This window comes from Pseudonaja textilis, chromosome 14 (genome assembly GCF_049901715.1).
Source record: "Pseudonaja textilis isolate UNSWEBS1 chromosome 14, rPseTex1.2, whole genome shotgun sequence".
NCBI classification, from domain to species: domain Eukaryota; kingdom Metazoa; phylum Chordata; class Lepidosauria; order Squamata; family Elapidae; genus Pseudonaja; species Pseudonaja textilis.
The window spans coordinates 3,677,065-3,794,991 of record NC_142003.1 but is presented as its reverse complement, the minus strand read 5'-3'; the positions used below and the strand labels follow the sequence as shown (position 1 = coordinate 3,794,991).

General features: G+C 47.1%; 2 protein-coding genes and 1 long non-coding RNA gene across 3 annotated transcripts; 2 read left to right on the top strand and 1 right to left on the bottom strand.

Annotated features, from left to right (window-relative positions):
- Window positions 1-3,760: 3,760 nt before the first annotated feature.
- On the top strand, window positions 3,761-60,934 carry RNF216 (ring finger protein 216). The gene is made up of 17 exons (XM_087941996.1): window positions 3,761-3,928; window positions 10,359-10,471; window positions 10,735-10,871; window positions 13,937-14,743; window positions 15,575-15,651; window positions 16,603-16,705; window positions 17,695-17,859; window positions 18,086-18,200; window positions 18,952-19,091; window positions 20,331-20,381; window positions 20,597-20,734; window positions 21,708-21,856; window positions 23,231-23,309; window positions 44,662-44,759; window positions 50,191-50,413; window positions 56,805-56,874; window positions 58,022-60,934. Exons 2-17 carry the CDS (start codon window positions 10,408-10,410, stop codon window positions 58,357-58,359), a joined length of 2,754 nt encoding a protein of 917 aa, XP_087798122.1. The 5' UTR covers window positions 3,761-3,928; window positions 10,359-10,407; the 3' UTR covers window positions 58,360-60,934.
- Window positions 60,935-70,717: 9,783 nt separating this feature from the next.
- FSCN1 (fascin actin-bundling protein 1) lies at window positions 70,718-98,004 on the bottom strand. Its single transcript, XM_026704339.2, has 5 exons — window positions 96,846-98,004; window positions 76,472-76,628; window positions 75,134-75,255; window positions 74,803-74,970; window positions 70,718-73,741 (listed from the first exon to the last, which is right to left on the bottom strand). The coding sequence occupies exons 1-5, from the start codon at window positions 97,681-97,683 to the stop codon at window positions 73,539-73,541; spliced, it is 1,488 nt and encodes a 495-aa protein (XP_026560124.1). The 5' UTR covers window positions 97,684-98,004; the 3' UTR covers window positions 70,718-73,538.
- Window positions 98,005-101,661: 3,657 nt separating this feature from the next.
- LOC148124674 (uncharacterized) lies at window positions 101,662-102,938 on the top strand. The gene is made up of 2 exons (XR_015739561.1): window positions 101,662-101,967; window positions 102,368-102,938. It is a non-coding gene; the product is annotated as an uncharacterized LOC148124674 (long non-coding RNA).
- Window positions 102,939-117,927: the final 14,989 nt, after the last annotated feature.

Sequence of the window (117,927 nt, the reverse complement as noted above, 5' to 3'; positions counted from 1 at the left end):
GGAGACAGCAACGGTCATAAGGGTGAACCCGTTGGCAATTGTCTGAATTTGGATCACATGACTACGGGGGTGCTGCGAACATCGTAGCGATGAAAAACGGTCCTAAGTCACATTTTTTTTCAGTGCCTTTAAATGGCCACTAAACAAACTGTTGTAAACCGAATACCTGTACTAGAGAGGGCTTAACGGGGTTTGTAAAAAGCGAACATCTCCCTAGCGCTTTGTGTGATCCTTTAATTGGGAATCAAAAGCAAGACTTCTGCTGTTTTCCTTGCATGAAGCCAAAAGTCTCTCTCTCTCTCTCTCTCTCTCTCCCCCTGAGAATGGAGCTGGAGACGGTATCCTGCGATCCCAAATAAAGAATGATCGATTGGTAGGAAAATGGGGAGGGGGATTTTCCCAGGGTCTCTGATCCGTACGACTGTTAAACATTGAGGGGTGCCCATAAGTTCTTGGGGGTGCTGTGTTCTAGACCAGCGGTGGCTGCCAAATAGAGCATCCCCATCATCCTGAGTCACATGATAGTCATCCAGACAAGAGTGAGGATTGCGAGGAGAGCCCTCCTGGTCTAGGAACGGAGAAACCAAGATGCGTCAGCATTGCCCAACCATCTATTGAAGCCTGCCCTCCCGCAAAAATCACTGGTATGATTAATGTCGATTGCTTATTTAGCATCCTATGACTCTTATCACTGGTTGTATCTTATGATGTATGACGAATGCATTTGATGATGATGATTTGTCACTTGTTGCTTGTATGTACACTTGAGAGCTCCTGCACACCGGAGACCCAATTCCTTGTGCGTCCAACCACACTTGGCCAATAAAGAATTCTAAAAAAAGAAAAAAAATTCTTTCATATGTTGCAGAAACTGGCTACGCTTTTCGATCTTTGTGGGAAGCCAAAAACGTTCAGGCCAGCTGGGCTGCTACTTCCTCCTTCCTCTGGTTGAACAAACATGCCCTTGTGACCAACTTTAAACCTTCGCCTCTGGCAAAACAATACTCCGGCAAGCTGCTCAATTGGCCAGATTAATGTTGTTCGCCTTTCGGCCTCGAGCTGTTCCGTTTGCCTGCCGCTCCCACCTGCACGCATGGGGTAAAAGGTAATATGTGATCCATTTGAATACATCGCTGTGGGTTTTTTTTTCCCCCTGTGGCCAGGCAGTTGCAAAACCTTCCAGACTGCACAATGGGTGGCTTGGGTCCAATTTTTTTGACAGGATGGAGAGGTTGGTTGCTTTGAAGTAAAACGTTCACTGCCAGCAAAAAGCCCAAAATTTCGTGTGTTTTTTTCACCTAGGTACTCAATCTGTTTTCTGGGGTGACCCCAAAGAGTCCAGATCAGTGTTTTCCAATCTTGGCAACTAGAATAGAATAGAATAACAGAGTTGGAAAGGACCTTGGAGGTCTTCTAGTCCAACCCCCTGCTTAGGCAGGAAACCCTATACCATTTCAGACAAATTGGTTATCCAATCTCTTCTTAAAAACCTCCAGTGTTGGAGCATAATACAACTTCAAGTTGTTCCACTAGTTAATTGTTCTTCCTGTCAGGAAATTTCTCCTTAGTTCTAAGCTGCTTCTCTCCTGGATTAGTTTCCATCCATTGCTTCTTGTCCTGCCCTCAGGTGCTTTGGAGAATAGCTTGGCTCCCTCTTCTTTTTAATATTTATTTGATCTATTTGATTTGTCAATCGCTTACAAGATAATAGGTATGTATAAACATGAGTAAGAATACAGGAAATAGGTATGAATAAATGGGGACAATAGGACAGGGACGGCAGGCATGATTGTGCACTTATGCACGCCCCTTACAGACCTCTTAGGAATGGGGTGAGGTCATTGGTGGATAGTTTAAGGTTAAAGGAGTAGTTAAAGGATGTAACTACAGACTCAGGTAATGCGTTCCAGGTATTGACCACTCTGTGGCTGAAGGCGTACTTTCTCCAATCAAGTTTGGAGCCGTTTACATTGAGTTTGTATCTGTTGTGAAGCTGAAATAGTCATCGACTGGTAGGACACTGTAGATGCATGGACCAACTCCCACAATTCCACAGCACAGCGTTGCTGAATCAGATCAAGACAGGCGCCTGTCTGTGAACTCTCTCATTTTCCCAGAAGCAATGAATTTAATTTAAAACCACCTCCCTTCCAGAATTGCTCCAGTCAATATTCGTTTTTGATCGTTGAGCCCCACCTGGTGGATAACATGTTAGGGGAAAAAAACAAGCTATTATACATTGAAATATTAATTGTAACCGCTTTGTAACCAGAGATAAACCATTGGGGAGTGGGGGCGGCAGCAGCTTGAATGCTGAATGTTCTGGCAATTTTAAAGAAGCATGGATAAGCCGAGTCTTCCATCAGGATTTTTCAGAACCTGGATATTTTGAACTACAATATAAGGTCCCTAGCCATTGAAGCTTTTTGAAAGCCATCACTCTGCTAAACAAATAATTCCCTCAACACTGTTCAACTATTTACAAAGTCTACACTACTATTATTATTAATCTTCTCATCACTCCTTATCACCCACCCCCTCCCACTTGTGACTGTATGACTAACTTTGTGGCTTGTATCCTTACGATTTATATGGACTGTTTCCTAGTATGATTTGATTGCTTATGACTATCAAGTTTTGAACCTTATGATTCTTGACTCTTTTGTGTGTACTGAGAGCATTTTCACCAAGACAAATTCCTTGTGTGTCCAGCCACACTTGGCCAATAAAGAATTCTATTCTATTCTGTTCTATTCTATACATTAAAATGAAATTGTGTTGCATGCAGCTCTCAAAGGGTCACCACCTCCAATATACACTACAGAAACATGACAAAATATAAAATAAATAAAAATAGATTAGATAGTTTAGATTGATAGAGGTACATATAGATAGAGGTAGATATTGATAGATTATATAGATAAAATAGATTAGATATAGATAGATTATTAGATAGAAGATAGATATAGATAATAGATTAGATAAATAGCTAGATAGAGGTAGATACTGATAGATTATATAAATAGATTTTATATAGATAGATAGATATAGAGATAGATAGAAAGAGATAGAGACAGAGACAGATAGAAAGAGAGAGATAGATATAGACAGACGGATGGATGGACGGATAGACGGATGGATATATAGATAGACGGATGGATGGATGGACAGATGGATAGATGGATGGATGGATAGATGGATGGGCGAATGGACGGACAGACAGAGACAGACAGATGGACGGATAGATGGATAGACTGACGGATGGATGGATAGACGGACGGATAGATAGATGAATGGATGGATGGATAGATAGATAGACAAACAGGCAGATAGACGGATAGATGGATGAACAGACAGACAGACGGACGGATAGATGGATGGATAGATGTCAAGCCTTGCAAGGTGCTGGTAATCCTGGCCCATCTCCCCTTAGCCTGACCCGCTGGGGCCTCCCCTGCCTTCACCCCAACCAGCCCCGCCCCCCCAGCCAACTTCAGGCAGGGCAGGCGAGGAGGGAGGCTCACCACATGCTCCACCGAGGTCACGTGAGGGCCGAGCCCAGCCGCGGCTCTCTCTCTCTCTCCCTCTCTCTGGTGCGGCGGGGGGGGGCGCCTCTCTCCCTCCGCGCGTTCTCTATGGCCCGGAGCCCCGCATGCGCGCTCCCCGCCCCGCCCTCTCCGGCGGTCACGTGGAAAGCGCCTGGTGGGGCGGTGCTGCGTGACTCGCGCGCGCGGGCGGGCGGTGTGGGGGGAGGGCAGGAGGGAGGGGAGGGGGCGGCGCCGGGGAAAGGGAGGAAGCCGGAAGCGCCGGAGGAGCCGCCGCGCGAGGGGTCGGGCCGGAGCGCGAGGGCCAGGCAGGCAGGCAGGCCGGCCTGCGAAGGCCCGGACGGGGCGGCCGGCGAGAGAAGGAGCGAGCGGGGCAGCGGGCGGTGAGTGACGGAGCGAGAGGGGGGAGGGTCTCTTCCTTTCCTGGGGGAGGGGTCTTGCTTCCTTCCCTTCTCGGGGGTTTCCTTCTTCTCCCCCTTTCTTGGGGGGGTCTTCCGCTTCTCCTTTCCTTGGGGGTCTTCTTCTCTTCCTTCCCCGTCGCCCCTGCTTCCTTTTATGGGGAGGGGGTCTTCTTTGCCCCCTTCCTGAAGGGGGCTGTCTTCCCCCTCTTCTCCCAGTCCTTTCTTTCTTGGGGGACTGTCTTCCCCTTCTGGTGGGGGGAATCTTCTCTTCCCCCTCCCTTGCCAACCCTAAGGGGTCTCCCTTTCCCTCCTCAATGCCTCCCCTTCCTTTCCTGGGGGGTGAGTCTCCTCTTCCTTCCCCATCCCCTCTCCTTCCTTTTTATGGAGGGGGGTCTTCCCTCCTCATCCCCTTCCTTTCCTGGGGGAGGAGGGGCTGTCTTCTCCTCCTACTACCTCTCCTTTCCAGGGTCTTCCTTCCTTTCCTTTCCTGGGGAGGTCTTCTCTTCCCTCCCTGTCCCCTTCCCCTTCCATTTCTGGGGAGGGGGGTTGTTTTCCTCTCCCAGCCCCATCAGGACTTCCCCCCGCCCTCCTGCCCTCCTTTCCAATCTGGGGAGGGGCTCTTTTCTCTCCCCCACCACTCCTCCTTCCCTAAGAGGTTTGCCTCTCCTTCCTTCTCCCCACGTGTTTAATCACCTCCCCAAATGCTGTCTCCCCCCTCCTCTGGTTGTTTTCCTCCTCCATCCTCCTTTGACAGACAGGTGGGCTCAGCACCCTGAATTTCACCTCCTTTCTCCCCCTCTCTCCCTCCACCCCCATTCCAAGCGGTGCCCCCTTTTTAACTTGCTTTCTCTCTTCCTTATGGGGGAAAAAAGACAACCCCCGCCCCCTTCCTTAATGCCATCTCCTTTTCATTTCACTTTCTCTTCCGCTTTGCTAATTTTGCTGGTTGGTTCCTTTGCTTTCCCCTAATTCTTGCTGCTTGATTTTCAACAGCATTGCCCCCTTTTCGGATGTCCGTCGGCCTCTCTCCCCCACTTCCTGGCATGTCGCTTCTGGGGTCCCCACCCTGCAAGGCCTTCGAGAGGGGAGGGCATCTGGTGGATGGGCCCAGCACCTGTTTCTCTATAAACAGCAGGACAGTCTCAGATTCAAATCCTGCTGCTTTTCACGCTGGGGCTAAGCAAGACAAGAGTCTCTTTCTGGTTTTTTTAAGAGCCACCCAGATGTGCTCTGGCCTGCTGTAAATTAACTTTCTATGTTTTTTTGGCCTCCGGATTCTTCCCCCCATTGGATCTTTTATCCTTTCTAAACTTTCTTTGCTGGCTAAATTGGTGCTGGCTGGCTTTTCTTGGAAATAAGTCTTTATTGTGTATATTGGAATTTGCTCCGGGCACATTTGCAGCTGCTTTAATCTATGTCTGATTTAATCTATCGATTCCCGAGGGATTCTGCAGTCCCAAAATGACTTGCGGGGGTCTGAAATCGTGGCTTCACCCTCCCTAATTGAAGACAATACAGGTAGCCCTCAACTTACAGCAGTCCGTTTAGCGACTGTTCAAAGTTACGACGGCGCTGGAAAAAGGGACTTAGGACCGTTTTTCACACTTAACGACCGTTGGGTTGGCATTTGAATGCTTGGAAGCTGACTCGCCTTTACGACGGTGGCAGTATTCCCGGAGTCACGGGATTCCCCTTTTGCCACTTTCCCGACAAAGTCAGCAAGGAAATCAGATTCACTTTAACAACCGTGTAACTCGTTTAACAACAGCAGTGGTTCCATTAGCCGAGGTGGCAAGAAAAGTATAACCCGGGGCAAAACTTCATTTAACGGCATAAATTTCGGGCTCGGTTGCGAAATCATCACAGCTTAAGGGCCAAATAGTCTCTCCACCCTTCAGGTCTCCAGGCCAAAATGCTTCATGGATTTCCCAAATCCTTCCACTCTCTCGAAGTTGAACATAGGAAATCTCCAGAGAACTACTTTCTAAAAAATAAATAAATAAATAAATAAGCTGGGTTTTAATCCTACATTAACATTTGCCTTCCTTTACCTTTTGGGGGTTTTAATTAGGGTTTGTCCACTTGAATGTAAATGTGGCTTATCACTTGAACAAATCCCTGTGTTCGTTTTTTTACATATTTTTCCAGCCACATGGCCTGCTCGTCCTCTGAACCATATCGCTCTTTTTCCATTTATGGAATGGCCCCTCCAACTCTCCCTTTTCACTTCTCTCTCCCACCTGTTCTCTCCCCTTTATGTTTTCTCCCCCCACCCCACAAGCTCCTCTTCCTCCCCCCCCACCCCCCCAGCCCCCTTCTCCCCCAAGGCAGTCTTTGCTTCTCCTTGGAAAGCTGTGCGTGGGGATTACGAGAATAAATTTCCTGGTTTGTGGTTGCTGGCCGGGACAAAGTCCCTTTACCTGCAGATCTCGTTTGGTGTGCAATGAAAACACAAGGCAGCCTGCCCATCTGAACTATTATGGGATGGTGGTGGTGGGGGGGGGGAGCAGGAAGATAACAGCCAGGAATTTTGGTGGGGTTGGGGTGAGAGGCAGGGCAGATCAGGAAATTGTCTGCTGCCTGTTGTGAGAATAACTTGGACAAAATGGACTCAGCTGAGATGGTTTGTAGGAATTTTGTCGTCCCAGCTTTGTAGCTTTGGGATATGAGTGGTTTTCTTTTCTTAGCCTTGGGTATTTGGTTGTATATATGTGGTTAAGCTCTACAGACCTTAGATCTGTGATGGCGAACCCATGGCATGCATGCCGGAAGGGGCAGAGGTGCGTGGGGAGGGGTTGTGCAAGCAGGGGTGGAGGGGAGTCATTGCACACAAGCGTGTGCACGCAAGTGTACTTTTGGCATGCGACGTGGAAAAGGTTAGCTGTCACTGCCATAGATGCAGCTGCGAATGTGACATTGGTAAGTCGTTGTGTTAGTAAATACACCGCATGCAGTTAGTTCTTGGCTTCCCACAGTTCGTTCAGTGACAGTTCAATCAAAGTTACAACAGCAGCAAAAAAAAAAAAAAAAAAAGTGACTTATGACCGTTTTCAGCCTTACGACGGTTGCAGCATCCCTGTTGTCATGGGTTCAAAACTCACAGCTTGGCAACTGATTCACATTTGTGACGGTTGCAGTCACGTGGTCCCCTTTGGCAACCTTCTGACAAGCAAAGTCGAAGGGGAAGCCGGATTCACTTAACAACCGGGCGACTCACTTACCTACCATGGCAAGGAAGGTCATAAAATGGAGCAAAACTCACTTAACAAATGCCTTGCTTAACAACAGAAATTTGGGGCTCCATTGTGGTCGTAAGTCAAGGACTACCTGCATTATTAAAAGCCATATTACCTTTGGTAACTTTGTCAACTTTCAACTTCCTAGAAATGCTTTAGGGAGATTTTGGAATGTATTTTAGCGCACGTAGCCATCAATACATCAGTTTAAATGCCCTTATCATAATGCCCTTATATAAGACTCATGGACTTTAGCTTCCAGAACTCCCAGAATTCCCCAGTCAGCCATACTGACTGAGGAATTCTGGGAGTTGAAGTCCACAAGTCTTAAAGGTGCCACCAGTTGGAAATCCACTGGTCTTTGTAATATATTAATATCTTGGGACTTCCCCCCTCCATAGATAGATAGATGGATAGAGATAGATATTCATAATCATATATATATAGTGTGTATATATATATAAAGTTTTTGCAGGTATCTATGTATGGTATTCAGCTTTGTTCGGGTATTTTCCCATGTCATTATAGTTGTGCTTTTAAAGTTGTAGCAGCGTTTCGGCAGAATCTCATCTGCCATCCTCAGGCTTCTGTATTGTGTTCGTCTGTGAGTCAGACTTTTACAGTTGTTTCAGTTTTAAATTTGGGGCTAGCCTATTGCTGTGCCAGAATGGTTTTTTCTTCCTCCTGATTGGTTGGGAGTCTTGATCTGTGTTTATTGGTCTTGGAGTTTGCTGTGTTCTGCTTGATTGGTGTTTCTAATATCTTCTGTTTGTTTTGTAGCTTTTTTTGTCTTGATTGGCTGGCAACATTGTGTTCCTGTATTGGAGGCCTTTAGTGCAGCTTGGCTCCGAGTAAATGGACGGCGATCATTTATTAGGAAGCTAGATTTCATCTGGGTGCCTGGTTGGGTGGGGTGTGTTTGAGCTGGAGGTATCGGTGGCGGGGGGATCTGTTTGTGCCCAGGTGTTTGCCTGGCTTGTGGTGTGGAGATTTTTTTGTTTGTGAGTGCAGGCTTCCAAATAATTGACAGTCTGGTGGGATCATCTCTTCTATTCATGCTTTCTGGTCTTTTTTCAATTCTATGAACACAGTACAGAAGCCTGATGATGGCAGATGAGATTCTGCCGAAACGTTGCTACAACTTTAAAAGCACAACTACAATGACGTGGGAAAATATCCGAACAAAGCTGAATAATATATATATATATATATATAATTATAAATATATAAAGATGAGGTTTTGTAGTCCCAGCTTAACAGGTTGTTTCTTTATTTAAATAAACTTTAAACTCTTTATTCTGGATCATCTGCACAAGCTGGGATTGATTTTTTCCCCCTCTCTGTGCCGATAGAAGAAACAGATCCCCGATTCACCCTTCTAAAAGATGGGTTTGTCCGCGCTTTAGATTCCGGAGGAAGTCGCGAGCTGCTGTCCCAAGGAAGATTCTTGAGCTGTGTCCTCTAGAACTTTCCGTTCCTTTCCGAAGGCATCTGTTGCAAGGGCCTCTTTGGAACCATTTTGGGTTTCTCGTTAAAGGGAAATTTTTGCTTTCAGGATAATCGATCCTGAACCCAATCCTGGCAACTTCCTTCGACCGGTTGGTGTTGAAATGTTTTTCAATCGTGGCCCAACGAATCAAGGTTCTCCCCCCCCCCCACCCTTTAAAAAGTTCCCTCTGCGCCTATTCCAGGAAAAAATGAAGAAGAAAGAAACACATAAAGATTGGTGGATGCATCTCTTTTATATTTACGGCCCCACCTGTGCCTGGCGCTCTGTTCTCTGCCTCGAAAGGATTTTATTTACACCCAAACAGATGCTGGTCTCTGCTGGTCTCTTGCAACCGGCGTGCCTGGAATCTGACGATGGGCTGATGTCATGGAACAGTTCTTGAGCAGAAGTTTTGCTGCAGGCTTTTGGCAAGGAGAGCGTAGCTGGAAGGGCCCAGCCGTGTGTGTGTTGCCCGACCCAGCCGTTTGTTTGTGCCGTCCTGCCACCTCTGTTCGGATCCATATGTTGTATTTCAATTATAGCCTCTCTGTTTTCGCATTGAGCCTTCCCCGCTCGTACACGCCCACACAATCACGGACACCGAACACATCCCCGGAGGAGGAAACCCCCCCCCAAAAAAAAGTCATCGCATAAAGCTTTTTAGCAGCTGTGGCTAGGAAGAGGGAGCGAAGGCAGAGACGGGTAAAGCTCGTTGAGGCTGGCAAAATTGGGGAGGAAACAGCGGTTGTAATAAATGAGGTTTGTTTCGTGTGTGTGTGTGTGTGTATGTGCGCGCTTTAGAATCACAGCTATGGGTGCTCTTTGACTTACGACCACAAGCGAGCCCCAAATTTCCGTTTGCTAAATGAGACGTTTGTTTGAGTTTCAACCCCGTTTTACAAGCTTTCTTACCACCGTTAAGTGAATCGCTGCAGTTGTTAAGCCGTTTAAGTGCCTTGCCTTCCCCCTTGGCTTCGATGCCGTGATGATTATGAGGTGTGAAAAATGGAAGGAAAGAGGGAAGAGTAGGGAGGAAGGAAGGAAGGAGAGAAGGAAGGAAGGAAGGAAGGAAGGAAGGAAGGAAGGAAGGAAGGAAAAGAGTAGGAAGGAGAGAAGGAAGGAAAAGTAGGGAGGAGAGAAGGAAGGAAGGAAAAGAATTGGGAGGAGAGAAGGAAGGAAGGAAAGAGTAGGGAGGGAGGGAGGAAGGAAGGAAAAGAGTAGGGAGGAGAGAAGGAAGGAAGGAAAAGAATTGGGAGGAGAGAAGGAAGGAAAGTAGGGAGGGAGGAAAGAAGGAAAAGAATTGGAAGGAGAGAAGGAAGGAAGGAAAGAGTAGGGAGGGAGGAAGGAAGGAAAAGAATTGGAAGGAAGGAAGGAGGAAGGGAGGAAGGAATAGTGGTGCACTTGCTACAATGCAATGTTGCAGGCTGACACTGCCCACTGCAGAGTCTCTGCCCACTGCAGCTCGATCCTGACCGGCTTAAGGTTGACTCAGCCTTCCGTCGTTCCGAGGTGGGTAAAATGAGGACCCAGATTGTTGGGGGCAAAGAGGCTGACTCTGTAAACCGCTTAGAGAGGGCTAGGAAGCACTGTGAAGCGGTATATAAGTCTTAAGGGCTCTTGCTCCTGAGACTGCAGTCACAAGCTCACACAAAGCCGTGGGGTCCAACGGTCGTTCTGCTTTTTCCAGGGGCTCCTGACAAAAGTGGATGTCATGCCCAGGTGCGTAACCTTCTAACATGGAAGACGGAGGTCAGAAAGAAGTAATCGACTTGAATAGTTTCCGGAGCCATCGAGGGAAAGGTAAGTTCTCACGTAGTTCTCAGCTTCTGGCCACCAGAATTTCTGCTGCTGAAGTAAGGTGGTTGGTGAAGTGCCTTGCGCAAGGAATTCTGGGAGTTGAAGTCCACAGGCCACCTCTGCCCTGGGATTTCCCCTCCTGCCTTATTTCCGTGCACACTCGGGCCGCATATTTCGGTCTGGAGTCGGACGGACGGACGGACCTCGTGCATGTTTACGAGCTGCTACAAACCTTCAGCTGGCTGATGGGCTGGTCCTTCCTTCAGATAGGGTTAACCACCGAGACGAGGGACTCATCACGATATCGGACTCCTCGGACGAAGACTTGCCTGTGATGTTGGACACACCTGTTAACCTGCAGTGGGAAGACGAGGATGATGAAGACGTGGTCATCTTGATGGAGGTAAGTCCTCCCTTTTCTGTGTTCCAGTTACGGGACGATCAGCCTTTAATAGCCAATAAACACGGCCTCAAAAGATGTGATTTTTGCCTGCAAGTCGGGGGATCCCAAGGTGATACGGAGCCCATCAAGGTTGACTCAGCCTTCCGTCCTCCCAAGGTCGGTAAAATGAGCAGCTGAGGGATTCAAATGCTGAGGGGCAAAAGGCTGACTCTGTAAACGGCTTAAAGAGGGCTGTAAAGTATTGTGAAGCGGTATATAAGTCTGCTATTGCTTGGAAAGGAAAGGAAAAGGAACGATGAAACCTAGTTTGGTAATGAAATGTCTATAAGGAAACAACCAGGCTCAGAGAGTGGAAGGAAGGAAGGAAGGAAGGAAGGAAGGAAGGAAGGAAGGAAGGAAGGAAGGAAGGAAGGAAAGAGAGAGAGAGCAAGCAAGTAAGCCATGGAGGCGCAATAGATAGAATGCAGAATTTCAGACTAACTCTGCCTACTGTCAGGAGTTCGATATTGACCAGCTCAGGGTTGACTCAGCCATCTGTCCTTCCGAGGTGGGTAAAATGAGGACCCAAATTGTTGGGGGCAAGAGGCTGACTCTATAAACTGCTTAGAGAGGGCTGTGAAGTACTGTGAAGCGGTATATAAGTCTAAGGGCTGTTGCTGTCCAATGGTTAGTTTGAATGTTGGTACTGTGGAACTGTGGGTTGTTGGCTTTTGCATTGGGGTTTGATTTCTGCAAGCCACCCAGAGTCACCATGAGTGAGTTGGGCAGCCATATAAATGTTTTTAATCAATAAATAATGTGACAACGCAGCTCACACAATCTGCTTTTTTCATATATTCAGACATATTAAATGTTGCTATTAATCCAACAATCTGCTTTTTTAATATATTCAGACACATTAAATGTTGCTATTTTTTTAATCAGTTCGGTGGAATTTTTTTTCCCCCTTCTTGTTCTGGCAAAAGCAGGCCAGAGAACTTACCGTTAACTATACTGCTTGCAAATTATCAACCTTTCAGTTGCTGTTTTGTGGTTGTTATAAAACTGCACAAATCCGGTATGGTCTTGCTAACGGACCTTTGGCAAATCAGTTCAGGTTGTTGGCTTTCTGAAATGTTCTTGGGTTGACTTTCCATAAACCTGCATGATTAAATTTTATGGGGCTTCTTGAAATATAAAGGAAAAAAGAATTACAAGTTTCTTCACGATATTTTCTTTTAAAAAAAACCCAAAAAGCACCTTTTCAACAGTGCAGAAAACAATTCCCCCAAAGGCCCCATTCTTTTCTCTTGCAGTTTGGTGAAGGTGTTGGGCATTGTTTCCAACGATGAGTTTCACAAGTCCTGATTACTCTGAGCTCGGGACCTTCTCAGATTTGGTTTTTGTACGTTTTCCAAATAGGCTGCAGCTAAAATTGGGTTTATCTTGTACTAATAATTGCAGCTAAGCCTTAATTATTAAACCACAGTGCAGTGCATGGGCTACAATTGGTGGGGGTCGCACTTTGCACTAAACCTCAAGCAAAATGGTCAGGTGTGTAAACCAGCTGCAAGGTTTGAGAAATATCCCAGGGCTTAAAAGCAAAGTACAGTTTTTCCCCCGCCGCCTTTAAATGCCAGATTGCTGTTTTTCCAGCTCCTTAAATGTTCTTCGAGCTGATGAGAGGTTTATTACCTAAAATTCATTCTATGCATCCCAGCCGCTTTTTATTTTTCCCTCTGAGAGATTTTAGCAGGTTTTGACAAGGAAGAACTGTTGACGACAAGGTCAAAGTTATAATTTGAAAGGGCTGCCGCAAGCAGGGTTGCGCTTTCTGTGCGGCTGGGAATTTTTGTTTCGTTTGGTTCCAGAGGAAATTAGAATATGCAGGTAGCATAGATTTGTCATTCCCTTTTGGGACGTAAAGATTGATTTGCGTTCCTGCGAAATAAACAGAGTTTAGAAAACGCCTTTTATTCAAACATCCCAGAGCAGCACAAATGGTATACACATGGTCCTCAGCATATGGCCATAATTAAGTTTTGCCATCTTATGACTACAAATATAGGCCAGTTGCCAAGCGCCCCCAAATACAGTCACGTGACTTCAGGGGAACCTGGTGATCAGAACTCCGAATTGGAGTTGTAATTCCCATTTCCAAGGTCTGTTGTAGCTTCAAATGGTCGCTAAGCCACTGGATTTAAGTTGAGAACGACTCATATTTCTGACAGCTAACCTTTCTAACCAATATGAGAATGGCTAAGATGAGATAGCATATAAGGATAATCAGGATTTATATTCCTTGAAGACAGCTGGTCGTTTGCATTCTTTTAACAGAGTCGTTGAGGCTACATGGGGCTTTTTCTGTGTCCTCAGGGCCACCTGAGTCGTGCAAATGGATGCAGCACAGCTCTACAATGCAGGCCTTTCAGCAGTCCCAAGAAGGCTCCATAGCCATTTTCCCTACTTGGGTGACCCTGAGGGCACAGACAAACCTCCAAGTGGCCTCAACGTCGACCTAAAAGAAGGCAAACGACCAGTTCTGTCTGCAAGGAAAATAAATCCTTCTGTTTCCACCATCCAGTTGGAGCTGAAGAAGCTTCTTGGATGAGAAGGGAAATGTCTTCAGAGAAATGCAAGAAAGTCCAGTTGCCTCTTGGAAAAAGCGCCTTTGGGACAACCATGACCTGAATGACTGAGAATCTCCATCAGACATGGTGCTACTTTTTAGCGTTCAGAGGCAGCTTAAAGACCTTCTGTGGCCCAGAAAGGGGAATTTTAGGTCTAGCCCAGCGGCTGGCAACCTTATATACTCAAAGAGCCACCGGAAGCCCCCCGTTAAATTCTGGAGATGACCGGAAGTCTGGTTCCCCCACCAAAGGGCCTCCTCCTAGTGCGACATCCTTTTTCCTCTACCCGTCCTAACTGAAAGCCCTATGAACTGTGGTGCCGACCGGCGACAGGGAGCCGCAGCAGAGGGATGAAAGAGCCACCTGTGGCTCTAGAGCCGTGGGTTGCCGACCCCTGATCTAGCCCCTAGAAACTCTAGGTTAGGGTCTAATTCCTCTCTCTGCCTCCTTGTAAAGACAGCCACCAAGAAATTCCTGCGGCCCAACGTCATCAAGCCCGCCGCTCCCTGGCAAGTCATTAACAAGACGGGGGAAGGAGGATCTAGTGGCGACGTGGTGGCCCTCCCTCACAAAGACCAGAAGGCCAAAACCCCGACTTCTCCGAGGCTGCCGGGGACCCGCCGGAACGGCCTGAAGACGGGAAGTGCGAGAGCAAGCGCGAGCCAGACCGAGGTCTTGGAGTTACCCGATTCTCCGGATCCTGCAGACCCCGGGGACGTGAGGGGCACCGAGGCTGGGCCCAGCGTGGCTCAGAAGAGAGACGTTGTCCCGGAGGTCATTAATTTGGAGGAAGCGGGGGCCAATCAGGACAACAACCCAGAAGGCGAACGAGATCGGACACTCCCGCCACGGCCAGCCCCCAACCTGGGAAGGGTTTCCCACTGCGCCCAGCAGAACATGCGGCTGGATCATCCGTACTTCCAGCCGGCGAAGAAGGAGGCACGAACTGGGGTCCACCCCCTTCCTTCTCAGCCAGCACCGTTGGAACGAGAGCTGGGGCCTTTGCCGAGGGTTTACCAAGGAGAGATCCCCGGGCCGGCTTTCCCCAGGCCTGAGCCTCAGCAGGATGGGATCCCAGGGCCGGCGTCCCCTCAACTTGCTCACCCGCCGGAGGAAAATGGAGGCCAGCCAGCGGCAATAAACGAGCAGGCCGGGCCAGCGTTTCCAGTCCAAGGGTCGCTGGATACCAGCACCAGTGAGCTTCCCAAGCAGACGGCGACCCTGCTGGACAAAGATCTCTTTGTGCTACTCACCCGAGAAACGGTAGGTCTTTTCTTTTTTTAATTTAAGGTTTTTTTTATTTTATATTTATAACAAGTCCATCTTTCACTTAAACGGTGCATTGACTGGGTACACATATCTTGTGCTAACAATTATGGTTAACGTACTTTCCGTGCCAAAATATCAGTAATCACATTTTCTTTATGAACCATTGTCGCTTACATATTTTATCTTTATGGCGATCTTAACTTATTTCTCTGTATGTTCATCTACTCAACTTTTAACTTATTTCTTCATTTCCCAACCATTGATAAAATAGATAAAACGAGGACCCAGTTTGTTGGGGGTAATATAATATTTGTAAACCGCTTAAAGAAAGTACTGTGAAGCGGTATATAAGTGCTATTGCTATTATTCCCAAGAGAGTTTAGTCAGCTATTCTCCAGAGCATCTGTGGGCAGGACAAGAACCCTTATCCATGAGAGATCCGATCTAGAACTATGGAGAAATTTCCTATCCGTGAGACAGTGGGAACGACTTGTCTCCAAATTGTGGGTGCTTCATCACAGGAGGTTTTTAAAGAAGAGATTGGACGGCCCCTTTGTCTGAAATGCTATAGGGTCTCCTGCTGGAGCCGGGGGTTGGACTAGAAGACCTCCAGGGTCCCTTCCCACTCTGGTTATTCTGTAATTCCATTGGGCGAGATTGTTGTAAATAGATCAATAAAGATACTTTTCTGATCAGCTCAGGGTGTCGTTCTGACTCCTCGTGCCCGGTAACGCCTGATAACATTCGACGGGCAAACAAGCTAGCCATTCCTTGAATGGCTGGGGTGCCCAAAGGATTCACACACACCCCTTCCTCTTTTTCTAGGAAGCCAGGTTTCCAGACGCAACGAGAGAGTACATCGAAGAGCTGATACAGAGCAAAAACTGCAGCGACTTAAACATGTAAGTACAAAAAGCCTCAGACCAGCAGATGGCCACCAGCCCTGGCGCAGAACCCCCAAAGCTTACGGTCAACTTCCCTTCCTTGCAACCCAACAAAAGATGATTCTGACGTCGTGTCTCGGCTCTCTCGCCTGAACCGTTTGCTTTGGTCTAGACCAGGGGTGTCATAAACTCGATTTCGTTGTGGGACGCATCAGGGTTGTGTTTGACCTGGGGTGGGCGTGGCCAGGGATGGGCGTGGCCAGCTCAGCGTCACTCGTGTTGGGGACACTTGTGGTGGCCATGTGCTAAGTCAGCTTCCCTCAGACCCTCCTTCCCTCTCATCATAACCTTCCTGCTGTCATGCCCCTGTTGGACTCTGATTCTGAGGGAGCGGTGGAACAGCTGACAGGGAGTGGGAGTGTGGCTCCAGTGGCTGGAAACTGGGGAAGGGCACAGTCCGGCTGGGCATTCAGAGGAAGACCCAGGCCCACCCCCTCTTCATCCTAGGACACGCAGGGAGGAACAGAAAAGGGAGCAACATGAGTTACAGGGTTATGGGGGAGAAAAGGGCCCTGATCCCCTTCAGTTGGCTGCAGCTGGGAAGACTGTTTAAAAGGGCAAACTGTGCACGCAAAGTTGCTGGAAGCAAAGCGTGAAATTATTCTGGTTTGTCAAGTCTTATCTGAGTTCCGGCGTCCTCCCAAGTGTGTGTATCTATTCTACCTCTCTCTCTATCCCAGGGGTCTTCAAACTTGACAGCTTTAAGACTTGTGGACTTCAACTCCCAGAATCCCTCCCCCAGTCACGTTGGCTTAGGAATTCTGGGAGTTGAAGTCCACAAGTCTTAAGCTTGCTAAGTTGGAAGACCCTTGGTTTAAACTTCTCAAATGTGTGATGGATGGGCCAGGGGTTGTTCTCCGAAAGGCAGCTCTTTTTCCAAAGGGTCCTGTCTCCTTGTTGCTTTTTCAGACTCTGTAATTTTCTTCTGGAAAATCCAGACTATCCAAAGAAGGAACTCAGTATGGTTTTAAATCCAAATAGCAGCCTGCTTTCCAGCCAAGACGAGACAAAGGCAAGTTGAAATTTTCCTTCTCTTTGCAGTCCTTTGTTTTTTTTTTTTTTTTACAGTCCTTTTTCTTTAGTGATTGTTTGAAGTATACAGTTGCAAAAAAAAGTTAACTTGGGACCAGTCCTCGCACTTACGTCCGTCACAGGGTCCCCAAGGTCACAGGATCAGAATTCAGGCCCCGGGTAAACTAGCCTGTATTTACGAGGGTTGGCAGCGTCCCGTGACGGCCATGTGTTAACTTCCCCAGCCGGCTTTGGACAAGCCAAGTCAAGAGGGCAAGCTGGATTCGCTTAATGCCTGTGTGGTTTGCTTAACAACTGTGGTGGAAAAAGGCTGTAAAATCCGGCGTGGCTGATTTCACAAACCACTTTGCTTAAGGAAGAGAAATTCTGGTCCCAAATGCAAGCCATAAGTTTGTGGCTACCGGTAAGCATCTTCAGAACTGCATTAAAAATTCTAAAGTGTACCTAAGAAAGTTTTTTTTAAGTAAAAAAAAATAATCCTTAACTTATTTTCTGTTGTCCTTCTCTTCCTTCTTCCTCCTTCTCTCCTCCCTCCTCTTCCTCCTCTTCCTCTTCCTTCCTCCCTCATCCTCTTCTCCCTCCTTCCTCTCTCTTCCTCCTTCTCTTCCTTCTTCCTCTTCCTCCTTCTTCTCTCTTCCTCCTCTTCCTCTTCCTCCCTCCCTCATCCTCTTCTCCCTCCTTCCTCTCTCTTCCTCCTTCTCTTCCTTCTTCCTCTTCCTCCTCCTCCTCTCTTCCTCCTTCTCCCCTGCTGCCTCCCTCCTTTTCCTCGTTCTCTTCCACCTCCTTCTCTTCCTTATTCTCTTCCTCCGCCTTCCTCCCTCTTCCTCCTCTTCCTTTTTCCTCCTCCTCCTCTACTCCCTCCTCTTCCTCCTCCTCTTCCTTCTTTTTCTCTTCCTTCCTCATCCTCTTCTTCCTCCTTTCTCTCCCTCTTCCTCTTCCTCCTCCTCCCTCCTCCTCTTCCTCCTTTAGGTGCCTAAAGTGGACTATTTTGACTTCTCCAAACTGGATCCACTCGACCAACGTTGCTTCATCCAAGCCGCTGACCTCCTCATGGCCGACTTCAAAATGCTGAGCAGCCAAGACATCAAGTGGGCACTCCACGAACTCAAGGGACACTATGCAATCACACGAAAGGTTTCTCCCCTCTTGCTTCTCCTTCTCCTTTCTAAGAACACCCCCTCAGGCGCAGCCTGGGCTCACGAAAGAAATCCCTCAGGAGCCCGGAATTTCAGAGTCCTCTGATAACGGGTACTCCTCGACTTACAACCACCATTGAGCCCAAAACGTCCACTGCTGAGCGGGACAGTTGTTAAGTGAGTTTTGTCCCATTTTACGACCCCAGACCCCTTTCTTCTTTTAGGCCTTTTCCGATGCCATCAAAAAATGGCAAGAGTTATCTCCCGAAACCAGCGGGAAGCGAAAAAGAAGGAAAGAAATGAATCAGTATTCCTACATAGACTTCAAATTTGAGCAGGGTGAGTGGTTTCTGTTGGAGGGTGCTCTTTTTGTGTGTGTGTGTGTGTGGGGGGGGCTTTGCAGAGGTGGGTCGAACTGTTAGTGGCGGAATATAAAAACAAGTGGCGATTTTATCCAGAGAGATGTGATTCCCCCTTCAAGGTTTCTGCTTGAATCTTTGAGAAAGCCTGCAGGCAGCTGGTCATTTGCATCCTTTTCAGGGGGTCGTTGAGGCCGCTTGGGGGTTTATCTGTGTTCTCAGGGTCACCTTGAGCGGGTGGAGGAGCCTTCTTGGAACAGCTGCAGATAAACCTCCAAGTGGCCTTAAGGACTCTCTAAAAGAATGCAAATGGCCAAGGAGTGTAAATCCTTCCCCACCATCCAGTCAGAGCTGAAGAAGCTCCTGGGATGAGAAGCAAAACATCTTCAAAGAAAAGAAAGAAAAAAAAAACCCCAAGAAAAGTTCGGATTTTTCTACCGCTTGCTCCAAAGTAAAGCTGTGCAAACAAGCAACCCGGGTAGCTGGAATCAAAAATCCATCCGTGCAAATCCTGGTGGATTAAATCATTCCCCTTAAAGAAAGGAAAAACCCACTCTGGGGCAATTCCTGCAGACGGGCTCCCTAAGTCTAGACTTGCATTTTCTCACACCTACTTTTACAAAGTTCTTCTACAAAGGTCTCCTTCGTTAAGAGAAGCGTTTGATTTTTTTTCCCCCTTCCTTTTCCTTTTCCTTTGAAACGACCCCTCGTGCTTTCAAACTACGCTCCAGGTGACACGAAGATTGAGAAGCGCATGTTTTTCTTGGAGAACAAGAGGCGCCACTGGAGGAGTTACGACCAGCTCTCCCTCCTGCCCCCCGTGCAGCTGGAGAGGGAGTTTTACGAACAGAAGATCAAAGAGATGGCAGAGGTAGTCACAAGCCCTGGGTGGGAGGGGAACGGGGTGCCTTGTTTTCTCACCCCTTGCACACACACGTACCTCTGTAAAATCAAAGGCCTGAGCACTGCAGGTTGGACATACAGCACATGCGGTGCAAAATCCCTTAAAATACTCGTATTTTCAGTGGGATACACTTGAAGTTTGTTTTCGTTCATTCAATCAATCAATCAGTCCATCGTTCAATCAATCAGTCAGTCATTCAATTTCTTTTTTATACATATACAATTTTTATTAGTTTGTAATATAGCATATAAATACAAAAGTAGTAGGGAAATCTGGGAAGGGAAAGGGAAGTGGATAGTGGAAGAAAGCAAGAGGAAATTTTTTTTAAAAAGGCATTGAGTTTGGTGCAGTAAAATAAGGCATTAATATCTAATCTCAACTTTTTTACTTTTTACGTAATAGTATAAACTAGCCAACTCTGTAACAACTAATCTATCTAATTGATAAAACCCCAAATCAAAGCCTCAGTTTTTTGGCCACCTCAAGCACAAATTTCCAAACAGAAATAAAAGTATTTGTATTTTTTTCCTCAATCGTTCGATTTCTGTAACCTCCCATCTCAGCCAAGCAACTCTGGGCGATTTACAATTCTAAAGTTATAAAATAGTGGGAAAAAAACCAGTTGCGTGTCTAAACACGGAACCAAACAGGGCTTCCTCGTTCTCTAGATTCAGTGGCAGACAGAATTGGGCCTGCCAGAATTTTCACCCATCTCTTTTTTCATTAAAACGTGTCTCTGGCCGCCCATCTTTCGGCCAACTCTCTGCGGCTCCCAGTCGAAGATTAAAAGGCATCTAAATTGAACACGTAAAATAATTTTGGCTTCAGACTGGCAGGAAATCAGGCCTGGTGTGATTGACGCCCCCGCTACAGTGATCCGCAGAAAATAATCCACGTATAGCTTATTTCTGATAATAAGAAAACTGACTGTAAGAAAAGAATAGCGAGAAATAATTCAAACAGCAAGATAAAAATAAAGATACGAAGACATCAAGACGCCGCTTGCAATATACAATTATATTTTAACCTCTCTCTCTCTCTAAAGCCGTACCACGCTACTTTCTGTAATCCATCCTGGCTAATCCCCAGAGCCATAAATCACAAGTTTATTTTTACGCAAACAAGGCGTTTTCGGTCGCTAATAAAGACAAGTGCTCTATTTTTCACTATTTACCAGTGCTAACGGTGTCTTTTCTCTCTTGCCAGCATGCGGATTTCCTTCTTGCCCTGCAGATGAATGAGGAGCAGTATCAAAAAGTAAGTAGCCAGGAGGCATCTCTGACCCATTGTATTGTTCACTTTATCCCCCCCCAAAAAACCCCGCACAAAATAAACCGCTGTCGAGCTGTGATGGCAGTCACGACAAGTCAAAACATCCACACGGTCCCCATTCGAGCACTTGGCAACCAGCATGGTTTTATGACGTCCTGGGGTCGCCATTTTGTAACTCCCCTTTGGGGCCTGCTTTCCAGGATGGCCAGCTGATCGAATGCCGCTGCTGCTACGGGGAATTTGCCTTCGAAGAGCTGACCCAGTGTGCCGACGGACACCTGTTCTGCAAGGAATGCTTAATCAAATACGCACAGGAGGCCGTTTTTGGCTCTGGGAAGGTGAGGATTTGGATTTGTGGCCAGGAGGAGGAGGAGGAAGGAGGAGGTCAGGAGGAGGAGGAGGAGGAGGAAGAAGAGGGCTGTTGGGGTCCTTGGCGGTTTTCTTGCAGGTGTTTCCTGGCCCAAACTAGGGAACATCATCAGTGCTAGAAGGGAGAGGGATAAGAGGAGTTGAGGAAGAGGAAGAGGAGAGAAGGAGAAGGACTGTGGGTCCTTGGTGGCCTCTGAGCTGGGTGGTTTTCTTGCAGATATTTCAGGGCCCTAGGGAACATCGTCAGTGCTGGTCTGATGATTGCTAGCACTGATGATGTTAATCTATTTTGGGTAATGAAACATGCTTCCCTTTCCTTCCTTTCCCTTCCCTTCCCTTCCTTTCATCTCTTTTCCCCTTCCCTTCATCTCTTTTTCTTTCCTTCCCTTTATCTCTTTTTTCTTCCCTTCCTTTCCCTTCCCTTCCTTTCCCTTCATCTCTTTTCCCCTTCCCTTCATCTCTTTTTCTTTCCTTCCCTTTATTTCTTTTTTCTTCCCTTCCTTTCCCTTCCCTTCATCTCTTTTTTCTTCCCTTCATCTCTTTTCCTTCCCTTCCCTTCATCTCTTTTTTCTTCCCTTCCCTTCATCTCTTTTTTCTTCCCTTCATCTCTCTTTCCTTCCCTTCCTTCTTCCCTTCCTTCCCAAGCCATACCAGACTTAAATACCACTTCACAAGTGCTTCAGGGCCCTCTCTAAGCAGTTTAAAGAGTCACCCTATCGTCCTCCCAACAATCTGGCTCCTTGTTTTACCTCTGAAGGCCAGAAGGCTGAAGTCAGCCTTCAGCCTGTCAGCATCGAACTCTCGGGCAGCTGGGGCAGAGTTTAGCTTGCAGTGCTGCATCCTGACCGCTGCGCCACCACAGCTCCTGACATGCACAGCCTTCCCTCCGATCCTGTAACCTTCATGTCCTCCCTCCCTCCCCTCCTTCTTCCCTGGACCCAGTCGGAGCTCAGCTGCATGGAAGGGAGCTGCACCTGTTCATTCCCCACCACCGAACTGGAGAAAGTGCTTCCTGAGAACATCCTCTGTAAATACTACGAGAGGAAAGCCGAGGAGGAAGTAGCGGCTGCTTGCGCAGATGAACTTGTCAGGTAAAAGCTCGCTTGCCCGGGCCGAATTTGGGAGGTGGTGGTGAGGGCTCAGGACCAACCTCCCGCCCTTTCAAGGCTCTCCATGCAGCGGAGCCTCTGCCCTCCACGTCGCAACTCAAGAGACATGTACAATCCTGGCCCTTGGAGCTAAAACTTTGTCTGCGTAGAGGCACCTGTAAACCAGGTGTGCATGATGACGCATCTGTTTCTATTTCTGGACGCCGTTCTCCTTTTCCGAAGACCCTCTGACCTTTCTGGAGGCCAGGATCCTCAACGAGCATATTTTTTCCTTCCCCTTCCCTCCCCCACACCTCCCTGGGCCCACCTCTCCAGCATTTGTTGGCTATTTCATATTCGTTGGCCTTGCTTTGCATTGGGCGGGCAGCTTTTTCCAGCTGCCAATGGCCCGTCTTCTCGCTTTTGAAATTAACCTCAGGGAACATGGGTGTAACCCCGAGGTGATGATGGAGGAGGAGGAGGAAGAGGAGGAAAATCTTTGGGTTTGTGTAGGTTTTGGAGGGAGGGGGAAGAGGAGAAAGGAGGGAGAGGAGAAAGGAAAAGGAGGAAAAATTTGGGTCTAGGTTTTGGAGGGAGGAAGAGGAAGAAGAGGAAGACAATCTTGGGTCTGTAAGTTTTGGAGGGAGGAAGAGAAAGAAGGGAGCAGGAGTAAAATCTTTGCGTCTGTAGGTTTTGGACGGAGGAGGAGTGAAGAAGAGGAAGGAGGAAGAGGAGAAAGGAAGGAGGAGGAAGATATTTGAGTTTGTAGGTTTTGGAGAGGAAGTGGAGTGCCTTAAACCTTGCAGAAATTTAACCTGGGTTTTAACAGGTCGTTGGCTCCCTGTTTGGCTAAAAGAAAATATTTTTTTTAAAAAAAGGAGGCATAACCCGGTGGTTTTGCTACATGCAAACTCTGGAATTGCTGTGAGTGCTGCAAAAACGGGCCTTGCAAAACGGCGACCTGCAGCTTGGAAAGCCCCATGGCCGAATTAACGCAAACCTGGCTTAACAAGGTCTCAGTCGGGCCCAGAATTTCCCTGCTAAGCATCCGGGGGGTGGGGGGGTGTCTGCAAAATTGTGCAGTCTGGCTCCCCACCCCGCTTGGCTTCGTTTTTCAGAAGCCGACTGGGAAGGTCACCCAAACGAGCTGATCCAACGACCGGACTCTGTAACCATCGTGAAGCCCCGGGGCTGCCCTTCATTTTGCTGCTTTTTTGTTTTTGTTTTTGTTTTTGCAGTGCTGTTGTAACTTGGAACCGTTGAGTTGTAAGTCGAAGGGTTCCCTGCACCGAGAAGGAAGGTGCATTTCCACGCCTTTCTTTCTTTCTACAAGCTTCCCCTTCCAAAGCCCTCACTCAATCTTCTCTGGTTTTTCAGGTGTCCCTTTTGCAACTTCCCGGCTCTCCTGGACAAGGAGGTGAAGCGGTTCAGCTGTCCAAATCCGTGCTGCAGGAAGGTAGGTGACACCTGTTTATGACAACAAGGGGCTGGTTGCCTAGCAGAACACACCAGGGGAGAGTTCTGGCTGTTTCCTCTCACCCTTCAATTAGACACGGCTTGAGGTTCCAGGAAGGAGCTTAACCCCTCAAGCTGCTTAGCCTAGTTTTGCAGGTGGCAGCAAGGGGTGTGTGCGTGTGTGACTCACAACTTTAATGAAAAGAGAGAAAGGAACATCCAGAAAAGGGTTTTGCGTCTTTTGCTACCGTGAATTGCAAATGAACCGCCAAGCGGTGGTTTCACTTTTTTTTAAAAAAAAAAGTTTTTTATTGATATGTTTTTTTTCTTTAACTACACATAGGTGCTTGGTGAACGGTGTATTATTGTCTGAGTCATTTTGGATTTACAAAAAAATTAATAATTCTGAGATTAATAATAGTAGTTAAAGTAATAGTAATAATCATCAATTTACTTTATAGACAGTATTAAAAACAATAATACAATTCATGTATATCTAATAATAACCTTTCAGCTTCTATCATTTGTGTCTACATGGTAATGATAATGTATTGTATAGCGATATAGGTAGTCATATTTTCCACATTTCTAACTTCTGCTTCTATTTTCTAACCCTTAATCAAGCAAATCTTATATTAAGAAGTATTCTATATCTATCCATCATCTCTTGTCCTTTTTAGTATTTCAATTCTCGTCACGTTTTTGACCACTCTCTTCCATATTCCTCCCTTGGGATCTTGCCTCTCCTTACATCACTCTCATTTAAGCCAAGTAGGGTGGATTCACCTTTGACGGTCATTAAATTGCTTTGCAGAAAGCCTTCTGAGATTATATTCCAGGGTCAGCTGTCAGTCAACGCGGTATGCGGTCTCCAAACTTGGTGGCTTCTAGACTTAATGGACTTCAACTCCCAGAATTCCCCAGCCAGCTATTCTGAGAGTTGAAGTCCACAAAGTGGCCAAGTTTGGAAATCCAGCCCTGTTATCGAGAGCCTGCATCCATTTTCCCATGACTTAAATCAGGCATGGAGAACTACAGCAACCTGTGGACTTCCAACTCCCAGCATTCCTGGGCCACTGTGGGTTGCTGGCTGGCCTAGGAATGGGAGTTATTTTTAGCTCTGGAAAAGGATCTGCTCAATGAAAGCTTTTTTTTTTTATATATATTTATTTAATGGGACTGTCTCATTGATTAAAAAAAGTGGATTGTGTAAACGTCCAGTTAGGGCTGAAAGCCGCTAGATGGCACCCTTGGTTAATCCACAGTGGGGATGAATTATGCGCAGCCTCCTGTTTCAAAAAATGAAATAAACCACAGCAGCATTTTAAACCCCTTTTCAGTTATCTGTCGTAGGGTATAACTTCATCCTTTCTCTTAAGGCGTTCTGTCTGAATGCAAAGAAACGGTTTATCCAAAAAAGCAGTGTATTGAGCTGGCTGCAGGATTTGAACCCACTTCTTTCTTGATTTGCATCTAGGGCAAAAGATCAGGTTGTTTTATTATGGATTTTTATGGCAGCGGGAAACCACTGAAGGACTGTTGTGGTGCAGGAAACAATGTTGTATTGAACTGGTAAATGTTTCCTTTTAAACTACCCCAAAGCCTTAAAAGGGATTCTCATTTTAATCTCGTTTTGAGTGCTTCGAAAACTGGGATCCAAGCATTTCCAGCCAAAATAATTCTGCTTCAGATACAACATAAATCACAGTTTAGCACCCGTTCCCCATTTTAAGGGCCTGTGGCTTGTTTTGGCGTCTAACAAACTGCGGCTGTCTTAAACAAAGGCTTCCAAAACAAAACCAGATCTTCATTTACGACTCTGAACAGCTCCGTCTGTATTTTATTCTAACCAGTGTTCCCAATTTGGATTTAATCAAAGTTCCTCGTAGTTACACACCAAGAAAGCAGATGCTTTCAGCCTGAAAGCCACATCTAAGACAAGGAAGGAAGGAGGGAAACTTCGCGCATTAAATCTCAGATTTGTTTTTTCGTCTCTCCCTTTCCAATTTTGGGTTATAAAATAAAATACAAGGCCAATAAGAATGATTTCCTTCTGAGCAAACGCATGCCGAGCCTGCCCTATTGCTTGTTAATCGAGCTTGATTTCTGATAAATGGGTAGATCTCAACTTACCACCACAATGGAGCCCGGAATTTACGTTGCTAAGAGAGAAAATATATATATATATATATATATATATACATACATATACATATACATATATATGTGTGTGTGTGTGTGTGTGTGTGTGTGTGTGTGTGTTTTCTTAAGTTTTCGCTGGTACTTACATGTATGGTATTCAGCTTTGTTCGGGTATTTTCCCACGTCATTGTAGTTGTGCTTTTAAAGTTGTAGCAACGTTTCGGGAAAATACCCGAACAAAGGTGAATACAATACCGTGTGTGTGTGTGTGTGTGTGTGTATGTATGTATATATGTATATGTATGTGTATATAGATAGATTAGATAGATAGATAGATAGATAGATAGATAGATAGATAGATAGATAGATAGATAGATAGGAGGAGGCTAAATCCTTAGGATGTACAATTGAGGGAACTGGGAATGTTTAGTCTTGACAAAGAGAAGGACTAGGGATGACAGCAGTCTTCCGGTAACTAAGGGGCTGCCCCAAAGAAGAGGGAGTCAAGCTATTCTCCAAAGCCCCTGAAGGCAGGACAAGAAGCAACGGGTGGAAACTAACCAAGGAGAGAAGCAACCTAGAACTAAGGAGAAACTTCTTGACAGGACAATTAACCAGTGGAGTAGTTTGCCTTTAGAAGTTGTGGCTGCTCCATCACTGGAGGTTTTTAAGAAGAAACCGGACAACCACTTGTCTGAAAAGGTATAGGTTCTCCTGCTGGAGGGTGGGGCTGGACTAGAAGACCTCCAAGGTCCCTTCCAGTTCTTGTTATTCTGGGCTGTCTGTTCTTTGTCTCCGCGTTGGCCCTTTAATTCCATCAGATGTGACGGCCATGTCCCGGTCAAGGATGTGTGTTGTTGTCTCTCTCAAACAGCGGCTGTAAACTTGCCGACAGCGGCAGTTTTGGTGCAGTTTCCCATACGGGCCCGAAAAGTCCCTTCTGTTTTGCAGTCTCAGCACAAGCCACTGCAGCGTTTCCCACTGAGCTGGGAAAGAGTAGAAGGTGAAGGATACGGTTGCCATGGTGATAATTCATCTTATGAAAGAGAGTAGTTAGCCCATCTTCCTTTTGGGAGGCTGGATAGCAGCTATAAGAATACAGGCCGTTCTACTCTTTATTTATCTGTCTGTCCTTCTGTCTGTCTGCCTATCTGCCTATCTATCTATCTATCTATCTATCTATCTATCTATCTATCTATCTATCTATCCACCCACCCATCTATCTATCCACCCACCCATCTATCTATCTATCCACCCATCTATCTATCTATCTATCTATCTATCTATCTATCTATCTATCTATCTATCTATCTCAACTCCTTTTCACCTCGCCTTGAAGGTCATTTTCGGCGTACGACCACCCCCCCAAATGACGCCCGACGTTTCGGTTGCTAAATGAGGCAGCCGTTGTGCCCCCTTTCGCGACCTCTCTAGCCAGAGTTTTTAAGCGAACCACTGAGGTTGCTCAGTTACTGACCCGGCTGTTGAGTGAACCCAGCTTCCCCGTCGACTTTGCTGGTCAGAGGGTCGCAAAAAAATGGGATCACGTGGGAGGCTGCAACTGGCATATAAGCACAAGCCTTCTGAATTTCGACCAGGTGATCATGGGAATGCGGCAACGGCCATGAGAATGGGAAAAAATGCTCGTAAGTCACTTTCCCCCCCCCCCTCAGTGCTGTTGGAACTTCGAACGGTCGCTAAGGGAATCGTCGTAAGTGAAGGGCTACCTGTACTCTCAACCTAGAACTAAGGAGGAATTTCCTGACAGTTAGAACAATTAACCAGTGGAACAACTTGCCACCAGAGATTGCGAATGCTCCAACAGTGGAGGCTTTTAAAAAAGATGTTGGATAACCCTTTGTCTGAAGTGGTGTAGGGTTTCCTGCCTAGGCAGAGGGTTGGACTAGAAGACCTCCAAGGTCCCTTTCCAACTATTCTGTTCTGTTCTATTCTATTTTATCTTCTCTATTCTATTCTAGTCTTCTCTATTCTATTCCCTATTTTATTCTCTATTCTATTTTCTGTTCTCTGTTCTCTTCTATTTTCTCTCTTCTCTTCTCTTCTCTTCTCTTCTCTTCTCTTCTCTCCTCTCCTCTCCTCTCCTCTCCTCTCCTTTCCTCTCCTCTCTCCTCCCCTTCCCTTCCCTTCTCTTTTCTCTTCCCTTCCCTTCCCTTCCCTTCCCTTCCCTTCCATTCCATTCTATTCTATTCTATTCTATTCTATTCCATTCCATTCCTATTAGATATTTGTAAAGTTGGCCACCTCTTTAGCATTGGGAAGAAAGCACCCATGAGGGTCAAAATTCAACATTTGTTCCCTATTGCACACCCACCCTCCAAAAAACGAGTTGAATTACAAACAGCCGTATCCTCCTTGTGTCCCAAAAGCAGCTTCCTTTGCTGTTTTTTTCTGCTCTCCCCAGCGCTCAAGGGCTCCCCAGTAAGAGAGACTAACTGCCGTCATCATCATCATAATTAAACCTCAATTATCTTGTTACGGAAAAGGAGGCACAGGCTCACATACCAAATGAAGCTGGATGCTGCAAAGTCCCAGTGGCCAGAAATCTTGCTTTGAATGACTCCAGTTACTCGGTGGAGCATTTTCAGGCTCGGAACGGTTGGGATTAAGAGTGCGTCCTTTTAATTCAGTGCTGCAGCGCCTGTCCCTCTGGCCCTGGGGCTTTTTTATGTTCAGGTGAAGGCGTCGGGGTTTAAAAGCGAGACCTTCTGCATGCAAAGGGGATTGATTTACCTTGATGTCCGGCGGCTCTGGACTTTCGCCTCTCCTTATAAAAGTGAATAAAAGAGAATATCGGTAGCTCAGGGTTGCAGGCTGCAGTCTTTGGTGCTCTCTGAGTTTGGTTTCACGATGCAACTTGGTAACATCCATGTTAGAAGGAAGTGGACAGGCGAAGGAGCACGGAGAGGAGGAGGAGGAGGAGGAGGAGGAGGAACTGTGGGGTCCTTGGTGCTCTCTGAGCTTGGTGGTTTTCTTGCAGACGTTTCATGGCCGAACTAGGGAACATCATCAGTGCAACACCGTCATTCATAAAAGGGAGTAAGGGGAGGTAGAGGGAGGAGGAGGAGGAAAGAGAAGATTGTGGGGTCCTTGGTGTTCTCCAAGCTTGCTTGTTTTTTTCTGGACGTTTCATGACCCTACTACGTAACATCATCAGTGCTAGAAGGGCTTGCTGGGCAGAGGACGAGGAGAATGGGAGGAGGAGGACCCCAAAACAATAATGGAATTAATAGAAGAAAATATTTGTAGCAGGGTTGAACAGTGGTACTCTCTGAACTGGGCTGTTTTCTTCCAGATCACTTGCATTTATAAACAAGAGAGCAAACGCCACTCCCTCCTAGCACTGATGATGTTTGTTAGTTGGGTCACAAGACACCGGCAAGAAAACAACCCCAGCTCAGAGAGCCGCATGGAACCTGTCATGCCCCTGTTGGAATCTGATTCCAAGGGAGAGGTCGAGCAGCTGACAGGAGCGTGGCTCCGGTGTCTGTGGAGGAAACTGGGGAAGGGCACTGTCCGGCTGGGCATTCAGAGGAAGACTGCAGCCCACCCCTCTATCCTAGGGCACGCAGGGAGCAACAGATAAGGGAGCAAGGCATGTTAACGGGGAGAAAAGGGCCCTGATTCCCTTCATTAGCTGCAGCTGGGAAAACAGGATTTAAAAAGGGCGTTTGCGCACAGCACCTTGCTGGAAGCAAAGCGTGCGTTATCTTTGCTTGCCAAGTCTTACCTGGGTTCTGGCGGCCTCCCAACTGTGTGTCTTTCGTCATCTTTTGAGTTCTACAATTCCTTATCCTGCCCTGTCTCGTTAATTGCTGCAGGGTGGTTTTGCGTTGGTTTTTATTTCTAATTTAGATGTACTTTGGGGTGGGACTGAATTTCTCCCCTTTAAAAACTGTTCTTGGGAGAGTTTTTTTTTCCTCCAGCCGATGATAACTGGACATTGGGGGCCAAGTTGGAGGAATTAAAGGGACTTGACCTACTTTGGGGGCTTGGTTGCTTTTGTGCCGCGCCCCTTGGATGTCATCACAGAACCCTTCCGTCTCAACCCTGAGCTTACAAATAGTCTCCCTTGTTGGTAACCCTTATTGACATTTGATTTTGAATTTCTGATTGACCCTCTCCCCCCCCGCCAGGCTGGATAGGGGCAGTCAAAAGGCCAGATGTGGCCCGGAGCCGGGGGTAGAGGGGGTTGCCCTTAAAAATACTCAGATCTTGTCTTTCCCATAAAAGAGCGCTCTTCTCCTTCTGAGAAACCGCTTGTCTTGATTTTGCAAAGCTCTGCCTTCTCCCTCCCTTCCCTCTCCTCCCTTCCCTCCCTCCCTCCCTCCCTCCGTCCCTCCCCCTCTTCCCTGTCTCCCTTCTGCTCTCTGCTTGCTGATCTGGAGAGTTCCCCTTCCGAAGAGCCCAGCCGAGAACACGCTGCTCCTCCGTTGACTCTTTGCCAAAGCCGCAGGAAAAAGGAAGTTTTCGGCCTTCGTTGGCTCTTTCTCTCGCTCTTCCCCCCCACACACCCGCCCAGTCGGGGTAGGCATTTTTCTACCTTAAAAGGGCAGCAGAGTTTTTGCGGTGTCGCTGAAGCCCAACCAGGGAGAGGAAACAAAGAGAGAAAAAGACTTGAAGAGGAGGCAGAAATTGTGCTCTGTGTGTGTGTTTCCTGGCCAGGCCTAAGGCTGCTGTTCCGGAGAGTTAGGTTGCTGTCGTGACGTCCACCCGTAAAAATCGGCGCACCTCTCCAGAGGCGGCTTTGAAAAACCCTCTGGGCGTTCACCCGTCATAAATCCTAAATTTTCCTGCCAGGAGACCCCGTTTCGTCAGGCGGGCGGGACCGTGTTCAGGTTTGCCAAATCTGCCTCCCGATTCTGTGAGACGCCAGGTTCCAAAGATAGCGACAGCAATAGCGCTTAGACTTATATACCGCTTTATGGTGCTCGGCAGCCCTCTCTCAGTGGTTTATAGGCTCAGCATATCACCCCCCCAACCATTTGGTTCCCCTTTTTACCCACCTCGGAAGGAGGGAAGGCTGAGTCAACCTTAAGCCAGTCAGGATCGAACTGCTGGCAGTGGGCAGAGTTAGCCTGCAACACTGCATTGTAACCATTGCACCACTATGCCTGCCTGCCTGCCTGCCTGCCTGCCTGCCTGCCTTCCTTCCTTCCTTCCTTCCTTCCTTCCTTCACTGGCTGAAGAATTCTGGGAGTTGAAGTCCACAAGTCGTAAAGTTGCCCAGGTTGGGGACCCCTGCTCTAAAACCGTGCCAGTGAGTCATTAGAAGACAGTCCCCCCCTCCCCAAAATAGCAGTTCTCAAATGTTCCCACCTGTGTCCGATGGCCAGGTAACATCCTTCCCCCATTTAATGACCTTCAGAAGTATTTGACTAAAGTCAGCTGTCCCAAAGGTGCGTTTTTTTGTGTTTTTTTTTCCAAGAGGCAACTGGACTTTCTGGTTTTTCTTTGAAGACGTTTCCCTTCTCATCCAAGAAGCTTCTTCAGCTCTGACTGGATGGTGGGGAACAGAAGGGTTTATACTCCTTGCAGGCAGCTGGTCGTTTGCATCCTTTTTGATAGATGTTGAGGCCACTTGGAGGTTTATCGGTGTCCTGAGGGTCACCTGAGTAGTGCAAATGGGTGTGGAGCCGCCTTGGACCTGCTGAAAGGATTGTGTGAATGGAGCTGTGCCACGCCCATTTCCATTTCCACGCAGGTGGGCCCTGGGGCCACAGACAAACCCCCATGTAGCCTCAACAACTCTGTTAAAAGAAGGCAAATGACCAGCTCTGTCTGCAAGGAATGTCTTGCCTCTTTGGAGGCTTCACCCTGACAAGGATGACATCGGTTGGCGCTGTGGACCAAGCAGAGAACCAGAGATACTAAGTCAGAACAATGGAATTTGGTGGCAGCGAATAGTGTGTGTAGTGTGTGTGTGTGTGTGTGTGTGTGTGTGTGTGTGTGTGTACCTTCTTGGCACCTAGACTGGAAAGGAAGCAATTTGCACGCAACGGAGGCCCTTTTAAAGATCCATAACTGTCTCCTTGAGGGAAGCTCGGAATCTTGCTCAACCAGATGTTGTCCACTTTCCAGATGTTCCTTCCTTATTGGAATAACTCGCCTTTCTCCAGCCAAAGGGCAGTGTCTCTTTTCTTTCTACTCCGGGTTCAAAAACGGGGGAACCCTTGCAGAAAATAGGAATAACGAGAGAGCCGTTGCAGAAAATACGAATGACAAAGAGTCGGAAGGGTCCTTGGAGGTCATCTAGTCCAACCCCCACCCCCCTTCTCCTGCCCCGCTCCCCACTCAAGCAATTTTCAGACCTTTAGCTTGGCTCTGTCCTGGTTTTTTGTTTTGTTGTTTTTTCCCCTTCAGTTTATCTGGAACAAGGGCGAGCTTTTCTTTCTTTTTTTCCCACAATAGAGCCCTTTCAGATGTAAATCCGTGCGACAGTCCTTAATCGTGAATAACTTGAACCCCTTCCAAAAAAACAGCCGGCAGAGGCTCAACATATTTGGGGTGTGTGTGTGTGTCTGACTTCTCAGGGAGAAAGCTGTCTTGATTTCTCTCTCCCTTTTTTCTTTTCTTTTTTTTAAAAAAAATATAGTCGGGTTTTTGTTTTTTTTTCCCTATCCCAACTTATTATTCGTGGCAGTTTGCGCTGCTATCCCACACCTTCCAAAACCAGGAATTTTATTTTAAAACAAAAACAAAAACCCAGCATTAAAAATGAATAGATTTGGGCAGATTTGGGAAGTGAAACTTCGCAAGGGTGTATGTGTGTGTGTGTGTAGGTCCTGCCTGGCTCTTCCTTCCATATATAGCCATCCAGCGAGAGGATGATATATACCCATAAGAGGCAAGTCCTTTGTCCATCTTTTGCAAGGGCTTGCTCCAAGCAGGAAGCTGTGGGTTGACCTTCCCTGACTCCTCAATGCAGAAAAAAAAAGGCCTGAGTCTGTCAGCTGTGAAGTCATGGCTGAGCTGCTTCGGGTACCCTAAAATCAAGAGTGCCAGGTGGGGAAGGGCTGATGTCCAGGGAGGGAGGAGATGGGCTTAATGGCCTGTACATTTCCGGCCAAAAGGTTAAGAGGGTCAATGATCTAGAGACGCAACGGGCGGGGCTGCTTGTAGGCCAGTCAAAGTTGAATGCTGCTTTGGGGGCTTTTAACAGCTTAGAGGGGGCTGGAAAGCACTATATAAGTCTAAGTGCTATTGCTATTTCCCACCCAACCCTGTAACACTTCAGCCAGAGAATTGGAGGGAGGCCACATATTATAAAGCTTTTGAGATGTCTGGACTTCAACTCCCAGAATTCCCTATCCCAGCATGGAAGCCATCTGGGTCAGTCACTAGGAGATGTGCGAGTTCTAATCCCGCCTTAGGCATGAAAGCCAATTGGGTGGCTTTGGGCCAATCACTAGGAGACAGGGAGTTCTAGTCCCGCCTTAGGCAGGAAAGCCAGCCGGGTGGCTTTGGGCCAATCAGCAGGAGACGGGGAGTTCTAGTCCCGCCTTAGGCACGAACGCCAGCTGGGTGATTTTGGACCAATCACCAGGAGACTGGGAGTTCTAGTCCCGCCTTAGGCATGAAAGCCAGCTGGGTGACTTTGAGCCAGTCCCTCTCTCTCTCTCTCTCTCTCTCTCTCTCTCTCTCTCTCTCTCTCTCTCAGCCCAGCCCACCTCACAGGGTTGCTGTTGTGGGGAGAACAGGAGGAGGGAGGAGTATTATTACCTATATTCCACGCCCTGAGCTATTTATACATAAACGAAAACAAAAACAGGGCAAAATCTGATAAAACGAGAGCGAAGGCTGGTATCGGGGAATGACTCACCTGAATGACTCACCTTTATGGCTACAACGCCCCTCCCAGCCTATAGGGCTCCTTTTCCTTAGTCGCTAGAAGAACAGGCATGGCTTTGCAGCCCCCCCACACCCCCTGTAACGGTCTGCCGTGGGATGGAATGGAATAGAATAGAATTCAGAATAGAATTCAGAATAGAATTCAGAATAGAGTAGAATTTACAAATAAATGAATGATTGTAAAGGGTTTTTTTTAATTTGAGTCAGTGCCAAATTAGATCAAGCCAGTCCCCCGCTCTTTCTCTGCCTATGCAGCTCCTATACAGACAGTCACTAACTTTATCAATTGCAAAAATTCGCTTAACGAATGGTGGCCAGAAAAGTCGTAAAATGGGGCAAAACTCACTCCACAAATGTCTCCCTTAGCAACGCACATGTTGGGCCCCCATGGTGGTCTGCCTGTACTTGTTTGGTAGCCTGCTCTTGGATATGGAGTTTCTTGGATATGGAGTTACTGGCTTTTTACAGTTAATTTGGCACTTTAGTTATTGGCAGCCATTCAAAGGAGAGAAAGGTGGGTGCTTATCTCGAGGGACTGTTTAAAACTCATTATGGGCTGGGAATGAACATAATTCCCAGCATTGAAATAAAACAAGAGTGGTTTGGACGAAGCATGGGCTTAATTACGGTCTCAGGAAGCCTTGGAGTTTCTAGGCGGAGCTGACTTGGACACCAACCTCGGTGGCCTCCATGAACATTCAAGAAGGAAGGTTCAACCCCCATCAGCTACGGGGCTGCCAGTCTGCCTCCCCAGCTATGCTCGGACGGACGGGCCTCCTGTGGGCAGTGTCCAGCTGCGTTCTGCCCTTCCAGCCAGAAAGGCCAAGCTGAAGCTCTGGGCCACAGTGCAATGATCTTGGAGAGATCCTTTGTCGGTTGTTTCCTAATTTGGTCACAGAATAAGTCCAGCTGTCTTGCTTAACCCCTTTCTTCAGAGGGAGGAAGAAAAAGTCTCTCCCTTAGCTGCGTGGAGCAGAAGGGGGAAGTGATAGCTCTGGGAGGACCTGAAATTCGGGGTTGCTTCCTTTCCACTTAGAGTTTAACTCTATTTTAATATATATATATATATATTATTTTTAACAGAATAGAATAGAATTCTGTATTGGCCAAGTGTGTTTGGACACACAAGGAATTTGCCTTGTTGCAAATGCTCTCAGTGTACACAAAGGAAAAGATACATTAATCAAGAGTCAAGAATCATCAGGTACAACACTTAATGATAGTCCTAGGGTACAATAAGCCATCAAATCATACTAGGAAACAGTCCATATAAATTCGTAAGGATACAAGCGACAAAGCTACAGTCATACAGTCACAAGTGGGAGGGGATGGGTGATAAGGAGTGATGAGAAGGTTAATAGTAATAGTAGTGCAGACTTTGTGAATAGTTGGACAGTGTTGATACAATCATTCCATCTTCAGTTGAACAGTGTGTTGTCTTGGTACAAACATTTTTGTTAAACAATAAATCAAAATTACAACATCCTTCATTACATATTAATTCTGTAATATTTAACATAGTAATACTACTATGTTAATATTGTATAGTCAATTAGTGTAAATAGGTATTTATGTTAATTGATTATACAATATTAACGTAGGAGTATTCAACATGTTAATCATTATATTAACTTTATCTCTTTTAACATGTAATCTTTATTTTGGTTCCCTATTTCTAACTTCCATTTTTATTATTTAGTCATTGATAGAATAAATCCCATACCATATAATAATTCAGTTTGCTCTTTCTCCTTAATTGCCAGTGTTAATCTATTCATTTCCGCACATTCTAGTATTTTCCTAATCACATTCTCATCTTGTAGGGATCTCTCCGCTCTTCCAATTTTGTGTGAATACAATTCTGTCAGCGGTCAATATATGAATAACTAAATATGAATTTTCCTTACTACATTCTTTGGGTAGGTTTTCCCCCAAAGAAATACCTCTCTCACTTAGAGTTTAACTTGTGTGTGTGTGTGTGTGTGTGTGTGTGTCTTTTGTAACCAAGAAGGTCTACTAATGAAGAGGAATGCTTGGAAGCTTTCGAAGAACATCAACTCACCTTGTCCAGGTGTCTTTGTGGGTAGAGATAGAAAGAGAGGAGATTTAGGATTGAAGCAAGCTTGGCCCTTGGAGCCTTTGACTTCTCCAGACATAGCTAGATAGATGTTTCATGACCCAAGTAGGTAACGTCATTCATGCTGCTGCATGGGTCATGAAACATCTGCAAGGAAACTATCAAGCTCAGAGAGCACCAAGGACCCTTCAGGTCAGCCCTCTTTAATTCTTGTAGTTGATCTGGAGAAGACACAGACTGTAAGCTACAATCCTAAGCCTTCTCTCTTTCTATCTCTACCCATAAAGACCCCTGAACGGGGTGAATTGATCTTCTTCAAAAGCTTCCAAGCACGCCTCTCTCCATTGGTTTGAGCCAAAGTTGAATATGCCAGTAGATTTGTTGGTTCTGCACCGGTTGTAAGACAACATTTGGGAAGCTTTCAGAACCATTCCTAGGTGAGGTGGCCCTGATTATCATCTCCAAGTGGCCCTCAAGGCACTCAGCAACTGCTTACGGTTATAACTAAGATTTGATTAATACGTTCCCTGCAGCTTAGCCTACATGCCCCACGGAACCACAAATCAGGGCTTACAAGCCACAGCAGTTAAAATTACAGAACTCATAAGCCAGAGCCAAGCTGGGTGGTTGGATGTTGTGGACCCAAGCAAATACTTCAACCAAGTCCTCTGGTTATCCTTTCCTGCATGTCAGTCCCCTCCTCGCCAGTTAAAAATCTTGACGTTCGATCTGAAGAAAAACCTTCTGTGGGCTGAGATGGAAGTCTCTTTGTTGCTTGTCCATGTTTCTGCGTACTCTTTCCCCCCGTTCATGGAAGCCAAGATCGAAGAACGGATGTTCCACCCAGCTTTCGGTTCACATCTGGAGCAGATGGCTACGAATACGAGCCTTTTCATGGAAGCACTTTTTGCGGAAGCCATTGTTCCTGCAGGACCTCAAGACAGCTGTTGAACATCTTTTACAACAGGGGTCTCCAACCTTGGCCACTTGTAAGACTTGTGGACTTCAATTCCCAGAATCCCTCAGCCAGTTATCAACTCAAAAATATTTATCTGGTCTTTTCTCATCGGAAAGGAAGTGGGGGAAGCAACACATTCCTTAAATATTTTTATAGATAATTGCTAGGCGCCTGAAACGTCTGCCGCACAAGATTATTGTTGGAGAGCATGATTGATGACTTTTGGCTATGGATATGTCCCATTGGAGAATATACATCCAGGGGGTAGGGGAAAACCAGGGTCAAGGGTGAGATAAATGATGTCTCTCCGAGTTGGCTACACCCAGGTAACACCGGCACGTTCACTCGTAATAAATGATTTCTTTTTTAACTCTTGAGAGATGCGGCTAGAGACTCGTGATTTGAATGGGAGTGGATTGTCGGAGCCCTGACACCAACTTTGCTGGCTGAGGAATTCTGGGAGTTGAAGTCCACAGGTCTTAAAAGTGGCCAAGGTTGGAGACCTCTGGTTTAGAAGGTCTTCTTAAATGCTGGTGTTGCTCGATGGACAGAGGCTTTGTCTTCACCGTTTCTCACGGGGGTTTTCCGTTATTTTCTTGGGCTGGCTTATGTTTTAAGCAAGAGCGTTCTGGGTCGCTTTCTCTTCCCCTACCAAGAGCGATTTTAAAGTGCCAGCACGATGGCTGGATTTGATGCACAGCCATCAATAATGCAGGAGGAGTTTTAAGCGGAAAGGTTAACTGAGTGGAGGCCTCAAGGTTAAACAGCCGTCTGTCATGTGTGACTGGCAGGCAATGCCATCTTGGGAGCTGGCTCTTGGTTTTTTTTTCCCTCCTTCTAACAGAGAAGCCAAAGGCCAGCTGAAGATCTTTGCCTCTCTAGAATAAAACAATGTCAAAGGAATCATTTTTTTCTTCTCTTGACCAGTGATGGCGCTTTCATCTTCACTCTGTTCTCTCAGTGCATGCTTCTTTTGCAAAACCCTGAATTGAAAATCCTCGAAGGAGGATCTTTGTAGCTCAGGGTTGAAAGGAGGGGGCCTTGGTGCTCTCTGAGCGTGGTGGTTTTCTTGCAGACGTTTCATGACCCAGCTAGGGAACGTCATCAGCGCTAGAAAGGAGTGGGGTTTGTGGAGAGGAGGAGGAAGCAGGTCAGGAGGAGGAGGAGGAGGCCTGTGTGGGTCCTTGGTCCTCTCCTCTATTCTATTCAGTCAACGGGGAAGCCAAATTTTACTTAACAGCCGTGCTACTAATTCAACGCCTGCAGGGATTCACTTAACGTAGTTAGAAAGGTCGTAAACTCCCATTTTTTTCTTGTTTAGCAACAGAAAAATGTTGGGCTCCGTTGTGCCTGTAAGTCGAGGCCTATCTGTCATGTGGACTTCCGTGCAAAGCTTTTTCACGTGAACTTGCAGTTTTTTGTCGGCAAACCCGAAACAAATGCTTGCAGGCAATCCTGGCACTGGAGATGCTGTGATGGTCATAAGTAAGGGGACTTATATCATTCAGCTTTGGGAAGCCCGGGCGCCAAAAGGAGAAGGAAGGCAAGAGAAAAGTAGGCAGAACCAGGGCAAAACCTAGATGTGGTTCAAACTTCAGTAACCTTGTTCTATTTTACGCATTCTGTAAGTTCCCCTTTTTTTGTGCGTGCAAAATGAAACTCAGGTGATTTTTGAAAGAGGGTGAGGAGGCTACATTTCTGTCTTCTCGCCATGAGTATTTTGTTCTAGGCAATCCCAGACTTACCTAGACGTTACAACCGTTTTCCCTGCAGGGGTGAAGGTAGGAGGAGCGGGGAATTAGAAATGCTTCCTTTTCCAATTAATTTTTTTGAGTTTCAAGAGGCATGTGGCCCTCTGGAGGAGAAACTGCATTTTTAGCTTTCTGCGGTGCTTGTAAACACCAGCGATGGCCAGCAGGAGGCTCCCAAACCCTAGATTTTGAAAAATGGTGTTACCAATCCTCACCAAACCGACCTGGGGCATTAACTTAACTAATTCGATCAATTCAATGTTCTTTCATCTTTCTTTAAAAGCAGTACAGGTAGTTCTCCACTTACGACTGGCCATTTAGTGGCTGTTCAAAGTTACAACAGACCGCTCAGAAGTTACTTGCAACCCATTTGAACGGATGTTGGAGTTAATCACCGGCTATTTATGGAAAGAAGATCGGAAAAATAACTTCAAACCTCTATTGAAGGTCCCAAAGTTAATATCTTAGAGAAGGATGCTTGTGATTTTGGGTTTTATTCAGTGAGCCACGCTTAAGCCGTTGTCTTGAATTACACATAAATTAAACATGGCAAAGCTCCTAAAGGCAAGAAACAAGGGATGGAAAACAATAGAGAAGCAACTCAGAAAGAAGGAGAAATTTCCTGATAGAGCAATTAACCAGTGGAACAGAAGTTGCCTCCAGAAGTTGTGAGTGCTTCATCACTGGAGACATTGGACGGCCATTTGTCTGAAATGCGTTAGGATCTCCTGTTCGAACAGAGGTTGGGTTAGAAGTCCTCCAAGTTCCCTTCAACTCTTACCTGTTCCGTTATTCTTTGCCGTTTCTTATTTTATCTAGCAATTTTTTTTCCTCCTCAAATCTGACACAGAAAAGAAACCTTTACCAAAATTAATAAATAAATGTCCAGGCCTTTTTTCCTCCCAGTTGGAATAACTTGGCTTTTGCAGAGAACGTGTGTCCTACTGCTTGAAAGAAATGTAGCTTGCCTCTTTTGTTTCCTTCAGGAACAAAAAGACTGGCAGCTCCCTTCAAACATCTGGTGATGTTTTCAGAAGACACAGCTGGTCAGAAGGGGCAGGGATAGACTCAGCCAGATCTTCAAGGTCGCTTTTCAAATAAGCTGTCCACAATTGGCAGTCTTGGGTTTGTGACCTTGTTTGTGGACAGGTGTTGTCACGATTGTGAGATTTCACGGCTGAGAAACCAACGTCCGAAAAGGTTTGGGACTCCGCTGAGAAATATTCTCTTAATTCCCTAATCTCAGCGTGTTCGCTAAGGGAAATATGCACTGTTGTTGTTAGAGCAACGTTGCTTTTTCTTCTGAATTCTGGGAGTTGAAGTCCTCCAGGCTTAAAAGTTACCAAGGTTGGAGACCCCCTGATTTAAAAGGTGCCCACGGTTGAACAAGGCTGGCTGGAATCCATGGGCTTTGGATTGCCTGTGATTTTTAATTTTATAGCAAAAAGTCTGTTAAATTCTTCACGCCTGGGCTGCAGGATTTGGGTTTTTTGTGGGGGGGGACTGGGTGTTGTTTTTTTTTATCTTGAGTGACATTTAAACGAGAAGTTTCATGCTGTCTCCCAAGTTTCAGGTTTGGCTTCTGTCAAACTCTGGGGCATTTTATGGACAGCATTTTTTAAGCTCTGGTATTTAATATCGCAACGGTGTCTTAATATGCAACCCACAGCCGCGTTAGCTCAGGTTTGACATCCGTTGTGGTTCCCCGACTTGAATTGAGCGCAGCTTTCTATCTGTCTCTGTTCCTCCGTGCATGTTGAGTATAATATTGCCTTACATTCACACACTTTGATCTTGTGCAATGAAAGATAATAAATGCAACGATTTATTCCAAGAAAACAGCAGAAGAAAGAAAGCGGGTGGCAAAATGCAGTTGAAGTCCTCCGCAAATCAGTTTGACTGTTCAGGGCCCACTTTTTTTTTTTCTTAGTTTGCTTTTATTTATTTTTAAATTTTTATTTAGTGTACGACGAAAACATGACAAAAGAGAAGGGAAGTTTTACTTCTACAGCTTTTCTTTTTTTTAGTTTGATTTTCACCTTCAGTCTCTGAGGTTGATAACGATCTAACGAAGGCGATTTCCTAGGACCCACAGAGGGAAGATTCATCAAAAGTATTTAAAGGAGTGAGTTGATGAAAGGCCTGGAAAATAAACAGGATAAAGTCGCCACAAAATGGATAAAAATGAGCAATGGTTGTAGGTGATGACATCTTGGCCTCACTCAGTGGAACCAAGTATGATGTCTAGGCAAACTTTAAAAGAGATGGATGGATAGGATAGGATAGGATAGGATAGGATAGGATAGGATGATAAGATAGGATAGGATAGGATAGGATAGGATAGGATAGAGATGATAGATAGATAGATATGATAGATATTGATAGATATTGATAGATAAAGATAGGAATGGATAGATAGACGATAATCAAATTTTTATTTTTATCAAAATATAAGATACAAAGGAAAATAAGTAATGGAAAACTAGGAGAAGGGAAAAAGAAAAAAAAAAGGCCTTGGCTTCCAACTCTCTTTGGGGCAGTAGAATATAACATTACAACCTCAGCTTTCTACTTTTGCCCAATAGTATATATAGTAGCCATTTCTATAACAACAAACCTATCTAGCCAACAAAAACAAAGCCAAAATTTCAGGGTTCTTTTCCCCCTGCATCCCAAGCGCACAGTCTGGGAAAAGCAATTTTCAAACAGAAAAAAACATATTCTCTTCTTTGGAAAGAGGGGAGAAATATAGTATAGTCTGGAAAATGGGTGCAAGTTTGGTGGGGAGTGAGCACCACGTCAGCCCTGTGGAAATGTTCCATTTCTTGATATTAATCAAAAAATTCGCTTTCTCTTTCTGTCTTGTGAACGTTGTAGGCTGGGGACAAGTTTCCTAAGTGGGTTTTGGAGTATGTAGTCTCAAGATTTAGACCTTGGGTTTTTTTTTCTCAGAGCATATTGTGGTTGATTTCAACACACTCAGTTAAAAGTTGATGGTTTGGTGAAAACATTGCCAGTAATTTTTGTACTTCCACACACACCCCCCCCACACACAATTGCTCCATACTGGCTGAGAATTATGTGAGCTGTAGTCCTAAAGGACAGGTAGTCCTCAATGTACAATGGAGCCCCCAATATTTCATGGTGAAGTGTTGAGTTTTGCCTCATTTTACAACTTTCCTGGCCACCTTCGTGAAGCAAATCACTGCAGCCGATAAGCCAGTCACCTGGTTGTTTGAGTGAATCTGGCTTCCCCTTGTGAGAAGGTTGCATAAAAACGCCTCACTAGGAGGAGACTCTATGATGGGGGAACTGGACTTCCAGTCGGCAGAAGAAAAAGGACACCATGCTAGGAGGAGACTCTATGATGGGTGAACTGGACTTCCAGTCGGCAGAAGAAAAAGGACACCATGCTAGGAGGAGACTCTATGATGGGGGAACTGGACTTCCAGTCGGCAGAAGAAAAAGGACACCATGCTAGGAGGAGACTCTATGGTGGGGGGAACCAAAGTTCTGTTCGGCTCCAAAATTGAACAGTGGGCTTCTGGCTAGGACCTTTGTGGTTCTTTGAGTGTTTAAGGTTGCTGGCTCCTGGCCTAGACTAGAGGCTCCGGAGGCCTAGAGGCGGAGCTCTCGCCTCACAGTCAGGAGGCTGTGAGTTCAATCCTAGGTAGAGGCTAATAAAGAAGCCGTAAAATGGGACACCACTCAAACGCTTCGCTTAGCGACGTAAATTTGGAGCTCAGTTGCGGTTGTAAAGTCGGGGGACTACCTCTAGTTGAAGGGTATCTTTTGTTCCTTGGGAAAAATGACCAAGCCAGGTCTGCGGAGATCTGCGCTTTGGAAATTAAGCGTAATCTATTCCTGTCTCCTTGCCCCCAAGCGTTGCTTCTAATTTCTCACAATCTGGAATTGTGATGCAAGACTTGGCAAATCCTTTGCCACTTCCTCTTTTTTTGTGTTCCATATTCCTCTTGTTTTTCTTGCCTGCCTTCAGCTGGGCTTCTGGCCTATCTGAATCCTTTCTCCAACCTGATGCCCTGTTGTGGGAGGGTGGAGAGTGTGGTCTCTCAACAGCTGGTGCCAACCCATCTGGAGGCCACTGTGCTGGAGAACAGCCGGCCCAGATATCTGGAGGATTGTTTTGCGACGGTTTTGCTGCTGCCCTTCAAAACGCAGCTTTTTCTTCTCCCCTTGCACAACCCCTCTGCAAGGCCGCAAACATCTTCATTGCACAACCCACTTTTCTGCAGCAAAGTCATAACAGAGACTCGTGCAAATAAACATGGAAATTTACCCTGGGTGTTGAAACCTTCCTGTGTGTTTGTTTTGCGGGATCCACTTTGTCTCATCCAAGAGAAAAGAAAAATAAAACAAATAATAGTTTAAAAGATCTCCAACAACTCCGGTCGTTTAGTTCTTCCTTCGGGACATTTTAATGCATCAAGCAATTTGCTTGATGGGAAATGCCAAGTACAGGCCAATTTTTGAGAGAAGAGAAATGGATAGTATAGAATATAGAATAACAGAGTTGGAAGGGGCCTTGGGGGTCTTCTTGTCCAACTCCCTGGCCGATCTGGAGACCCTATAACCATTTCAGACAAGTGGCTGTCCAGTCTCTTCTTAAAAACCTCCAGTGTTGGAGCATCCACAACTTCTGCTGGCAAGTTGTTCCACTTATAAATCAGAAATATGGTTTTCTTATAATTTTTTGTGGTGGGTTGGTGAGAGAGAGAGAGAGAGAGAGAGAGAGAGAGAGAGAAAGATAGATAGATAGATAAAGTAGGTAAGTAGATAGGTAGGTAGATACAGTAGGTACAATGGATGGATGGATGGGTCCTTGGTGCTCTCTTGTTTTCTTGAAGACATTTCATGACCCAACTAGGTAACATCATCAGTGCTAATAACGAATGCCGTTTGTTCTCAGTTTATATTCTGGTATCTTGCCTGTCTGTGTTGGTAGAGGGGGGCAGTCTTAGAGATTCTTTTGGTTGGGCTGCTTACTAATGGCTCCTTGGCAGTTTCTTGATTGGGGTGTTGCTTACTTGATTGTTGGTTAGACAGACAGACAGACAGACAGAAGCTTTGGGTTCAGTGAACACCCTCGTCTCTTTCCGTGGCACGGAGCTTCGTGGTCTACTGAAGTAATCCTTGAGTGCTTTGCGAGGAGAGCATTGTAGCTAATCCTTCTGGATCATTTGCTGATGGAAACCATCCAGCCTCAGCAGCTTTGGTCTTCATGTCAACATTTATACTTTCCCAAGAGCAATTCAAGTTGGCTTGGCAAACTTCTTCCTCCACGCTGCAGCTGTTCAAAACCTACTCCATCCCTTTATGACCCTACACGGGTGGGATGAAGGCCAGCATCCTGCCTGGGGTTTCTCCAAGCCACAAGGTGGCAATATTAGCCACTGGATGAATTCATCCTTTGGGTAGCCCTTTTCGTTAGGTGTAAGGAAGAGGTTTTCTTGAAGTTCTTCTGGAAAAGTTTCTCTTCACAGAGCGACACCAGCGATCTCTCTTCCAGGATCCTATACAGTAGGTCAAAATGCATAGATGACTCGTGGTCTCTGGTGAGCAAAGCCCTACATTGGAGGGGTTGACTGAAAGCAAAGCTGGAGAGAGAGAGGCGGGGGAAAAAGGGCCGTATTTTGTTTAAAAATCACAATACCGAGAAGATTTTGGATGAAAGATACTCTTCAGATTTCGGAGAGAGGTTTGCACGGAGAAGAACTTTGTATGGTCATTAAATGAACAGTTACATGCTTAGTTTAATTTACTTCATTGTAATTGCACTTCGTACAATGAAATTAAATACCATCTTCGGTGTACATTATGACTGCGAAAATAAAACACAAACACACGCCCTTTGCATTCTATACATTGAATTGAAAACCCCTGATATTGCATGAATATTGCACTAGACAGTAGAATTCAACAGAGCTACTTGCCCTGGGATAGAAGCTGTTTTTCAGCCTGTTTGTCCTTGTTTTTATTATTATCCTGTACCGTCTGCCAGGTGGTAATAGTTTTAAAAAAAAAAAGGGTTCCCAGGATGAGATGGATCTCTGAGAATGTTTTGAACTTTCTTAAGGTAGCAGGAGCTATGAAGCTCTTCCAAAGAGGGGAGAGGGCAACCATGATCCTCAGGGCAATGACGGTTAACCCTCTGGAGCACTGTCCTATCTGCCCCTGTGCAATTGGCAAACTATACACAGGTGCAGTAAGTTAAGATACTTTCTATGGTACAGCGGTAGAAGGTCACCAGCAGTTTTCCATTCAGTTGTTGTTTCCTGAGAAGTCTCAGGTGGTATCTTCTCTGCTGGGCCCTTTTGACCAGGGCTGCAATGGGAGCCCCCCAGGTCAGAACGGACATACATAATATATACAGAATATACAGAATGGACAAACCATACAGAGGTGCAGTAATGTGGAGCTGACTGACTGTGCTCCAGAACGTTTGCTCGGTGCAGGATTCACGATAGCTTCCCTGACTGCTAACCTGAATTTGGTGGGTCCCCTTTGCTTACTTAAAGTCCCTGCCCTTCCGTTCCAGGAAACCTGCCGAAAATGCCAAGGCCTCTGGAAAGAACACATGAACCTCACTTGTGAGCAGCTGGCTGAAAAGGACGACATTAAATACAGAACATCCATGTAAGTATCTTCAGTGTTGGGAACGGGGAGAAGAAAAAAAACAGATACCCTCTCCCCAGCCCGATTTCAACCAGTGCCAGCTCTGCAAAGGTTGTTCTTAAGTTCTAGCGTTTTGTTTCCTAACGATTGAAAAATTAGAAGTCTGGTACTGCAGCACCTCTTTCTGGAACACGTTTTATTAAAAGGCACAAGCTTGCGTGGCTACCAGATTCTTCTTCTTCTTTTTTGGAGGGGGGGGTCCCCCTGGATTGACTTGGCTCTATTCCTACCTTCTCCGTGACCTGTTGAAATTTGACTAAGGACTGGTGGGGGGTTTTTTCTACCCCCTCAGGTAGTTGCTTCTTTATTCAAAGTTTCTTGGAGGGAGAGAGGAGAGGAAATAGAAGGGAAAGGATAGAGGGAAAGAGGAAGGAAAGGAAGGAAGGAAGGAAAGAAAAGAGGGAGGAAGAGGAGAGGAAATAGAAGGGAAAGGATAGAGGGAAAGAGGAAGGAAAGGAAGGAAGGAAGGAAGGAAAGAAAAAGAGGGAGGAAGAGGAGAGGAAATAGAAGGGAAAGGATAGAGGGAAAGAGGAAGGAAAGGAAGGAAAGAAAGAAAAAGAGGGAGGAAGAGGAGAGGAAATAGAAGGGAAAGGATAGAGGGAAAGAGGAAGGAAAGGAAGGAAAGAAAGAAAAAGAGGGAGGAAGAGGAGAGGAAGTAGTAGGGAAAGGGTGGAGGGAGAGAAGAAGGAAAGGAAGGAAGGAAAGAAAAAGGGAAGAAGAGGAGAGGAAGTAGTAGGGAAAGGGTGGAGGGAGAGAGGAAGGAAAGGAAGGAAGGAAAAAGGGAGGGAGAGGAGAAGAAAAAAGGAAGTAGGGAAAGGGTAAAGGAAGGGAGGAAAAAGAGAGAGAGAGAAAAAGAATTAGTGGGGAAAGGGTAGAAGGAGGAAGGGAGGAAAGGAAGGAAGGAAAAGGAGGGGGAGAGAAAAGGAAGTAGGGAAAGGATAGGAAGAAAGAAAAGAGGGAGGAAGGGAAGGAAGGAAGGAAAGAAAAAGAGGGAGGGAGAGGGGAGAGATCCTTAATCTTGTTGTCCGGCTCCAACAGAAGTCAAAATCTCACCCTTCTTCCTACAAGCGTGGAAACCTTTGTGCCGTTCTGAGGCAAGAGCCACAAGAAGCGGATACTTGGAAGCCCCTCCCTTGAGCTGGGTGGGCTTTCTCAAATCACAAGGCCCAGGAACACACTTCCAAAGCAGCAGAGAGGGGACCCAAAAACCCGCGTGCGTACGGAAGTGAACCGGAGAGAGCCAGGGCAATAAAACAGACGCACCATCCTGTTAGGTTGGGCTCAGGGCTCAGAAGGATGGAGGCCAAGGATTCTGCCTGCCTGGTTTACTGCGGTCAGAAAAGGATCCCAGCAAAGGCGAGGAAAGACGGCGCTGTAGTTTTTATTCCCCTTCCGTCCTTTGTCCCTCCTTGTCTTGCCAAACAACTCTACATTATTATTAAGATACTTTATTTTATTTTATTTTAAAAAAAGCTCCCATCGTGCTGCCATTCTTCCGCAGGATATATTTATCAAGAATAATATAATCTATAATATAATCTATAATAATATATTATTATTAAGATACTTTATTTATTTATTTATTTTTTAAAAAACTCCCATCGTGCTTCCGCAGGATATATTTATCAAGAATAATATAATCTCATAATACACCGGGTTTTTAGCTTGATTCGTCTGAAGAAGAGGGGAAGGAAGAACTCGGCTGGGCATCCTTTTTTTTTCAGCGTCTTTTGGCGAACCGCTGGGCCCAGCTGAAACTCGGACAATGGGTCTTCCTGTTTGAGCCAAAGGAAGAGAGGAAGCTCAGCGGGAATTCAGAGCCACCTTCCTGCCTGGCTGAGGATTTCCTGTTTGGGGAAAGGCGAGATGGGAATAGCGCGGAAGAGGACGATGGGCTTCCCGCTGAGTTATTCTTGCTGGCCTCCCGGATCGTGAAGGCAGTGACCAAAAAAGGAATTTGAATTATTAGCCCAGTAGGGTCAGCTTCACTGGAAAATCACATTGCCTCAATCCCTAAAAACTGTTTGTAGGACAATCTTCCAGCTCAAAGCTGGAAGATACTGTACAACGTGGCTATTTTAGTTGGGGCTCGTAGAGCAAGATTGCAAGGTTTTTTTAATTATGTTCACCTCTTCATTGGGGGATACTAACAAGATAAGTTAGTGAGGAAATACTTTTCCTATGCCATGACGGAATGGAATAGGATAGGATAGGATAGGATAGGATAGGATAGGATAGGATAGGATAGGATAGGATAGGATATTGAAAAGCATAGGATATTGGAAAGAATAGAACAGAATTAGAATATAATGGAATAATAGAAGTTTTAAGGTGTAGTTACCTGTGTTTCAAACCAGGTATCCATAGTTAGTGAAACATAAGATAAATGTAGTAGTATATGCTATGTACATAGTACTACATTTATACGTAGTACATACTACTATATATAAATACAGCCATAGTACATACTACTATGTACATGAAGAAAGATGAGAAGGATAATAGCAATACAGCATACTACATGGCTGTATTTATACGTAGCATGTACTACATATAAATAGTAGAATGTACTACATACTTAGTACATTCTACTACATATAAAGACAGCCATAGTGCATACTACCATACAAGTAGTACATAGTACATACTTCTACCTATAAGTACAACCACATAGTAAGTTGCATTGCTATTACCCTCATATTTTCTATTATCTTTCCTACTATCTTCTCCTATTGGCATCTTGTGATTTATCGCTTGTTGTTTGTATCTAACGATTGGTGATCTATGACTTACCACTTCGCTGTTTGCATGTGCACCGAGAGCTTATGCAACTGGAGACAAATTCCTTGTGTGTCCAATCACACTTGGCCAATAAAGAAATCTATCCTATTCTAAATGGGGTCTGGTGACGGGCAGTTGGGCTACTGCAGAGAAGAATTGGAAGTTTTGGCAAAGTTGAGCTAGGAGACCCCAAAATTATTCTAGAATGGTGGTTCTGAATGCATTGTGGGTAATTTACGTTATCTTCCCTATTTTGCAGAGGCCCTGCTGTCTCCTTTGCGCCATATGCAAACCTTTCATTTGTTTTTTCCATTCTGCTAAATAGAATGACACTATTTTTCCTTCTTTCTGCTCTCTATAAGGTCAGGGAGACATCACCGTTGATTACCGATGGAAACAACCATCTGAGGCTAGAAATTTGCATGTTGTCTTGTTAAAGATCATTTCCTGATGACGTTTCCTGGTCACTGAGAGGGACCCCTGCTTATACGTTTCCTAAGTGAGGGTCGGGGTATAGCCTCTTTTTCCCATTTACCTTTGCAAGCCAGGACTGCTAATCATCGTTTTGCAAAGAGAGGATTGCACAGTGGCCCTTTTAACACCTCTAGGGCATATCATGACAGTATAACCCAACCAACGTGGCTGTTTTTCATAAACTGTGATCGGAACAAACTGGCTTAGTGCAGAAATGAGCCACTTGCTAGCTTTAGAGAAAGAAGCCTGGTGTTTTCATACAAAGGGACGAGGCCATTTCTTGCACCTGAACTTAAGACAGGATGTTTCACCGTTTCCTGAGTTTAGTGGGTGGGGAATTTTTTATTTTTAAAGTATTTTAAGGCTCAGATGTTAGCTTTTGTCTATCTGCCACTTCCAACTATGGGAAATTGTGTTGATGGTTTTTAACAGCTGGCTAGCGTAGAAGAGGGGGGAAGGTGGGCTTAGGGACAACTCAGAGGTGGTTGTTACAAAAACACCAGCTTAGCTGGGGAAAAACAGGAAAGGGTGAGAAAGAAACTCAAGATTGTACTGCCTGGTGTCTCTTTGGCGTGAGAGTGGGGGAAGGAGAAGCTTTCGAGATGGCGTTAGTCTTCCACATAACAGTAAAGTAAACCTCGAGTTTTTCATGTGGGCTCTGCTTCCTGATCTGGTCTTATCTCAAAAAGTGGGAGCTGCAAGGAAGGATTTAGAGAAACCCACCCGACATCTGCATCAAAGGTCTGCAAATCCATCCTTCTGACGCTGGTAAAACGAGGACCTAGGTTGGTTGGGGGCAAGAGGCTGACTCTGTAAACCGCTTAGAGAGGGCTGGAAAGCACCATGAAGCGGTGTACAAGTCTAAGGGCTATTGCTATCTATTTATCATTTATCTGCGGTGGCCCAGTGGTTAGAAAGCAGCATTGCAGGCTGACTCTGCCCACTGCCAGCAGTTCAATCCTCACCGATTCAAGGTGGACTCAGTCTTCCATCCTTCCGAGGCCAGTAAAACGAGGACCCAGGTTGTTGGGGGCAAGAGGCTAACATTTGTAAACTGCTTAGAGAGGGCTGTAAAGCGGTATATAAGTGTAAGTGCTACTGCTACTCTAAACATGGCTTTACAGACCTTAGTAGGCCCAATTTCTTTGGCAGCATCCCGGTAACTAAGCAACAAGCAGCTACGCTCGGTTGAAAACTATTGAGGGGTGGGGTTCACTTCCCCCGGCCTCCTTTTCGCCCCCGCGGCTTTGCATTCTCTCTCTGCCAGAAGTCACCATCCTCCTGCCACTGGTTCCTCAGACCTTCCATTGTTTCCACCCGAAAGTTTCGCTGTGCGGCTGGTTCTCCGGGAGACCGTCTTTAAAACCTGCAGATGCAGAACGTGGATGGGTGATGAATGTTTAGACTTAATTGGTTTTTCGTCTCCTTCGATTCTTTATTTGGCTGTTTGTCTAAAGCAACAATATGGCCACCCACCTCAGAGACATCGCTCTAGGCAGCTGCTGTAAGTAAGGTTAGATAAAAGGCACCCTTTAAAAAACACAAAAAAACAACCCCAGCGTAGAACAAAGCAAAATTGTAGATACGTAAACTAAACAGTTTAGCCAACGTTTTTGCAGATGGGATTTTCGGACAAGGTATGAAATGTACCTGTTTGGAAAACAAATCAGTTACTACCCAAATCACTGTATTCCCCCTACTTTCAGGTAATCCCACTATGGTCTTTTTAGAGTTGCCAGCAAAAAGGGAGGTGGGGGGGAGCAATGCAGCAGTTTGCAAATCGAAAGCACATTCCATAAATGTTTTTCAAAGATAGTTTCTAGGCGACCGAAGTTTCTGCCGTGCAAAATTCTAACTGGGGCGTATGATTGACGACTCTGGGCTATGGCGGTGTCCCATTGGAGAATATGAATTGCGATACACCCAGAGGGGTGGGTGGAAAACCAGGGTCAAGGGATGACAATGAATGATGTTGCCTCAGTGTTGGCTACACCCAGGTAGCACCGGCATGTTTACTCCTAATTGATCTTCTTTAAGGTCTGGAAATCCAGCTAGAGACTCATGATTTAAATGGGGGCGGATTGTCGGAGCCCTGACACCATCCTCCCCGCCTGACCCTTCTCCCATTGCCTTCCAGAGAAGAGAAGATGACAGCAGCCTGCATCAGGAAGTGCCACAAATGCGCCACCGGCTTGATCAAATCAGAAGGCTGCAACCGCATGTCATGTCGTTGCGGGGCCCAGATGTGCTACCTCTGCCGAGCGGCCATTAATGGCTACGACCACTTCTGCCAGCACCCTCGTTCCCCGGGAGCCCCGTGCCAAGACTGCGCGAAGTGTTCCCTTTGGACGGACCCCACGGTGAGTGTCTGGGACGCCCCTGGATTTCTTCCCAAGGTCCTCCCCACAATCTCAAGAGGGATGGGCCACACCCACGGTCCAACCACGGTTAAAAATCCCATTCCTTAGCGCCCTTCACGAGTGGTGGCGGTGTCGTCCTCCGACTTGGGACCTCTCTGTCTGTGTTGATTGAGCTACCAAGCGGTCAGAGTTGCAGTCCTGCGGGCTACTTCTGCTGGCTGCTGGCTGCCTGCAATTTGGCAATTCAAATCCCACCAGGCTCCAGGTCGACTCAGCCTTCCCTCCTTCTGGAGGTGGGTAAAATGAGGAGCCAGATTGTTGGGGGAAAGAGGCCGACTCTGTCAAGCGCTTAAAGAGGGCTGGAAAGCACCGTGAAGCGGTATATAAGTCTGCTATTGTTTGGGAAGGAGAAGTAGGCTGCAGTACTGCATTCTAACCACTGTGCACCATGGAAGGAAGGAAGGAAGGAAGGTATTGTGGTGCAGTGGTTAGAATACATTATTGCAGGCTAACTCTGCCTACTGTCAGGAGTTCGATCCTGACCGGTTCAAGGTTGACTCAGCCTTCCGTCCTTCCGAGGTGGGTAAAATGAGGACCTAGATTGTTAGGAGACAAAGAGGCTGACTCTGTTAACCCCTTAGAGAGGGCTGGAAAGCACCATGAAGCGGTATATAAGTCTGCTATTGCTTAGGAAGGAAGGTATAGTGGTGGAGTGGTTAGAATGCAGTGTTTCAGGCTAACTCTGCCCACTGCCAGGAGTTCAATCAAGATTGATTGACTCAACCTTCCATCCTTCTGAGGTCGGTAAAATGAGGACCCAGATTGTTGGGAGCAAAGAGGCTGACTCTATAAACCACTTAGAGAGGGCTGGAAAGCACCGTGAAGCGGTATATAAGTCTTAAGTGTTATTGCTATCCCTTCAAAAAGCAACCCAGCAGAGGGTTGGACTAGAAGACCTTCAAAGTCCCTTCCAGCTCTTTTATTCTGTATTCTGTGCACGCTCTGCCCTGCTGGTGTCCCATTTCGACTCTGTCTCTCTGCCTTCCACTTTTCCACTTTCTCGGAGAGGCCCGGCTTGGCTCCGTCACCATTTCCTTGTTGCTCGTGAGACATTCCCCGGTTTAATATGGGAATGATCTTATTTTCTTTTTTTTAAAGTCCTTGTTCTCCTCCTCCCTCCGAACATCCATACATCGTGAAAGCATTTTGAGCTTATTGGGAACAGCTGTGCCCACACATAGAGGAAGAGGAGGGGGGAATGGGTGGGGGGGGGAAGGGAAAGAGATCTATATATGTCTGTGTATCGGATTACAGATGGAGGAACCAGCTCCTATGGACCCCTTTTAAACAAACCCCTCCACCCACCCTGAAATAATTAGCCAGTTATTCTGGCTGGATACAAAGGCTGCAAATGTATCTTGCAAAAGGATTTTCATTTCGTTGAGTTGGAAAGGAATAATGTCTGTTGGGGAAGCTTTGGCGATGCAGTTTGACTGGGGGCTTTGCTTTGTAACTCTTCTTTTTGCAGTTTTTTTCTTCCCCCTGTATTTTTTTTTGCACCCAGGCATGGTTGGCCAGGTGACTTACACTTCTGAGCCACAGGTCAGCAAACCTGAAGCCCCTGGGGGTGGTGAGCAGCCCTTCTTCTTCTTCTTCTTCTTCTTCTTCTTCTTCTTCTTCTTCTTCTTCTTCTTCTTCTTCTTCTTCTTCTTCTTCTTCTTCTTCTTCTTCTTCTTCTTCTTCTTCTTCTTCTTCTTCTTCTTCTTCTTCTTCTTCTTCTTCTTCTTCTTCTTCTTCTTCTTCTTCTTCTTCTTCTTCTTCTTCTTCTTCTTCTTCTTCTTCTTCTTCTTCTTCTTCTTCTTCTTCTTCTTCTTCTTCTTCTTCTTCTTCTTCTTCTTTTCTTCTTCTTCTCCTCCTCCTCCTCCTCCTCCTCCTCCTCCTCCTCCTCCTCCTCCTCCTCCTCCTTCCTTCATTATTATTATTATTATTATTATTATTATTATTATTATTATTATTATTTTACCAATAGCCAGCACTGAAAGATCCCCAAAATAGAGAGTGCCGTTTCTTTTTTTTAATCTTACCTATCCCTTCAAAAAAGCAACCCAGAAGTGTTGCAAAAAAATAAATAAAATGAAAATGGTGTTACAAAATGAGGAAAATTGTTCAATAAAAGTATTTTTTTTATTAAAAAAAAAAGCAACTCAGAACACAGCAAAAACAAAACATTTTTCCTTTGAATGTATGTTTTTTTTTTATTATACTTAACATCTTTCAGTAAAAATTTCTTTAAGAAAAAAAAAATAGTGTAGCCTGCTAGCCAGACACGTCCATCATTTTCAGAGCAACTCTTCCTGGGTTTAAAGGCAATTTCCACTATGGATCACGTCTGTGCCGTGTTCTGCTTTTTATTTCCCAGTTTTCCCAGACAGCAATGCGAACACAACATTTCAGTGCTCTGCATAACTCCACACACGCATACACACACACACACGCACACTGGTGACTGATAATGCCATAAAAAATTATGCAAAATCTTTCAAACAGTTGCACTCTGTTATTCCGGAGGAGGAACACTCTGTAAAGTTGTTTTATTTGCATATCTGATTTCTTCTTCTGCAGGAAGTCCTTGACACGACGACAGTTCATTTAATTCAAAGTTACAATGGCACCGAAGAAAGTGACTTTATGACCCGCTTTTCACACTTAACGATCGTTGCAACATGGTCGCATGATCCGAATTCGGACGCTTGGCAACTGACTCCTATATATGACGGTTGCAGTGTCCCAAGGTCAGTAATTCCCCTTTGGCGACCAAAGTCCATGGGGAAGCTAGATTCACTTAACTACCATGCTTGCCAATTTAATAACTGCAGTGAATCACTTAACAACGGTGGCAAGAAAGGTGGTAGAATGGAGCAAAGCTCCCTTAACCAATGTTTCACTTAGCCGCAGAAAGTTTGGGCTCGGATGTGGCTGCATTTACTACGTCGAGGAGGAGGAAGAGGAGGAGGAGGAGGAGGAAGAAGAAGAAGAAGAGGAGGAAGAGGAGGAGGAGGAGGAGAAAGAGAGCGAGAGAGAGAGAGAGAGAGAGAGAGAGAGGAAGGGAGACTGAGGAGGAGAAGAAGAGAGACTTTTTATCTCAGCCACCCGTTCTGGAGAGAGGAATTTTGGAAGGGATTCCTGCGGCGTTGCTGTACAGCTGATAGCTACAAATCTTCCTTTTTTAACATCGTCCCGTATAAAACGCCAGCCCATCGTTCAGCCACATACAGTATGTGCACATGTGCTTCGCATTCTCCTCTCCTCAGACATCCCAGAAGCATTTCAAAGCGCAACCTTGAAAGCATTCACATCATCGCTGTTGCATGCCAAGAAAGTAGCTCACCAGCCACGGCTCGGTTTTGGTCGTAAGTGGAGGATTACCTGTATTAGGACCAAATTCAGACAGGCGTCAATATTAGCCTGTCTCGATGAACAGAGGAAGGTAACAACGCCACCTCGATATACACAGACAGGCCTTAAGGGCCACAGTTTTGAGCCCAAAATTCCTGTTGCTAAGTGAGACGGGCTCTGAAGTGAGTTTTGCCCCATTTTATGACCTTTCTTGCCACGGGCGCTGAATGAATCACTGCAGATATTAGGTCGGCAACAAGGTTGTGAACTGAATCTGGCTTCCCTTGACAAAAAGTTGCAAAAGGAGACTCTATGTATCCCTAGGACACTGCAACCGTCATAAGTACGAGTCAGTTTCCAAGCATCTGAATTTTGATCACGTGACCCTGGGGGTGCTGCAGCGGTCATAAGTGTGAAAAATGGTCTGTCAGGATTCCGGCAGTGAGCTCCATTTAAATAATGAGTCTCGAGCCAAACTTCAAAAACTTTAAAAGGATTTATTGGGAGCTAACATGTCGGCACTGCCGGGTGTAGCCGGCTCTGGGACACATCATTCACTGTCACCCTTGACCCTGGATTTTCCCCCACCCCCTGGGTGTATCGTAATTCATATTCTCCAATGGGACACATCCATAGCCCAGAGTCATCCGTCATGCTCTCCAGTTAGAATTTTGCACGGCAGAAACTTCAGTCACCTAGTTACTATCTCTGAAAAACTATTTATGGAATGCGCTTTCGATTTCCAAGCTGCTGCACTACTCTTTCAAAACCCATTTCCCCTCCCTTTCTTTGGCAACTCTCAAAAGACCATAGAAATATTTTAGGAGTTGACATTCGGCTCCCCTCACTTCTTAAAGGTGACCTGTACAACACGAAAAGAAAACAGATTTATTGCAGGTATAGGACTTAGGGTTGCGAAACACACACCCCGACTTGGTTGGGTTTTCTGCATGCAACCTTGCCACAAGGCGATCGGCTTGAACGTTCCTACTCTTTACCCAAGATGCCTCTGATAAGGGCATCTTATTAAACTTGATTAAATATTGGAGTTGTCTCCTGTGCTACCTCGAATCGAGAATTCGCTGTACCTCATCATGGGTTTGGCCCCCATGACCAGGGGTCTGGGGCCCTGACAGGGTCCTAAATCCTTTTTGCCAGTGCCGTTGTAACTCTTTAAGTGAATTGCTGTAATTCAAATACCCCCTGCATGTATTTCTATGTGTGGACACTTAACACAAGTGGCGTGTTTAGAGAAATAGGTTTCAATAGGGGGACCTATTACCACAGCACACAGCCTTCACATTTTCCACATGGGGAACTCTGGAGACAATATGATCCTTGGTTTATGGCCCGCAAATGATTCCCATGCCCAGATTGTGCGAGTTGCAGGCTCTTTACGTTGTGATCTCCATTGTGGGAACGACAAGCGGGGGCTTTTCCAGACCTCCAAGAGTTGTTCCTCCTGGCCTGGTTGACCAGCTTGGAAGATCCGTGAAAATATAAACGAGTGACTTAGTGAATCCAGGGACCAGCTTTGGTTGGACTGAATCTCACACAGACACACACAACATCGCCCTGCCAAAATGCTAATTGGTTCCCATCAAACATTAAAAAGGGGGCAGTGTGGTGGAAGGAAAAGAGCTTTGGCGAAATTTCCAGACGTATTTTTATGAAATGTGCGTGCATGTGCGTGCATGTTCATCCGAGACCGCATGTTTCCTAGGGGCTTCTCCAAATCCAGAGGATTTTCCACATTACAGGGAAGGGAAAATACAGGAAGACATTAAAAAGCGAAGAAATGAAAACAAGATGTCCATGGATTTTTTTTTATTTTTGATTTTTTTTAAAAAAAAACGAGGTGGCCATTTGTTTCCAACTAGTTCTGCAGCTTACATCAGTTTCTTCACCCTGAGCGCTCTTCTCATGTTAGCAGTCCATTTATTCTACATTTGGAATACGTTGTCCCTTGTTGTTATTTCGATTTATTGACTTTCAGGGAAGGAATGGCAAAGTGAAGAAAGTGGAATTGATGAGTGGCAGAACAGAGAGAGCCAGGAGGTAGAATTTGTCCATTCCACTCTGGACAAGGTACTAAGATCACTCTGTAAAGCCTTAGTAAGACCACGCCTAGAATACTGCGTCCAGTTTTGGTCACCAAAAGAGGTTGAGGCTCTGGAAAGAGAGCAGAGAAGAGCAACCAGGATGATTTAGGGGACTGGAGACTAAAACCTACGATGAACGGTGGCAGGAACTGAGCATGGCTAGTCTAGGGAAGAGAAAGACCAGGGGAGACAGATAGCAGCCTTCCAATATTTGAGGGGCTGCCACAGAGAGGAGGAAAGGGTCAAGCTATTCTTCAAAGCACCCAAAGGCCAGAGAAGGAATAATGGATGGAAACTGAACAAGGAGAGATTCAACCTGGAAATAAGGAGAAACTTTCTGACAGTAAGAACACTCAACCCATGGAACAGAAGTTGCCCTCGAAAGTTGTGGGAGTTTCATCCCTGGAGTCTTTCAAGAAGAGATTGGACTGCCATTTGTTAGAAATGGTGTAGGGTCTCCTGCTTGGGTGGGGTGGGGTGGGGGTTGGACTAGATGACCTACCAGGTCCCTTCCATCTCTGTTAATCTGTTAAATCCGACAAGAAGAAGAATGGAGATTGCTCACAAGTGCTCCTGACAGTTACGCCTCGGGAGAAGACCTCCAGGCACGCTTTCAAGTGTTGTGGGGTGAAATTTCAGGAACCAGAGACGCAAGGGGTAGCTGTGAAGTATTTGCAGTCCTGGAGTCAGGGATGATCTGCTGAGACCAAACAGCAGCCAAAGGTCCCAGATCCATGTGTGCAAAATAAATTAAGGTTTTTCTGTGTGCAGAAGCTGGGAGGCGCCTTCGTTCGGCCTCATAATCGATTTTCCTTTTCATAAGACCTGTATAAATGTAAGCGTATTTTATGGGTAGCTCCCGTGACCGTTCTGGATCTCCCTGTCCCTTACAGGAGGAGGATGAGAAGATCATCCACGAAATTCAGAAGGAAGCGGAAGAAGAACAAAAGAGAAAGAACGGAGGTTGGTTTAAACTTCGCGTGGGTAGGATGGATAAGAACGGCAAAGCTGCGTCAAGCGGGGGACGTTTCCCTTGACCAATAAAGGAGAATAATAGAGCTCAGGGTTGAAATGAGGGGACCCTGGGGGCTCTCTGAGCTGGGTGGTTTTATCGCAGACATTTCATGACCCAACAAGGTAACATCATCAGTGCTGGAAGGGAGTGGGGTTTGTGGAGAAGAGGAGGAAGGGAAGGGAAGGAGAAGGTGAAGAAATGGAGGAGGAGGAGGAGAGGAGAGGAGAAGGGAGAGGAGAGGGAAGATGGTGGAGGAGAAGGTGAAGAAATGATGATGGACAAGGAGAAGGGAAGAAAGGAGTAAGAGGAGAAGGGAGAGGAGAGGGAGAAGGAAGATGGAGGAGGAAGAGAAAAGAAGGAATGATGATGGAGGAGAAGGAAGACTGTGGGGTCCTTGGTGCTCTCTGAGCTTGGTGGTTTCTTGCAGACATTTCATGACCCAACTAGGTAACACCATCAGTGCTAGAAGGAGGTGGAGTTTGTGGAGAGGAGGAGGAGGAGGAGGACTGTGGGGTCCTTGGTGCTCTCTGAGCTTGGTGGTTTCTTGCAGACATTTCATGACCCAACTAGGTAACACCATCAGTGCTAGAAGGAGGTGGAGTTTGTGGAGAGGAGGAGGAGGAGGAGGACTGTGGGGTCCTTGGTGCTCTCTGAGCTTGGTGGTTTCTTGCAGACATTTCATGACCCAACTAGGTAGCATCATCAGTGCTAGAAGGAGGTGGAGTTTGTGGAGAGGAGGAGGAGGAGGACTGTGGGGTCCTTGGTGCTCTCTGAGCTTGGTGGTTTCTTGCAGACATTTCATGACCCAACTAGGTAGCATCATCAGTGCTAGAAGGAGGTGGAGTTTGTGGAGAGGAGGAGGAGGAGGACTGTGGGGTCCTTGTTGCTCTCTGAGCTTGGTTGGATTCTTGCAGACATTTCATGACCCAACTAGGTAACATCATCAGGGCTAGTCCATGTATGTCATTATAGAAATACAGACGTGGTCAGTCCAGATGACCTGCTTGCTTCATCCTCTAGTAGGAACCCCCATTCAAACCAGGGCTCCCATAATTCTTTTTTATGTGCGTGTGTGTGTGTGTGTTTGTTTTGCAGAAAACACTTTTAAGCGGATCGGCCCTCCGGCAGAAAAACCCGCCGAGAAGATCCCGCGGATTGAAGCCATCCCCAGGCCGGTTCCCAGAACCTCCACCACCACCACCACCACCACCACCACCAGATGCGCCCCTACCCTTTCGGCCACCCCCTTTCCCCCTCCCCCGGTGCACCCCCTCTACAACAACCTCGGCCCCATCAACCTGGGCCCCATCCCGGCCCCTTACGTGCCCCCGCTGCCCAACATGAGAGTGAACTACGACTTCCCCCAAATGAACCTGCCGTTGGAGCACAACCTGCCTATGCACTTTGGGCCTCAGCCTCGCCATCGGTTCTGACCCAATAGTTGGGAGGAGGCGCCGTTCCTTCCGGAACTTGCTGCAGGGAAAGTCCACACACTGGTTGTCGAGGCTCCCCACCCCTCACTCCACAAAACTACGACGACGGCCATCTTCGCTCTGGTTCCCTCGGCCCCTCCCCGTCAACGGGTCTCCCCACTCCAGAGGTGCGTTTCCCTGCCCTCCGCGAGGTGCAGGGGATCCCACGTTTGCAATAAGGCAAGGGTCTTCCAACTTGGCCCAATTTAAGACTTGTGGGCTTCGGCCCCCGAACTAGAGGAGGCCTGAAGAAGACACGCTGGCTAGGTTCCGCCCCCGTCTCCTGCGGCGTAACTCTCTAGCTCAAGGGCCTTCCGACTTGGCGAGTTGACGACTTGCGGGCTTCAACTCCTAGAATTCCTGAGCTGACGTAGCCGGAGGAGGAATTCCGGGAGTTGAAATCCACGAGTCTTAAAAGCGGTCAAGTTTGGAGACCCCCTGCAATAAGGGTTTGTCCCGGCACTGTTGATTTCTCTCCGGGTGCTCTGAGAAGAGGGGCGACAGCATTGCCCACACGTGTTCTGGGTCAACTCCTTCCACAGCTGCAAGACCTCCCAGTATCTCCACCCGAGCAGCGGTAGAGGATTGGTAGAGGAACGCGGGAGTATTTCAACTGCTCAGGTGGCATCACTTCATTCCCAAGAAAACCAGCCATGGTGGAGTTTTCTTGGCTTAGATCAGAGGTCCCCAAACTTGGCAACTTTTAAGACTTGTGGACGTCGACTTAAGACTTGAAGTTGAGGTTCACAAGTCTTAAAAGTGGCCAAGTTTGGGGACCCCTGGCTTGAATCTTCCAGGGCTTCCCTCTTCCGCTAGGAAAAGCAGGGTAACGGGTGCCCTTTATAAGAAGGGGCTCGGGGGTGGGTGGGTCCTAAAAGCCATCTTGGAGAGGCCCTTGGAAATTTGACACGCCCTGAGGACAGCTGGGTGGGGCGGCTTGGAAAGTCACAAACCAGATCGGTCTTGGAAATCGGTGGGGCGGCCATCGCCCCTGGCCGGCTGCCGCTTTTCAGGATCTTGGGTCTGGAGCTGGAACCCTGATTCGGCCATTGGCGCCAAAGCATTATGGATCCCATGGAGGTTTTTCCTCTGCCGTTGCGTGGAGTGAAGCGATGGCGATCTGGCTGGCCTACAAAGAGGTCAAAAGTATTGGGGTTCCGGGGAGAGACAGGTGTGCAATTGGGTTTGGGCCCCCTCCGCGTTTCTCTGGCGTTGGGGTGAACGGTCAGGTTGCTCCCACCGCTGGGAGAACTGCCCCAATGCACCCTGGACCCCCCCTCCCTTCCCTCCCTCCTTACCTGTGGAAGCATCTGGCTCTAAGCTCCCTTATGCATCCTCCAGCTGTTGAAGCCCAGGTGTGAAGAGGTCACCAGGAAGTGAGATCCATTTAGGGCTTGAGTTGTTCAGCCGAGGTTTATTTGAAGAGCTGGCTTTAGATCAGTGTTTTTCAACCTGAGTGGCGTTAAGAGGAGTTAAGGCTTCAACTCCCCGAGTTCCTCAGCCAACTGTGGGAGTCGAAACCCACCCATCTTCAAGCCCAGAATTCCCAGCCAGCTCTGGGAGTTGGAGCCCACCCACCCCATTAAGGTTGAGAAACAGCGGTTTAGATCGTTTGGATGGACGGATGGAACCCGTTCTCCAAATCTTCCACTTCTCCCAGACATCCCCTTCTACTCTTTTGCACACCTGTACCCCCTTCGGTCCTCTGTAGCTTCAATACCCTCCTTGGAAGAGTTGTGACCTCCCAAACACGCCAGAAAGTCCCTGCGTGATCAGCCAGCCCCGCCAGAGCTTGGAGGAGAAGGAAGCGAGCGCCACGGCTGGTCCTCGTGATTTCAGGAAGGAAGAACGGGTGGCGTCTTCAGAAGCAGCTTCTCTTCCCAAACCCAACAGCCAAGCACATCAGGTTGATGACCTTTCTTCCAAAGAGTTGGCCAGCGAGGGTCTCTCTGGGTCAGAAGTCTGGAATCTGAGAGCCTCTTGCATCTTGGTAGACGCCAGGTTGCGGGGGAAACGTTGCAGAAAATGGCTGTCGTCTTCTAAACATAAATCCAACCTTCCCCCACGGTTTCCTCTGGGGCCTTGGCTCAGCTCAAAGCAATAGAATACAAGTGATAGTTTTTTGAACATGGACTAGCTTTGTTTGTCTCCCAAATCGCTCCCTCCCTCCTTCATTTTTTTTTTCCCCTTTAAATTTCCTCTATGAGAAGAACTAGATATTGACCGGATCCTTTGGGCATAGCAAAGAGGCCCGAGGCCTGCGAATATGGTGGTTTCTTCCCTCCCTCCGTTAAACGCGGAAAGGAATCAGAACTGCCAGGAAAGGGCTGCTTCCCAAGAGTTTCCTCCCCGATTCTAGCTACTGGTTTCCTTTACATAATATTAACAAACCAGGATTTATGCTTGCTTTTTTATCCCTCCCCCAGTTGACATTTTCCCCTTTCCTCCTGGACGACGTGATCACGCAACTCCCGATTCTTTACCGCGAGGCTTTTCTTTCAAATGATTCTGAAATAAAACCGGTGATGCTTTTGAACAGCTGTTCGCTTCCGGGGCAGGCGGCTCTCGCACAAGCCAGCGTGTATGTAGATCTACCTAGCCCACATAATGCCCAACCGATAAGGATTGATCCGACTGATTGATAGCACAATGTTCCCCCCTGGCAAATTTTGGACCCTTGGTGAAAGAATGGGATGCATTCCACGTTCAAAATATATCTCGGTGTTGGGACTGGCTGGGAATTTAATCCAATAGGAGCCATATTTTCTTGACGTTTTTCCACCCCAAAGTTTCCTGTTGTCTTCCATTCCGCACGTTGCCATTCCGGCTCTGTCTTAGTGCCACGTAAATTCAAAATCGTGTCTTTCCTTTGCTGTCGCTCGGCCACTAAAACCAAGCCCACGAACCACGTTAAGTCCAAGCTGATCTGATAACTGCTACATGGATCTTATTCAGGTTTTTAAATCTGCACCTTAACCTTAAACTGTTGGCTTCTTGGAGGTAGCAATTGTTGACTTGTCAGTGCATCTCTCTTTATAAATGTAAAATTTAGCTACTGCTTAAAACCCAAAAGGGACCTGTTTCTCCTAGAAGTACTTGAGTTTAGAACGAATCCTCATTCCTAGGAAATTGAGTTCTTTTGCATCTTAAAGCTTTTTAAAAAAAAAATCATTCTGGATAGGTTTTGGCTATTTGGGCTAATTTTAAAGTGAAAAGGACTTAATATCCTTCATTCTTCTCGTACGTCATTCATCTGCTGATGCAGAAATTCCCTTCTTCCTCTTCTTTCCTGTGCTTTGAGTTCCAAAATATTAGCTCAGCTTTTTCTGTTGGGTAAAGGTTGAATTTATTTACTCCTGGTTGTAGAAAATCCAACCTGCCTCTTCGATATCATTTCTGTAAGAATCTTGAACGAGGAGTTGGAACAAGGTTGCCCATAACAGGTGGGGGAGAATTCTTTTATCATTTAACTCAAGAGGTGTCCAACCTTGGCTACGTCAAAACCTGTGGACTTCCAACTCCCAGAATTCTCCAGCCAGCCAAGATCCTTATAGAAGTGAAATTCTAGGAATTGGAAGTCCACAGGTCTTAAAAGTTGGAGCCCCTTGATTTAACTAGTAATTTCCATTTTCTCTGCTTGTGGGATAGAACAGAAGCCCAGACTCTTCTCATCACTAGCCATGTTCACCTTACATTTCAGCATCTTCTGGAGAACTTCAGCTAGACCACTCATGGTTTAGGAAAGACAGTCTTGGACTTTTGAAGGTTGTCTCCCAGTTCATTTGAGGAAGAAACTATGGGTTGGAAGAAGCCCAAAGCATCAAGAAAGGTATTTGTTGACAAAGACATCTGACTTCCGTTGGCTCTTTGCTTTTTCCAAAATTACCTACAAGCTTCTCAGAAGGAAAGGACTTCCCAAAACATGCAGTCTCAAGAATCCTCCAGTTTTAATCAATTCCCACTGAGATGATTGATTGATTGATTGTCCTGATCTGTAACAGGTAATGTCGTACCAAACCCATCTTTTTAAAAATAAATAAATATCCCTGACTCTTTAAAACTTGGAAGATGGGAAGACGGTTTTGCCACCATGCCCGCAGAGCTTCTGCAAATAAAACGGGGAAACCGCCTGCAGTCTTAAAAGCCACCCCTGGTCTTCAGTTGTCCCTTCTGAAGGAGACTGGATCCTACCAAGGGGTTGGCAAAGAGATTACAAACCCAACCAGCCCTCAGGCCTTCTATTTTTTCTTTTTTTCCCTTTCTGGATCAGGGTTCCAGCAATAGGGTAGATCAGAGGTCTCCAAAGTTGGCCACTTTAAGACTTGTGGACTTCAACTCCCAGGAGTTGGAAGTCCTCAAGTCTTAAAAGCTGCCAAGTTTGGGGACCCCAGTGGTAGATGAGGCTGTGGGCCAGCCAGGGACTTTCTCCTCTTCGCTTTTTACAAAGCCATGTTGGTTGGTTGGTTGGTCGGTCTGTTTTCCTGTTTTCCTCTTTTTAATCCGAACTTCCCCGAATCTTTTAAACGGACATGCCTACAAGTGGAAAATTAATTGGATGGAGAGTGGAATTTTTATGAAATTCCATTTTGGGGGTGTATGTTTTTTATTGGTAGCTTCTTTATATATATATATATATATCTTCAAAAGCATTCATCTCTTTACGGGTAGACAAGAAGTGTATGGATTCCTCTCCTCCCCCTCCCTTTGACATTTTAATAGGTACTTTCTATTATCAATTTTGCAGTGTTGCATTTAACTTGCCTTAAAAGGTGGAGAGAGAAACTTAGCAATTTGCACTTAGCAAAAAGAGAGAGAGAAATTAATTTAAAGGAGCAAAGCCCCATCAAGGGGAGTGTTGCATGTTCTACAACTTTGTATAATATAGCTGAAAACTAAAAAGAAAAAAAAAAGAAAAGAAAAAAGACCCAAAACCAGGAGAGAGGGGAAAAAAAAAAAAAGATATTTTTCTTTACCTTCTGGTAGGAAACCACTCTAATCCGCGTGTAAAAAGTTTCTGTATTATATTGTAATTTCAATTTTTTTTTTTTTTTTGTAATTAAAAGAAAAATTTGTGCTCCCTGGTTTGTTTTTTTTTTGGTTTTTTTTTTAACGTCTCCTGGTTTCCTTCCTACGGAGGATCCATCCCGAAGGACGTGGCCCACGGCCATGCCGGATCGCTCGGTTGCCCTCATCTGCAAATCTTCAAATTCCTGCAGTTCAAAAACAGTTGCCTTGCCCTGGGTGAAAAACGGCGGAAATCTTATCACCCAAAAAAAACAAGTTAAAACTTTTTGTTTTAAGCGCCGTGGTAGCGCAGTGGTGAGAATGCAGTATTGCAGGCTAATTCAGCAGTTCGATCCTGACCGGCTTAAGGTCGACTCAGCCTTCCGTCCTTCCAAGGTGGGTAAAACGAGGACCCAGATTGTTGGAGGCAATAGGCTGGCTCTGTGAACCGCTTAGAGAGGGCTGGAAAGCGGTATACAAGTCTGCTACAGCTTGCAAAGGAAGCAAGCAAGAAATCCATAATGATGCAGTTGTTACAATGCGGTTGTCAGGGCTCCGGCATCCACCCCATTTAAATCATGAGTCTCTAGCCACATCTCTCAGGGTTCAAAGAAGATTTATTAGGAGTGAACTAGGTGCTACCTGGGTGCAGCCGACTCTGAGACACATGATTCATTTCCCCCTGCCTTGACCCTGGTCTTCCCCCACTCCCTGGATGTCTATTCTCCAATGGGACGCATCCATAGCCAAGAGTCATCAGTCATGCTCTCCAGTAATAATCTTGCGTGCCAGAAGCTTCGGTCTCCTAGAAATTATCTATGAAGCATTTAAGGAATGTACTACTCCCCCTATTCCCTTTCTGCTGGCGACTCTAAAAGACCAGAGAAATATTTGTGAGTTGACAGCAGTGTTGCAGGCTAACTCTGCATTCCCACTGCCAGGAGTTCGATCCTGACCGGCTGCAGGTTGACTCAGCCTTCTGTCCTTCCATGGTGGGTAAAATGAGGACCCAGATTATTGGGGACAAGGGGCTGACTCTGCAAACAGCTGTAAAGCACCATGAAGCTGTATATAAGTCTAAGGGCTATGGCCATTAAGTTGTCCCGAATGCTCATGTACACAACACAGGTAGTCCTCACCTTACGACCACAATTGACCCTTAAATTTTTGTCACTAAGCGAGACGTTTGTTAAGTGGGTTTCGCCTCCGTTTTACGACCTTCCTTGCCACGGATGTTAAGTGGACCACTGCCGTTCAGGGAGTAACACCAATTTTAAGCGAATCTGGCCTCCCCGTTGACTTGGCTAGACGGAAGGTCGCAAAATGAGATCCCACAACTTCGGGGCACCACAACGGTCCTAAGGGGTGAACTGTTTGGGCCAGCATCTGGATTCAGATCACGGGGCCCGCTGCGAAGCTCGTAGCGATGAAAAAAAAAAAGGATGCCCAGTCCCATCGTTCAGTGCCGTCGGAACTTCGAACGGTTGCTAAATGGGGGCTGCCGGTAGTGATTTTCATCACTTCGCTGCAAGGACGAAGGAGGCGGGGGAGTCCTGCGTGCTCACCATGTCTGAGCAGCTGCTAATCTGAGATAAAGAGGAAGGGGCGTTTGGGGAGGATGACACTGCCTGCTTGAGGGTGGGTGGGGGGGTTAAATTCACCCCTTAAATGAAGGGGCAGCTGCGGGTAGAAAAATGACAAGGATGTCTGAACAATTAGCTTCGCATTTCAAACGCGAGAGCGCTCAAGTGTCAACCTGTCTTCCCAGCCTGGTTGAGCGCCGCCCGTTGCAGTCGGCTTTGGGGAATCTGGTAAGCTGATCCTCGGCATAAAATTAGCCACGGCGAATGCTTTTTTTCCCCCTTTTTTCCCCCCCTCCTCTCCCTCCCACAGCTGTGTGGGCGTCTTCCACCCACAAATTCCTCCCCAGCCATCCCTCCTTGGTAACGGATGCTTGATTGGGTCTGTAGGGGTCCTTGGTGCTCTCTGAGCTTGGAGGTTTACTTTTCGTGACCCAGCTAGATAATTGCACAAAGATTGCCTGTGGGGCATGTAAACAAGAACACTTGGGAACACTGATGATGTTCCCTAGGTGGGTCGTGAAATGTCTGCAAGAAAACATTCAAGCTCAGAGAGCACCAAGGACCCCATAGTCCTCCATCTCCATCATTATTTCGTCTTCTCCACCGTCTTCCTTCTCCCTTTCCTCCTCCTCTCTTATCTTCCTGTTTCCACCACCATTTCTTCACCACCACCATCTTCCTTCTCTCTCTCCTCTACCTTCTCTCTTCTCTTCCTGTCTCCTCCACCCCCATTTCTTCTTCCCCTCCTCCTCTTCTCCACAAACTCCAGTCCCTTCCAGCATGGATGATGTTATCTTGTTGGATAATGAAATGTCTGCAAGAAAACAACCAAGCTCAGAAAGCACCATGGATCCCGTAGTCTTCCTCCTTCACCATCATTCCTTCTCTTCTCCTTCACCACCGCCATCTTCCTTCTCCCTCTCCTCTCCCTTCTCCTACTCCTCTCTTCTCTTCTTGTCTCCTTCATTACCATTTCTTCTTCACCTTCCCTTCCCTTCCTCCTGGATTCCGTGAAACGAAACAGGAATTGGGCAGGTTCCTGCCTAAACCCAAGGCTGGTCATCTTTTGCTGCTTCCAAGACAAACAGCCAAGAAAACAAGCCATCGTCAAAAAGCAAGCAAACCGTTGGAAGCATGTCTCAACCTGGCTTTTGACAAGCTTTCTTTGCGGCGTGCTGCCCTATATTAACGAGACTTCCAAACGGAGCAAGAAGCGGCGGTTTTGGTGCAAGAGAACAGAGTCCCTCCATCCAAAGGTGTGCAGTTCTTGAAAAGCCATCATTAAAACAACTTCACAGGTCTCTTTCGCCGGGGGAAACCAGTGTAATCACAAGGCAGAGATTAAAAATCTGATTTTTTTAAAATGCGGTGTATTTAGGAGGCAGGTTAAAATCTGATTTTAAAGGGAATTCTCAGCGTTTCCTCGTGCATCCGTTCTGTCTTGTTTTTTTAAAAAAAAATTCATTGTCCTCTCTCTCTCTCTCTCTCTCTGTCTCTGTCTGCTTCCCTCGTTGCTTTTAATGACACTGGAGAGAATTGGAAAAGGTCAGCAGGCAGCGGCTGAGCCAAGGTTCAAAACCTCAAGGATGCTGTTAATTGCTCTTTAAGAAGGAAGCCAAGGCAATTGCCTTGTGGGGGCCTGAGGGGGGGGAGAGAAGAGAATTTCACGATGGTAACTCTGAATATTTGAATCTTAATAGCCGTTTCTTCTCGCTTGAGTCATCCCCTGGAGCCGTGCCCAGACCTTTGTAATGAGGGAAGTGTAATTTTATTTTTAAAATTATTTATATAGCAGTCCCACCTCATGCAACTGACTCAAGGTGGCTTAGAAGATTTTTTTAAAACACAAAACAAAACTCCCCAACCTTCCCCACACCCCAATTCAAGAATAAACTTGTTAAAAATTAACCACCCCTTGCAGCAAACTGGTCTTTGATCCAAAGCGTCTTCAGATTTTACCCTTTTCTGTAAAGGTCTCCGGAAATGGCTGCTTCAGGAGGCACCTTGGAAGTTCAGAGGACTTAGAATAGAATAGGAGCTGGGAGGGGCCTTGGAGGTCTTCTAGACCAGCCTCCTGCTCAACCAGGGGAACCTATGCCATCTCAGACAAGTGACTGTCCAGTCTCTTCTTAAAAACCTCCAGCGATACGGAGCATCCACGATTTCTGGAGGCAACTTCTATTCCACTGGTCAATTGTCCTCACCGTTAGGAAGTTTCTCCCTTAATTCCAGGTGGCTTCTGTCCTTGGTGAGTTTCCAGCCATTGGACTCCTGAATTGTGTTTTCCTCGGGCTTCCAAATATGTTGGACCTGAGTCCCCATAATCCCCTGCCCACGCTGGCTGGATTTGCGGAAATCGAAACAGAGAAACCCGGAGGAAAGTTGCACTATCGCAATCGCCACTTATCTTTCTCTTTTGTTTCGGTCGTTTGGGACTCCCGTCACTCTGCAGCATCTGAAGAAAGTTTAAACTTGATTTTTTTAAACAACAACAACAACAACAACAACAACAACACCTTTGTTGCATCAGTCAGGGGATTGGTCTGAAGTAGCAAGGAGGTTGCTGCAAATTAATCTCTCTCCCTCCCTCTCCCTTTCTCTCTCTCTCTCTGTTTCTCTCTGTGTGTATGTGTCTCTCTTCCCCCTCCCTCTTTCTCTCCCTCCCTCTCTTTTTCTGTCTCTCTCTGTGTGTGTCTCCCTCTCTTTCTCTCTGTCTCCCTCCCTCCCTCCTCTCTGTTTCTGTCTCTTTCTCTTTCTCTCTTTCTGTGTCTTTCTCTGTCTCTGTCTCTGTCTCTCTCTCTCTCTCTTTCTCTCTCTCTCTGTCTCTCTCTTGCTTTCTCTTTCTGACTCTCGTTCTCTGTCTCTGTGTCTCTCTCTTTCTCTCTCTGTTTCTCTCTGTCTCTGTCTCTCTCTCTCTCTGGGGTTTGCAAGTCCCCATTTTCGATCTTCCAGGCCCGATGCTCGGTCAGGCCTCATCGCCATGGCAACGGGAGGGCCTCATCTGTCAGCAGCCCTGCTTTTATTAAGGGTCAGCTCCTGCAGCTCTGCAAGCCGCCGTGGGGGCCGATTTGCCTTGGGAAGGAACTAAAAAGCCTATGGAACCCTCTGGCAAGCAACTCGGTGAAACTACGGGTGCTCCTCAACGGCCACAATGGAGCCCCAAAGTTTACGTTGTTAAGTGAGACGTCGGTGAAAGGGACTTCCCCCCCCGCCACTTTGTGGCATTTCTTACCGCGTCTGTTAAGCGAATCACTGCCGTTCTTAAATGAGCAGCCCGGTCGCTAAGTGAATCTGGCTTGCCCCGTTGACTTGGCTTTGTTAGAAGGTCGCCAAAGGGGAATCGCAGGACTCCGGGACGCTGCGACCGTCAGTTGCGAGTCAGTTGCCAAGCATCCGAAGGTCAGCCACATGATGCAGCGGTCATAAGTGTGGAAAAAACGGCCGCTATCCCTTTTCCCAGTGCTGTTGTCCCTTCGGTCACTAAACGAACTGTTGCACGCCGAGGACTACCTGTAGTCAGTACCTCTGGGCTACGTGGTCAGGACTCAAAGAGAGCCTGGAGATATGTCCAAGATGGTTCATTAAGCACCGTGGCTGGTTTCTTTACCTTGAGTCCATGAGACAACGGAGCCCTGGGAGAATCAGGAGAACACATTCACACATTGCAAGGGGCTCAGCAGCTTTGGTTTAGTCAACAAACCTTGGTTCAACAGTAACCAGTGGTGGGAGGATTCAAAATTGTTTTACTACCGGTTCTGTGGGAGCGGCTTGGTGGGCAATGTGGCAGGGAAGGATACTGCAAAATCTCCATTGCCTCCCCACCCCACTAACCTGCTTTCCAGCTCCGTTCTCCTGCGCAGGGCAACCAAAATAGACCCAGCCGATCAGCTGTGAGTGTGGCTTGGTGGGCGTGGCAGGGGAAGGATCTGCAAAATCCACCGCTGACCTGCTTTCCGGCTCCGTTCTCCTGGGCAGGGCAACCAAGGAAGAGCCAGCCGATCAGCTGGGACTCCATGGGAGGCAGAGAAGAGATGGGGTTGGCGAGGCCAGTCAGACGTGGGATTGACCGGTTCTCCGAACGACTCAAAATGTCCACTGCTGGTTCTCCAAATCCCATCTCTGGAGCGGTTCCATGCGAGAAACCCATCAAAATCTTAATCCTAACAAGTTATTGGAGGGCTTAATCCAAAGTGTGAATTCCGCCATGGCCTCCTCAGAGCGCTGTCCATGTGACTCTTTTAATATATCCAAAAGATGCCGGATGGGAGAAAGCAAGTTTAATGCGATGCAATGCAAGTCAAACCTGGTTAAGGATTTGGAGGGCCGACCCTTGAGCAATATCCATGCCGAGGCTAGCCTGGGAAATCCAGACCCATCAGCTAAAAAAAATCCAAGTGATTTCCCTGTTGCGGTGAAGGAAGAAATGGGAATTGCCAAGCTGATCTCCGAGGAGATTTGAGCTTTTAATTAACGTTGGTTTAATTACTATGGCTTAGCAGGAAATTTAGTTAATACTGGAAACGGCAGAGATACTTCAGCAAAAGAGGCCTCCTCGTTCTTTTAGGCGATGGAAATAATGAGAGAAATGGTGGAAGGACCTCAATTCTGCTCCACCGGTTTTGTTACTTGTGCACCTTGCTTTTCGAACCTCACCTTTGCTTGCAAGTTGCTGCCGGCAACGGGAACTGCAGTTTAAGGGCCTCCGTCTTTCCTAAACCGCCTCTGGCTGACCATCTTTATACATCTAATGGGTGCAGAGAGGACCCCAAGAAAGCAAATAGACAAAAGGAAAGACCTTTGTCCAATAAAACAAGCATATTTTGTGTAAAGTGCCTTGCGCGTCTTTTTAAACAGTCTGATCTTTATTGGAGTGCCTAATATTAAAGTCCCTGAGCTGAAGGACGGATGAAAATTGCAAGGAACGTTTTCCTGCCCAACAAAACAGATTAAAAAAAAGAAAAAAACCCCAAAACTCCTTGGAAACCCACATTTCCTTTTTAAGGAGATGTCTAGCATAACACTTCAAAAGCAACATTAGGATAACGGGGAGATCTAAACAATCATTGCATTGATATCCCTTTCCTCACCACCACCATCGTTCAATTTGGGAGAAAAAACCCTGAAAATTTATGGTTGAGGTCCTGGAGCTCTTGGGGAATGTGGGGTTCCTTGGTGCTCTCTTGAGCTTGGTTGTTTTCTTGCAGACATTTCATGACCCAACTAGGTAACATCATCAGTGCTAGAAGGGAGTGGGGTTTGCTCGTTGTTGATAATTCAAGTGGCTTTCTCTGTTTAGTGTTTGTGGGACCGTTCTTAGTGGACCCCCGATGCTGCCCATTGAGTGAGGAGTTCCTTGATTGGGGTATTGTTTATTGCTTAGTATTAACCCACCAACACTGTTGTGGCTTACAACTCTACAGAGAGGACATCCCCTTCCTAAATGAATGAACATTTGCGTCTACAAAATAACGGGGAAGAGGAAAATACACTTTGCAAAGCAAATGGGGTAAAAATTATCTCTAGGAAATGCACGGCATAAAATACTCCCCTCTTTTGGATCCCGTAAATCACAATTATTTGTGTTTTGCGTACCTTGCTAAGCTACCTTCTGTGGGGTTTGGTGTTTAAGAGAACACTAAGAGTACAGATAAAAATTCATGGCTCAAATCTCCACCCACTCCGGCACAAGGAACCAAAACAGCCTCTAAAATAACCAGTCACGTAGCCGTTCGTTTTATATCTGTATGCAGGTTTTTATTTTGTCAATTCTCTTCTCCATTTGATGCTTCTTATACAAATAGCACTTACAAAAAAGTGTTTTTAATAGGGAAAAACGAAACAAAACAAAAAAATGTAACTAAACATATCAGGATATGAGATGCTTTTCAGAGCCACAATAGTCAAGGAAATAGAAGGCAAGGATTCTTGACTTAAAAAAACTGTTACAGGAGGAAAGGCAGTAAGGTGTACATGATCCAAATCCCACCAGGTGGGCAAAAGACACAAGACACAAACTCCGAAGGCCAACTGGGTAGTCATCTCTGCCCCCCACCCACCCCCCATTGTGGTTTCTTTCACAAGATACGTTTTTTTTCTAATAGTTTCTAGAACTTCACCGCAGTCCAGTTAAGATTCCCAGGCAAACTCCAGCTCAAACCCTCTTATTCATAAGGCAAAAATAATTTCCATTGCTATAAAGTTAAGAGCACCAATTCCTATTGAAGTCACCTTATGGATGGCAAGAGTGTGGACGCTTCTTTTAAGGCTTAGGATGGGGTCCCTGCTGTTCTCCCTCGGTTAATCAAAAAGCCACCAACCCCTTTTGAAAATCTGGCGAGCCCCGCTCCCTGTAAAGTTAACGCATTGAGCAAATACAAATCTGGATCTTACAAATTCATGGATTTGGGTAGAAAGAGAGCACCATTTCAAGCGAAGTCCCCACGGACTTCAGGGTAAACCCTGGGGGTCTGCTTGGCCTAAGGAAACAGAGATTAAAGCCCCAAGAAGGCATCCCGTCGGACAACTACAAAATAATAATATAATAAATCCACACAAAATGTGCGTGCACAGAAGACTCTTTCGGACTGCCGAAGAGTTAAGCAACGTGTTACAAAGATCGGAGTTGGCCATGCCGAACAACAAACCCTAGTAGGGCGACTAATGTTAGGTTGGCTCGGAGGGCAGGTTGATCTAAGTAAGTCAAGAAAAGACAATTCCTGTTCAACTTTCCGTGTTTAGGGGTTCAGTGGGGCAAAGTGCAAGGTGATGTTTGGGTACCATCCTGGGGACACCCTCACGTAGCTTGTCGAGAAAGGAGATGAGATGAGATAAGATTTGGGAAGCTGCTGAGAAGCCCAAGCCAGAAATGGCTGGATTGACTCGAGTTTTACAATTGGTGGGGGGGAGAGAAGGGGGTAGTGAGATGTGAAGACAACAAATTGCAGTTCAGGTCAACAGGTAGAACGATGTAGCAGACAGGTATTGTGCAAATGATGCTAGTTTAAGGAACAGAGATAGTTGGTGATGGAGGATTCCCCTGAAAAGTTTGTGGACATGCAACCTGGCTTCACCTCTGCTTGATCTCCTCCTCCTGTTACCTTCCCACCCCCTCAATATCTCATCTTTCATACCTCCCCCCAAATCTACCAAGATATTTCAGTGGGGTGTACTTGGGAGGAAAACCAAGAGAGATCGACAGGTCCCCGTTCTGCAGCGTGTGTCATGGAAGTTCTCGCTCAACTGGAGACCTCTCTCCAAACCAGTTGTATCTGGTGGGGAAAACCGCCCTCCGTCATGGATGAACGGTGAAGAGAAATAGGAGATGTTTGAGATGGTTCTCCCCAGCCGAGGCAAAAGGGAGGGGAGAGAAATGACGCGCGGACATATTAACGTGCAACTCAACGCCTTCATCTGATGCATCCATCCGTAAAGCAACGGCTTCAAGGTAAGCCCTGGCCTGCTCTAACGAAATGCTAAGACCCCAAATTATTATGAGAAGGTATAAAAGAGGGGGGGAAAGGGGGACATTTGGTAACGGATGCCCGTTTCAGGGAGAAAAGGAAAGGAACCATAAGACAACATCGATGGCTTCTCGGCACGAGTCGGGGGAGATACTCAAGAGATGCTTTTGGGGGCAAGAAGAAACGAGGAATTCGCTCGGATCGTCGAGGATGAGATGAACGCACGAAGGAGGTCCAGTTGGATTCCATCCAGGAAAAAAAGCAGCTCGTTTGGTCTGTGAGCATAAGTCCTGCTTTGGTAGCTCACCTTAAGAGTCACATCGTGACTTCTTCCTCTACCCCATTCTCTCGTCCCCTGGAATGATGACAAGATACGCTAAGCAGCTTCTTCTCTACCTTCGCCAGAGAATGGGGATGAGTAACTTAAAAAGCCAAGGAAGAGAACTCTTCATTCCTACTTACAGAAGATACCCTAAACTCCCATCTGGAAGGCCCAGTTGGAACAAGAGAGTTACGGGCGCCCACCTACCCCGGGACAGAAGGCGAGGCGCTGAAGACACCGAACCCCGCGAGGTTTTCCAGAGCGGGGCTTTTGCTGAGCTCAATATTAGCTCTTCCTGAAGACCTTCCTTCTCAGATGGAGACCTAACAGATGGGTGGGGCATATTTTCCGATTCCAATGAGGACAAGTGTATTTCTTTCCGATCCAGGAGGACCAACGGAGAGATTCGTTCAACCCCCGCCACCCAACTTTTATCTTCTCTCTTCCTCTCCCCCTACAAACAGTCCGTAAGGTGAGAGCAGGGCATTTTCTGCAGACAAACGATGTTTTTGTTTTGTTTTGTTTTTTCTTCCAGTTTTAAATGAACTCACATAATAAAGGAGAAAAGCCAACTTAAAACAACAAACAACAACAACATGGCAGACCAAAGGTGGCAGCAGGCCAGTCTGGAAAGATAATAATCCCTCTCTTTTGAAAAAAAGACACACCAGAACATACCAAAAGGAAATTCCTGCAGGAAGTTGGCAACCGGAAAAAGGAAGTGGGGGAAGAGAGGAAGCGTAGAGCGAAGGGAAGGAGACTAAAGTGCGCTTAATACTCCCAGAGGGTGGAGGGCTCAATGGCGTCGGCAGAGGCTTTGAGGACCCCAGCGTGGTCGCCCTTCAGGTATTTGTTGTTGACTTTGATGGCCACTTTGTTAAAGTCGCAGAACTCGAAGAAGAAGTCCACGGGAGAATCGCTGCTGCTGGTGATGGACGCCTCGTTTCCCACCATCCAGTATTTCCCAGTGGAATCTGAAAAGGAGAAGAGGAAGAGGGAAGGTGAGCCGATTCATTGGAGGCACCTCCAGCACGGCCACGGGATGTCAGCCGCAAAGGATCAGGACCATCTGTGTGGTTGTCGCATGGAAGATTTATTCAACCCTACTGTTGTGGCCTGGAGGAAGCGTGGGAGTCAGGGCCAACATCCAGGCAACCTGAGAGCTCCGAGGGGGAAGGAGGAATGGAGCTGGCAGACAGAGAGAGTGAGAGAGCCTGGGCCATCCATCAGCCCCTCAGATGGAGAGTCAACAAGTCTGGAGGTGGCTGATGAAGAAGAGGAGGAAGAGCTGGCTCCAGTGCCTGACGCGCAAATGCACAGAAGGCAGAGGAGAGGAGAGTAGTGGAAATCTATGGCCTGAACCTTGGGACAGAAGAGCCACTGCTGCTAGCAAAGCCCCACCCTAGCTCTGGGGATAAAAGGCAGGGGATGGAGATGAATAGATGTGGCAAACAACTATTCATCTTCCAGCCAGATGGACTTGTTAGCCAGTGTTGAGAGAGAAACTTTTTGTCGGGGCTGCCGACACTCCTAATTAAAGCAATCTTTGAATTCACTTCAGAGGTTTTGTCATGTTTGGGGATCTGGGTCAGAACACCTACACACAAGGACCTGGTCAACTAAAGTTCAACAAAATTGGCACCAAATGAGGGTCAAGGGAATTCAAGTAGAGGTTTTGGATCGTTTGTGGCACCGTAAGGATTCTAGACTGATGGCTTGCTTAACTCCGCCTCCAGCTCTGCATGATCTTCTCCTACAGTCTCCAAGAGACTCCTTCCCCAAACTATCCGAGCGTCTGTGTCAAGGATCGTTCAACCCGACTTAACGCAAACTTCCTACTTTCAATCTCAACACCTCCAGGACAGGATGTGGAAGACCCCAGCCTTCTCTTGACTTCAGTGCCCATAATCCTCCATGCCGGTGTGCGGCTAAGAATTCTGGGAGTTGACAACAGACTTCAGTATCGTCAACTGATTGGGGAAGACTGACCGATGCCCTACGGAGAGTCTGCCTTGCGGCCAGGGGAAGTCCTTACCTTTGATATTGTAGGCACCATCGTTAAACTCCAGCTGAAAGATATCGTAAGAAGACCGGTTGCAATCTAGGGTGCCTGTCATCTTCCGACAGCCGATGAAGCCATGTTCTCCACGGAAAACAATAATGGGTCGGTTGATCAACTTCATGAGGAATTGCTCTGTCTCACCTACCATTGGAGAATGGAGGCATTATTTATCAGAAAACAAACTTTCTTCCCACCCTCCAGATTAGTTCCAATCACCCCAACTCAGGATGGCCACGTTTTTAACCAGTGGCTGCTCCCGCCGTGAAAGAACCTCCTGAGAGGCAGAGGCAAAGGAAGCACTTACTGGCTGTTTCGACCGTAGCAGCGAGTTGCCCATTCTTCTTGGCAGTGACGTATTTGCCGTTGGCGGCTTTCAGAGTGATACGCCGGTCACACCACTCAATGTCGAAGTAACAGTTGGCATTCCTGTTGGAGCAAAGGAGGGTTGGGATGTGTCAACTCATCAAATGTTTCAATGGTCTTTTTAGAATTGCCAACAGAAAGGGAGGGAGGAGCAGTGCAGCAGCTTGCAAACCTAAAGTGCATTCCATAAATGTTTACAAAGATAGTAACTAGGTGACCGAAGTTTCTACTGCAAAAAAATTCTAACTGGAGAGCATGATTGATGACTCTTGGCTAGGGATGTGTCCCATTGGAGAATATGAATTACGATACACCCGGAGGTGGGGGAGAACCAGGGTCAAGGTTGACAATGAATGATATGTCTCAGAGTTGGCTACACCCAGGCAGCGCTGGGCATGTTTACTCCTAATAAATCCTTTTGAAGTTCTGGAAATTTGGCTCGAGACTCATGATTTAATTGGGGTGACTACCGGAGCCCTGACAAGAAGGGCCTTTCCTGCCGTAGCACCAAGGAGACGGGGAGGACCAGAAGAAGAACATTCCCCAACCCTTGTCAGGACCACAAAGCCACCAAGAATGGTTTGGGCACCCCTGGAGTTGATGGTGGCAGCTTTCCCCCAATTTCTCCACACGCTTCTGGAAAAAAAAAGACAGTTTTCTTCTGCTATGGCCTCTGGAGAGCATGATCCACCCATCTCTACAAGCTGACTGGCCAATGAGTTGAGTCGTTTCCAGCCCTCGGTCATTTTTTTTCTAGGTTTGTTTGTTTTCTTACGCACTGAGCAAATAAATGTTTGTGGCCCAGCACAGTATACACAAAACATTCCAAATTGGAAACAAGATTGTTTATAGACATTCTGGATGGGTTTGGAGCTTGACGCCCGTAGGTCATCAAATTCAGAAAACTTCCAGAACAGTCAAAGCAAGCTACTTTGGACTCAGGTGCTATTTGATTCTTTGTTTTTGCACAAGTGCTGTTTAAGTTCGCTGTGTTTGAAGTGTTCTCTCTTGGGAGCAGATAGCATTTCTGTGCATGTACAGACACACTCCAATCTATCTCAGCCCCATTCCCCACAGGACCAGCGGCTGGTCTCTTCATGCTAAACGACGGGTTATTTCAAACCACTTGGTTGAATAAACTAGAACAGTGGGTTTCCTACCAACGTGTTCCCCTGCCCCCCGCAAAAAAACAATTTAAGGGCTTAGTGCAAAGCAAGAACTCAAACTCATGTCCCATTCGCACACATTTCTTAGCCAACTTGGGGTAACTGGAACTCACTTAGTTGAGGCAGTGGACTGTACCCCACCGTTGGAGGTCAGAGTCCAGTATTTCCCAGTACAAGTCCTGAAGGTGCACTTCTTGGTCTCTTTGCTGACTTCCATCTGGAAGGTTTCTTGGTCAGCCTCTTCATCTTGGTTGGCTGAGAGATCGATTCCTAGAAGAAGAGACACAGATGGCCGAGGGAGTCAAGGCCAGCCCTTGTAGGGAGTCGGCTACACCCAGGAAGTGCCGGCATGTTTACTCCTAATCTTCTTTAAGTTTTGGAAGTTTGACTCATGATTTAAATGGGGTTAACTGCCAGAATCCTGACACATATCTTACAAAGAGAAGTTGAGAAATGCTGCTTTAAGCTAATGCAAACTTGATACTATAGAGGATTAAGGTGACGGGATTGAAAAACCCATGGCTGGTTGGGGGATTGTGGGAGTTGAAGTCCACAAGTTGCCACAGTTAGACACCCCTGGCTTGGACTCTTCTCAAAGCTAACACATCTAACACCACCGAATTCTGGAAGTCAAAATCCACGTATCTTAGAAAACTGAGAAACACTGCTTTAAGCTAATGCAGACTTGATATTGTAGAAGAGGAATAGGGTGATGGGGATTGAAAAACCCATGGTTGGTTGGGCAATTCTGGGAGTTGAAGTCCCCAAGTCTTAAAAGTTGCCACAGTTGGACACCCCGTCAAAGACCCTGCCCACCCCCAGGGAGGAATCTAAGAGAAAATGCTTCATGGGCAGTTGCTTCCTGCTGCTGCTTCCTTAAAAATTCATGCAGACCAACACCAACTGCTCACATGCTTGGCAAGTCCCACTCTTGAAATTCCTCAGAGTTCAGATTTGCATCCTCAGCATTTCTGTCTCAGCTCCAATGAGCACACACACAAAAAACCCTCCGGGGGAGAGACAGCCAGCTAAAGAAACAATGACAAAATGGCAGGATCCCCGTGGAGGAAAGAGAAAGAAAGAGGTGGTACGGCATGCTAAGGCCCCACGCTCCTGAGATGGAGAAGAGCCAAACAAGCGGCAAGACAGAATCCAGACGTTCCCCAGGAAGGCAACCAAGGAGCCTCCAGTGATTACGCGCCATTAACAAAGGCAACCCAAGCACCACATGGACTCTAGAACAACTCAACCCCAAAGTCTTACTTGAGGCACCAATGACCAGCCTCTAATGGTCTTTATTGTCTTTGGTGATACATAGAATTCCATTTTTTTTCCAGATTGATCACAATTTAAAAAGCTTCCTCCAATGCTGGAGACAAACTGGCCTCCTCTTCCAATGTCATCCCTCATGACAACCCTTTGAAGGACGTTGGGTTAGAAGGTTGACTTGATCTTCCCTCATCAACAAGCTCTATGGTTCACAGTGGACTTCAGCCAAGTCTTCCTGGTCCCAAATCCAACAATCTTAACCCCTTATAGCACATAGTCTGCCTTTAAAAGGGAAGTGGATAGAGCCCTAGAAGAGAGTTGGCCAACTTTGGCCATCTTTTAAGACCTGTGGACTTCAACTCCCAGAATTCTAGGAGTCCACAGGTCTTCAAGTTGCCAAGGTCAGACACCTCTGCCAGAAGTTATGGGATCTTCACCCCTGGAAGCTTTCAAGGAGAGACCGGACTGCCATCTGTCAGAAACTGGTGGAGGGTCTCTTGCTTGGGTGGTGAGTTGGACTAGATGACCTACAAGGTCCCTCCCATCTCTGTCAATGTGTATCAGACTCTACTACAAGCCAATTCTTCACTGGCAGTTTCAGTGTTTCATCTTCTGAAGACTTTTAAAGAGTTTCATGGCCTCGGAGACCCTTCAATTTCGTTGCCTTCCTGTCCATTTGCTCTTAAGTGCAGACAGGAAACCAGCCTTTTCTCTCTTACAAAAATAAACCTATCTTACCGGCAGCGAAAAAGCATCATCGACTCCATAAAATGTCTGACTTGCAAAATGAGAGCAAGGAAGGAAACTGGGCGGGTGGCTGGAGGGTGGGGGGTGGATGTGGGGTGATTGACCCCATCCATTCTGCTACCCAAGCAAAAACAAAAATGGAGAAACAGACCAGAAAAGCTGCACAAACCCCTTCCTGGATTTGTGACCGCAGTCGGGATCAGGACTTTTGCAAAGCAAGGCGGTTATTAAGCAAGCCGCGCCTGATTTTTATGACCCTTTTTGGGGGGTGGGTGTGGGGGGCAGGGTCGTTTAAGCGAATCGGGCTGTGGTTATGCAGATCTGGTTTTTTTCCCCCCTTGCTTGTTTGCTTGCTGCACGTGGTCTGGGAAGGCTGACTCTGGGATTCTGCAATCGTCCGAAAGATAACTGGGTTAGATAGATGCAGAGTTGGAAGTCACCCGGTTGTAGGCCAACGGTTTGGATCACGTGATGGGGAGGTTGCAATGGTCGTAAGTGTGAAAAACGGTCGCGAGTCGCTCTTAACCAACTTAACAGTAACGAGAAAAATCTTTTAACTGTAAGAACGATTCGTCAACGCAACTTGCCTCTAGAAGTTGTTGTTGGTCCATCACTGGAGCTTTTCAAGAAATTGGACAGCCGTTGGTCCAGAATGCTTGAGCAGAAGGTTAGAGAAGAAGACCTCCAAGGTCCCTTCCAACTGTTATTCTATTGTAAAACCATTTTTGAACCATCCCTCAGAATTAGAATGGAATAATAATAATAACAGGGTTGGAAGGGAACTTGGAGGTCATCTAGTCCAAGCAAGAGACCCTACACCATTTCTGACAGGTGGCAGTCCAGTCTCTTCTTCAAAGCCTCCAGGGATGAAGCTCCCACAACTTCTGAAGGCAACTTCTGTTCCATGGGTTGATTGTTCTCACCGTCAGAAAGTTTCTCCTTATTTCTAGGTTGAATCTCTCCTTGATAAGTTTCCATCCATTATTCCTTGTCTGGCCTTCAGGTGCCTTGGAAAATAGCTTGACCCCCTTCCTCCTCTCTGGGGCAGCCCCTCAAATACTGGTTGCAAAGACCCATGTGATTATGAGGGCATTCGGATGGTCATAAACATGAGAGGGCTGTCGTATATTCGAACTTCCATTAAACCAATTATTGTAAGTTATTATTGAGCAGCGATGGTGCAGTGGTTAGAGTGGAGTACTGCAGGCTCCTTCTGCTGCCTGCCAGCTGACTGCAATTTGGCAGTTTGAATCTCACCAGGCTCCAGGTTGTCTCAGGCTTCTGTCCTTACAAGGGGTGTGTGTGTAAAATGGGGACCCAGATGGTTGGGGGCAAGAGGCTGACTCTATAAACAGCTGTAAAGCCCCATGAAGCTGTATATAAGTCTAAAGGCCTTTGCTATTGTATAGCCCAGCAGTGGGCACTCATCCTTGGCACAAGCCCTGCCTCTGGCACCCCTCGGCGAAGCACGGCTACTGCTGTCAGAGCAGAAAATTCTGAATTGTGGCCAAAGAACCAGCTACACCTATTTCTATGGAAACTGCATACACGGAGTGAGTGTGCACACAGCATCGCAGAACAGGATGACAGGGACTTAAACCCACACTATTTATACAACGGCAGCTGGATTTAGCTAAAGGCTGAGTGTGTTTGTCAACTACACACACCCTCCAACTGCCAGAGTGTTGCCCAGGCATCTCAGCCCTCCGGGCACCCACACACCCACCCACCCACCCACCCACCCACACACACACCCTGGATTGAGATTTTACCTGTCCAGAGCGCCGTAACCCCACTCATACCTGCACTTTTGGTATACTTGTGGCTTTGCGCTACAACCACGCAAGAGTGAAATTCCGCCTTCCGTTCCAAACTTGGTTTTAAAGAGGTAGTAAGGTTTTAGGGTTTTAAAACCTTTAAAAAAACTCCTTGAAAAGCTTGGTTTTAAAGGGTTTTTAAGGTTTTATATCCTTAAAAACCCTTTGCTATAGTAGTGGAATGCAATTATTTACCGGTGGGATTACCCCCTGAGAACGGAGCTGGAGACGGTATCCTGCGATCCCAAATAAAGAACGATCAATCGGTAGGAAAATGGAGTGGGGAATTTTCCTGCAGACTTTCTTTGGGGATTTTCCCAGGGTCTCTGGTCCTCGGGATTTAAAATTATGAGTTTGGTGGTCCCTGAGGTCCAAAAAGTTGGCGACCCCTGGACTAGATGACCTCCGAGGTCCCTTCCCACTCAACTATTCCGTTAGGATTCTGCAGTTGTCCCCTTTATGAAATCCAGAGGTGGCCAAGCCCACGTCTCCTCTTCCAGCTCAGACATTGAGGAAGGCAAGAACGGAGCTGCGAGCCGAGGGCAGCTCCTAACTTTGCCCATCTACAGTTTGGAAGCCAGAGAAACTTTTGACAACCTGCCACACGGAAATGCCAACTTCGGAGCCTGTCCTTCCGACGCTTCCCGTTGCTGCAAAGGCCACAGAATAAAGGCTTTGGATGAAATCTTTTGGGGAAACAGCAACTTCTGGCTGTAACCCCAGGCATGTTGACTGGATGAAGGGCATGTGCCCAGCTGTAGGGGCTGGAATCCTTACACGGCAGCACAATGTGGTTTCTTTGGCTCTGCCGAGACATGAGGCTGTGGCGAACCCAGCTGAGTAGCACCGACTGGCAGCTCCGAGCACAGAGCCCCAGAGGGAGCAAGGACAGCAGCTCTGCCCTCCTCTCTCCGTTCAACCCCACGGGGCATTTCTTGGGGTCATCGAAAGCCGAACAAAGGCCGCAGAGAGAGCGGCAATATTGATATTATTTATGCCGGAGGCAGCAGTCCGCTTTAGATCAAGGCGGCCTCAAGGAACATGGCTACCCCTTGGGGAGGGTGCAAAAAGGACCACAGAAACACGCCGGGGCGGAAAGGCAGTGAAAATAAGTCTCCAATGTGCTGGAAAAGCCGCTGCAAGGATCATTCGAAGGTCTTGAGTTTCTGGGCCACGTGATTGGTCCCCAAATGTTGGATGCAGCCTCCAGCATTGCCGAACTGCCATTGTTTTTAAGTGACTGGAAAATCTGCAACGGAGCGGGAATGGCCTCCTTGGGACTTGCCTTTCGTTCGTTGAATTTGGATTTAAAATTGGATGCTCGCCTCGCCTTGCAGCCGCACGCTGTTTTCTAGCTGGGCACTCAGCATCGAGACGACCATTCTCCAAATGAGGTTGCAAGTGCCACGCCCTTCTTTTTTTCCACGATATTCTCCCCACCCCCCACAAAATAGGATCCTGAATTGAACCCCCTCCTCTGTAAAACAGGCAGGAATCGTAAAGTATCTCCCCTTGTTTAAAAATCCACCCATTCAGGCATCAGGAAAGAATTCAGAGCAAGAAGAACAGGGTGTTTTACTTTCTAATCTCTCATCATTCCTGCTCTCTTGACTAAATAGACCCCCCAAAAAACCCCTTCTTCCCCCCAAAAATCAAGGGACTGCTTGTTCAGCACATCCTGCAGGTGCACCTCCCTCCCTCTCTACCCCCAATTTGCAAAACCTGCCCCAAGAGAACTGCCTTCCCATCAAAGCAACACAATCCGGCAGCCCTCCCTGGGGGAGGGAACACGAAGGGCGTTGGAGGAGTCACATCTGGCAGGTGAAAGGAAGCAACTTTCCCCCCAAGAATCTCGGCCTTTCCAAGGCTCGCAAAGCTGCTATTTCACGCCCCTCTCCTGGGCCAGAAGAAAAGGAGGATCGCCGAGCTGAAAAATGTCGGACCGAGGCTAGGACGCAAAAACTCGGGTTCTGTCCCTTCTTGCCAAATTTTGTTAAGGCTCGCCCTGCCAACTAGGTCTCACCCTTTCGGAGTCTCTGGAGAGACTGACACGGAGGCTGGTGCCAACTCCGGCCAGCTGCACACTCCTGCGGATAATGAGTCCATTCACAGTGCTTTTTCCCAGGTTCACGGCAGAGAGAGAGAGAGAAAAAAGAAAATGAACCGGACTTCGGTCCAGAGCCAAGCGAACACCTGTTGCTCTCTGGGACCTAATGGGTGGTGGGAACAGCCCAGATGCAAAGGTGGGGATTTCCAAATCATTTCATTTTGTTTTGTTTTGTTTTTAGAGAGGGTGGGTAGGTTTTCCAGCTCTGTCCTTCCTTCCCTACGCATCAATTAAAGGGCAAAGAGAGATTTTCCATATTAGTCTCTGGCCAGGGTAACCAGAACAGATGCTCTCCGATCACCGGGGATGGTAACAAGATTTTTTTTAAAGGAGGGATCTCTTGATCCTCTTGAACCTTTGCAGCCTTTTGGGCTTCGAACCTCTTCTCCTTTCCTCCAGAGACAGCTCTGCCGCGGCTGCAAGAACAGGGGTTCACTTCTCAGCCAGGATGCTTTGCCGGGGTTCTGACCCAGGCTCTGTCAAACGGAATTAATATCAAACTGGTTTTAAAAGCAAAACCTATTTTATTGCAACACTGGGATCTTCTGTCCAGAGGCCAGGAAAGTTGTAGCCCAAATCTAGAGGTCGATTTGGCAAAACCAAGCAGTACGTGGGCAGCAAAGGTGACAAACAAGCGAGTATTGGAGCAGACAACACTAGACGTGGCACCGGAAGGCAAAATCACGAAATTGCACCTCACTTCTTTGGGCCCTGTCATGCGGGGGGAAGAATTCACTGGAGAAAACGATTATCTTTGGACGACAAAAGGAAACCAGGCCATCAGAGAAACATGTTGGATGGATACCGTCAAAAACTGACACCAGCCAGAGCTTAGGAAAAGCTCAAAACAGCTGTCCAAGATTGCAAACGTGCTTGTAAGGGACATTTTCAATTCTCAACTCTTGGTTTTGGGGAGATTCCTCCCCGTTTCCACTTTCTTGTTTGACACAGGAGATGACTTTTCTCTTGCCTCCCATCCTCCAGAATCTCAGGGTGAATGGGCTGCCAGTGAACGAGCGAGCTAGAGCTAACCTACCTCATGACCAAAAACAAAAAACAAACCGTGGGTGTTCAGCGAAAGGCATGTGTGCAAAAAAAACACCCAAGTTTGAAAACAACAAGGACCAGAATGCTGCTTCTTCCAACGCATCTCCTTCTCCGTTCCCGACTCAACCTAACTTTGCAAACCGGGATATTTATTCCCAAGGCTGCAACTGGGCATTGAAAGAAAGAAAGAAAGAAAGAAAGAAAGAAAGAAAGAAAGAAAGAAAGAAAGAAAGAAAGAAAGAAAGAAAGAAAGAAAGAAAGAAAGAAAGAAAGAAAGAAAGAAAGAAAGAAAGAAGCAATTTCCTTGAGTTGGATGGAGAACTCTCTGGCTGGCCCTCCGTAGGAGGCTAAGCAATTGTCCACTTTGGGGAGGGGATGACTGGTGGCCTCTGAGCCTGGTGGTTTTCTTGCAGATGTTTCGTTATTAAAACTGGAAAGCGCTGATGATGTTCCTTAGTTGGGTCGTGAAACGTCTGCAAGAAAACGACCAAGCTCAGAGGGCACCAAGGAGAAGTGGAAGGAAGGAAGGAAGGAAGGAAGGAAGGAAGGAAGGAAGGAAGGAAGGAAGGAGGGATCAATTATGATATTGGGCAGTTGGGTCATGAAATGTCTGCAAGGAAACCACCAAGCTCAGAGGGCACCAAGGAGAAGTGGAAGGAAGGAAGGAAGGAAGGAAGGAAGGAAGGAAGGAAGGAAGGAGGGATCACTTATGATATTACAGGTACTTCGGTCATGAAACGTCTGCAAGAAAACGACCAAGCTTAGAGACCACCAAACAGCCCACAGTCCTCCTCCTCTTCCTCCTCAAGCCCCTCTTCCTCCTAGCATGGATGATGTTCCCTAGTTGGGTCACAAAACATTTTTGCAAGGAAACCACCAACCTCAGAGGGCACCAAAGACCCCCATAGTTCCACCCTGAGCTGCGAACGTTCTCTCACCTCTGCATAATGCAATGGCCTTCAAGGGGGGAGACTCTCAATCCAAAGGACCCTTCCCCCCCTTAGAAGCAACCCCCCCGGTGCCTCCCCCCCCCATTTCTAAATGACCCACCAGCTGCTTACTATTAGTCTTGACTCATGAGCCAGACCTGGCAAATTGGACAAAGATTTCTTAGGAGGGCGAGAGAGACACCCAGATCCCCTCTTCCCTACCCCCACAGGGGCTGTCCACGAACATGTTTTCAAAGGCTCTTCCTCTCTCATTCGAGTCCAATTAAAGTGGAGGGGGCTTACTCCACAGACCTTGGCCACTTGCCAACCCTCCCTCCACCCCAATTACTAATGAGGAGAGGCAAGGGGCAACGCAACCCTGTTCTCGCCCTAACAAAGACCTCTCGACCACCCCGTTGGCAAACCCTGCGCCATTTTTGTGCGTTGGCTGGAGCGCGGGACCTCAAACGTGCACCGTGTACATCCCTTAGGCGAGGGGGGATGTCTTTTGAGACCCCATTCTTCCACATGGTTACCCTTTCCATCCCCAATCCTGGGCTGAATTAAAAACTCTACCCAAGAGATCCATCCCAGCCAGACCCCCAAAGTTCCTGAAAATTAAAAGTTTTTGCATTATTCGATACTTCTGCACAAAGAGAGAAAAACCTCCCTGAGTAATTTAACGCAGCTGAGCGTAGGATGTAACGTTCAAACGTTTTTAAAAAAAAAAACAACTTCCATGTTGTCCCCATTATGGACAACCACACAGAACAAAAGGAGGGGAGGAGAAATCTTCCTGGGGGAAGGGAGGGGATGGATGGATGGATGGATGGATGGGAGGACTCCACCTCATCCTGCCCCAAATTTTGTATTTTTAAAACGTGCACGCCTGTGGCTACATGGCATTTGTAGATACAGCTAATTCTCCACATACAACAGTTCATTTAAAGTTGCAACAGCGGTGGGAAAAAAGGGATGTAATGTCCGTTTTTCACACTTACAACCATTGCAGTACTTATGGCATACAAAGAGAACAAAATATCCACGTATAAAAGCGAAATACCACTCAGGCATCATCACAAAATCTCCAGAACCGTAAAGCCTACAAACTTGTAATTTTGCGCGTATCTTCCTCTTGGCTTCTAGGGGCTCACCAAGAAAGGATTTTTCAAAATGACCATCAGAGCGTTTAGAGTATTTCCTATATTATTATTATTATTATTAACGCGCTCTGATGCTAAGGAGTTCCACTCCCACTCCCCACCTGAAAAGAAATTTCTTCCAAATGCCAAACACAAGCAGAGGAGAGGAGTTTCAGTTTCAGAGCACCAAGCAGCTTTAGTACAGAACAGTTGAGCTAAGCCACGCCCAAGCTCCTTGCTGGCTCCTTCTTGCTCACACAGCAAATACTGCTTCAGTTTCCAAACAGCCCTCAACACTCTCACACACTGACAGGACGCTAGCCAGATGAATACCGATGGATGCAGGTAGGCAGAGGCACAATTTCCCCCCCTTTATTTTCCTCCCACAAAAACTAAGCCTGATCACATAGTTTCGTAGTGAAGCACGGATGTAGAGCTAGTATATAAATAATCTAAAAAATAAATAAATTCAGAGGCTTGGCAACTGGCATGTACTTATGACGGTTGCAGTATTCCAGCATTACATAATCCCCTTTTTGGGACCACCTGACAAGCAAAATCAAGGGGGAAACCAGATTCACTTAACAACCTTGTTACTAACTTAATCACCTTAAGTGATTTGCTTAACAACCGTGGCAAGGAAAGTGATAAAATGGGACAAAACTTTTATTTAACAAATGTTTTACTTAGCAGCAAAATTTTTGGCCTCCGTTGTGGTCCTAAATCAAGCACTGCCCAATAGTCTATTCCAAATCCCAGGTTTGATTTTAACCCAGAATTAATTCAGTTAACTAAATGATTGGTGACAATAAAATAAAACCAACTCCAACTGTGCGATGCGAAGAATGCCCAATACTGTCCGCTAGATTTGTCTCTAATTAATACTGGGAACTGACTTTTTTTTTGCTTTTCCTTTTTATGGTGGAGAAAAGGAGGAGACTGCAGCCAGAGAAATGAATTTCCCATCTGCTGCCCAAGAGACTTTACCACAACTGTTAATACCTACAACTACCCATAAGGAGAACCGGATGAAAATCATGGTCCCGTTTTTTTGGGTGGAGGAGGAAAGAGCTCCAACTACAAAGCGCTGCTCAATAATTACTACAGGAACAGAAGAAGAACAGGAACCATTTCTGCAATTTATTCCTCCCTCCAACTGGAGAAGGAAAGCCCAGGAGGTCTCATCCTTCCCCTTCTTTTCAGAAAAATATGCTGCAAATTCAAAAAGATGATAAATTCTTTCCCGCTGGATGTCTGCAGATGTGTTGGAACTATGGTTCTCAGAATCGTTGGCAGGGGTGGGATTCTACCAGTTTGGACCAGTTCGGTAGAACTGGTTGTTACGATTTTGCACTGTTTGGAGAACCGGCAAATCGTTCACCTAGCTGGCCCCGCCCCTCTCTGCCTGCCCCTCCCCTTCCCATCCAGTCAGTCCTTATCACGCATGCATGACATCGTAAGCATGCACGACATCGCTGACTGCATTCTCCCCCACCCAGTCACTCCTTTCAGTATTTCTTTTTCCTCCCGACGATCAGCTGTGCCGACGATCAGCTGTGCCGACGATCAGCTGTGCCGACGATCAGCTGTGCCGACGATCAGCCCCCTCACTGTCTTATTGCTTCCTCTGGGGAAGCTTCCCTGAGGCCCAGGAGGCAAAAAGGGGCACGGGGGGGGTTTGCTACAAAAAAGAAGCCACGCCCACCCAGTCACATGACCACGCCCACCTAGCCACGCCCACAGAATCATTAGTAAAAATATTTGTATCCCACCCCTGATCCTTGACCAAAATGGACATCTCTGGTGGCTGCAAGAAATCTGATTTTCGATTTTTCTTCTGGGAGATCAACAGGGTGGAGCTGTTCACCAGGGAGATGTTCTGACTGATAGGTAGGTAATCTTCGACTTACGACCTTAATAGAGCTATAATCATAACGGAGCTAGGTAGATGGGATAGGTAGTTCTTGACGTACGATTGTTAGGGAGCTGGGAACTTCTAAGTCACAATGGTCTTAAAATTGAGACACACACCTGAGCCGAGACAATATTTTTCTGTCTGTGTGGTGGTTATTTAAGCAAATGGGACAGTCATTAAAGGAGCACAGCGGCCATTAAGGGAATCAGTACATTCCTACGGGTGTCACTGGTCGGAAACCAGGCAAACACATAATAAATCCTGGTCATGTGACCACGGAATGCGGTGATTGGCCTTAAATGCTGGTTGGGGAATTCTGGGAGTTGAAGTCCACCGGTCTTCCAGTTGCCAAGGATTTGGGTTCAGCTAGTCTAGAGAAAAGAAGAATAAGGGGTGACATGATAGGAGTATTCCAGTATTTGAGGGGCTGCCCCAAAGAAGAGGGAGTCAAGCTATTCTCTAAAACTCTAAGAAGGCAGGACAAGCAACAATGGGAGGAGACTAATCAAGGAGAGGAGCAACCTGGAATTAAGGAGAAACTTCCTAAAAGTGAGGACAATTAACCAGTGGAACAGCTTGTCACTAGAAGTTATGGGTGCTCCAACACTGGAGGTTTTTAAGAAGACCCTGGACAGTCACTTGTCTGAAATAATATAAGTTCTTCTGCTTTATTAATATATATATATATATATATATATATATATATATATATATATATATATATATATATATATATATTTGTTTTCTGAGGTTCTCGCGGGTATTTATATGTGGATCTTTGGTTGTTCGGGTTTTCTCCCGCGTAAGATTCGAAGTATCTAGGCAACGTTTCGATGAAGTCTCATTCATCATCTTCAGGCTTCTGCCTCCGGCTCTGTGCTTCTCAGAGTAATGTGAGATTCACTACCCACTTCAAACCCCTCCGAGCCATACATGAAGCAAACCGACACCCACTATGAAGATGCAACAGGACCACGAACTAGAAGCCAAACAGCAAGATCACAACTCACCAGCTCAAATCCCCCAGCAACTAAGACTAACCTGAGCACAACCAAGCCCCCACCTGAACAGAACACGCCTCCAACCAATCAGAACACGGCTAACCCCCCAACCAATCAGAACACAGCCAAACCCCCTACCAATGAGAACACACCCCCACCCAATCAGAACACAGCCAAGCCCCCACCCAATCAAGTCCCACCCCCACTAGCAGTTAAAAGGAAGAAGCAGCTGCAATCTCACATTACTCTGAGAAGCACAGAGCCGGAGGCAGAAGCCTGAAGATGATGAATGAGACTTCATCGAAACGTTGCCTAGATACTTCGAATCTTACGCGGGAGAAAACCCGAACAACCAAAGATCCATATATATATATATATATATATATATATATGAAATTGAGTAATGAAATTATCATGTATGTTTAAACAATATGGTGATTGGCATTAGAAGAATGTAGTGGAATATTGAATAATGAAATAATGAAGGATTATCATTTAAGACAAATATGTGTATTAACATTAGAATTATATAAGTTTGATGAATGTAAGAATAATTAGTTATTTTTTGTTTGCACTAAAATGTATGATGGTTAGGTGCCACGCTGTTTATGAACTGATGTGTACATGGAGAATAAAATAAATAACTTGGGGGGGGGGGAGGAATTCTCCTGCTTGAAAAGGGGGCTGGACTAGAAGACCTTCAAAGTCCCTTCCAGCTCTATTCTATTCTAAGTTCTCCTTTACCGCACCCTTGTCGTCCTCGGGAGAAATGGTCAGAATTGTCTCCTCTTCCACCCTCATGCCAGAAAACTCCTTCTGCAGCCCCTCAACCCACCGCAAAGCCCAACCCTCCAGGAGATGCCCTCAAGGTGTGGCCAACGGTGAGGGCAGGATGCTCCAAGCCAGGCAGAAAACCTTCTGAGAATAAACCTGCCTTAGACCTCAAAAGCCATCTTCCTTCTACACTTCTTCTCCCAAGCAAACCAAACCTAAACCTCTTTTTCAAAAAAAGGCTCGGAAAATTCCTGTCCTCCCCACTGCTGGGGGGGAAGAAATAAAATAAAAAAAATCTTTCCCCACCAACCCAGAAAGGCAACTGGAAATGGCTTCTCTTGCCGCCAAGGGCTGCTTCTCCGCCCGATGCAACCAGCCGCCCCCTGGCACCCCACATCTGGCTTTCCAGAGGGACAAAAGGATTGAAACAGGAGCCTCTTTCCCTCACTCCCCCTCCCCCCCCCCTAACCTCACAATCCTGCCCCTTGTTCTCCCAACCTCCTCTTCCCTCCCCCCCCACATCTTTTGCAGCAGGACAAATATTTAACATCTGCCAAAAAAGCAAAACAAAACCCAAAAATGCTAAGAATCCAATTGCTATTGGAATGGGGGCTGGTCTCGCTCTCTCTCTCTCTCTCTCTCTCTCTCTCTCTCTGTGTGTGTGTGTGTGTGTTGGAGGGCTGGTTGGCAGGGAGGGGGAAAGCCAGCCCACCCCCCACACGGAGTGGGAGGCACCAACCTGCAGCCGCCATCAAGACAATTACGTGGGCGACGGGTGGGAGATTTTGCAAAATGGGGAGGGTTGTTTTTTTTTTGCAAGGAGCGTTCAGGCTGGTTCAAGGATGAATCACCGCCGGAGAGAAGCCCCCCTCTCTTTCCCCTCCTTTTTCAAGACCCCCACCCCCCAGACAAAATCCATTCGAGCCCAGCTTTAAGTCACAAAACGAAGCTTGCCTGGCGCCCATCCCTTCCAAAGGTGCGCGCCTGCCTCCCCTCCCTTCCGCTGTTGACGTGTCCACCCCTCCCCCTCTTTTCTCCTGCTCCCAATTCCCCCTCCCTCCATCCCCAGTTGCGGGGGGAGGGAGGAGGAGGAGGTGGGGGGAAGGGAAAGGAGCCGTTTCTGGGGAGGCTTTTGAAGAGATGCTCCCAGAAGGAAGGGTGCGGCCACACCCAACGTTGGCGCATCTGCTGTGTGCCCACTTTCTGCCTGCAGTTCAGCCCACCCACCCCGCCTTGTCCTCCCCAATCTGGTTTTATAAAAGTGATGCCATCATCCCCCTCCTCCTCCTCTGCCCAATTCTGAAGGACGCCCCGTTTCGGTCCGAGGGGGCCCCTCCGCCCAGAACCTCTGCAAAAAAAAACATGTCAGAAAGAGTGCCCTTCGCTCCTGCAGCAGCCTGCATGGAAAAAGACCCCTCCCCACGCCTTCCTTTCCATCCCCGTGAACCCAGCGTTGACCAGCTCTGCCCAAAGAGGGGGAGGGGGAGGGCTATATGACGTCAAGGGTCCAATCTAGAAATAGCAGTTCCGCTTAGCAGAGCCCACAAGGGCTTGTGGGGAGCTCCGTGTGGTTTACAGAGCCATTTGTGCAAGCCCTAGTCAAACTTACCTGCGCTGCGCATGCGCGCGCCTCCCAGCTGATTTTTTCGGCCCCTTTGAGGCTTTTTTCAGCCTCCCAGAGGCTCGAGGGAAGCCTCTGCAGCCTTGGGAGGCTGAAAAACCGGGCCCGTTTCGTCACTTCCTGTATTTCCGGAAATACCCAAAGTAACGAAACGGGCCCTTTTTTCGGCCTCCAAAGGCTGCAGAGGCTTCCCTCGAGCCTCTGGGAGGCCAAAAACGGCCTGAAACAGGCCGAAAATCAGCTGGGAGGCGCATAGTGCAGGTAAGGGGATGGCAGGGGGGGATCGCACATGCATGCGCAGGGGGCAGGAGGGGTGGACGCATGGTCTTCTGGGTGCCGGCATGCGAGCGCATGCACGTGAGAGCCCAAACAGATTAGCCACCACTGAACTAGAGGATTGAAGTCTGTCTGGTTAAAAGAGATTTATAGCCTGTCCCCAAACTTAGCCACTTTTAAGACTTGTAGACTTCAACTCCCAGAATTCTCCGGCTAGCTAGACTTTTCCTGGGACCCAGATGTGCAGAGTCTACCTGGGGAATCAGGTGAGGATCTCTCCACTGGAAAGGTGCCCAACCCAGCACTTAAATCGCAGCCTTTAAGCCAGAGGGGTCCCCAAACTTGGCCACTTTAAGACTTGTGGACTTCTCTGGGAGTTGAAATCCACAAGTCTTAAAGTGGCCAAGTTTGGGGACCTCTGCTTTAAAAGCATAAAACTCCCTGTTTTCCCCAACGCGCCGCCTCTGTGGGGTAGGCTGGGCTGAGAGCATGAGACTGGCCAACATCTTCTAGAGGAGGGGTCCCTCATCTTGGCCCATTTAAGATGGGTGGACTTCAACTCCCAGAATTCCCCAGCCAGCAATTCTGGAAATTGGGAGTCCACCCCCGGCTAAAGGGGGAATTCTGGGAGTCGAAGTTCGCCCGTAGATGATGACCTACAGGCAGTGTTTCTCAACCATCTTTAGGATGGGTGGACTTCAACTCCAAGAATGCTGGCTGAGGTAACCTTGAAGTCCAGCCCATGGTGGCTGGGAATGCTGGGGGTTGACGATCATCCATGCCAGCTAAGGAATTTGGGGAGTTTAGTCTACCTATGCCAGATGGGAGATTCTGGGAGTCCACACCTGTTGGGTGGGGGATTCTGGGAGTTGGAGTCCACTCATGCAGGCTGGGGAATTTGGGAGCTGAAGTCCATTCATGCCAGTTGGGAGATTGTGGGAGTTGGAAGTCCACACCTGTTGGGTGGGGGATTCTGGGAGTTGGAGTCCACTTACATAAGGGATTCTGGGAGTTGGAAATCCACACCTGTTGGGTGGGGGATTCTGGGAGTTGTAGTCCACTTACATAAGGGATTCTGGGAGTTGGAAATGCACATTTGCTGGGTGGAGGGTTCTGGGAGTTGAAATCCACCCATTGTGGCGGGGAATTCTGGGGGTTGAAGTCCACCCATGCCAGTTGGGAGCTTCTGGGAGTTCGAAGTCCACGCATACTGGGTGGGGGATTCTGGGAGTTGAAGTCCATCCCTTTTCAAGTGGCCACGGTTGAGAAACACAGTTCTAGAGTCTGTCTGTCGCTCTCTCTCTCTCTCCATTTCTAGTCCAAGACCTTCCCTGCCCCATCACAGGTTGGTAAGCCTACAAATCCTATAGTTTAGGATCCTATCTTCTCCCAATCTCCCCCTGCACTTCCCAGCCAACAACCACCAGCGAAGGCATCGTGCGAAAGGAGCATTTGAGCGGTGCAGAAGGTTATATGCGAATCATGCCAGCTGGCCGCCTGCGCTCCCAAGGAGGGAATTCCCCCCCCAAGTGCCACAGCAGCAGTTTTTTCCAGAGCAGACATTTCGGCTCCGGGACATGCCTCCGAGGTTTGTTATTTTTCCAAACATCCTTCTTCACGCACTCTGTGTATGCACAGGAGCACTCTTGGCCCACGCTTCTGTAGCCTTTTTTTCCCCCCTCGTTCACAGGGGCACCTCAAGACACTGTTTTTTGCTCTGTGGCAGAAGAGAGTCAGGTCTGGCTTCCAAAGTAGGAAATAGCTCCCCCCCAAGAAAACAGATCGGTAGAATAACAGAGTTGGAAGGGACTTTAAAGGTCTTCTAGTCCAACCCCCTTGCTCAAACAGGAAACCCTACACCTACTTCAGTAGGGACCATCAAATTCCACCGCTACCCCTAAATCAACTGCCCCGTGGCAACCCAAGCTAAGAACTGAGCACTTCCTCAACTGAAATTTAGAGAAATAACCCAATTTGAGCAGAACAGGAGGAAACAGGAAGAGCAAATAAAATAACAGAGGTGGAAGGGACTTTTGAGGTCTTCTAGTCCAACCCTCCTAGGCAGGAAACCCTACAGCATTTCAAAGGGTTCTCCAAACTTTTCTTAAAAACTTCCAGTGTTGGAGCATTTACAATTTCTGGAGGCAAGTCGTTCCACTGGCAAATTGTTCTAAAGACGAAGTTTTATTTTCATCTTTACGAGCAGTCTGGGACTTAGAATCATTCGCTTCGCACAAGCTGGCTTTATATAACCAGTATTCACACTTACAACCATTGCAACATCCCCAGAGTCAACTGCCTTCTATTTAGGACGTATCTTAGGGTCATACCATCCCCTTTTGCGACTTTCTGACCGGCGAAGTCAACAGGGGGGAGGTAGATTCACTTAACAACCGGGTGGCTAACTTTATCAACCGCAGCAATCCATTTAACGACGGAGGCAAGGATGGTTGTAAGGTAGGACAAAGCTCACATAATTCCCTAAACAATTGCACCAATTTGCTTAACAACCGTGTGGCAAAAGGGTCACAGAACGGGACAACGCTCTCCGTAACCACCACCTTGTTTCCCAGCGGACATTTTGGGCTGCGTCGTGGTCATAAGTCGAGGACAAGGGCGGCTTGAAGAAATGGGGAGAATTTGTCCAACAGCAGCTTTGATGCATCTCTCTCTCTTTTTTAATGCAGGAATGTCTGGATGAAAAAGTTTGCCTTATAAAATTAGCTGCCTTTTGATCTTTTGTGGAGTCAGCTTTAGGAAAAACGGCTGAGGTTTTCCAGAGCTTTTTTTTAAATAAAATAAAATAAATAAACCCTAAAAAGCATCCGTTGGTTTTTAACAGGCTGCCAGGAAAAAAAAGAAAGCAAGAAAAAAGGAAAAACAATTCCAAAGAGAGATATTTTTTTAAAAAACAAAGTTAAACAGATTGCTGCAGCTTGTCGATCCCAAAGGCAAAACTCCAAACCTTCAAGCTTTTAAAACGCCAAAACTTTTGTTCCCAAAACTTTTGGTTCTGTTTTACCTTCTTCCCCCCGGGAAGAAAAGCTTTTGGCCTTTCTTAAAACGAGGAACATTTTTACATGGAAATCTCATCTCTTCCCTCTTTGATCGAGTTAGAAGGAAGGGGCACAACCAGGGGTGGGTTATATTGGTCCCCAAAGCCAAAGCCCAGCCAGCCCCCTTGCCCAGGCCTCAAGGCTATCCCGGTCTACCCAAAAGAGGGGGAGATGGGGGGGAGGGGGAGAGGAGGAGGAGGAGGAGGGGGGAGCTTGGACAAAGGAGTTGTGCAAATGAAAAGTGTCACTCAGGAGGAAAAGTACAAAGCAGAGACAGAAAGAGAAAGCAGGCGAAGAGCAAAAAGGAAGGGTGGCATGCAGCTGTCATCTTTACTCAAGGCAAAACAGAAGGATCCTCCTCCTCCTCCTCCTCTCCACAAATCCCAACTTCTTTCTAGCATGGATGGTGTTACCTAGTTGGGTCATGAAAGGTCTGTAAGAAAACCACCAAGTCCAGAGAGGAGCAAGGACCCCACAGGCCTCTTTTTCCTCCTCCTGACCCCCTTCCTCGTCTCCTCTCCACAAATCCCAACTTCTTTCTAGCATGGATGGTGTTACCTAGTTGGGTCATGAAAGGTCTGCAAGAAAACCACCAAGTTCAAAGGGCACCAAGGACCCCCACAATTGTTCTCCTCCCCCTCTTCTTCCTCCTCCTCTTCCCTGCGAACCCCACCCGCTTCTAACACTGATGATCTTACCCAATTGGGTCATGAAATGTCTGCAAGAAAACCACCAAGCTCAGAGAGCACCAAGGACCCCACAGTCTTTTTCCTCCTCCTCCTCCTCCTCCTCCTCCCTAAGTCTTTCTTTCTTTCTCTATCTTTTCCCACCCCATCCTCCATCCCTCCTCCTCTCCAATCAGCCTGCAAGATTAGGATTAGGGAATTAGATTGGCCCGTTCCCAGCAGGGAAGGCAGAAAAGCCAGCAGCCCGGTCTGGATTTCACCACCAATGCGCAGCTGAAAGAGGAGGGAGGCGCTTAGAGAGGAAAGCCAGAGGGGGTGATGTGGGGGGCGGGGAAGGGCAGGGAACGGCAGAATTGGGAGGGGGGGAGCAAATGGTTAAAGGAGGGGAGGGGAGAAGCAGCTGGCTCATTCCTTCTTGGGGGGGGGGGGAAGGGGGAGGCGCAGCCTCATTCAAAGCTCTTCCCACCCCTTTGCTACTTTTCTGCCCTGTCTCCAAAGCTCAGCCAGCCAGCTCCTTCCTCCTCCTCCTCCTCCTCCTCTTGGTAGGGCAGATGCGCGGAAAGAGGGGCTTTGCAGGAAGATGCACAAGGGGGCTGGGAGATGAGGGGGCTGCTGCTCCATCCATTCTCAGCCCCCTACACACACACACACAGACACACACACGCCTGTTGTTCCCGGCCGTCTTCCCAAACCGGATACCGGGTCTCCACCATTTTGAGAAGGGAGACAAAGGATTCCCCTTGGAACCAGGTCCCGGTGGCCCCCCCCCGGCCCCCCCAACTCACACCACAAGGCCATTCCTCCCTCCCCTTGCGCCCCCCCCCAGCCCAGGGAGAGCAGGAAGAAAGCCGGGGAGCTGGGAAGAGAAGAAGGGGAGAAACTCCTCTCTTCTCTTCCTCTCGTCCGCAGACTTCGCTGGGGAACCCCAAACAAAAGCCCACCTTTCTCCAATCCTGTGGGGGGTCCAGGGTTGATTCTGAGCCCCCTCCAGAAAAACGGGGCCTCGGAGACCATCAGGGGGGCTTCTGGGTTACACACACACACACACACCCCAAAGAGGAGCAAGCCAGCCTCGCCCACAAGCCCCTCCAAAGACTTTTTATTCTCAGTCTGTTATCACCCAAACAGGCCCCCTTTCCCAAACTCTCTGCACCCCCCCGCCGCCGCCAGCATCTTGTTCTGGGGGATTCCAGCCAGCCCCACCCTGGGGGGGGGGGAAGAGAGAAAGGGGTCCATCACCACCAACAGCCAGGACCCTCCCTCCAATACAAGATTGGCCTCCAGTAGGAGGAAGCGGCCCAGCCCAGAGGTTCCTGCAGCCCCCCTCTCCCCACTGGAAGATTGGGGAGGGGGTGGTGGTGGGGAACAAAGACCCCAAGAAACTCCACTCCTCTCCTCCGCCCTGTGCAGCCCAAGAGACCCCCCATTCTTCATCCAGGCTAGCCAGGAGCCCCCTCCTCAGCCGGGCTATCCTCTATCTTGAGGGGAGACCTTCCCCCCCAGCCCCCGGGCTCCTGGCTCCTCGGCCTTAATGGGTGGAGACCTCCCTCCTCTTCTCCCCTCGTGTGAGCCGGGAGCCCCTCCCCAGCCGAGCTCCCCCTTCTGCTTTGATGAAGAAGACGGTCTCCCGTCCTCTCCTCCCCGGGCGGCCAAGAGACCCCTCCCCAGCCTCTCCTCCCGGGTGGAGACCTTCCTCCCCTTCTCTCCCCTCGCCAGAAGACCCCCCACTCCCTGGACAGGCCAAGAGACCCCCTCCCCAGCCGGCCCGCCCTCTGCTTTGATGGATGGAGATGTCCCCCCCCCTCCTCTCCTCTGGGCCAGAAGCCCCCTCCCCAGCCGGGCCCTCCCCTCCTACCTTGGAGGCTAGAGACCTTCCCCTCCTCTCCTCCCCGGGCGGGCCAAGAGACCCCCTCCCCAGCCGAGCCCCCTCTGCTTTGATGGATGGAGATGTCCCCCCCCTCCTCTCCTCCCCTGTGGGCCAGAAGCCCCCCCTCCTCCTCCCCAGCCGAGTCCTCCCCTCCCCTGCCGGGTGGAGACCTCCCCCTCCTCCTCTCCCCTCGCCAGGAGCGCCCCCCGCCCTCCCCGCGCTCCCCTGCCTACCTTGGCGGGTGGAGACGTTGCGGTCGTTGGCGGCGCGCAGCACCACCTGCGGGCAGCTCTGCTCCAGGAGGAAAAGCTCGTCCTTGCCCACCTTGCTGGCTTTGCCGGCCTTGAGGGTGCCGCTGGGTCCCGAGGGGGCCAGGTAGCGGCCCTGCCCGTCGCGGAAGGCCACCTTGCCGGCGCGGAACTCGAGCGTGAACTCGGCGGCGGGCTCGGCGCGCTCCACCAGCTGCCCGTCGTGGCGCAGGAGCCGGTGGTCGCGCGTCTGGAGCCGGTAGCGGCCCTCGTGGAAGAGGAGCGTGATGAGGGCGTCCACGCCCCAGGGCACGTCGCGGGCCACGGCCAGCTCCTCGCCGCCGGCGCCCAGCTGGGCGTAGCGCTTGCGGCTCAGGCTGAAGAGGTGGAGCTGCGGGTGGAGCGCCAGGTGGACGCGCCACTTCTCGGCGCCCGAGACGGCCTGCGCGAAGCAGGAGAGCCGGTCCTCGGTGCCGCCGAAGAAGCGGCGGTGAGGCTCGGACTGCAGCGACCAGCGCCCGTCGTCGTGGGCCAGGATGAGGAAGCGGCAGTCGGCCGAGGGCGCCTCGCTCTCGCAGCTCACCTGCCCGTCTTTGTCGGCCGCCAGGTAGCGGCCCAGGTGGCTGCGCAGGAAGACCACGCTGGAGTCGTCGCCGTTCTGCTCCAGCGTCCAGATCTGCTTCTTCTTCAGGCTGGGCGCCGAGGCGTTGAGCTTGAAGCCGAAGGCCTCGGCCGTCAGGTACCGGTTGCCGCAGTTGATCAGGCCGAACTGGATGGGCAGCGAGTCCGACGACGGCGAGGAGGGGGTCCCGTTGGCCGTCATGGCTGGGCGGAGGTGGTGGGCGGCGGGCGGGCTGGGCTCGCTTCTCTCTCTCCTTTCCCTCCTCTCTTCCTTCCCTTCTGTCCTCCCTCCTCCTCTCTTTCCTTCTCCCTTTCTTCTCTCTCTTCCTTGCCTTCCTTCTCGCCTTCTCTCCCCGACGGCTCCTTTGTTCGGCTGCTGCGGCTGCGGCGGCGGAGGAGGAGGAGGAGGAAGGACCGCGCTGCCGGACTCGACGGACGGACTGGGCTGGCTCAGCTCCCCGCGCTCCGCAAAGCCGGGCTGCAGCGAGCGAGAGAGGTGGGTGATGTCAGGCAGACCCGGCTTTAAGGCGGGGAGGGGGCGCGGCTGCCCCGCCGCTGCCAATGGAGGCTCGAAGGGGCGGAGCTCGGCCGGGGGAGGGGGCGCCCTGCAGCCGCCTCCCCCCCCCCACCCCCAGACCCGCAAGGGGGGAAGTGGGGAGGGGGAAAAGGAGGAGCCAGGTAGGGGCGGGAAGAGCCGGGCTGGGAACGGGGGGAGGGGGCTCCGCAAGGGCGGGGCTGGTGAAACGCCCTTGCTCAAGGGAGAGGAGGGGGCTCCGGGGCGGGTTTTGGGGAGGGGGGGTACAACGACCAGCATCCCCCAGCCGCTGGGCAATCTGAGGCTGGGATTTCGGGGCGCTGTCCGCGAATGGGGGGGGGAAGGGGTCGGAATGGAGGGGGGGGGTTTCTGGAGGTCCCGAGCCCCGCGGTCCAGCCCTGTTTCCGGGGGACCCTCCCCAAATCAGGGGTGTCCCTCGTCCTGCCCCTCCCCTCTGCCTTGGGGAAATCCCTTGGCTGCGGCAAAACGTGGCCCTGCCGACGGTCAAACCTCCTCCATCCCCCCAAAATTCTGGGACTGGGGTTTGGATCCCGGGCCAGCCCCAGTGGGCTCTGTTGGCACCCCCTCCCTCGCCCCCTTGCCAAGGCTGCTTGGCTAGGTCTGCAAAAGAGGCAAGAAGGGTGGGATCCCATTTGATTGGAGCTGGGGAACAGAACACCACCCAGAGATCTTTGGGCTGGGTGCTAAAAAATAAAATAAGATTAAACCCACTTCCCTCCTGCCCTTGATTCTGTAGCCACCAGATTTCACCTTTCCAGGTGTAGCCAAGGAAATTGCCTCTTGGCTTAGATCAGAGGTCTCCAAACTTGGCCACTTTTAAGACTTGTGGACTTCAACTCCCAGAATTCTCCAGCCATCTAATTCTGGGAGTTGAAGTCCACAAGTCTTCAAGTGGCCAAGTTTGGAGACCTCTGGCTTAAAGGCTGCAGTTTAAGTGCTGGGTTGGGTGCCTTTCCACTGGAGAGAACCTCTCCTGATGCCCCCAGGTAGGCTCTGCACATCTGGATCTCAGCAAAAGTCTATCCTGAAGGACAGATCCGAAACCCTCATTAAACCAGACAAGTTCACCAGTCACGCTAACGCATCCTGGGCAGGTTTATGCATGGTGTCAAGCCAGCAATCCAAGTCTGCTAAGTAATCCCAAGCAGGAAGCATTAAATTTGGGGTGCCAAGTTTCTTTTGGGTCTTAGCTCCTCCTGTGCATTTAATGTCTCCTAAAAGCTAGAGAAGGAAACTGGGTGTTTGTTTGTTTTTGTTGTGTGACAATTATTAGCATTAATGATGGCTACGTTCACTTAATTATTCTAGGCCAGTAGTTTTGGTAACTTTAAGATGGGTGGACTTCAATTCCCAGTATCCCACAGCCGGCTGGCTAGGGAATTCTGGGAGTTGAAGTCCACACCCATCATAAAACTGAAAAAAAACAAACAAACCCATTTGGCTAAGCTTCTGGTTTTGTGCATTGTAAGGCTTCAACCAATTTGATCGATTCCATGGTGGTTCCAGCAACCGTGGCTTAGCATATTGTTTGAAGACATCCATTCGTAATCGTCTTCTCGTTCCTCATCCAAGTTTATCCCACCCTAGTTTCTGTTCCTAACTCCGTTACATTCCTGGCAATCTGCCTAACTTTACTAGTTCTGTTGCTCTAAGCTTTGAAGTACTTATTGGGGGTGGCGGGAGAAATTAGGAAAGGATGTTTCTGTGAATGGGGTTGGGTGGGGAAACATACTTTGGAATTACTGCATTGCTTTGGCAGAACTATTTCCAACAGGCCACCAATTTCTCTCCTTAAATTGCCAGCCGTCTGAAAGAAGGATGCTAATTATCTCAGCAAACTTTGATCTGGAAACCGGACTGTTATCCTTGTTGCCTGGATGAAGGCCAGGTGACTTTCAAACCGCCCTGCAGAAACCCAACATGGATGAAAAACCGCGCAACGTGGATGAAAAACTGGCAAGGTTCAGCTCTCAACCTTAAGTATCCTCCTGTGACAGAGAAATCCGATTTGCTCCCTGATTTTTGGGGGTGGGTGGGAGGGAGGAGTGGACAGGGAATCCCACCCTGCAGCTTCTATCCCAGGGCGGTAGCTCTGTTGAATTCTGCTGTACAGTGAAGTGTCGGTGCGGTGTTGCAGGTTTTCGGTTCGATGTGTGGAGTGTGAAGGATGTATGTCTGTGTTTATTTTCATGGTCATGATGTGCACTGAAGGTGGGGTTTGGTTTCGCTTTATGAGGTGCAAGGGCAGTAAAGAAAACTAAAAAAATAAAGTAGAATAGAATAGAATAGAATAGAATAATGGAAAAAATAGAATATAGAATAGAATATAGAAATATGGAATGGAATAATAGAATAGAATAGAATAGAATAGAATAGAATAGAATAGAATAGAATAGAATAGAATAGAATAGAATAATGGAAAGAATAGAATATAGAATACAATAGAATATAGAAATAGGGAATGGAATGAAATAATAGAATAGAATAGAATAGAATAGAATAGAATAGAATAGAATAGAATAGAATAGAATGCAGAATAAGAAGAGAACAGAACAGAACAAGGAAAATAGAATAATTAGAATAGAATAGAAAGTAGAATGAAAAATAGAAGAGACTAGAGAACAGAATAGAGAATAGAACAGAATGGAATAGAGAATAGAACAGAACAGAAGAGAATAGAACAGAAGAGAATAGAATAGAATACCAGAGTTGGAAGGGACCTTGGAGATCTTCTAGTCCAACCCCCTGCTTAGGCAGGAAACCCTACACCACTTCAGACAAATGGCTGTCCAATCCCTTCTTAAAAACCTCCAGCGATGAAGCACCTACAACTTCTGGAGGTAATTAATTCCTCTACTTAATTGTTCTCATCATCACGAAATTCCCCCTGAGTTCTAAGTTGCTTCTCTCCTTGTTTAATTTCCATCCGTTGCTCCTTGTCCTGCCTTCGGGGGCTTTGCAGGATCGCTTGACCCCCCCCCCTCTCCTTTTCAAGGGGATGTTTGTTCCCTCCCACCCGTCCCCAGGCGGCGCCGACGAAGTGGGCCACATTTATTCTTTTGGACTTCATTCTGCGCCCACCTCTCCTGTTCATCCCTCCTTAATCCTCCCCCTTATTCTCTCTCTCTCCTCTATCCCTGGTTATCCCTCCCTCCCTCCATTCAGCCTGGGCTGTCTGGCCAGTGTTTGGCTACCCTTATCTCTGGTCCCAGCTGGAGAAGCCTTTGTGGTGGTGGTGGTGGTGGGGGAAATGGCTCGTTTGTCCCTGTTTGCAAACCTCCCTCCTTCCTCCCCTTGTTCTCTGCCTACCTCCATCCTTTCCCTCCCTCTGCCCCCCACCTCCTGGCCCCATTGGGCTTCCTTCCTCCCCCCCGATAGCCAAGCTGTGCCTGCAGAAGGGACCCCAACCCCTTGCAGAAAACCTTCACGGGAAAGGGGGAGCCCCTAGGTTTCACCTCCCACCCACCCACCCACCCCCCCCCCGTGCAAAACGGGGGATAAGTTCAGGGGTTGCCAGGGTTGCTAGCCTGATGCCAGAAAAAGGAGGCGGAAGGTTCTAGAAAGAAGGAAAGGGAGCAGAGAGTTCTGGAAACACCTGAATTTCCACCCCACCCCCCTCCTCTCTTTCTGTCTTCCTTTTTTCGTTCAGGAATCTTTTGAAATCCAGAAAAGCTGCCTTTTCCTTTTCACTCTCTGATGTGAGCTCCGGGTTGCCAATGAAAGGCTCTGGGTCCTCTAGGCGTGCTCAGAGGCACTCTCGCTGCTCAAGTCATTTTGCTGAGATCCCATCTTTTGGGCCGAAGACTTCCTGGTGGACCCGTTTTGGCTTTTTTGTGGGGGGAGGTTTCTGGACGCTTGGCTGGAAATTTGATAAGGGAGAGCCTTGGTTAGCATCAACGCAAGGAAGGGCGTTGGATCGGGGAACTCTAGGTATGCTCAGAGGCGCCCTTGCTGTCCAGAAGGTGCTCGGGGAACTCTAGGTATGCTCAGAGGCGCCTTTGCTGTCCAGAAGGTGCTCGGGGAACTCTAGGTACGCTCAGAGGCGCCCTTGCTGCCCAGAAGGTGCTCGGGGAACTCTAGGTACGCTCAGAGGCGCCCTTGCTGTCCAGAAGGTGCTCGGGGAACTCTAGGTACGCTCAGAGGCGCCCTTGCTGTCCAGAAGGTGCTCGGGGAACTCTAGGTACGCTCAGAGGCGCCCTTGCTGTCCAGAAGGTGCTCGGGGAACTCTAGGCATGCTCAGAGGCGCCTTTGCTGTCCAGAAGGTGCTCAGGGAACTCTAGGTATGCTCAGAGGCGCCCTTGCTGTCCAGAAGGTGCTCGGGGAACTCTAGGTATGCTCAGGGGCGCTCTTGCTGTCCAGATTTATTTTGCTGAGATCCCAACTCTGGGCAAAGGCCATTTCTGTTCCCCATTTGAAGTGAAATCCATTTAGGGAGCAATTCTAGGTAGGTTTAGCGGAAACAGCCTCCTTTACTCTTGCCGGAAACCTAGCTAGTTGGCTCTAATCTCCCGCAAGCTTTTTCTAAGACGAAAAACAAGCAAAGTGCAGCTCAGCTCGAGGCTCAATCCAGCTTGAGCTGCCTAACAAAAAAGGGATTTTTATTTTTATTTTTTTTGGTCTGGGGCTCGGACGAAGGTCTCGTGTCCTGAAGTGACTCGATATCCCAACAGGAATTTTTTTGAGCGATTAAGAGATGCTTAGAATTTTGCCGAAAAAAATATATGAGTTGACTGCCTGCTGGCTGGCTGGCTGGCTGGTTGGTTCATATTTTTATTTTATTTTATTTTTCAAAACAGCCCGAAACATAACCGCATCCTGCTACAGAAGCTGTGGAAGCAGAAATATGCAAAAATGATAGGTCAGGACTGGAAAAATAAAATAAAATAAATGCAACCCATTCATCTGTTGGCTCCACCTGCCTCTTCCTTTTCTGAAATCATTGAGATCTTCAACACAAACAACACAAACACACACACACAATTCTTTCTTTTCCAGTCCTGCTTGAAAGAAAGAGAACCCACTTGGTGCCAGGTCTGCATTTGTGCTACAGACAAAATGAAAATATTTGGCAGTCAATCCTGGCACAATCTTGCCCGTAAAATCTATGCAGCTCTGATATATGCCCGTTTTTTTAATCAAAACTTTGAATTTCCTAGGCTTTCAAAAAACTGGCTTCTCCTGCAGGCCGCAGAGCTTCGTGAACCCATATTCAAACCCAAAGATTTCAAGTATATTTCTTACTAGCTCTATACCTGTGCTTCGCTATGAAACTTTGTGGTCGGGCTTGGTTTTCGGGGAGGAAATTAAGGGGGGAAAAATTCTGCCTCTGCCTACCAGCATCCATCAGTATTTATCTGGCTAGCATCTTGTCAGTGTGTGAGAGAGTTGAGGGCTGTTTGGAAAGTGAAACAGCATTTGCTGTGTGAGCAAGAAGGAGACAGCAAGGAGCCTGGGCTTGGCTTAGCTCAACTGTTCTGTACTAAAGCTGCTTGGTGCTCTGAAACTGCAACTCCTCTGCTTCTGTTTTGCATTTGGAACAGATTTCTTTTCAGGTGGGGTGGGGGAGTAGAACACCTTAGCATCAGAACATGATAATAATAATAATAATAATAATAATAATAATAATAATAATAATAATAATAATAATATAGGAAATACTCTAAAAGCTCTGATGGTCATTTTGAAAAATCCTTTCTTAGTGAGCACCTCGAAACCTACATGCCAAATTTCAAGTTTGTAGGCTTTACGGTTCTAGAGATTTTGTAATGATGAGAGAATGGTATTTCACTTTATATATATATATATATATATATATATATATATATATATATATATATATATATATATATATATATATATCTAGAGAGAAATTTCCTTGGCCCAGTTCTTCCATTTTTATTAGCGGTTTCTTTCCGCTTGCACTTTTACGATGCATTTTAAAACTGTTGGAAGTTTGGGTTCAGCTGCTTTTGGATGGGACAGCTTAGGAAGAGAATAAGACGCAGAAATTAAAAACGTTGAATTAAAAACCTTCAGTTTTCATTCTAATTGTAACTTCTGTGAGCCTCATCCCATATTTTAAGAGGTTCCCAAGAGGGCGTGTGTAGTTGCACTAACGTACCTATCGCCCCTCTCACATTGTAGTTGTTTTAATTTTGTCTGTCCGCATTTGTACATTTTTGTTTTGAGGAATAAACCAATAAGTAAAATAAAAAAACAAATAAGCAGCGATATCTGAGCAGAGAGTACACAGAAAGTATTCATTTTAGGTGAGAAGAGAAGTTTGCGTAATAAAGAAGTGAGATCGTTCTGTTCTTGATGATTCTGTTGTTGCCATTTTTTGTTGTTAATTTTAAAACGGTCGCTCAGCGAGTCGGGTCCGATGTGAGCTTTTTTGGCACGGTTGTTAAACGAATAGCTGCCGTTGTTGAACAAATCAGGCAGTTAAGTGCTTGGGCAGGGGGTTGGACTAGATGACCTCCAAGGTCCCTTCCAACTCTGATTATCTGTTATCTGAATCCTGCAACGGTCATAAATTCACACTGATTGCCAAGTGCTTCAATTTTGATCGCAGGGCCGTGGGAATCCTGCATTGGTTATAAGTATGAATCCCGGTTGTGATTTTGTAACTTTGAACCCATAATTTAAATCCAGGACTCTTTGTAAGTCAAATTTAGGAAGGAAAGAACTTCAAACTGTCCCTCCATCTTTCCCTGTCCAGAGACGTGAGAATACCACGTGGAAGGGACCTTGGAGGTCTTCTAGTCCAACCCAACCTGATATTTGTTGCGTTGAGGCTGGTGGGGAGGGGAGGGGCAGGATTTGCAGCCACTTTCAAGCAAACAACTCTGCGGATCTTGGCAGAACCCTTGAAAATATTGCTATTTGCGGAGATCGCCGTTTCCCAACAGCCAGAATGAAAAGAAGAGGGGGGAAAAAAAATTGAGGACAATGAGAGCACAAGAGATTAGTGTCTGTTTCTCAGCTCCCCCCTGCCCTCCCCCTGCCCTCCCCCTCCCCCTCCCCCTCCCCCCGCAAAGCCGGCTCAATCCAGCCGCCACTGGGAGAAAGTGGGGGAGGGGAGCCTCGCAAGAGGGTGAGAGAGAGAGAGAAGAAGGCAGTGAAAGCCGAAACCGGTTGGGGGGGTGGGGGCTGGGGAGACTGATGAGAAACGCCCCCCCCCCACACACCCCCCCTTGGTTTAATAGCCGGCTGGGTGGGCTGCACTGGCGTTGGGTGGAGGTGGGGGAGATAAAGCCAGATTTGCAAGCAGAGATTGGCCCCATCCGGCCAGGTCCAGGGACGTTTGAAACACCCGAAACCCACAATAGAATAGAATAGAATAGAATAGAATAGAATAGAATAGAATAGAATAGAATAGAATAGAATAGAATAGAATAGAATAGAACAGCACAGCACAGCACAGCACAGAATAGAATATAGGAATAGAATAGAATAGAATAGAATAGAATAGAATAGAATAGAATAGAATAGAATAGAATAGAATAGAATAGAATAGAATAGAATAGAATAGAATAGAACAGAACAGAACAGAACAGCACAGAATAGAATATAGAAATAGAATAGAATAGAATAGAATAGCACAGCACAGCACAGCACAGCACAGCACAGCACAGCACAGCACAGCACAGCACAGAATAGAATATAGAAATAGAATAGAATAGAATAGAATAGAATAGAATAGAATAGAATAGAATAGAATAGAATTCTTTATTGGCCAAGTGTGATTGGACACACAAGGAATTTCTCTTGGTGTAAATGCTCTCAGTGTAATAAAAGAAAAGATACATTCGTCAAGAGTCAAGAATCATCGGGTACAACACTTAATGATAGTTATAGGGTACAATAAGAATAGAATAGAATATAGAATAAAATAGAAATAGAATAGAATAGAATCTATTAAGAGTAGAATCTATTAAGAATAGAATAGAATAGAAATAGAATTAAAATAGAATAGAAATAGAATTAAAATAGAATAGAATAGAAAACAATAGAATATAATTCTTTATTGGCCAAGTGTGATTGGACACACAAGGAATTTCTCTTGGTGCAAATGCTCTCAGTGTACATAAAAGAAAAGATTCATTCGTCAAGAATCAAAAGGTACAACACTTAATGATAGTCATAGGGAACAAATAAGCAATCAAATCATACAAGGAAACAATATCAATTGTAAGTATACAAGCGACAAAGTTACAATCATCCAGTCACAAGTGGGAGGGGAGGGGTGATAAGGAGGGATGAGAAGATTAATAGTAATAGTAATGCAGACTTTGTAAATAGTTGGACAGCGTCGAGGGAATTATTTGTTTAACAGAGTGATGGCATTTGGGGAAAAACTCCCCTTGTGTCTAGTTGTTCTGGTGTGCTCTATAGCTTCGTTTTGAGGGAAGGAGTTGAAACAGTTTATGTCCAGGATGTGAGGGGTCTGTAAATATTTAAACCAGATGGGGGTCTGGACTGGTTGCCTTCAAGGGCAGCGAGCAAGATTGGCCTGAGTTGCGCAGAGAGACAAATATTTGCCTGGTGATTCAGAGCCCTTAGGATCCACAAAGGGTTTCCTGGAGAACAGCCAGCAAGCTCCTGTTCAAACCCAAGTAGGATTATGGGGCAGATTAGTCCTGGGGTCAGCCTCCTTCCCCCTCCTGGTACTTAAAAGTCTGTGTGTTGGGTGTGTGGGGGGGGAGGGTTAATGACCCAACCGTGCGACTTAATGACCGTAACCGAGCCCAGAATTGCAGTCGTTGAGCAAGTCCATCAGGGGACGGAAGTGTGATATTTCAGCCTTTGTTGTGGGGGGTTATGATGCAAACGGCCGTTAAGCAAAACCCGGCGTCGTTACGTGAATGCCGTGGTTATTAAGCGAATATATTTTCAAGGGGTGTTTTTTTTACATTGATGAGGGTATTATTTTCTGCTTGTTTATTTGTCTGCTGTTAATCCTTGCTTATCCCTGGTGTTGACTGCTGGAAAGTACTTTTTTGTTTCCTTCTTAGCCTTTTTTATTGTCTCTTTTGAATGTATACATGTGATTTCTATGTCAGTTGATAGCTGGTACGTCTGAATGCCAAGCTTCTAAGAATCCCCTAGTGTTTCGAGGTTTGGGCTCGGTCTGGGATATGCTCACCCGTTTCCCAGCCGAAACTCTGACTGAGTCTGTCCATGTCTGGCCAGTGTTCATTGAGTCTTCTTGACGGCTAGTTGGGAGTTCACGGAGGAGCTCTGTGTATCTTCTGCTTGCCTGTCCTATTCCACAATTTTAGCCCTGAGCTACAAATATTCCCTTCCTCAAAATCTCTTTTTCCTTTACTACCTAAGGAACAGTCTGGGTGATTCAATGCTGCCCTCTAGCAGCCACGGACGGTTCCGATAAACAGTTCCGATAAAGGAGAATAAATAAAGGAGAATATTTGTAGCTCGGGGTTGGAAGGAGGAGTCCTTGATGCTCTCTGAGCTTGGTGGTTTTCTTGCAGACGTTTCATGACCCAGCTGAGGGAACGTTATCAGTGCTAGAAGGGAGTGCGGTTTGTGAGGGGGAGGAGGAGGACTGTGGGAGTCCTTGAGGCTCTCTGAGCTTGGCTGTTTCCTTGCAAAAATCTCATGACCCAACTAGACAACATCATCAGTGCTGGAAGGGGTTTGTGAAGAGGAGGAAGAAGATTTTGAGGTCCTTCTCTGAGCTTGGTGGTTTCCTTCCAGACATTTCATGACCCAAACTAGGTAACGTCATCAATGCTAGTAAGGAGTGGCGTTTGCTCTCAGCTGATATTCTGGTGACTTGTCCTCACGGTGTTGGTGGGAGTGGACTTACTGGTTCTTTGTTTGGGCTGTTTACTCTTAGCTTGTTTGTCAATCCCTTGATTGGGGTATTGTTTAATTCTCCATTGTTGGTCTGATGTTAATCTTGGTGTTAATCTATGCTCATCTGGGATGTTTGATTGCTGCTGGTGAGGTGTTTAAACAAACCAAAGAACTTCCAACGCATCCTTCAAACCAATCTCCCTTTTCTTAGAAGCACGGCCTTGTCCATGCTATGATGTTGAGATTGTAAAAAAAGAGGGCCGAGAAGAGCAACAAAGAGGATTAAGGGACTGGAGGCTAAAATATAGGAAGAACAGTTGCTGGAATTGGCTGTGTCTAGTTCAGTGAAAAGGAGGGCTAGGAGTGATAGGATAGCAGGGTTCCAACATCCAAGGGTCTACCCCAAAGAAGAGGGAGTCAAGCTATTGCCCAAAGCCCCTGAAGGCAGGACAAGAAGCAACGGGTGGAAACTCATCACGGAGAGAAGCAACTTAGAACTAAGGAGGAATTTCCTGTTAGGAAGAACGATTAACCAGTGGGACAACTTTTATTATTTATTTAGTTATTTTTTTAGTTATTTATTTTTTATTTTTCTTATATGTATCCATGTATTCATAACTATGTTTTTGCTTATACCTATTATCTTGTAAGCAATTGACAAATAAAATAAAAATAAACCTTGCCTCCAGAAGTTGTGGATGCTGTAACGCTGGTGGCTTTTAGGAAGAGACTGGACAGTCACTTGTCTGGAATAGTATAGGGCTGTGATGAATGAATGAATATAGCTTTATTATGGTCTTAGACCAGCAATAGACATCACTACAAAGATTCCCCTCGAGCCTCCAGGAGGGCAAAAACGGCCTCAAACGGGCCAAAAATCAGCTGGCGCAGTGCAGGTAAGGGGGCGGGGTGAGGGTATTGCGCACACGTGTGCAGGGGGGGGCACATTGCATTGTGCAGGGGGGGCACATTGCATTGTGGGTGTTGGCACGCACACGCGCTTTCGGCACACCACAACCAAAAGGTTTGCCCTCACTGGTATAGGGTCTCCGGCTTGAGCATGGGGGTTGGACTAGAAGACCTCCAAGAACCCGTCTCTCCACTCTGCAATTCTTGGGGAATTCATTTCACGTCTGTGGTTGGGATCCGTCCAAGCCATCACCTTCGCTTAGAAGAAGGCCTGGCCAAATGAGTCAGCATCCTAGGAAGAATTTTCTTCTCGGCTGGCCGGTGCCAAGCAAGAGAGAAATAAATCTCACTCTCCGTCCAGTGGGGGAAAAAAAAAACTATTTGCTGCTTAAGCCTGTCCAGGAAAATTGAAGAACAGAAGGCAGCAAATGAAGTATTATAGAGATGGGATGGCAGCCAGGAAAAAAAACGGCAAGGGGAGAGATTTAGTGAATGGATTGGCTGTTTCTCTTGTGTGTCTAAACAGAATTAGAAGAACAGAGCTGGAAGGGACCTTGTGGGTCATCTAGTCCAACCCACCCCCAAGCAGGAGAATCTACACCATTTCTGACAGATGGCATTCCGGTCTCTTCTTGAAAGCTTCCAGTGATGAAGCTTCTATTCTATTCTATTCTATTCTATTCTATTCTATTCTATTCTATTCTATTCTATTCTCCATTCCATTCCATATTTTCTACTCTATTCTATTCTATTCTACTCTACTCTACTCTATTCTATTCTCCATTCCATTCCATATTTTCTATTCTATTCTATTCTATTCTATTCTACTCTACTCTACTCTACTCTACTCTACTCTACTCTACTCTACTCTACTCTACTCTATTCTATTCTATTCTATTCTATTCTATTCTATTCTATTCTCCATTCCATACCATATTTTCTATTCTATTCTATTCTACTCTACTCTACTCTACTCTACTCTACTCTACTCTACTCTACTCTACTCTACTCTACTCTACTCTATTCTATTCTATTCTATTCTATTCTATTCTATTCTTAATAGATTCTACTCTACTCTACTCTAGTCTATTCTTAATAGATTCTATTCTATTCTAGACTGTGTTTCGGTCCAATTCTGGATGCTGCGCAGTCTTGGGGCCCGGAAGTTCTCCTGCATCTCTGCCTTTGCCGTCTCTGCAAAGCCTCCATTCCTGGCCTTGAAGGAAGAAGCTGAGGTCTCGGCTCCTCCTGGTGGCATAATCTGGGCCACAGTGTCAGGAGGAAAAAAGCAAGGAAGAAAATAACCGTGATATTGAGCGAGGAACCCCCGTGCGGTGGGGTTTTCTTTTACTCTGCCTCCGTCCTCGGTCGGTCGATTTTGCCTCTCTCCGAATGAAATTCTCTGCCTATATTTGAGAAACAGCATGGGGAGAAATGCAAAGAGGCCGGGGGGTCCCCAGGAGAGGGAAGCCGATCAAATAGTTTCCACATCTTTCCAATTCAGAATAGAGCTAGTGGGAACCTTGGAGGTCTTCTAGTCCAACCCCCTGCTCGAGCTACCATTTCAGACAAGGGGCTGTCCGGTCTCTTCTTAACCCACCACAACTTCCAGAGGCTTCGCAGAATACACACGAATGAATAAATACATAAAATTCCCAGGTCATTTCAGGCATCGTGGCCCTGGTGGAGACTGACTCTGAGGGAGAGGAGGAACAGACAACAGGGAGTGGAGGTGTGGCTCCGGAGGTGGTGGAGGAGGCTGGGGAAGGGCAGAGGCCAGTTGGGCAGTCAGAGGAGGACCCAGGCCCATCCCCTCTCCATCCTAGGGCACACAGGGAGGAGAGGATAAGGGAGAGATGTGGTCTACTGGGGAGGAGAGGGCCTTGATCCTCTTCATGGGCTGCAGCTGTGACAACTGAATAAGAGTTTGGACCTGCGTACCGGCAAACGCTGGAAACAAAGCGTGTTTTATTTTGGTCTGAAGTTATCTTGGTTGGCGTCCTTCCAACAGACTCTGCCTTGTTATCGCCTTGAATTTGGTAAATACTTCTCTTGTTCCGTTGGGGAAATTCCCTCATTGTAGTTTGTTTTGGTTTTTTATTTCACCTCTATCCCCTCATTAAGTTCAGACTGTATTTCTTTCGAAGACTATTTTGAAGTACGTTTTATCTCCAACTTGAGTATTATTGAACAGTGGGGCCAAATTGGAGCCATTAAAGGACGTTTATTTACGTTTTGGATTTTGTTACGTTTGTGTGACGCTCTGGGTCATCACATCAGGTCTCCAGATTAAACGGCCCCGGGGAAGTGGGGCAGGAAGAACCTAAGAGATCATCAAGTCCAACCCTGGGGAGGGGGGGGGTAGGAAAGAAACCAGGCCGGACAGGTGTGTTTGTTTCATTGCATTGCACGTGCTTTGATGTACCGTTTTCTGCTTTGTGAGGGGACAGAGGCAAATCCTTTGTTGCTTCAACGTGAACAGAGGTGGCTTCTTTCCAAAGTAGCTGGACGCCTCGGTGATTGCACCGTGGGTGTCCCTGGGGGAATTTCTTTGCTCTCTGGGAAGAGTTGAGGAGCCAAAAAGAAGGCCAGACGTCTGTGCCACACGCACTTCTCTTCCTTCTGCCTTCATGCTCTCGGGAGAGGAACTCCAACGGGGAGGAAGTGCAGCTGTTAACCGAAGGAATGGGGAACCCTGGCTGATTGGGCATGGCTAAGTTTGACAAGCTATGCACCTTCTCCAGTTTCCCTTTTATGGAGATGGGCTGGAAGGGATCCACCCCCAGAACTCCCATCAAGAGATGCGAGGGACACCTTCCTGGCCTTGGGGGCTGCAAGGAGCCCCGGGGGCTTTCCGTCATCAGAAATCGGAAAGAGAAGCTGAAGAAGCTTCTTGGATGAGAAGCGAAACGTCTTCCAGGAAACGTCTCTGGAGATTCTCAGTCAACCAGGTCGTGGTGGACCCAAAGGGGCTTTTTCAAGAGGCAACTGGACTTCCTTTCTTTCTTTTTCTTTGAAGACCTTTCGCTTCTCATCCGAGAAGCTTCTTCAGCTCTGACTGGATGGCGGGGAACAGAAGGATTCATACTTCTTGCAGACAGCTGGTCATTTGCATCCTTTTAGAGGGTCGCTGAGGCCACTTGGAGGTTTGTCTGTGACCTCAAGGTCACCTGAGGGGTGCAAATGGGTGTGGAGCCTTCTTGGAACCGCTGAAAGGACTGTGTTATAGACCGGAGATAGGGAATAGAATAGAATAGAATGGAATGGAATGGAATGGAATAGGAAGAGAAGAAAAGAGAAGAGAAGAGAAGAGAAGAGAAGAGAAGAGAAGAGAAGAGAAGAGAAGAGAAGAGAAGAGAAGAGAAGAGAAGAAGAATAAAATAGGAAGAGAATAGGAACAGAATAGAATAGGAATAGGAATAGGAATAGAATAGAATAGAATAGAATAGAATAGAATAGAATAGAATAGAATAGAATAGAATAGAATAGAATAGAATAGAATAGAATAGAATTCTTTATTGGCCAAGTGTGACTGTACACACAAGGAATTTGTCTTTGGTGCATATGCTCCCAGTGTAGATGAAGAAAAAATAAAATACATTCATCGAGAATCATAAGATACAACACTGATAATCATAGGTTACTAATAAGCAGTCAAGTCATACTAGGAAATAGTCAGTAAAAATTGTTAGGATACAAGCAACAAGGTTACAGTCATACAGTCACAAGTGGGAGGGGATGGGTGAAAGGAAGGATGGCAGGATTAGTAGTAATAGTAATGCAGGCTTAGTAAATAGTTGCACGGTGTTGAGGGAATTATTTGTTTAGCAGAGTGATGGCGTTCGGGAAAAAAACCTCTCCTTGTGTCTAGTTGTTCTGGTGTGCAGTGTTCTGTAGCCTCATTTTGAGGGAAGGAGTTGAAACAGTTTATGTCCAGGATGTGAGGGGTCTGTAAATATTTTCACAGCCCTCTTTTTGACTCGTGCAGGATACAGGTCCCCAATGGAAGGCAGGTTGGTAGGCATTGTTTTTTCTGCAGTTCTACACACTCTCTGAAGTCTGCATCTGTCTTGTTGGGTTGCAGAGCCAAACCCGATAGTTATAGAGGTGCAGAAGACAGTCTCCATCATTCCTCTGTAGAACTGGATTAGCCGCTCCTTGGGCAGTTTGAGCTTCCTGAGTTAGACATAAATGGCCTCTTGGCAGAAGAAAGAATCCCTAGCTAAACGTAGAGATGACAGAGAAAGGCGCAGATTGGTGTGTTAAAAACATTATTGCGGGGCTTGCAAAACCAGTAGCAGTATCTGGATGGTTAAAGAGCTGCTATCTTAAGAGGTCCTTCTATCTGGCGAGGACGTGTGTCAGTTCTCCCAGAACTGCCTTCCTCAAGAGATGGTTAATCTTGCTTTCTGCAGTCCTAGGTCAGGGGCCTAACCCTTCTTATCGAGTGAGGGTCAAACTGACTGCCAGCACCTTCTTGGGGAAGTAGTATGAAGTAATAGCTGGGCGGAGGTTTAGCAGGAGTTTTAAGAAAATACTGGGTTTTAAAGGGAAACATTGCAGGCTTAGAAAAAGGGGAGAGAAGAGTAATCAAGATGATTAGGGGACTGGAGGCTGAAACGTATGAAGAATGGTTGCAGGAACTGGGCATGGCTAGTTTATTATTATTATTATTATTATTATTATTATTACTTTTTAATAAAAAGTGCAGAGAAGAGCAACCAGGATGATTGGGGGCCTGGAGACTAAAATATATGAAGAACGATTGCAGGAACTGGGCATGGCTAGTTGTTTTTTATTATTATTATTATTATTATTATTATTATTATTATTATTATTATTATTATTATTACTTTTTAATAAAAAGTGCAGAGAAGAGCAACCAGGATGATTGGGGGACTGGAGACTAAAATATATGAAGATCGCTTGCAGGAACTGGGCCTGGCTAGTCTAGGGAAGAGAAGGACCAGGGGAGACAGGAGAGCAGTCTTTCAATATTTGAGGGAGGGGCTGTCCCAGAGAGGAGGAGGGGGGGTGTCAAGCTATTTCCCAAAGCACCTGAAGGCCAGACAAGTGGTCAAGGTTGGGCACTCCTGATCTAGAGAAATCCACTCATCTCCGGTGTGATCCTCCGTGTCCAAAAGCCAAGCAAAAAACGAGGAAGAAGGAATCTCTTCTTCTTCTTCTTCGTCATCTTTTGCAGAGCTGAATGACACATCATACCTGAGAAGGGCAGGAACCACTTCGCCCCACCTCACCGGGTGACAAAGCAACTTCCTCTTGCTTGTTGTGTCATTTGTGCACCACAGCTGAGCTCTGGGCTCAGCCTAGAATGAAGAAGCCCGGCCCTCTTTGGCTGTTCTCCTGTCCATAAAAGGTGCCCTCCTGAACCCTTTCTTACTCCAGAGGGGCCAGGAAGAATCCAGACGGAGTTTCCCAGCTAAGTCCATTGTAGATCTCCCCCAGTGGAAAATTCCTGCTACCTGGGTGAACTCGTCGCTTCCTTCTCCCAGGTCCTCAGCCCTCCAGGGGGCAGAAAACCCCACTCCAAATCTTTAGACTATTCTAATAGGCAGGGAGGGAGGGAGGGAGAGGGAAGGAAGGAAGGAGGGAGAGGAAGGAAGGAGAAAGAAAGGAGGAAGGGAGGGAGGAAAGAGAAAGAGGAAGAAAGAAAAAAGGAAGGAAAGAAACAAAACGAGAAAGGAAAGGGAAGGAAGGAAGGAAGGCAGGAAGAGAAAGAAGAAGGAAGGAAGAAAGAAAAAAGAAAGAAAAACAAAGAGAAAGAAAGAAAAGGGAGGAAGGAAGGAGAAAGAAAGGAAGAAAGAAGAAAGGGAGGGAGAGGAAGGAAGGAAGGAGAAAGAGGAAGAAAGGAAAGAAAGAAAAAGGAAGGAAAGAATATGAGAAAGGAGAGGAAGAAAGAAAGAAGAAGGAAGGAAGGAAGGAAAAGAAAGAAAAACAAAGAGAAAAAGAAAAAGGGAGGGAGGGAGAGGAAGGAAGGAAAGAAAAAGGAAGGAAGAGGGAGGGAGGGAGGAAGAGGGAGAAAGGAAAGAAGGAAGGATAAAGAGAGAAAGAAAGGAAGGAAGGAAAGAAACAAAGAGAAAGAAAGGAAGGAAGGAAGGAAAGAAACAAAGAGAAAGAAAGAAAGAAAGAAAAAGGAAGGAAGGAAGGAAGGAAGGAAGGTGTTCCTTGAGGTCCTCTATAGGCCTTGACCCTGAGCAGGACTCAGGAGAGAAGCAGAACGTGCCAGAGATAGGAAGAGAAAAAGAAGGAAGCAAAGGAAAAGAAAGAGGGTTAACTTAATTCAGTCGGAGAGAAGAAGCAGAAGGAAGAAACGAAAGAGAAGGAACGCCCAACCTCCGATGGAAAGTCCCAGAGAAATCAGGAAGGGGGAGGAAGGGAAAAAAAAAACCCCCACACACTAAGGAACAATATTTTGGCCCAGCCAGATTCCCTTTGGCTGACTTTACCAGAGATTTCTTGGGGCCTCTTGGCTCCTTAAAACCTTCATAGGAGGGGGAGAAGCTCTACTCCCCCACTCCACCCCCAGCAGACCCACTGAAAATGCATCGCACATGTTGTAGTCCACATTCCTGAAATTCTCCACAACTTCCCACTTGCTTTCAACGGGGATGTGTGTGTGTGTGTGTGTGTGTTGGGTGGGAAGAGTTGCAAATTGCAACCATTTATGGTGAGGCGAGAATGTCAGACAGACGGCCTGGGTGACCGGGCCGAGGCCAGAAAGTCAGGGAGCTGAATCGATCCGTTGGGGTGACAAGGGGTGCCACCCAAAGAGGAGTGTGTCATCCTTGGCAAAGAAGGGCGTGGTGCCTTGAACAAGCCTGCTGGGGAAGGCCTGGTGTAAAAGCTGGACTGAATGGGTCCAATTCTTGAGGAAGCTCTTGAGGGGTAAGTTCTCGGTGGCCCTGGTTGTCATAGACCAGGGGTGTCCAACCTTGGCAACTTTAAGACTTGTGGACTTCAACTCCCAGAATTCCTCAGCCAGCTTTGCCTGTCATAGACCTTGCCATTCAACATCACGCCTCCTTGCAAGGATGGGAGAAGAACGAGGAGGAAGGAGACTTGAAAAGAAGGACCAGGGAGGACTTCTCAACTGGTGGAGTTGGCCAGTGGTGGTGCGGAAAATCGACCACTTGATAACCCGGATCAGTGTTGGAAGGGAGCTGTCAGGAGAACATCAGAGAGTTGGCAGGATGAACCTTCTGGTAACACAGCCTTCCAAAGACTGAGGCCAACCATGGAAGAGGACCTCTACCGCATTCCAACCAGATGCATTCATCCACAGATGGGATGGGGAAGAGCGCATCCAAGGAAGGTCTCAAGGGAGACGTCCATCTTTGTCTGGAAACATCACAAGAACCATCTAGGAGGGCAGCTCGATCCTTATTTTTCCCATTCTTCTAGTTTGGGTCATCCAAACACAGCTTCTGTCCATCTAGAGGAGAAGGCCTGGGTGGGGAGTAGATGTCCCCTGTCCACTCCTGGAGCCAGACTTCGCCTTTAGTTGGGCAAAACTTCCTTTTCAAGAGCCATGTACGCAATTGCACGTTCCGGCCAACGGTGAAATGTGGGTTTCTTTTGACTCGAGAAGTTTGAGTCATCTCCACCCTTCGGGCCTCTTGCCGTAACCTTTGCATCCAGGGACAACGGGGGGGCCTTATACGAAGGCTCTTTCTCTCCCCCCACCACTCCACCCATCGCCGAGGGAAGATGCTGATACGATGACTTTTCAAGGGCCCTCCGATGATGAAACTTGGTGATTCATAGGCATGTAAAAAATAAAATAAAATACTGAGATTCCACCCAAAAATGCCTGCCCTGCGCTAGGCCAGTTTTCTAGCTGTTCAGGAAACAGGAAGAACATCTGCCTGTTTCGTGTGAAAATGAACTCAACCACCTGCCAGCTTTGCAAAGCAATGTATTGGGTGGTTGTTGTTTTTTTAATAAAAAATGTCATTATTATTTTTTAAAAAACAAAAAAACAGCAAATAAAACCATGTTCCAGCTCTACAGTGTGTCGGTTGGGGACATGTATCTTGTGCGCATAATGATAATATGGTACCTTTCTTATTTAATTACATTTCTAACCATTCTAATCAACATTCGATGTCATATTATCTAATTATTATATTATCATTGACATAGTTATTATCTTTCATAAATATATTTATCGAAGCGACGTATTGTTATAAGGAAGAAAAGAAATAGTAGTACTGTAATTATATACTCGCATTAAGGATTAATTGTAAATATGGCATAAAATAAGGAGTAGAGATAATGACCCACAAACTGTCGATGACGATATTGTTTTTAATCTCTTTCTGACTTTCTCTTTCTACCTCTTTTCCTTTTTCTTTTTTCTGTTTCTTTTCTCTTCTATCACATTTGTGTTTGTGCTGTTTGTTTATTTTAATTGAAAAATCAATAAAGTTTATTTTTTTAAAAAAAGAAAAGAAAAGTAAAGACTAGAAGGGACCAGTTCTAATCTCCTGGATGTTCGGCTCTTAATTGCTTCCTGCTACACAAATAAACACAATAGCAGGTGGGAAGAACTAGATGGGATGGAAACTCATCAAAGAGAGGAACAGCCTGGAATTACAGAGAAATTTCTTGACTGCGAGAACAATTTGCCTTCAGAAGTTGTGGTGCTTCATCACTGGAGGCTTTCCAGAGGAGAAGTTGGGAAATTATTTGCCTCCTCCTTGAGCAGGGGGTTGGAATAGAGGACCTCCAGGGTCCCTTCCAATTCTGTTACTTGTGGGCAGGACTTATGGGCAACTTCCTCCACTGAGCATCTGAATATTCCATGGAAAGTCTTCAGATCTGGCTCACATAAATCAACTTTTCCTTCTCATTGTTCTCAGAGTAGATGAAATGGAATTAAGCCACAGTTTCATCTGGCTCCCAACAGAAGTTACTTCACAACAGACCGAGGGGTCCTTCTTGGTTGACACTATTTCCAAATATGTGCAATACCTGCTCAGAAACGCCCAACCCCTTGTTCTCGGCACAAACCACTTTCTGTGTCATCTGAGAAATGACGGGACAGGGAGAGGCTGTCCCTGAAGTTGGCGTAAAGCAGCTGATTTTAGTCTCTCTTCCTCTTGCAGAGAAGGGAAACAGAAACAGGGCGACTGTACG

Bases quoted from the DNA above. Each gene is read 5' to 3' on its own strand.
- RNF216 (XM_087941996.1), top strand. From the start codon at position 10,408: ATGGAAGACGGAGGTCAGAAAGAAGTAATCGACTTGAATAGTTTCCGG. The intron at 19,092-20,330 runs GTAGTCACAAGC...CTCTCTTGCCAG, and splicing joins AGATCAAAGAGATGGCAGAG to CATGCGGATTTCCTTCTTGC. The intron at 20,382-20,596 runs GTAAGTAGCCAG...CCTGCTTTCCAG, and splicing joins ATGAGGAGCAGTATCAAAAA to GATGGCCAGCTGATCGAATG.
- FSCN1 (XM_026704339.2), bottom strand. From the start codon at position 97,683: ATGACGGCCAACGGGACCCCCTCCTCGCCGTCGTCGGACTCGCTGCCC. The intron at 76,629-96,845 runs GTAGGCAGGGGA...CTCTTCTTCTAG, and splicing joins CAACGTCTCCACCCGCCAAG to GAATCGATCTCTCAGCCAAC. The intron at 75,256-76,471 runs GTGAGTTCCAGT...TTGCTCCAACAG, and splicing joins CAGTCCACTGCCTCAACTAA to GAATGCCAACTGTTACTTCG.